Source organism: Aethalodelphis obliquidens, unplaced genomic scaffold (genome assembly GCF_003676395.1).
Source record: "Aethalodelphis obliquidens isolate GAN/ISIS:26980383/991018 unplaced genomic scaffold, ASM367639v1 scaffold37, whole genome shotgun sequence".
In the NCBI taxonomy this organism is placed as follows: Eukaryota; Metazoa; Chordata; class Mammalia; order Artiodactyla; family Delphinidae; genus Aethalodelphis; species Aethalodelphis obliquidens.
Genome location: NW_020837981.1, coordinates 13,834,813 through 13,969,630, shown reverse-complemented (window position 1 = coordinate 13,969,630; position 134,818 = coordinate 13,834,813). Strand labels below are relative to the sequence as shown.

General features: G+C 51.4%; 1 protein-coding gene across 9 annotated transcripts; it reads left to right on the top strand.

The window, feature by feature from the left end:
- The first annotated feature begins 19,871 nt into the window (after positions 1–19,871).
- ADAMTS14 (ADAM metallopeptidase with thrombospondin type 1 motif 14) lies at positions 19,872–120,753 on the top strand. Of its 9 annotated transcripts, none has more exons than XM_027129984.1 (23): positions 19,872–20,023; positions 24,427–24,869; positions 47,460–47,616; positions 53,180–53,370; positions 82,675–82,758; positions 83,446–83,593; positions 85,574–85,679; positions 87,390–87,533; positions 88,181–88,313; positions 89,741–89,854; positions 92,164–92,312; positions 94,245–94,420; positions 96,678–96,811; positions 97,160–97,283; positions 98,260–98,340; positions 101,777–101,940; positions 104,775–104,943; positions 105,390–105,522; positions 107,371–107,578; positions 110,423–110,552; positions 110,661–110,771; positions 112,463–118,197; positions 119,301–120,753. In XM_027129984.1, exons 1-22 carry the CDS (start codon positions 19,885–19,887, stop codon positions 112,954–112,956), a joined length of 3,732 nt encoding a protein of 1,243 aa, XP_026985785.1. In that variant the 5' UTR covers positions 19,872–19,884; the 3' UTR covers positions 112,957–118,197; positions 119,301–120,753. The 9 variants fall into 9 exon arrangements, with proteins under 9 accessions (XP_026985785.1, XP_026985782.1, XP_026985783.1 ...); XM_027129981.1 differs by having other exon boundaries at positions 83,446–83,602; XM_027129986.1 differs by lacking the exon at positions 19,872–20,023 and adding an exon at positions 22,386–22,731.
- The last annotated feature ends 14,065 nt before the right edge of the window (positions 120,754–134,818 follow it).

Sequence of the window (134,818 nt, the reverse complement as noted above, 5' to 3'; positions counted from 1 at the left end):
GGTCCTTACTGCTGTCCAGCGATGCTGAGGGAGGAGCGTGTCTGGGTGCCGGGAGAAAAGACTAGACCATGAGGCAGGAGGGTCAGGCTTGAGCTGAAGGTGAGAAAACAACTGTTAATGAGTCATCCTTAATCATCCTGTTATGAAATGAGCATCCTTCAGAGGTAGTGAGCGCCCACCCCTGGGGAGGGGCAAGCAGCTGCTGGAGGGTGTGCACTGGGGGAGACAGGAGATGAGTCATCTCAGTTCTGAGACCAGTTCATATGGATATTCTATCTTTCGGAGAGGCTGTGCTTCTCAATGCAAATGGAGTTCTGAGAGTAGACCCTACTATATTTGAAAGTTTATTGTCAACAAGTGGGGAAAATGCTATTTTAGGTTGACCAGCAGATTTTAAAAATTGAAGAATAGTTGATTTACAGTGTTTCAGGTGCACAGCAAGGTGATTTAGTTATACATATATATTTTTTTCAGATTCTTTTACATTATGGGTTATTACAAGATATTGAACTTAGTTCCCTGTGCTATACAGGAGGTCCTTATTGTTTATCTATTTTATATATGGTGGTGTGTATGTGTTAATCCCAAACTCCTAATTTATCTTCCCCCCTTCCCCCTTTCCCCTTTGGTAACCATAAGTTTTTATTTTCTATGTGCGTGTGAGTCCATTTCTGTTTTGTAAATAAGTTCATTTGTATCATTTTTTTTTAGATTCCACATATAAGTGATATCATATGATATTTGTGTTTCTCTGTCTGACTTCACTTAGTACGATAATCTCTAGGTCCATCCACGTTGCTGCAAACTGCATTATTGTATTCTTTTTTATGGCTGAGTAATATTCCATTGCCTATAGGTACCACATCTTCTTTATCCATTCCTCTGTCAATGGACATTTAGGTTGCTTCCATGTCTTGGCTATCGTAAATAGTGCTGCAATGAACATTGAGGTACACGTATCTTTTTGAATTACAGTTTCCATCTTTTCAGGATATGGGCCCAGGAGTGGGGTTGCAGGATCATATGATAACTCCATTTTTAGTTTTTTAAACAATGTCTGTACTGTTTTCCATAGTGGCTGCACCAATTTACATTCCCACCAACAGTGTAGGAGGGTTCCCTTTTCTCCACACCCCCTCCAGCATTTATTATTTGTAGACATTTTGATGATAGCTGTTCTGATCGGTGTGTACCAGCAGATTTTTTTGTTTGTCTTCATTTGGTTTGGGGAAGAGCTAAAAGATAGAATTTATCTTTGGGTTAAAGATGGAGCTTTGGTTAAAAATAAAAACCACTTTTGGGCTTCCCTGGTGGCGCAGTGGTTGAGAGTCCGCCTGCTGGTGCAGGGGACACGGGTTTGTGCCCCGGTCCGGGAAGATCCCACATGCCGCGGAGCAGCTGGGCCCATGAGCCATGGCCGCTGAGCCTGCGCATCCGGAGCCCGTGCTCCGCAACGAGAGAGGCCACAACTGTGAGAGGCCCGCGTACCGCAAAAAAAACAAAAAACAAAAAACAAAAAATCCACTTTAAAATGGGCCTTTGGAGAAGAGGAATAGAATAGACCAGATCCTGAGGGACCTCGGGGTCAGGCCTGCGGGTCTGAGGTGGGCGGTGAGGGACAGAATTGTCTTCCCTGTGACTGGGTCCCACAAGAGTCTTCAGGGCCTGGCCTCTGGGGGTGGAGTGGGGAGTGTGATTGTCTCCTGTCCCACCCAGGGTGGGTAACATGCAACATGTCAGCAAGCGGAGGACATCTGGGGATAGCGAGTCAGGAGCCTCTGTAGAGGTGGGCCGCCAGCAGACCCCACGGGCTTCAGATCCAGGGTCCCGCTGAAAGCATTCTTTGCTGTGGCATAAGGCCCTCTTGAGGATTATAGGAAGGTTTTTGTTGAATGTCATATTCCAGTGGCTGGTACACCTCTTTCTTCAGTTTCCACCAAGAGAGAAATACACTCACGACAGGCATTTTTGTTGTTCTTTGGAACCCCAGAGCAGCTTACTAATCTCAGAGGGACCCGGAACTTTTCCATGAGTAGACCCACCCGGAGAGGGTTATCAGGACTGAGGTGGGTGACAGGGAGGCCAGGACAGCTCTGTTTGGTTCCCAGTGCAGGATGGGGAGGATGGAAGGAAGGCCCCTAAGTGGTCTCAGGAGATTTGGGGTTAGAGCAAAGTCAAGTTCACTGCAGCCCCTTCACTGCCTGGACAGCAAGGGGCTCTGAGCAGGACAGGCCGGGCCTGAGAGCCACCCAAAGCCCACATCACAGGATCCAGGTAATTAGCAGCAGGCTGTCCTCCTTCTCAGAGCCCAGCAGCTCTAAGAATAAAGCCCATGGTTCTCAGTGCCCAGCACAGCATTGGAGGGACCAGTTACGGGTTGTATAAGGATTCGTGAATTCATTGCCCAGCCAGGGCATCTGGGGAAGACACCTTTACAGAGCACCTGGTGGAATAAAAAGCAGGGGAGATCCCATCCCCATCCCACCTCCTCCCAGTAGCCCTTGATCTGCCCCGTCAGCCACCTCCTATCCCTTTATTTCCCTGGACGAAGGGCCTCAGCAGAGCTACGTCCCTTGCATTTCAGCTTCCTGGGAACCCAGATGTCTTGGTTGCTTTTGGGGAAGGCAGCAGGCCCAGCCTTTGGGTGGGATGAGCCCTCCCCGCAAGCCCACTGCAGTTCCTGAGAGCTCCCCCAAGGCTTCCTGAGGGCTGTAGCGCAGGCACCCGGCTCCTCTCAGGTGTGGGGCGCCAGTCACCTTGCACACGAACTCCAGGGTCCCTTCACTGAGGGAACAGGTGTCTTTGACCTCCGACTTCTGTGCAGTAAGTTTGGGGTCACAAGAGCCAAGGCAGTCATCGTCCCAGCCAGAGTCCTGCACCCTCAGGTCCCCCCACCCCGTGGGCAGGGCGTGTCGTCCACCTGGGGTGATCGTTGTACCACACCATGCCGGTCCTCAACTCCTGGCCGCCAAAAAAGACCTTCAGGTAGGCGTCCGTGGCAGTGGTCCAGTCTCCCCACAGACCTGTCACCAGGAAGTTCATGACCCCCAGGCGGGCCAGCCCCTTCTGCTGGGACCGCAGTCCTGGTTGGTGGCCGCCGAGCCATGGCACAGGCACTGGCACAGGTCACAGGGGCTCTTTCACTGTCCCTCCAAGGAGCCAGGAAGAACCTTGTGGAAGCCACATAGAAAGTGGATGTGGATGAGCCTATAGGTCTGATTTTGTTTAATGTTGCCCCCGATTATGAAAGCAATACTTACTCATGTTGAAAGTTTGGAAAGTACAGAAAAATCATTTAAATAACATAGTAAATGCTCTCTCAGCCTAATTCTCCATCAGTATCACCAACCACATCACTGACCCCCCTGTTAGTAAACGAGCACTGCTGGATCCGTCCTATCCCAGGAAGGCTCCCGTGAGGCATCCTGAGTGGCCTCTGCTCATCCCCTGTCTCCGTCTCTATGCTTCTCATTGCAAGTAGAACATTGCTTCTTCTTCCTCCTTCCCAGCATTGCATTCTCCTTGACCTTTCCCCCACCCAGCAGGCCTCACCCCTGCAAGAAGCAACACTCCACCAAGTTTGTGCTGAAGCTGTACTGGTTCTGGAACATTGACCAACTTCCTCGGGAGTGCAGGAGAGCTGGATTTGGCCCTGGCCAGGTAACACTGGGAGCTGGAGCTGTAGGTGGGCCAGTTGGTGGGGGCCAAGGGCAGGTGCTGGAGAGAGCCCCACTGCAGGCATCGTGTCAGAGGGTGCAAGTGCCGTTGGGCCACAGAAAGTGCTATGTGTCCTCCAGGAAGGATCCCAAGTGCCGTAGGCTGGTCGCATCCATGGGCTCCCCCGCCGGCCACAAGCAGGGCAAATGGGCCGCAGTAGGAGAGGGATGCCTGGGAGGAGCTGTGGAGACAGGAGCATCAGCTCACGTGGAGCTGAGCCCGAGAAGGAAGTATAAGAGCATATAAGTATATAAGTATAAGGTCTCTGCAGCTTCTCACCTCCTTCCCTCCTCAGCCTCTCCACACACCGCTGACTCAGCCACACCTGCCCTCTTTCTAGCACCTCCACCTCCAGCACGGGCAGGTCTCCTTGGCAACAGTGGAGTGAGTGTGGGGTGTGAAGCAGGAGCTGAGAATGGCTTCTCTGAGGGTACTCAGGGGCTCTCTGGAAGGGAATAGGCCCCATTCTGAAGCCAGTGGCTCCTGGTCACTGTTAACTGAACTGGACTTGGGTCTGCTCGCCCGACATGAAGCAAAACCAATCTGCTGACCCTGGGTTGTGGTGAAGGAAAGTACAGTGTTTGTTGCAGAGTGCCAAGCAAGGAGAATGGGCAGCTAATGCTCAAAAGACCCAACTACCTGATGGCTTTCAGGCAAGGGTTTCTACAGGCACATTAGGGGTGAGGGTTGCAGGGTATGTGATCAGCTTGTGGACATTCTCTGATTGGTTGGTGGTGAGATAACAGGGTGGTACTTCAGGAATCTCAATCATCAATTTTCTCGTTCCAACCTGTCTGGGGTCTATGTTCTGGTGGTCATCACGCAGTTAACTTCTTCTACCTGGTGGGGGGGCGGGTCTTAGTTTCTGCAAAACAACTCAAGGATATGTGTTAGGATATTATCTATAGCCCTTGAGGAGGAACTAAGTGTCCTTGACTTTGTTTTATGGCTAAGCTATTATTATTTTGTTTTGTTTCACTGCTTTCCTTTGTTTTCCTCTAATTATTAACTGATTACGTTTGCTCTTTGGAACTCGGGGAATTCCTAGGAGGCTAAAACTTTTCAAAATATAAGCAAGAAGCGGGGGACATGGGAGGTCTGACCCAGGAAGGTGCCCTCAGGGCCTGCTCGATTTCATGACCAACCATCGCAGTTTGCCTAACAGGGACTTTGAATGCTACAGCTGGAAAAGTCCTGGGCAAACCAGGATGAGTTGCTCGCCCTTGTCACGCACCCAGCCAATGCTTAATCTGATCTGTGAGAAATAGGACAGAGGACCTCTAGATGCTGTAGACCCCCCCGGCTCTGGCCCCACTGTGGTCCCTACATCTTTGGGACCTTGGGTGTTCTGTTGAATGGGTTCCAGTGCTGGCTCTGTGACCATGGGCCAGAGCCTCTGTTTTCACATCTATAAACAGGAGTATTGATACCCACTTGCCCAGCGAAGCACACAGGATCGTTGTGGATATGAAAGGACCTAGTGGGGACCCCTGACAGGCGGCTGCTGGCATTGTGGTCATCTTCACCCCTGTTCTCATTCTAGTGTAGGGAGCTTAGAAAACTGAGCCCAGCCTGTGGTCACCATGTCCTTACCCTGCTGCAGCTCTATGTAATTGCTCTGCTTCCAGGCCTTTCTGATGGAAGCACGTTTCTGGGCCATTTAATCATTGCCTCTCTCACCTGCACAGCTTAGTATAGTTTAAAAGGGCTTTCACATCCATGCACAGTCTTATTTGGTAATTTCTCAATTTCTCATTTACAGAGCACAGAATATACCAAAGCCCCCAGACCTGTGTGTCTGAGTATTTTGTCATCCTCATTTAGAGCAAGAATACTAAATGCAGTCAGAATAACAGCTGACATTTGTCGAGTTCTTACGATGTGCCAGGCACTCTGCTAAGTACTTTGTATACAGTAACAGTCTGATAAACCAGCTCTGTGATTTTCCCACTATACAGATGGGGAAACTGAGACTTGGTGGGGCGGTTGTTTAAGAAACATTCTGTAAATCACAGAGCTGGTAAGTGGCGAGCCAGCGTTGCTTATTGTCCTTAAGCCCTTTGGGATCCTGCAAACCAGGAGCAGTGCATGGAATCCCCCTGCCACAGTATCTACTGCCCGAGTTGGGGGTATCAGGCTGCTGAGGTTGGAGAGACGATGGAAAGAAGGAGGTAGAGTTGGTCCATAGGGCACCCCCTGTTGGTGTGGGTGCCCTGGGCAGGGTTGGGGAATTGGGTTGGAATATTAGAGCTTGTGTTCTCCTGCAGTGTGACTTTGGCCAATTCACCTACACTTTCTGCCTTCAGTTTTCCCACCAGAGAAATTGTTGGCATACTAGTTGTCATCATTCACAACATTGCTACTTTGTGATAGCTTAGCCTTTCCCATGGGTTATCGGGTTAATCTTTGCAAGATCCCTCATGAGTGGGTACCTTTTTTCTTTTCATTTTACGGAAAAGGAAAGTGAGACACTTGAGAGGTGAAGTGACTTGGACCAGGTCACTCAGGTGGTTGGTTAGGCTTGGACCTGGACTTGAACCTGGTGTACTGGGCTTGAACCTGGGCTAGTCTGGTTCCAGAGCCCAGAGCTTTAACCTCTGGGCTGAATTTGTAGAGCCCTCAGGTTCCTACCATCTGGATGAGATCTGGGTTCCACTGGGGCTTTCTGTCTTGTTAGGGTCGGGGAAGTAACACGGATCAAGCAGGAAGAAATCCCAAGGGTAGGGGGTCCTCTGTGGGCAGTCACATCTGAGTCAGAGGCTGCACCCCGGGGGGACCTCCTTATCAGTTTGATGTGGTCCTGGAAGTCCCCACCCTGTCCCCAGCCTCCTTCCCTCTCCTGGACTCCAGTTACCGGGCTCTACCACCAGCCCTCCCCTGTGTTGTCTTGGATTCTGCTTCTAGATGCTCTAGTCCAAGGCAGAGCTGAGCCAAGGGCAGAAAAGGATGTGGCTCACAGCTCGCCCTTGTATTTATGGAGGCGGGTAGCCTCTCCTGCTTAGCTTACAGGCTTGCATTGCCCCCACAGTCGCTTTTGGGAGATGTCTATGGCTTTCTGTACAGAACTATCTCTTTGAGGATTTTTGCATAACAAATGGCCCTGCAAGGTGAAGATCTTCTCTCTCCCCAGGGCAGAGGGCAGATTTTTTTTGCTGTGCCCCCAGGGCAATGATTGGGCAGGCTTGCTAGTAGCCCCTTATAAGATTGGAATTTCCTAAACTCAGGGTTCCTCAGCTGTGACCCAAACCCACCAAGGGCATGGCATCCACCCAGGCCCGCCTCCAACTTGGTGGAACTTGGGGGCAAGGGAATGTGAAGCTCATGCAGCTAAGAATGCTGTGAGCCAAAAGGTCCTTGATCTCTGGCCCGGGAGTTTCGTGTCTTCTGTCAGGGAACTGGGGATTGGCGTACAAGGGGGGTGACATCTCAGACCCTTCGCAGCTTCACAGGTTTGGTGACAAGGATGGGTGCTGATGGAGACGTATCTTTCTGGAAGAGGAGAGGATAAGAGCCCGACAGAGGCAGCTGTGTGTGTGGGGGGATATACTCCATGGACGTGGTAGCAAAGGCTCTCACCCAAGGGGTTTTTGGGGCATAAATGTTCCCCACTGTCCTTCCTGGTAATGAGGCTGTGGGGCTCGAGGGAGGAGGGAAGTGCGCTGCCCGCCTGTCACTTCGGCTGCTGTTTGCACTGCTGCAGCCAGGAGGAGGAGGAAGGACCAGGCGTCCCCGAGGCTGACAGACAGCGCTGGGTGGATCCAGTCTGAGCCCAGGCTGTTGCAGTGCTGCTTGAAACCCAGAGCGCAGGATGGACCGCAGCTGTGGACATTTCTTCCGGTGACGGCTAAATCCACCTGCTTTCTGGGCCATTTGCCCCTTGACAGCGGTGCACCTTCCAAAAGCCGCTCCCTCGGGACTGAGGGAGGGCTCCCCCCCCCCCATAAGGCAGTTAGGTCACCGGGTGTGGCTGCCTCCAGAGAGGGCTCATCTCTCAGCTGCTCTCCGGGCCATGGGGCTGCAGGGGTATGTGGACCTACTTTGATCACTCAGTGGAGGTCGCTTGCTTCCGAGTAGGAGGAAGCTTCCCCTGGGCCAGCTGGAGCGGACTCAGGGAAGCACACGGCTCAGGAGCCCTGGTTCTGCAGCTTGTACTGTGCAGTCTTAGCCTATTTCACATGTGGGTCTTCACTGTGTACCTCAATTCTCCCTGCACTTTGCTCTCTCCATGACCTTGTGTTCTGCGGCTCTCTACCGCTCTGCCCGAGGTTCAGCTCCACTGACCCTAAGTAACCATTCGGGGACTGAGTCAGGGGCCCTGGGAGGGATTTCTGCCCTGCTTCCCACCCACACAAGCCTCCCAGTTTCCAAGGCTGACTTGGCTAATTGATCTGGAGGCCTTGCCAAAAATCGTGTTCTGGAGGCCTGTGGAGCGTGAATGTGCACGGCTGGCTGCAGGGCTCAGCTGGCCTCAGCTGCTCGGAGTTATAAAAAGAACAGAAGTGCTGGTGACGGTTGGGTGACTAATGGTGACCACTGGGGGTGTTGCCATCAGCTGTTGGGTGAGATGGTGTGTATCCAGCCTCACTGAGTTCCCAAGGCCTGAGTATCCCTGGAGCCTGATAGCCTTTCTCACCTTCCAGCTGGGCCTGCGGGGACTGTTTCTATCAAGAGCTTAATCAGTGCACAGAACTCAATCAGGCACAGAACTTGATCCGTACCCTGCGGTCTCCTGAGAGCTGGCTGTGGATCCAGCCGCGCTCCAGGCACCATGGGGAGCCACGTGCTGTGAGGAACCATTAGGAAGCTAACAATCTGGTGACAAATGCTGTGCTTGCAGACCCTCCAGGAGCTTGGAGAGCGTGGATTTTGGAGTCTATGAGCCGACTCCAAGTCCCAACTCTGCTGCTTACTTGGGCTGGTTATTAACTTCTCTGGACCTCAGTTTGTCTCATCTGTAAATGGGGACAATCCCTAACCCACGGGGGTTAAATGAATCAAGATGGTAAAATCAATTTTAACTTGACATTGGGTCCTAAGGGAAGGAGACGTGATCCTTGGCTGGGTCACACGTAGGACATCCAACCCTCCCTGCCCCCGCCCCTGGCCGAAGGCTGAGCTGGCCTAGACCAGCCCTAACAGCAGCCTGTGGTACCTGCACTTCGCTCCACAAATGTACCATTATCACTATTATTTAGTAACAGGAGATAGGAGAGGTTCTCTCCTTGGTGACTTTTTTTTTTTTTTTTTTTTTTTTGTGGTACGCGGGCCTCTCACTGTTGTGGCCTCTCCCGTTGTGGAGCACAGGCTCTGGACGCGCAGGCTCAGCGGCCATGGCTCACGGGCCTAGCCACTCCGCGGCATGTGGGATCTTCCCGGACCGGGGCACGAACCCGCGTCCCCTGCATCGGCAGGCGGACTCCCAACCACCGCGCCACCAGGGAAGCCCCCTTGGTGACTTTTTACTTAAGCCCGGGTTGGTAAACTATGGTGGTGACGGTCATCTTGGGCACGCTGTAGGAGCCGGCGGGCTTTTCTTTGCGATTACCACCCTGCCAATGGGAGCCTGACCTGCAGCTCCCCACACTGGTGCCAGCGTAGACATTTTCTATGCTAATCTAATCCCTAATCCACACGCCCTTCATGGCAATGAGTTCAAACTCTTAGAGGAATCGTTGAGCCCCCTGGAGAGAGTGGCTCATCCAGTATGGAGGGCTGAGGGGAGGGGACCTTGATGCTGGTCCATGAAACACACATCCATTGAGCACCTACTGGGTGCCAAGCTCTGGTGAGACAAAACCTGAGCCAAGAATGGCCCCTGTCCTTAAGAAGTTGATAAGAAATGCTTCAACAGGAAATATGTGTCTTTCTCCGGACCACAACAGGAATCTCCTAACACTGCAGCAGACTTAAGAAACCACAAATGATTAATTGATGCATTCATTCGTTGATTCATCCAACATTTACAAAGCATTTACTGTGTTCCAGACTATACGCTAGGCAGTAAGTAAAGGTGGAATGAGATCTTTAGTTCACAGTTATTAAACAGATGGATGATTTCAGCACAGGAAGTCCTACGGACTTGTCCAAGGTATAGACGTGGAGCAGAAGAGGGTGTGATTGGATGATTTGCTGGCTGGGAGAGTGGGAGTAGTTCTGTGTCTCGGAGCGTTTCATGGAGGAGGTGACCACTGACAAAGGATTTGAAGGAAGTGTATTGGCCTGCCGGATGGAGGCGTGGGGCAGAGGCACCTGGGCTGAGGGGTGCAAAGCCCTGGGGGCTGAGTCATGGATGGTCGGGGCTTAGAGGCACCACAGAGATGATCTCATCTACCCACTCCTGGTGCAGAGGGCAGCAGGGACTGCCCAGAACTACCCAGTCAGTCAGCAGCAGAGTTCTGACCAGAGCCTGGCCTCCTCACTTCCCAACCAAGTTTTTTTTCTTGCTGAGCAAACGCTAGACATGACACGAAACATCATCTTCCCACTTGAATCACAAGCAGGTATGCATTCAGGTTATCTGAATTTAGCTCAAAGTTTGTAAATGGAGAGCAGAGCTGGAGGGGCTGACTGGGGTCAGAGCTGGGGTCTCTGCAGTGCTTTCCATCGTGCCCAGTACAGAGTTGATGCTCAATAAACGTCTGCAGCCTTCTCCATGGCTGGATGGCGGGTGACAGCCTCTCCCTCTTTTGGAGGTTGCACACATGACAGTTTTCGACTCGCGACGACTTGAAGCTAGGGCTTATGAAACCTCTGTGCGCTGGAAGGCAAGAATTTCACAGGCAAAGAGTGAGCACCTGGGTTGCCCTCAGTTTGAAAAGGGGCAGGTCATCCTGGAAATGAGTGAACGTAGATTCACCTCCAACCACTCTGCCCTTTGAGTGGTGCACAGGGCAGGGTCTTCTAAGTCACTCAGGGCTTTCAGTTTTAGGGGCTAAGAAGGAAGCAGAAGTGCCAATAATATTATGCCTTCTCTGTGCTGGTTCTTAAAGAGCTTTCAGACATGGCTGGTGTGGTTAGTGTCTGTTCTTGATGGGAGGCAGATATTTGTAGTCTCATTATCCAGATTTAGAAAACTGAGGCTCAAAGAAGGGCACAGCCCAGGGCAACCTATTGGAGCAAAGTTGGCCTTGAGTAGAGAGAAGTCACCACCACCTGAATTGCATTTCAGAGACTCAATTTCACCACCAGACTGCTACTCCACCGTGTTGACAATATATAGAAACAAAGTAGTATTCTCTGTCCTTCTGAAGTATATCAAATATATATATAAGGCAAGTATCTTTTTCTGGAAGATTTATTATTTATTTATTTATTGGCTGCGTTGTGTCTTAGTTGTGGTACGTGGGATCTTCACTGAGGCATGCGGGATCTTTCATTGCTGCATGTGGGTTTTTCTCTTCTCTAGTTGTGGCACGCGGGTTCCAGAGTGCGTGGGCTCTGTAGTTTGCGGCATGCGGGCTCTGTGGTTTGCGGCACGCGGGCTCTCTAGTTGAGGTGCGGGAGCTCAGTGGTTGTGGCATGCGGGCTCAGTTGCCCCATGGCATGTGAGATCTTAGTTCCCTGACCAGGGATCGAACCCGTGTCCCCTGCATTGGAAGGCGGATTCTTTACCACTGGGCAACCAGGGGAGTCCCAAAGGTATATATCTTTATATTATAGTTTATATCGATACATAATTATATAACACATTATATAGTTACTAAAGTATGTATTGTATTATATATTAAATATGTTATACATTTATATATCATAATATATTATACATTTTAAATATACATTATATATAATATTTATAATATACATTTTATAGTATGTATTATATAAACTATATATTTAAATATAAACTATAACACAAAGATCTACATCTTAATATATGTATATCTGCTGTATTTCAGAAAGACAGACAATCCTGTGATAAGCACCCCCTGTCACTATATCTTAACATTTTCACCCCTTCAGGCTCTAAATCCTCAAGTACCCAGTACCACAGTGTGAGTGAGGAATTTGAGAGCAGTTTTTACATCTCACTAGCTTTCCAAATCCTAACACTGCTCCTGCCCACTCATAGAAGCTTCTGGTGGCTGCTGGAGCCCTCCGGATGGGCCAGAGCCCTGGACATGGCCTTTTAGGCACCTCAGGGTCGGATCCCTGCCCACTTCTCTCCACCAGCCACAGGGCATGTCCTCCAGGAAGCATCTTCCATCGGTTCACCTATAGGTTTGGAGTCCCTGCTCTGTGCCCTCAAGCACCTGTGCCTACACCCCTCCCAGCAGGTCACCCCCCCAACAGAGCCCCCTTGTCTGTGACCCTCACTATGTTGCAGGAAATAGAGTGAGGCTCAAGAGGATGGTCACGTCCCAGGTCTCAGATGAGTCCCTGGGACAGCCACCAAGTGTGGGTCCTTGGCTTTGCGCAGGAAAGAATTCAAGAACAAGCCATAGTAAAGTGAAGGAAGGTTTATTTAGGGAGATACACACTCCATGGACAGAGTGTGGGCCATCTCAGAAGGCGAGAGTGGCACCAGGGTATGGGGTTGTCAGTGTTTATAGGGGTGGGTAATTTCATAGGCTAATGAGTGGGGCGAGTATTCCAGCTATTTTGGGGAAGGGGTGGAGATTTCCAGAAATTGGGCCACCACCCACTTTTTGACCTTTATGGCCGGCCTTGGGACTGTCACGGCGCCTGTGGGTGTGTCATTTAGCTTGCTGATGTGTTACAGTGAGCGTATACTGAGGCTCAAGATCTAGTGGAAGTCGACTCATCTGCCATCTTGGACCTATTTGGTTCTTTTTTTTTTTTTTTAAAATAAATTTATTTATTTATTTTTGGCTGCGTTCGGTCTTCATTGCTGCACACGGGCTTTCTTTCGTTGCGTCGAGCAGGGGTTACTCTTCGTTGCGGTGCGCGGGCTTCTCATTGCGGTGGCTTCTCTTGTTGCAGGGCATGGGCTCTAGGCACACGGGCTTCAGTAGTTGCAGCACACAGGCTGCAACTGTGTTGTCGCTTGGGGGCTCTAGAACGCAGGCTCAGTAGTTGTGGCGCGTGGGCTTAGTTGCTCCGTGGCATGTGGGATCTTCGCAGACCAGGGATCAAACCCATGTCCCCTGCACCGGCAGGCGGATTCTTAACCACTGTGCCACCAGGGGAACCCGACCTACTTGGTTCTAATCAGTTTATGTTGTGTCCTCGGGCTATGTCATTCTTTCATTCTTTTAAAGGTTGTGCCCTGCCCCCTTCCCTCCTGTTTCAACTAGACGGTGAGTGCAGAACACACAGACTGGTCTGCCACGGTCACCTCTGACTCCCGGTGTCCAGCACAGAGCTGCGACGGGGGCATGCCAGGAGTTTGTTAGTTGTTGGCCACGAGTTGGAAGCCAGAGCAGGGAGAATCTGTGTCCTGGGAGTGAGGAGGCCACCCTGACCATTAGAGCCGCAGAGGGAGACAGGACCAGCTGTGGCATTTTGCTGAGTTGGCTCATTTTGGAAAGTTGGAATCAATCTGGGCTTCCCACATAGTAACCATTCACTGCCCTCCCTCCTTTTTCATAGAAACATGATTTGTTCATCTTCTTCAGAGCAGCTATGGCTGCATAGGAGGGCCTTGGCCCTTGCTGGGGACTGGCTGAGGAATGGGCTGAGGGCAATTCTGGACTCTGAGGGCAAACTGCTGCAAGGGGGCCTCTGGAAGCCTTTACCTTGTTCGTCAAAAGAGGCACGAGAAAATGCAGAATTCTGTAGGACAAATGTCCTGGTTTCTTCAATCAAAAAGTGGAGAGGAAAAAAAGAGGAGGGAATTGTTTAGATTAGGGGTCAGCAAACCTTCTCTGGAAAGACCAAGTAATAAATATTTCAGTCTTTGCGGGCCATGCTGGCTCTGGAGAAACGACTCCACTCTCTCTGTAGCAAGAAATGAGCCAAAGAACATGTAAACAAGTGGATGTGGGTGGGAGTGTTTACAGGGCGGTGGCGGGATTTGGCCCTAGGTGTAGTTTGCCCACCCCTGGTTTAGATGAAAAGACTCTTCTATGACACATCAGCCAAATGCAATGTGTGGACTTTGTTTGGACCCTGATTCGAACAAACCAAGTCTTAAAAACAAAACTAAACAAAACAAAAAAAGTTGTGCCAGTCGGGGCAATTTTAACAATGATGGGATATAAGATGATCTGAAGGAATTGTGGTTAGGTGTGTTGTTAGGTGTGACAGAGACATTATGGTTTTTGTTGTTGATGTTGTTTTGTTCTTAAAGAAGAGAGAGTCTTTATCTATTAACTACTGATACTAAATGGGAGATAATGCCTGAGATTTGCTTTCAAATAACCCAGGGTGTGGAGGGGAGGAAGTAAAGAAAACGTGATTGGCCATGGGCTGCTAATGATTGAAGCTGGGTTATGGGTGAAAGTGGGGAGAGGCGGGTCTTCATACTATTCTGTCATCTTTTGTGTATGTTTGAAAATTTGCATAGTAAAATTTTTTTAAAGTGGGGACAAGAAAGAACTCCCTCTTCCATTGCCTCTGGTGATCTTCGCATCTGGTGAACACATGTTGCCTGGCACTAATGCAGCCATCTTGTGACTCAGAAGGGACAAGCCTGAGGATGAGACTAACCACCGAACATGGCAGAGTGGAAAGAGGAAGGAGCTGGGGTGTCGGATGATTCTTTTGGGTTGCCAAATTAACCAGGCCGGAATGGGCCTGCTTCAGTATTCCATATTACATGGGGTAATAAATGAAGCTATATGTAATTTTGTTGTTGTTACATGTAACTCAACTGATCTGGAGAAAGGAACAGAATGGAGGCCTGGCTCTTCTCTGCTGCAGGGTGCCACCATGGCATCTGAGGGGACACCAGGATTGGAAGAAAGGCTTGTGAGAAATGGGTCCTTGCCAAATCTCTCCGAGTCCTTCTGTCATACCCAAGGGGCTCCAGGAAGTGGGAGTGGTCTCTGCTTTCTGCCTAGTGATGCCGAAAACTTGGCCTCTGTGCACTGGTGCCAAATCAAATCTCAGAGACAGAGTTTTGGGTGAAGTAGAAAAGAATAGGTTTATTGCTTTGACAGGCAAAGGGGGACACAGCGGGCTCATGCCCTCAAAACCTGTGTGTCCCAACCTGGGGGATTTGGTGCGGAGTTTTATAGCACTGGTTCAAAGGTGGGGTCGCTGCTAAGGATCAGGGTGTGTGCAGGGCCTGTGCTCCTTTAATCTGAACTCAGGTGGTCTCCTGATGAGCTTCTGTGGTTCTCGAGGTTATCAAACTGTGACCTCTCTGGAATGACGAATGCTTCATCAAGTACTGTAGTTAACATCTTCCGTTTGTTGGGGGTTTTAGTTCTGCAGAAGAGCTCAAAGATATTGTTATGTGTATCCTTTGAGGTGGAACCAGGACCCTGCCACAAGGCTGCACTATTGTTTCTTTCTTTTTTTCTTTAATAAATATATTTTTTAAAATTAATTAATTTTATTTTTTGGCTGCGTTGGGTCTTTGTTGCAGTGCACGGGCTTTCTCTAGTTGCGGCGAGTGGGGGCTACTCTTCCTTGCGGTGCCTGGGCTTCTCATTGCGGTGGCTTCTCTTGTTGCAGAGCACGGGCTCTAGGCATGTGGGCTTCAGTAGTTGTGGCACGTGGGCTCAGTAGTTGTGGCTCGTGGGCTCTAGAGCACAGGCTCAGTAGTTGTGGTGCATGGGCTTAGTTGCTCTGCAGCATGTGGGATCTTCCCGGACTAGGGCTTAAACTCGTGTCCCCTGCCTTGGCAGGCAGATTCTTAACACCGCGCCACCAGGGAAGCCCTGCACTATTGTTTCTTGATTGCTCCTTCCTTGTCTCTGCATCCCCTCACTTCCCTGATTAGCAACCCGTTGAACCTGCCCTTTGGAACTCAGGGAAGGTCATGGAGGCTGAAGCCTATTCCCTACAAACAAGAAACAGGGGACACAGGGTCCTGCTCAGTTTCACTACCTCTCTTGAACCCCAAAGGGCCAGTGTCAGGGGCTGCACTGGACTTTGGCTAGAGGGATGCTGGTATTGTAATTGTAGACCGACAGTTTGGGGAGAGGAAATGGCAGAAGGAGAGTTCCTGAAGGACAGCTGGCCTTTCTGGCATCCTTCCTTACAAGGACAGGGAGACCTCCTCTCCCTGAACCCTCAACACACTGTAACCACGACCACAGAAGGTCTACACACAGGGCACGACAGCATTGTTTCTAACTGATCTCATGGTTCAGCTGGTCTCGGGGGTATCAGCTGTTCTGTAATGCATGACAAATCACTGTGGTTAACTTAGCCCATCCGGGTCTCCTAGATACGGTCATTAGACATTTGCCAAAAAATGTGCAGAGGGAATGCTGGGGGAAAAAGGGAGAAGGGTGATGTGGAGAAGGGCCTGGTTCCTCTGTATGTCCCGGAGCTCTGCCAAGGACTCAGAGTTCACATAAACTCAAGCTCGGGTTTTGGAGACGGGATGGGAGGTGAGGGGGGGGCAGCCATCAATAAGGAACAGGTCACAAATCCTCAGTGAGTTTGTTCTCCGTCCCACTCTTGCCCCTATTTTCAAGGCTATGCTTACAATAATGATTCTTAAATAGGAACATGCATCAGAATGCCCTGGAGGACTTGTTAAAATACAGATTACTGGGCCCCTCCTCTGAGTTCCTGATTAAGCAGGCCTGGGGTGGGGCCTGAGAATCTGCATTGACGACAGACACTGAAGTGATGCCGATATTCTGTTGCTCCGGGAAACCCTGATTTGAGAACCACTGGCCTAGGACTTCTTGGCAGGACAGTGGCTCTCAGGTATCAGGAAGAAGAGATCCAAACTTTTCTTCATCTTCACTTTGGGCTGAGGTGGGAACCAATGATGAACGGCCAGAGGGGCCTGGTCCTGGGTGGGAGGAGCCTAGAGTGGTGATGCTCTAAGATCACCTGACCAGGAACCAGGAGTCTTGGGGTATTATTTTGCTCCTGAGTGATCTCACTGTGTGGCCTTGAAAAGGTCACCTCTGCTCTCTGGGCCTCAGTTTAGCCCTTTATAAAATGAGCACTTGGCACTTGTCTGTATGTGTTATAGTTTTCACAACAAAAAGGTTTTTTGAAAATAAAAAGGAAGACAAAATGAACTAGGTGACCTCTAAGGGGACGAGGGTGGGGGAATCTCATGCAGGCACCACGTGTACTCAGAAGCTTGTGGGCTGGAATCCAACTTGGGAGTGAATATGCCTGATATTAAGTAGCTGCAAGTACTGCCTGGGGCAATCGCCCAACCTTGCAGAGCCTGGAAGGGGGGATGAGGATACTCATGCCTAGGGCTGTTGTGGGAACGGATGCAGATATGCAAAGTGCCTGGTCATAGGTGGCTGCTGTGATGATTGCTTTGTTATTTTCAGTATCTCTTCAAGGGTTGGGGGGGACACAAAGGCGACTCTTCTCCCCCCATCTCTGCCTGACTGTGGAGGCTGGTGACCTTCTTGTTGATGGTGGAATCAGAACTTGCAAGTATATGTCTCAGGCTTTCCCCTGGAACGATTATTCTGGGAAATGCTTAACTCCCCAAATTTTCTTTCTTCCTTTCTTCCTTTCTTTCTTCCTCACTCCCTCCCTCCCTTCCTTCCTTCTTTCTTTTTTTAAATTTTTATTGGAGTGTAGTTGATTTACAATGTTTTGTTAGTTTCTGCTGTACAGCAAAGTGAATAGTTATGCATATACATATATCCACTCTTTTCTGGTCATTACAGAGTATTCAGAAGAGTTACCTGTGCTATACAGTAGGTCCTTATTAGTTATCTATCCTTATCTATCTATATATAGTAGTGTGTATATGTCAATCCCAGTCTCCCAGTTTATCCCTCCTCTCCACCCTTTCCCCCTTGGTAACCATAAGTTTGTTTTCTACATCTGTGACTCTATTTCTGTTTTGTAAATAAGTTCATTTGTATCATTTTTTTAGATTCCACATAAGCAATATCATATGATATTTGTCTTTCTCTGTCTGACTTACTTCACTCAGTATGACGGTGTCTAGGTCCATCCATTTTGCTGCAGATGACATTATTTCGTTCTGATTTGTGGCTGAGTAATATTCCATTGTATATATGTACCACATCTTCTTTATCCATTCATCTGTCAATGGACACTTAGGTTGCTTCCAGTTCCTGGCTATTGTAAATAGTGCTGCAGTGAACATTGGGGTGCATGTGTCTTTTTGAATTATGGTTATCTCAGGGTATATGTCCAGTAGTAGGATTGCTGGGTCATATGGTAATTCTATTTTTAGTTTTTTAAGGAAGCTCCATACTGTTCTCCATAATGGTTGTACCCAATTTTTTTCTTATTTTTTAACAGCTTTATTGAGATGTAATTCACATACCATAAAATTCATTCTTCCAAAGTGTACAATTCAGTGTTTTTAGTATAGTCACAGTGTTTTTAGTATAGTCACATATATACTAAATATATGCAGTCATCACTACTATCTGAATTTAGACCGAAGCCCCACAGCCATTAGCACTCACTCCCTATTCCTGTCCTCCCCAAGCCGTGGCAGCCAGTAACCTAATTAGTATCTCTATAGATCTAGCTATGCTAGGCAGTTTTTATAAATGGTTAACTCCCCAAATTTTCCATGAACTTTTCCTTCTCCAGCTTCCATTCATTTGATTATTAATTTAACTAATATTTATTGAGGGCCCACTAGGTGCCAAACACAGGACAGGCACTGGGGATGCAATTTGGAAAAAAATCCAGACAAGGTCCCTGCTCCCTGTGGAACTTGTGGTCCAGGGGGGGAAGCAGATGTTAATCTGTGAATCACACAAAATCAGGTGAAACTCAACAGTGAGAAGTACTGTGAAGGAGATGGACAGAGATGGTGTCCCTGGTTGGGCGGGCCAGACAGGCTTCAGGTAGTGACGACTAGAAGGCTGTCCAAAGGGTGAGCAGGGATTGACTGGGCAAAGAGGCAGGATAGAGCATTCAGGGCAGAGTGGACAGCCTGTGCAAAGGCCCTGAGGCAAGATGAGCATGGTGCATACAAGGAGCTAGCCTGGAGGGCTGTGAGTGGGGGGACACGGAGGCAGGAAGGACAGCAGGACCACCCTGTGCAGAGCCTCATAGGCTGTGTTAGGGAGTCTGGTCTTTGTCCCAAGAGTAACAGAGCCTTTGGAGGTTTTATAGCAAAGGCAGATACATGATCTAAGGTGTGATTCAAATATGTCCTCAGATGCAGTTGGAGAAGAGGTGTCAGGGGCCAGAGCTGGGGAGAGGGTCTGTTAGGACAAACTTATGGCAGTGGCCATTGAAGGGACGCTGGTGACCTGGTGGGGCAGGGGACGCATTTGAGATGGAAGTAGCTGTATTTGGGGGTCCTTTGGAGTTGAGCACATAGGGCTTGGAGGTGAGCTGGTGACTAGGGTGGCCTGGCTGTCTGGCTTCCTAACTGGGTGGATGGTGTGGCTGTCACTGAGCTAGGGGGGAATTCCCTTTCTCCTCACCTGAGTACGTCAGAGCTCAGAGGGCCACTGGTCCCACCAGGAGACACAAGAAAGGGCTGCTCTGTGTGTGTTTCAGGGTAACATGTAAAGCACAGCAGCTGGCACTCAACAAATGACAGCCACCTGCTGGGCCCCCAAGCTGTGACAAACCTAGGCCACTACTGTGTCGTGTCCCCCATCCACATCCTGCCAGGGACTTCCTGGCTTCTTGCTGCGCAGACCTGTCTCAGGCTGAGGCTCTTGCTTCCTTAGGGGCGTCTGTGACTCCCCCTGAGGTGGGGAGATTTTGCTGTCTCAACCTCAAACCCCCTCTTCCTCCTCTTGGAAGGTGGAGCAGGGGAGGGAAAGAGCTGGTACCTGGGAGAGAGGCTGTGCTCCTGTAGGTGAGAGAGCAGGTACCTGGGTTTAGTCTCACTCTAAACTAGCTGTGTGACCAGAGGCGAGCCCCCTCCCTTTCTAGACAGAACCTGTAAAATGGGGTTGGGGCACTGGCTTGGAGACTGTCTCAGGGCACCTCCAGCCCCAGTCTCTAGGGTTTTGTCTGTGCTCAAAGGAGAATGTGCCAGTGGTTGGGGCTGTCTTCCTCCTCAGGGGGCGCTCACGGGTGACCCTCCTGCATCCACATCCGGTGCGCACTTCTCCGTCCCTGTCTCTCCTGGTTGTCAGGCTTTCTCTTGCACCTGTCATGTCTTCCAGGTGGTTGCCGACGGTGCGCAGTGCAAGCTGTTTGCATCTCCCCATCTCCTGCCAGGGCTTTGGACGGGAGGAGTGTTGGACAAGTGTCGAGGGCTGTGAGCAAGAGAAACATCCAAGCAGAATCTCAGGTGAGAGGCTGGGAACCCAGAACCTGCCGTCCTTGGAGGGTTCCAGCAGATGCCAGGAGATTGCTTTGCTTTGGCTCCGATCATCTCCAGAAACAGGGCCGGCCACGCAGCCATTTCCTCCACCTTCTGGCCCAGGCTCTGAGCTCTGCTCCCATGTCCCCTCTTCCTAACAAAGGCTTCCTCAGTAGAAAAGAGCTTGGACGTACAATATTTGCCAACAAAAGCAACCATTGTAGCCCCAGGGAAGGGGGTTGGGGTAGAGAGCCAGGGAAAGGTTTTGCTCTCTGCTTGCCGAGACTGGCTCCAGGGAAGGCCTCAGCCCACAGTTCATGAGTCAGGCTGCTGGGGTCCCAGCTGTAGTCTCTCCCTCTTGACTTACCAAGTCTAAGGCAGGAAGTATGGGGTGGAGTCCAGGGAGAGCACTGCAAGCTCCTCTGGGATGGCCCTGCAGAGGGAGAAAATTAGCAGTCACATGCCACGACTTTTCCCTTCTGTCGCCACAGGGCCCCCACTCTGCAGCTGGGAAAACTGAGCCCCTGAGAAGGGAGGCAGGCCATTTAATCCTGAGCTCATCTGGCGGGTTTGCGGAGGGCCAGAATGGAGACGGTTCACTGCCTCTCCTGCAAGTTCCCACTGACACGTGGACACCTCACACTCTTGCTTCATCAGCCCTCACACACAAAACCACAGTCTGGCCCTTGACTTCACGGATCTTAAAGAACCAGAAAGAGGAGAAAGAGAACTCTGTTCTTCCCAAACTTAATATAGATCTGTTTGCTGGTGCCATTTCAAATAACTTGATGCTCTGATGTTGCTTGGAATAGAACACACTCTGCATTTCCACAGGACTTTAAAGTTTACGTCTGTGACTCCTGTGATCCTCACCATTTCCCCTTTGACAGATGAGGTACTGCAGCCCAAAGGGGGAAATGACTTGCCCTTGGTCACTTGGTCTGTACTGGCAGTCTAGCCTACAACAGCCTTCTGACCCCTACCCTTGTCTCTCTCTCCTGCTCAGCACTAGATTCTGGGTCCTGATGCCAGCTCTGCTGCAAATGAGCTGTGTGACCTGGGACATGTCACTTCAGCTCTCTGAACCTCCTTCATAAATGTACTGGCCCTCCAAAACCCTGACATCATTTCATTCATTCCACAAGTGCTGCTTTCCAGGAGGCCTGAGTCAGGTCCTGGAGCCGTGAGGATGAAGATTCCAGCTCTCTGCCCACAAAGTGGGACCATATTCAGAGCCCAGGGAGGGTGTGGACTGGGAAACCTCACATGGGGAGAAGAGGGCAGGAACCCAAGTTCTCTTTCAGGGGACCCAGGGATTCCCAAGAGAAGTCTGGTCAGAGAATTTGCATCCACAAGTTGGCCACCCTTTAAGAAAGCCCTACAACAAAATGTCTGAACTCAAAAGAAAGATTAGGGGTCTTTATACACTTTACAGAAGGGTTCTTTACTCTGCAGTTCTTAAAAACAAAACAAACCAAAAATAACAAAACTCCTTTCTCCACTTCCCACCTCTGGATTTACAGTGCATTCGAAAATTGTTAGGAACACATTCACAGAGTAAAGCAGGAAAGGAAAGCAGGAGTTGGCCTGTTTGCCTGACTACTGAACGGGTCTCAGCAGCATTGCAAAACCAGCAGCCACTCTTATCTCTTAGACTCAGTTTTTCCCACCTTAGGCTGTGTGGTGGATACATTGGTGCCAGGTGTGGAAGCAGAGAATGGTTATTTATTGAACCTTACTATGTGCTATAATTAACACCCATTTCGCAGACGAGGAAACCGAGGCTCAGAGCTAGGATTTCAATCAGGTCTGGCTGACTGTAACGCCAGGGCTCTCGGCTCACCTTGCTCAGCCCTGCTCTTGACTAAGACACAGATCAGTCACTGCACTTGGGGGCCCAGGGAGCTGTAGTCTGCAAAATGGGTAGATTCAAGGGGCGGAAGATTACTGGGGGCATCAAGACCGTTAGGAGAGAAAGGAGACACTCTCTTGGGGGGGGGGGGTGCTCACCATCTCGCCATCCAAAGGCGAGACATCCCATCGGCCCAGGAGCTCTGGAAACTGGGCCCTGCAGTCAAGTAAAGGGTGGTGGGGCGGAGGAGCCTAGGAAAGTAAGGGTCATCACTCCCGGGGAGCCCATGAGCCTGAGGGGACACTCGCCCAGGGAGCCCGAAGCCCCAGCTCGGGCTCCGCGTGGCACTTCCGATCCGCGCCCTGCGCCCCGCCCACGGGCGCTCTGAGCCCCCAGCTCCGACCCGCGCCCGGCCCCGCCCCGCCAGTGTGCCCACCCCCGGCCCGCCCCGCGGTCCACTTGCCCGGCTCCCGCAGCGTCCCGGAGCGTCAAGGCGCTGGCGGATTGACCCGCCAGCAGTTGGCAGTGGGGGCGCTGGCGCGTCGGCCGCTCCGCTCTCCCGCCGGCAACCTCGGGCTCCCGGAGCCAGCGGTCCAGACGGCGGCGCCGCGTGGGGGGCCGGGATCGGGCGGCTGGAGGCTGCGAGGCGGGAGGCGGCGGAGGAGGCAGAGGCCGGCCGGAGCCCCGAGCGCGCCCCAGTCTCGCTCGCAGCCCGGAGCTCGGGGCTCGGCGCCCTCCCGGCCCGCGTGCCCGCGCGGCCACATGGCTCCTCTCCGCGCGCGGCTGTCCTGCCTGCTGCTCTTGCACTGTGCGCTCTGCGCCAACGCGGGCAGCAGGACCCCAGGTGCGTGCGGGTAGGGCGCGCAGGGGCGCGCGGGGTCCGGGGTGCACGCGGGTCAGGGTGGCCCGAGGGTGCCCGAGGAGCCCGGCAGCTTTCGAGCGGGTGGGAGGCTGTGCACACGCTGGGTCTGAGCTCTCTTTTCTTACCCCAGTGCCACCGACGCTGTCCGGGGATTTCTCTTCCTTTCTGGCACAAGACTAGGGAGAGACTCCAGGAGAGCACTTGAGGATAGGAGCCTTTTCTTCGGGGTTGTGTATCTGTCTCTTGGTCTCTGTGTCTCTCTCACTCTCTGTCTCTCGCTCCTGTGTGTCTTTCTCTCAGTGTCTTCTCTGTCTCCAGCTTGTATGCATGTGTGCACATATGTGTGTACGTATGTGCAAGTGTCTGTCACACACACAGAATCAGGCTGGCAGGTGGTTGCCCCACACCCCAGTGAACACCGGGCACTCACACTGCTGCACAGAAACACACATACATCCCTCTCCCCCAGCATTCTCACACTCTGTGCTGTGCAGACAGCCTCTCACACGCAGATCAGACACACTCCACCCTCACTTTGCAGTGTGAGGTGCCCTCCTGGTGGCTCTGAACATGGGGAGGGGGCTCTGGCCAGTTCCAGGCAGGGTGCCTGCTTGTCTTTGAGCTCTGTTCACGTACCAAACAGGATCCCCCTAGCTGAAGTCGTGGGGGTGTTCTGCTGCAAAGGGTAAAACCAGAGGAAAGTTCGTCATCTCCCTCCCCGCCCTCCAATAACTGCCTTGGGCAGGAGGGATTTTCAGGGCACATCATTTTCTAGGTTTTATCAGTGCCGTGAAGGGGGCTGGGGACACGAGATAGAGCTGTGTGGAAATGAAAATTCCTCCCTAAGTCCTGTCCATGAATCACTAGGCCTAGAAGCCAGGGAGCTGTCATTCCTGCCCTGCCTGGCTCGGCTTAGCGAGAGCTGTGTGAGGACGGGCTGCTGGCATGCGGCCTGGAGCATGGGGCCATGACCTCACGCTTAATTCAGTCCGAGTAGGCAGGTCACCCCTGTGTCTACTTTTATTTTTGAAGATCTATATTTACTCAGCTTGGGGCTGGGCCATGTGAAAATCTCGGCAGCCACTGCTGCTTAAAAAAGTTTTCTTTCTAAACCTGGAAAAATGTGGAACCTGTCTTCCCTCCCTTCCCTCTCCAGCTCCTCTTTTCTCCTTGACACGTGCCCAGGAGGCCCTGAGTTTCTAGGTGTGTTTGTTTTGCCAGCTGTGTTCCGGGAGCTTGGCGACGAGGGCCCTACCTACCCCGGGGTGGGCTGGTGACTTCAGGGCACTGGGGAGTTTGGGCACATCCAGCCATCCCTCTTTGCCCTGGGGGCTTTCGGGGAATTTCCTCTGTAGTGCCCAAGGTTGGAAGGTTTGTTGCTAGAGTGACAGGACTCTGGCATCATTTGTTTCCCTCCGCCAGCTGTAACAAGGGCCTGGGGGCTGTGGGGAGCAACGTGTGTCTAGCAGTTTACGAACTTGAACACCGATCATCCAAGTGCAGAGATCCAAGGGCTCTGGAAGCACTGGATGAGAAGTAGATGAAATTGGGCTAAGGGGTTCCTCCAAGGTGACAGTCAAGGTTGCAGAGCCCTTCCTGCCCCCATGGGATTTCCAGCTTCTCCCGCTTAGCTCTGCCCAGACGGCACCGAAGTAACTCTTTCTTTATTTCCAACAGAGTTGCGCTTCTCAAGAAAGCTCAGTGACTATGGTGTGACAGTGCCCTGCAGCACAGATTCTCAGGGACGCTTCCTCTCCCACGTGGTATCTGGGCCACCAGCAGCCTCCTCAGGGAGTACAGAGGTGGACAGACCACCCGCACCACTGTCACACTCCGGTCACATGCGGGTGGCTCGAAGCCCACTGCGCCCCAAAGGAGTGACCTTGCAGCCTGGCAGCGGGGGGCGCTCCTCCCTCTACTTCAACGTCACTGTTTCTGGGGAGGAACTGCACTTACACCTGCGGCCCAACCGGCGGCTGGTGGTGCCCGGAGCCTCGGTGGAGTGGCAGGAGGATTTTCGGGAGCTGTTCCGTCAGCCCTTGCAGAGGGAGTGTGTCTACACCGGGGGTGTCACAGGCATGCCAGGGGCAGCTGTCGCCATCAGCAACTGCGACGGATTGGTAAGGGACAAGGCTTTCATCAAGCAGCACCCCCCCCCCCCCCCCCCCTTTCCTCTCCGTCCCCCTCACCGAGCCAGACCGACATGGTTTTCTCCTTGGCTCCCGTGTGTTCGGGATTCCTGTGGGCACAGCCTGCAGTCTGGGCCAAGTCAGGGGCTGCGCCGCGTTCCAGAGAGAGCCCTGCGTGCCCCTTTGGCCACCAGGTTCATACTGTGCCAGCTGTAAAGTGGCCGAGATAGGATGGTACCTTATCCTGTTCGTCCCCTCACCATCTACGGACACACCGGGACCACAGCTCACCTGTCGGGGGTCTGAGAGCAGACACACGCAGGCGTGAGGCGGGCCGGCTCTGCTGGGGTTGGGTCCTGGCTGTGCCGCTCACTGGCCCTGTCACTTTGGATAAGCTACTTGCCCTCCTGTGGTCCTTCCCCTTAGCCATGAAGTGGGATTTCTTCATTCTGCACATATTTACCGTGCGCACTCCACGTGCCAGTCGGGTGCTGGGGATATGGCAGTGCCTGAGACAGACACAGTACCCTGCCCTCTTGGAGCTGATGTGCTGGTGATGAAAATACGACCTACCTCACCAGGCAGCACGGCCAGTGGTTGGCACCTGCTTGGCACATGGTCAGGGCTGTCGGTATCAGCTGCTGTTATTATTATTATTATTAATTTATTTTTTTGCGGTACGCGGGCCTCTCACTGTTGTGGCCTTTCCCGCTGCGGAGCACAGGCTCCGGACGCGCAGGCTCAGTGGCCATGGCTCACGGGCCCAGCCGCTCCGCGGCATGTGGGATCTTCCCAGACCGGGGCACGAACCCGTGTCCCCTGCATCGGCAGGCGGACTCTCAACCACTGCGCCACCAGGGAAGCCCACCGTTATTATTTTTACTGCTGTGTCCTTCCTCGTGCCCCACTGTCTCTGGTCCCGAAGCCAGCCTGCTCTTCCGTGGCTCTCTGATGTGAGTTCCCTTTCTCAGGACCTGCTCCCTCCTCCCAGGCACAGGGAACCCCCTGCTAGTTGGTTCCATGTTGCAAACCAGAAAGCCACAGGTGGCTTCTCTCCTTCTTGCGCTCAACTCAGGCTGGATCCCATTCCCCTTGCTGCCCCGTCTGCTGTATATCAGGCCCTTGTGAGCCTGCGTGGCAGCTCCAGGGCCTTGATGGGCACTGTTTTCATGGTCTCTGCTTTGCCAGGCACGAGCCGATATGTCCAGGAAAGGACCTGCTTGCCCGTCTGCCTTTGAACTTTAAGAGAGGGATGAGTCGGATGCGGGGATGGTAAGGGGAGGAGTCTTTCCTTACTGGCAGGGCTGGGAACACTTCTTACCATCTTCCCATCCTTACGGGGTATCTTCCTGCTGAATGTCATGGCTGCCTTTCTCTAGACCAGGGTTTCTCGATCTTTTTTTCATTATCATCCCCCTGAGGAGCCTTTTAGACATACTTTTCCCTAATTGCTCCCCAATGAAACCTTAATACCACAGCTGTACTGAATATCTGTGCTTTATATATGAAAAGAGTAAATTTTCTGCCTCCCAAATAACCAATTTTTGCCCCCTTGGAGGCACTAGAGCCCCCATTGAGAGGCATGGTCTAGGCAGTGGTTGGTTTTCAGAGTTGAGTGTGCGCCAGAATCACCTGGAATGCGAGGGTTCTGTGGAGCGGACTCTGAGGAACACAGATTGCAAGGATAGCTGGAGAAGGCTGAGATCTTGTCCTGGTGCCAGGGTGAGCCTTGGCCGCCATCCCGCCCTGGCTCAGCGGTCCTGGGACTCTCCTCAGCCTGTGGCTAGCGCTATGCTGTGGCCACAAGTTTTGGCTGAAAATCCAAAGTGACGTGAGGAATCGCCTAGAGATGCAGTGTCTGTGCAGATGGAGAGATAGAAGGCACCAGTGCACGTCAGTGGCTTGGGCTGCATGACGCGGTGACCTGAAGTCATGAGCCGAATGGGCCGTAAGCTGTCCGGTGACATTCCTTGACAACCTCCGTCAGTGTCCACGGGGACCTAAACAGAGGCGTGAGCGGATGATCATCGCCATTAATATGTAACTGCCCACACCCTTTGCACCCTGGAAACCTTCTTATCGTTGAACCAGCTCAGCAGACATCGACAGGTGGTCACTGGATGCTCAGCTGACGTTGCTGACTTTTGGCGGCTTCTGAGGAAACGTTCTCATTGGCTGTGTGACCCGGGCAAGTCACTTCCCCTCTCTGGGCTTTACTCTTCTCATTTGTCCAAGGAGGGGCTGCACTCACGCCTCCCTGGCAGACAGAACTCGATTCTATGTGACATTTGCAGAAGCTGGGTCAGGTCTCAGAGGCTCCATGGACGAGCTTCTGGAAGCCTGTTCTGCGGTGGAACTGAGGCTCCGGGAGTGGCTTGCCTGGTCCCTGCGTTTGGTGAGAGGCAGAACTGGACCTCCTGGGCTGGGCCCCTGCTTGTGCCCTGGGCTCCAGAGTCCAGTCCCTAAGGCCAGTTCTCAGGGGTCTCCCTGACCTGCTCCCTGACAGGGACCACAGCCCAGCACAGAGGCTCCCTGTCCAGGGCAGGGATTTCCTCACCTCCAGCCCACTCCAGAAAACGGCCCTGTGTCCCGTGAGAGCAAGGGCTGTTCACTGTCACCCAGCTGAGCCACCTTTGGATTCAAAGGCCACAGTGCAGCCCTTCTGATGATAAGATTTCACCCTGCATCTTTACGTGGACTCTGGGTTTTAACCCCATCTTCCATGTCTCAAATGCTGAAGTCATTCCATCCAAAAAAATACGTACTGAGCACTGGCCATGGGCAGGGTCCACACAGAGATGTGAGAAAGTGAAAGTGACACAAATAATAACAGCAACAGTCATGAGCCGTAGCCACAGCCCGGGCACAGCACACATACTGTCATGTGCATTCATTAACTTCAGCCATCGTGTAAGTGGGGAAACTGAGTCATGGGGAGGAGGTGTGAAGATAATATCAATACATATAGCTTCTATTGGCACAGGACTTTATAGTTTATAAAGCCTTTCAGTTGTATGAGGTGCGTACACAGATATTGTTGTAACCCTGCTTTGCAGAGAGTCAGGTCTTCAGGTCTCTGTCCTCAAGGAACTTGGGTGCTAAGCAGGGTACCCCACAAATAGTTTCAACAGTAACTTTTTGGTTTTCTGTAGCACAGCAGGGAGGGCTACTCGGTAAATGGGAGTGATTATTATCTTTGTCTTAGAGAAGATAGTATTTGAACTGGGTCTTGAAGGATGAATAGAAGTTTGTTGGGGCCAGAGGGTGGGTAGGGCGTTCTGGGCAGAGGAAAGAACTTGCCAGTGAGGGAGCACCATGCTGGACGGGGCCGGGGAGGTGATCCTAGAAGACACTGGGCAGGTGGGCCTTGGTCTGACCTTGAAGGAAGGGCAGGATAGGAGAGGGGGCCCAGGGCAGGGAAGCAGCAGCCTGTTATCTGAGAAGAGTCTGGGCTGGGAGTTGGGAGCCATGACTGTGTGGCCCTGGGCAAGCTGCCCTCCTTCTCTGGGCCTCCCTTGCCTCCTGGGTGTATCATGGAGCCTGTAATGGATGAGCTCAGAGCACCTTCTAGCTCTGGCATTGGTACCTTGTGACAGGGCAGGCCTTGCTGGAGGAGCTTGAAGCCAGGCCACTGTAAACGTGTAGTCGACTGCCCCTTCCTGGCGGGTCCTGGGTCTGCTCCTGCCAGGCCTGGGAGGGGCTGCAGGTGCAGAGAGGAAAGGCACCAATCCTGAGCTTGGCCCTCATGGCTTAGCAGACCTTCCAGTTGGAAGACGGTCGGAACAAACCCTCCTCTGTGTGGACAGACTTGCAGCCGTTTGGACTTTAGCGGCTCTGGTGAGAAGTGCTGTGTCTAAACTGATGACTCGATCCTCCTTTCCAGCTGGAACCTGCAGTGGGAGCAGTGACCATTATCTCTTCCACGTCTCCTGCCGTCCCACAGAGTCAGTCACCACGGGCACCGGGACAGACACTGGGCGGGTTCTGTGCACGGCGGTTAATTCATGCCTGACACTGAGGAATGGGCACTTTATCTCACTTCCCACCTGCTCTGCTGGAAGGCCTGGTGTGTCATAGTCGGGGAGGGGGTCGGAGGCGGGGGACCAGGAATGAGGAAGCCAGGACCCCTGCCCCAGATGAGTCTGGAGGATAATGGGAAACCAGACATAAAAGCAGACAGATTACAATCCTGTGTGAGTCAGCAGCAGGAGGACCCGTTTGTTTTGGTTAGGGGATCAGGGAGGGCTCCTGGAGGAGGTGGCATTGGCTCAAAATGGTTCAGACATTATAAAGGTGAAAGAAAGTGCCAGGCCCTTGGCCAGCAGAGAGAACTGCTGACCCAGAGCAGGCTTGTGGGTGTTTGGGGGAAGGAAATAGGCGATGTGGGGAGGCCCAGTCGTACCTGCAGTGTTTCCTCTGGGGTTGGGGGCAGCTGTCAGACACTGGGGTCCCAGATTGGGAATGCGCCCAGGCAGCAGTGGCAGCCTGCTGGTCTACTCTTCAGAGCCTCCCTTGGGGATCCTGGCCAATCAACGTGGCAGTCCCCCCAATGCTCCTGTGACCTGAAACCTCAGGTCCTGTGGGCAGGGAGGGCCTGGGTCATCTCAGGTCCCCTGGCTGGGGCCAGGTGCAGAACAGACTCTCTGCTAGCAGTTGTGGTTCTGAAGTCCTGAGAGGCACATAGAGGCCTGGGTGGGGGGGCCACTACTTTGTGGGTCCTGGAGGGGTTGTGGGGTGCAGGAATGAGATCAGCAGAGTGGGACCCCTGCATACCATCAGGAGCCCAGGCTGCCAGCCTCCTGAAGGCCACTTGCCCCGCTTCTGCCTCTGTCTCCGGGGCTCCTGGGCCTCGCTGCCCCTGCACTGGGGTCACGGGGGCTGGGAGGCGTCACGTCCCCCCCTCTTTGCCCTCAGTGCCTCTGTGAGTCAGGGGCCTGGCGTGGAAGCAGCCGCACGTGTAAGATTTGTCACCATCTGGTTCTGTTTTCCACCCTCTGCAGAACGTGCATTTTTAACGGGTTACAGAGTAGACCCCTGGCAGGCGGTATGGGGAGAGGGCAGGGGAGGCTGTGTCCCAGCTCTGCTTCCTATCCTCTGCCCAATGGTGTGCAAGTCCCAGCAGTTCTCTGAGCCTCAGTCCTTTTGTCTTTAAAATGGTATTAAGATGCCAGGTAGAGGGCGTGTGTGTTGGGACTGACAGTTGAAGTGGCCCAGGGTTTCTCTGTGGGGTGATGTAACGTCCTAAAGATGATTGCGGTGGTGGTTGTACAGCTTTATGCAGAGACGAAAAGCCATTGCATTCTGCACTTTCTTTTTTTTTTAATTTAAAAAAGAAATTTTTTTACTGGAGTAGAGTTGATTTACAATGTTGTGTTTCAGGTGTACAGCAACGTGAATCAGTTATACATATACATATACAGACATTCTGCACTTTAAATGGGTGAATTGTACGGTACATGAATTATGTTTCAGTAAAGCTGTTACCCGTAGGGCCTGGCCCATAGAAAGCCCCGTGACAGGCATTTTTAGTCATAATTAGGAAACAGTCTAGGGTGGCAGAAATTGTGGAGTCTCTCTACTCTAGTACAGACTAGCTGTGTGACCTTGAATAAGTTTCTAAATCTCTCTGTGCTTGGGATTCCTCATCTGTAAGGAGGAGAGGAGAACAATCGTCTATAGGGCTGTTCAGAGGATTAAATAAGAAAATGTAAAAAAGTGAAGGGTCTGGTGTATGGTGGGACCTTAAAAAATGGGGATTATTAATAGTAATATTTATTACTTTTTTATAGTAATTACTACAGTAATTACAGCTATCATTAATGGTGAGAAATACTAAAAGTATTGTTGGAGTCCCTCGTACTGCAACAGTACATAGATTATCAGTGCTCTCTGATGTGAGCCCGAGGCCACCTCTGGTTCCCGGGTTGGCCAGGCCCTGCCTCCCCTCTGCTGTGGCAGCTTTCTCTGCAGAATGGTGCTTACTTAGTGCGCGGGAGTGTATTACGACTGGTCTGTAATAACCCCACATGCCTTCCAGGGCAGGAGGGTACTGAGAGGTGCCAAGTGGAGCATTCTGTTAACAATCTGTAGGCACCTTCCCCCAGCCAGGCCCTTGACTAGCTCCTGGGGATGCAGGGTTGAAACTCACCCCTCTCTCCCTGTGCTCCAGAACCCATGGTTTAAAGAAGGCCGATATGCACGGTAGACAGCATGAAACAAGACTGATCACACTAAACGTCAGTGTTGTGTAGGAATGCAGGGAAGTGTAATGCACTTGGTAGGTGGCCTAGAGGTGAGTACTGAGAAGGAGAGGTGCTCAGGGAAGGCTTCCCAGCGGAGGGGACATTTGGCCTGGGTATAAAAGCATCAATAGGAGCTTTTAGAGCCAAGAGCTAGGAATTTTAGGCATTCGCAGGGAAGGAAATCCTACGTCTTTGCAGGATTCAGGAAATGGTGAGTCATCTCAGCTGCTCTCCACTGGAAAGGGGGGCGATGAAAATGTAGTTTGGAGAAACTCTGCCTCACTGTGGACTTAGATTTGCCCCTGTGGCCATAGGGAGCCATGGGAGGTTTGTAAGCAGGAGTCACTTTATATTTGGGGAAGATGCTAATCTTTCCAGCTGCAGGCTGGCACAGTCCTATTGTAGCAGATTTGCCTGGGGCTCATCGGTGTCTTTGTGCCAATATCTGTCCTTGCCCTGGGGTTGCTCCATGACGTCTAGGGAGTGAGTGGGCTTTCCTGGCAGCTCCTTGGGAAGCACCCAGCTCTGCCTTGCTGTCTGTGCCTGCCCTGGGATGTGAAGTGTGAGGCCTGGAGTTTCAGAGGTGCCCTCACCCAACTGCCCGGCAGGCCTGTCCCCACACATCGTGGCCTGCGGGCTGCCTGCCCCTACACATCTGTGCCAACAACCCTGGGAGGGGCGGGGGATGTCTGGCCCCGTATTGGTGCAGAGCTCGTCGCCTTGCTCCACCTGCCTCTCCAGCCCCGATGGTGGATCCTGCCCTGCAGACCCTCACCCTCCCCAGCCAGCCTGGTGTGTTTGCACCTCACTTTGGAGCCCATGCCTTTGCTCATGCTGTTCACACCTCCCACGGTGCCTTCCCTTCCCTCTGCTTGAGGCATCCCCCATCTTGGCCACCCAGTTCCCAGAAGTCAGGAACTGTCTTAAATGTTTGCATTTCTCTGCATGCCTAGCACAGGGCTGGGTTCGCGATACACAGGAGGTCGGGACTTCAGCTGCCTCTAGGAGCAGGGATTAGCGCAAGGGAAGAGGGCCAGGTACTAGAGGAGAGGTGGGACAGCAGCAAATTCCTGTTTAAAGGGAGTGCGGATCTGGTATCACATTTGAGAATTTTAAGAGAGAAATCAGAAATATGGATTTTTAAGCAAAGTGTTCTATTTTTTAAGACAGTGTGTGGGCCCAATGCAGCAGGGCTCTTAGCTGGAGGCCTCAGCTTGCCAGTGAGCAGTGCAGGGGATGAGAGCATGACCCCTGCAACCAGACTGCCTGGGTTGAAATCCCAGCCTTGGCTTTTTCATGCTGTGTGGCCTTGGGCAATTACTAAGCCTCTCTGTGCTTCAGTTTCCTCATCTGCAAAGTGGGGATAATATTAGTCACTTCATAAGAGCTGTCATATGTGCAAAGGGCTTTATTAGCGCAGTACCCGATATGCTTCAGCCGTCGCTATTAAATGGTGTGGATTTATTGGTTGAGTCCACCGGGTCTGAGGGGATGGGAGCGGGAGAGAAGAGGAGAGGAAGTCAAGAGTACCCCAGTTTTCTGCTTTACAACCCCAGAGGGGTCTCTGGGCCTTTAGCTGGGCAGGCAGAGCCCATTCCTCCCAACCTCCTCCAGGCTTGTTCATTTTTTTCTCAGGCTGCAACTTCTCACTCCCGTCTACATTCTTCCCCTGGAACATTCCCATTGGGCTCTCAAAGGGCAGGGTCTGAGCTTAGTCACCTGTGTGTCTCTATGACCCCGGCACCTGCCACAGGGCAGGCCCTCAGTGGATGTTGAGTGAGCTGACGGACCGGGAGAGGGAACGTGGCGGGCTCCCTTTCAGAGGCGGCATAAAGCTCACGTTGGCATCTTCTCACCTCTGTCAGATGCGGAGGGACAGCGGGCCTGTCCTCCTCTCTGTGGCTGTCTGTCTGCTCCTAGGCCAGCGATGGATGACACATGGCACTCGCAGTGCCACTTGGCCTCCTGCACGCCCGGCAAGCCCAGCAGGTCAGCTGTGCACGCTGCCCCCGAGTGCGTGTCCCAGTGTGTGCTCCAGGCACCCATGCCCCGTGGGCCTGAGCCAGTGGGTGAGGCGAGACTGTTTGCTTTCCTGCCCTCAGTGTGCCCTTTACTGGCGAGTTTCTGTCTCCAGAGCTCGCATCCTCTGCGAGGGTGCAACCTGCTTCATCACGTTTGCTATTCAGGTAACACAGTTCCCTGAGAAGCCCTCAGTCCTTTGTAGAATTTATGTTTCTATAAGGAAAACAAGAAATTGTCTTTTTAGAGAAAAAGGGAGCTTCTGACCTGCCACATCAGGGTGACTGTGGGTCTTTAGGTAGAAAGTGGCCTACAGCCCTTCTTACACTTCATAGAGTATGTCCCCCGTGGTCACTTCCTGCTTGTGGGGCTGTGGTCCGGGGGCTGCAGGCATGCGGTGACTTGACTCCAACCAAATCCCAGGAGGCGGGAGCACAGGTTTTCCTGGGGAGATAGGCAGTGTGGGGAAACTGAGTGACTGTATCAGTTATCCACGGCTGTGAAACAGACCAGCCTAAAACTGCTGAACTTAAAACAACGGCATATTCTTTCCACAATTCTGTTGGTTGGCTGGGTGATTCCTCTGCCGGTTGCTGCCTGGACAGTTGGTGAGGCTGGAAGGTCCAGGCTGACCTCATTCACACATCCGGCATTGGCGCTGGCTGTTGGCTAGGCAGCCTCAGTTCTCCTGTCTGTGGCCTCACATCCTCCAGTAGGTAAGACCAGCTTCTTTCACGGCAGTCTCAGGGTGGCATTCCAAGAGGGTAAAAGTGGAAGCTGCAAGATCTCGTAAGGAAGATCTTCTAGTCTTGGAAGTTGCATGATGTTGCTTCTGTGCATTCTGTTGGTCAAAGCAAGCCACAAGGCCAGACTAGATTTTCCAAGAGTGGAGGAATGGACCCTACCTCATTTCAAAGAGGCATGGGAGCAGAGACAGGAGGCATTGTTGCAGCCATCTTTGCAATCGTTCTCCCATACTGACCCTAGGCAAGTGGCTCGACCTCTCTGAGCCTCAGTTTTCGTATCTGTAAAGTGGGTGTTCCTACCTTGTAGTTTTGTTGATTAGAAATCAGGCACTTACAAGTGCTGCCACAGTGTCCAGAACAATGAATGGTAGCATTTGCTGTTATTATTGTTGATCTCTTGGAATAAACATAGAAACTGAGGCAGGTTCCACAGTGGGTTTGTTTCCAGACCCCTGGACGCCCATTCTAGTGCTCTTGCTTCCCAGAAGGCCCCATCCCAGCAGGTCCTCTGTCTGAGTGGCCCAGGGTCTGGATCCTGGGTGGTTTTCCAGTCTTCGAGGCGGTCTGATCTTGCAGTTTCACTTCCCGAGTTTCCCCACGGCTGTGCCTTGCTGTCTGCTCTGGGTTAATAACTTATTTATGATATGGAATAGAAGCCAGACATCACCTCACTGCCGCTCCTTCCGTGCAGAGCCGGCCTCCCATTCCAGGGAGGGCTGGTCTAGGGGCTGGTTTTGTTTTACTTCCCTGGCATCTTCGGGCTGGCTGGAGGGAGGGTGGCCTCTGGGCTGCTCCGTGGGCTGGTGAGTGGGGTGGGGGCTGTGCTTGCCTTCCACCTGCCTTCCAGCCTCAGTGCGGTCCAGGCCCAGGGCTGGGCTTTTGGTGAGGACCTGGGGAATTTCCGCATTCCCCGGATCCTGCAGTGGAAAGTTCCCAAATCATCCGCCAGGCCCGGCCTTCTGTTTTCAGCATGTGGGCCTTTTCCTGCCTATAAAGCCTTAGAAACAACAAGAACAACAATAAGAAGAACAGTAGCAGCAATATTTGTAGGCTGCCTCACCCCTGGCAGCTCCAGGGAGCTCCGTATCAGCACAAATAACCCTCCTGTTATGAACACCTCCGGCAGTGAATCTCAGCTCAGCGTCACTGCCAAAGTTCACCCTAACTCAGCTATGACCGGAAGAGGCTTTGGGGGCCTCTCGGTCCCCTTCTCACTTTTCCAGACAAGGAAGCTGAGGCTCAGGGAAGGGAAAAGACTCACCCAGGGTCATGCAGTGGGCGACTGTCAGGGCCAATGGGGTCCAGGTCCCTGACTCCCAGTCCCGTGCTCCCCCACAATCCCACACAGCTTCTCCTGAGTTAGTAGACGGGAATCGTTCCTCGAGGTCCTAAACCCGGTAATGGCCAGGGCCTCGGTGGCCATGGCAACGACTTCAGAGCGCAAACACTGAAGGGATTGGTCCATCAGTTGCCTCGTGGGGGGTGTCCTGGGAGTCCTTGGGCCTGGGTGCCGAGTGGAGGTGTTTGCGAGGCTCCCCCTGCAAGGGTGGACAGCTCAACTTCTGCGTGGCGTTGTCCTCCTGAAGACTGGGAAACCCGTTCAGAGAAAACAAATGCCAGCCTCCCAGTGAGCAGGATTTGAAGCTCAAACGAAACCTTCTGGTGCATCTCAGCTCCAAGTCGCCATTGCCGCTGTTTTATCCATTTTCAGAATTTTGCAGGGCAGTGGGTTGCCGTTATGCACACATCACTTGACGTGGAACATTAAAACCCTGCACTCTCCTTTTCTTCTTCTTTCCATAACATGGCTGAGGGGGCAAGTAGATCAGGCCCTTTTAGAGAAACCTCTGAATGTGGGAGTGTTTGTTAGGACCTGGTCGGTCTGAATGCAAACCCTGTTCCCAACGCGTTGCTTGAAGCCCTTTGTCAGTGTTTGCTTTTAAGCCAGCCAAATATTTATACCTTTGATCTGTCCAGAAAACATTCGTCCCCCCAGGCCACCCCGCCCCACAGCAGAAGTTAATTTCCACCCCTTGAGGTTGGCAGGAGCCCACACTCTGAATTAGCTCCTCCAGCCCAAAGAGGCCTTGTTGAGTGCTTATATTTTCTCACCTCATAATTCACAGTCCCGAGGCTGTCCCCTAAGCCACAGCGTGTTTTGTGGGAGAGGACTCTCATTAAGGGTGGTACGCCCAAGGGGGTTCATTCTGGAGGCCTAGACCTGAGGATGTTGGCCGAAGGTGCCTTGTTCCGAAGCTGGTCCTGTGTTGTGGATCAGTACTTGTCCTCTTGTGGAGAAGCTCGCATCTGGAAGAGGGACAGACAGACATATGTGGGCGGGATAGAGCACCCGCCAGAACCACTGGGGACGTGGAGGAGGGGGCGGTGATGGGGTGATATGTGAGCTGGGCTGGAAGGGCATCCCGCAGAGCTCTCCGCAGGGCACAGGCATGGAGGCCCGCGTGCACAGGTGTGGCTTTCCAGCTAATGTGGTTCTGTCCACTTGTCCCCACTGTGCAGAGGAGGGCGGCGATGCCTGGAGGGGTATGTGTTGTCAGGACCCCCATGTGGGGTTAGACCTGGGCCCGGCACAGGAGTTCAGGCGTCTAGGTCCACTCATCTTTCCATTCTCCTGTGCTCACCTGCCTCTGCAGGGCCCTCTGGGGGCAGGCTGATGTCAGGATGGATCAGAGGGGAGCCCTGGCTGGGACAAGTGACCTGCTGGGGGCCAGCCCTCCACTGCAGGTAGGACCGGCCGCACCCTTTCCTGGAGCCACCCCACTGTCCTCTGGCTTGCTTCTGAGCTGTAGGGTTCAGGCCTAGAGGCGGGGAACCATTCCCCAGCTCAGGGCCTGGCAGCTACACCGCCTCCTGGCGTTTGAGGGCTGCTTCCTGTCTCCTTGTCTTGAAGCCTCCGCTGCTGCCAGGACTTTGGGCCAAGCAGGGAGCCAGGTGGAGCTCCCAGCCCAAGCTTGGTGGGCCGTCCGTGGTGGTGACTGAGGGGGGAAGCCTCAGAGCCACTTGGCTCCTGGACATAGGGAATGGAAATTAATGGTGGCTGCCAGCCTGGCAAGGTCTGCCCTTGACTCTGGCTGGGCTCCAGGGTGGGGGCTTGCGGCACAGGGGGACTCTCTGAGCACCTGCATGTGAGGCCCCGCCCTGCCGCTGGGCCAGGACCCCTGCCGCTGGGCAGGGAGGGGTGTCATAAAAAGCAAGCACCCCTCCTGTAAGAACATTTGCCAAGCCTGAAGCAGAGCTGCAGGAAGATCTAAACAGCCCTGTTCCCCGCAGAGCCAGAGGACAGACTCGGTCGCCGCCTGCAGCAGCAGGAGCAACGTAGAGATGTCGCTGTTAATGTCCTCACTCTCTGCACTGTGGGCTCCCAGCTGGGAGGGCTGTGACAACATTGACTGGCCACTGGCCGCCCAGTAGATCACAGCCTCCCTCCCCACCTCTCGGACCCACCCAGCTCAGGGCAATTTTGGCGAATTACGCTTCACTCGCAGTGAAGTGGCACCTTAAGGGCAGGCGGTGGCTGGGTTCTAAGATAGCACCTAAGGCACAACTCACGTGTCGTCCAGGTGATCCTTGGTCGTGCTCAGCCCGGGGAGATGCGCACAGTGTAAGAGGGGTGCAGTCACCCGGCCTGTCTGGACTCCCCTTCCCCCCCCCGCCCCCCCTTGGTCCGGGTGTATACTGAGTGTCCTCTTGTCCCCTGTCTGTATTTCTTGCCCACTTCCTGTATTATGACCGACTGATTCTGGTCGGACACCTGATGCTGATACTGCTGTTTGTGAAACATGGATGATCACTTAAACGTTCCATTTAGTACCATTACACCATTTGGGAGCTTCTAGAATTGAGACCAGGGGTTCCTAGCCCTGGGTGCACGTGAGAATCACCTGGGCAGCTTTGAGACACTGCTGATGCTTGCCGCTCTCCCACCCACCCACCGCCCCACCACTGCCCCATCTCCCTAGATGTGATTCATTTGTCTGGGGTGTGGCCTGGGCGTCAGTCGGTCTGCAGATTCCCCAGGTGACCCTAATGGACATCTAGGGGTAAGACCCACTGCTGTAGCCTCCTGGAAAAGTCTACTTTGTGTTTGACGGAAAAGTTGGGGGACCAGGGGAGCCAGTCCGAAGAAGGAGAGAAAGGAAAAGGCCACACACCTGCTGTGGGCCAGGCCTCAGCAGGGGGCATGTCCCGTTCATTACATCATTTCATTTCGTTTCAGGCATGGAAACTGAGGCTTGGAGAGTGTCACCCAGCTGGGAAGGGTCCAGGCTGGGACAGAGCCCCAGGTATCTCACTCCCAAGTGTAGCTGCTGCATCACTTTGCAGGGAGGTTGGATGACAGAAAAGGAGGGTTACATTGGGTTTGTTTCCTTCTTTTAAACTGTGTTTTAAAGTCATTGTTATACAATTTTTTCTTGCTCATTGTAGCAGGCAGACATGCTGTGCGGAATCAGGTTTCCTTTTCAGATAGGGGAATCATAGAAAAGTTAGAAAACACCTAAATGTTTAAAGAGAAGGAAATTGCCTACAAGTTCACACCCAGGTGGTGCATTTCCACCAGCCTTTGGTTTGCCCATGTTCTGTCTCACATTTACAATTCCTGTGAATCAGTCTTTTCTTGGTAAGGACTTTTTCCCTTAAGGATGCAGGGGAGAAGGATCTTTGCTACAAATGGGCTGGGCCCACCAAGGCCCCAGTAGCCTTTCACCCAGTACCTCCCAGGGTGTGAGGCCTGCAGAGGTCATGACCCTGGGAAGTGGGCGGAGACAGCAAGCATTCATCCAGGGTAACTGCCTCCAGCTGGTGGAGGCTCTCGACTTCCCGTGCTTCATCTGAGCCTCAGGGCCTTCTGGGATTTCTGCTGCGCCCGCCCGTGTGGGGTGTGCGTTGCCCTTTGAGGACAAACCTGGCGGTTCTCGGCTCCATCCTCCGAGGGCTCCTTCCTCCTGCCTGTCCCCAAGGCTGCAGCTCGGCGTGAATCAGCTTTCAGACTCCCCTTGGCTTGGGCCCAGGCCTTGGCAGCCCAGCCTCCAGCAGAGCTCCTGTGGCTTGGGGCTTCCACATCAGGTTTGAATTATGTGGAATCTCAGCGTCCGCAGGCTTTCATCCCAGCCGTGCTGACTCACGCTTCCATGGTAGCGGGCCGCCTGTGCACCTCATGCATGTGTGTCGTCTGAGTGCCTGTGTGTCGTCTGTGTGTGTGTCATCCCTTTGTGTGTCATCTGGGTGCACGTGTGTCTCTTGTTCCTGTGCATATGTGTCATCTCCGTGCTTATCTCCCTGTGTGTGTCATCTAATGGCTTTATTGAGATTCACGTACCATGTAAGTCACCCATTTAGAGTGTACGATTCAGTGGATTTTTATTATATGCCCAGAATTGTGTAATTATCACCATGTTCAATTTTAGAACATTTTCACGATCTCAGAAAGAAGCCCTGTGTCCTTTAGCTCTCGCCGCCCCCTCTCGCCACCGCCTCTCGCCACCCCCTCTCGCCACCCCCTCTCGCCACCCCCTCTCGCCACCCCCAGCTGGGATCCATTACTCCAGCCCGCGGCAACCACTAATCTATCTTCTGTCTCTATAGATTGCCCTATTCTAGAGTTTCAAACGAATGGAATTGTATAATATGTGGCCTTTTGTGACCGGCTTCTTTCACTTAGCATAATGTTTTCAAGATTCACCTATGTTGTAGTATTTTTCAGCATTTCTTACTTTTTTATGGCTAAGTAACATTCCATTATAGGATGCACCACGTTTTGTTTATCCATTCATCTGCCGATGGGCATTTGGGTTGTTTCCACTTCTTGGCTGCTGTTAAGTAATGCTGCAGTGAACATTTGTGTAAAGGTTTTTATGTAGACTTATGTTTTCATTTCTCTTGAGTTTATACCAAGTGGAATTGCTGGCTCATATGGAAACTCTGTTTAATATTTTGTGGAACTGCCAGACTGTTTTCCTAAGTAGCTGCATCGTTTTACATTCCCACCAGCAATGTATGAGGGTTCCAATTTCTCCACATCCCTGTCAACACTTGTTAGTGTCTGACTTTTTGATTCTAGCCATCCTTGTGGGTATGAGGGGTATCTCATTGTGGTTTTGATTTGCATTTCCCTAATGACTAATGATGTTGAGCACCTTTTCATGTGCTTATTGGCCATTTGTACATCTTCCCTGGAGAAATGTTTACTTAGGTTCTTTCCCCATTTTTAAATTGGGTTGTCTTCTTCTTAGTGAGCAGTAAGAGTTCTTTACCTATATTAGACGCAAGTCCCTCACTAGGAGAGCAGAGGCTGGTTTCATATCTTTTTGCACCCCACCCCCACCCCCAAACCCAGCACGCAGTAGATGCTTCGTAAAGACCTACTGAGAGAGGGAACGATGGTCTCAGGCTATGGGGGCGTGTGGGGTGGCACTGGCCACCTCACGTCCGTCGTGAATCAGAGTCAATGGCCCAGGATGATCCCACAGAGGGTCTGGTCCCTGCAGGTTATGTTGGGTGTGTCTTTCAGTTGAATTGACTTAACAGAACCACTGGGGAGGTGGAAGGACTTGAAAAAAACCTAATCCCTGGGCCCACCCCTCCCCTTGGTTTTCGGCTTGAGTGACTGGGGAAAAGATAGTGTCATTTGCTGAGATGGGGGAGGCATGGGGAGGAGGAGTAGGTCTGCTTTAAAGTTTGCGGAGCCCAGCGGAAGCCCAGGGTCTCTATCAGGGAGACTGTTGTACAGTCTTACATGGAATTTCAGGAGGGGTCAGAGCTGAGGATGTAATTTTGGAGTTACCTGCAAATACATAATCCCCATAGGATCAGGAGAAATCCCCAGGGAGCATGTGTGTGTGGCTGGAGGAGCTGAGTGAGACCAGGACAAAGAAGTGATTTCTGGCTCTGGCCACGTGAGGTCACATGTGACTGTGATGAGAGCAGTTTCCAGGAAGTGGTGGTTCTAGAAGCCCCTGTGGTGTGGATAGAGGCGAGGCATGGAGGTGCAGGCGGTGAGTGTGGACAACTCTTTCTGCTGTAGAGGGAAGCAGAGACCCTGGCAGTAGCTGGACAGGGCTGGGAGGGAATTTCACATATGGGAGATCCTCAAGTGCGCTTATCAATACGTGTCAACGGGACTGAATCAGGAGAGAGGGAGGGCCTGATGATGCCAGAAAGAGGGATGCTAATTGCAGGAGTTAAGTCTTGAGGCGGTGAGAAGGGGGTGGTCCTGAGCACAGGGCACGGCTATGGGAGCTCATGTGGTGGTGGGAGAGCCCTGCTGGACGGTGTCTGTTTTCTCCTTGAAAACAGGAGAGGGTGGGGGCGGGACCAGTGTTAGATGTCCAAGCCAATGGGAGAACGGGAACACAGATGTCACAGGGCAGTGCTGCAGAGCCCCCTGCCTGCATCGCGCTCACATGAGAGCTCTGGACACTGATTCCAAGGGAGACCAGTGGGCACCGTGTGCGTTTTCTCCATCAGTGTGCAGACGTGGAGTGGGTGGCGGCTTGGGTTGAACCAGGGCAGAGGCTTCTCTGGGAGAGCAGGATGGAGGGAAAGGCAGGAGAGAGTTATGAGTGTTTGCACAAGAACTGTTATGTGTCTGGATCGAGAAGTCCAAGGTGGTGAGAGGAGAAGTGAGGACTTGGAGGGGGGATTGACAGTGGTGGAGTGGTGGGGCCATGTGTTGGAGGTCTTGATGAAGTTTCATTGTAGCTGGAGCCAACGTGCTAGAGTTAGGTGAGCAGGATGGTGCGGGGAGAGACGGAGACACCCGCAGTCAAGGTTTCTGAGGTTGTAGCAGGTGATGTGATCTCGGAGGCAGCCTGGCTGGCAGTGGCTGGGGATAGAAGTAGGTGGCTCTGTTGGGGGGAGCCTAGTGGAAGCCACTTCCGATTCTCACGCCATTCCCAGGGTGTGCATCACCCAGCCTCCACTTGCTGGGTTTACTTTTGTTTCTTCCAGTGGAACAGTTTCAATCTGAATTTGCTGGAAGCCTCGAACCTGAGACAGCACAGCTGGCAGTCAAACCCTCGTAATGGAATTTCCAGAACAAGTTCAGGCCCGAGAATGCACTCTCCTTGGGAGGTGGCAGGATGGTAGGGTTGGGGGTGGCCTGCTCTGCTTCTTTCCCTGCTGGGGAGGCCCCACATAGGCCGGCCTTGGAAGGAGGAGGAAGGGGAGACCTGGCCCACACCTCAGCTGGCTCCACTGCAGCCGCCATCTCGAAATGGGCCCTCCTTCTGGGCATTTGACAAAGGTTGGCCAATCTGAGGGGGCAGCAAGGGGGCTCGGGATTCCCCTTTCCCAGACCCGGGCTGGGGCCTTGCTCGTTGTCTCTGCACCTGACTCAGCACAGATGGACCCCTGTCCTTGTCCAAGTCTGGACTTGTGCACTGTCCGAGGTGTCCTTTGGGATCTCGATCTCTGGCCTCCCTGGAGATCTGTTTGTTGGCTCGTTTTACCTGTGCCTCCCAGTTTACGTGCAAGTCCATGCAGTTTTAGAATAAACATGTTTATATATACACATTCCCACATACATACGAATTTCAAAATAGTATGACTTCAGTTATCTGCTGAAATATTTGGGACCTCACCCTGATGCTAGACAGCTGCTGGTAACCAACTGAGCTCTTCAGTTATGACCCATGGCAGGACACAGGTGATTTCTAAGGCAGCAAGTCACCTACGCTGTCGTCACCCGTCTCCTTCAGGTGCTCTGGAATTACACTCTGGGTTTGGGGTTTTTTTCCTGTGGGGAAGCTGGACTGGAAGACCTTAGCTAGCATGGCCTGAGGGCCTCTGGATGAAGACGCAGAAGAAGCTGTCACCTTTGCAACCAGAACGGTGTCACAGCCGTGTTGGAAAATTCAAACAGGCCCCTCCCTCAGCCACACAGCTTCCAGGAAAGAGTCCTCAGGAGCAGCCGTATTAACGGGTCTAGAGCAGGGCTGAGCGGGCCAGGCTTGCCCTCTGGTGGGTTTCCATTTGGAGAAATTGCCCGAAGGCCTATATAGTATGTGGCTCAATTGGATATAAACAGCTATTTGTTGTCATTTTTATTGCACGAAGGATCTTTCTGGAATATATTTCCTACTTCTCTACTGTTTCCAGAAGAATAACTTATGGGTGAAAACAGATACAGCTGACATTTATTTTCCATTCCACCAGAACTTAGTTTCTCCCCCTTTCTTGATTTCTTATACAGAAATTTGCTTTGATTTTAGTGCTTAAAATTAGCCACCACTTGTCGGAAATATAAACATCTCATAAATTGAGAGACGGGAGTAATTTGGTGAGGAGGCAGAGAGCCAGAAGGTTCCCATTGCCAGGCTGTCTGCCCTGAGCGGTGCCTGGTTTCCTGGCCAGGGCGGCGCTGGAGGGGAGCGCGGGCCAAACCTCTCCTGGTGCAGACGGGGAAACGGAGGGCCGCGGGGAGGAACTGGCCCAGGCCGCCTCCTGATCTGGTGGCCGGGCCTGCCTTGCCATCCCTTCTCCAGGAGGAGGGTCTCGGAGGCCAAGAGGGAGCCCAGACGTGGCCCAGAACTGCCAAGGCCTGGACACGATGCCCTAAATAGATGAGGGTGATCACTAGGGAGGTTCTGATCTGGATGTCAGTGAGGGGGTGGGGTGGAGGTGGGGCTGGTGGGATCTGCAGTTACAAAGAGGTTTGAAACTTATTTCCTAGCATATGACAGGGCTTGGGTCTTTGCCCTAAACAGTTCACTGGGTGGAAAAATAGGGGTTCCTTTAACTCTTCCCTGGGGAGAGGGCTGAGGGTGTGGGGGCTAGTCCAGTCCCAGGAATCCCAGGGCTTCCATGGCTGGTAGGGGAGAGCTGGTGTGTGCGTGGAGGGTGGTCACCAGGCGGCGGGAGGGGTCTGCTCCCCCTAAGGCTGTGTGCTGAAGTTTCTCCTCATCCTCACGTCAGTGGTGGCAGGTGGACTGGCTTCCATCGAATGTTTTCGTCCAGAGGTGGGAAATGAATATCCTGCTTACTCTGCAAGGCCAGACCAGAGGCCCAGGGACTTGCAGTCGGGACCACGAAAGAATGCTCCAAGTGGGCCCCCAGGGCAGGAGCAGGGCCCGAGCGGCCTGAGGTAATAGAGCCTAGGTCAAACAGCCACACAGAGCTGGGCTGTTGTTCTAGTGCTGTCCCTTACTTGCTGGGTGACTCTGGGCAAGTTACTTAACCATTCTGAACCTCTGTTTCCTCATCCATGAGATGAGTCTATTTTTTTTTTTTTTTTTTTTTGCGGTACGCGGGCCTCTCACTGTTGTGGCCTCTCCCGTTGCGGAGCACAGGCTCCGGACGCGCAGGCCCAGCGGCCGTGGCTCACGGGCCCAACCGCTCCGCGGCATGTGGGATCTTCCCGGACCGGGGCACGAACCCGTGTCCCCTGCATCGGCAGGCGGACTCTCAACCACTGCGCCACCAGGGAAGCCCGAGATGAGTCTAATATTAGTGCCTATCTCATAGGGTTGTCGTAAAGATGAATTAAGATGTGTAAATATAAGTGGCAGGTACTGTTATTAATAGCAGTGGCAATAAGACTGTTCATAAAGGGCAGAATGTAGAGAAGTGTGTTTCAACTCAGTAAGCCATTACGAGTGTCCCCACCCAGAATAGGTTATATCTTGAGAGGGGGAGCTCCCTGTCACTGGAGGCATCCAAGCAAATGTCAGAGGTCCCCTGACTGGGGATGTTGTCAGGGTATTGAAGCCTCAGACTGGGGCAGGCATGGCCATCCTGAAAGGGAGGGGTGGGCTGGAAGGTAGTACCTTGCAGCCCAGCCCTGTGCTGTGCGCATCATTCTGGAACCTGCGTCCCTCATGTGAGGCACTGAGGTCTGGCGGCCACAGGGACCCAGTGGGTGATGTGGCAGGGAATGCCAGATTCTGAAGAATCCTCCTGTGTAGTAGGTTAACCAAGTCCCAGAACGGGGGAGGCTGTGATCAAGTGACCCAGTGTCGGGGGCGGGGGGTGGTAGCTGGATGGAGTCTCCTGCCCCCTGGTCTGGAGAATTCTCCTCTGCCGGGCTGTTTGCAGAGCTGTGATGGGCAGAGAGAAACAGAGCAACTATAGCCCTCAGTGAGCCTGGGTTTGTGTGAGTTTGGCCTGGATGAAGCACAGGTTGTCTGACTTGTGCTGTGAGGGTCTCTTGCTTTGCTTGGTCCAGGGGGGCTTTGGTGGGGTGGCAACAGTGCCCTTGGGTATCGGATGGGGGTACAGAAGTTGGGATGGGATGGATGGGCGTGGGGCTTGGCGGAGAGTCTCTCTTGGCAGCCGAGCTGCAGTAGCTTTGGGGGGAATGCCCTGGGCCCTCCCATCCTGCAGCCCTATGTACCCTGGAAGACAGCTTCCTTCGGCAGGCCCTGCGGGTCCGCAGTGGCAGAGGACCTTCGACTTGGGCCTCTCACTTATGCAGGTAAGAGGCCCATCACTTATTCAGGTTTGGCTCAGTCTCTGCCCACAAGCCTGGATGCCTCCCCAGCCCCACACTGCCCTTCCTGCTTCCACACCTGTGCCTGGGTCCCCTACCTGCTGTGCCCTTTCCAGCTCACGTAGGTTTCTTTTGCTACCCTGTCAGTTTCTCCCTTCTTCCCATGCACTGATTACCCTGCCGCTGGCCGTGGAGGTTGAGCGGAGACTGCCAGTCCCAGGGTGACCATGTGACTCAGGCCGGACCAACCACAGTCTCCCTTGGGCTGTTCCAGATGAGACTATGCAAGGAAAGCCTGCTTGTCTGTGGTGTCAGAGCAGAGCTGTGCCTCTAAGAACATGGCCTTGTCCGGGAGAATGAAGCTGATGCAGAGCAGCCCATGAGGAGGGTGGAGAGGGAGCCGTGGGCACTGGGCCCCTCACTTCCAGTGCCTGCACCTGCCATGGTTTGTCCAGGGGCCAACACGCTCCCCTTTGGTCCACGGGGGTTCAAGTTGAATTTCTGCCCCTTACAACCGAGAGCCTGATGGATACCTGTCCTTCAGGTATATCCGCCAGTGCGCCAAGCCCAACAAGTTGGATACCCTCTGCTCCTCTGTGGGCCCCTCCAACCAGACAATGAGCGACTCACAGCCAAAGGCTGGGCCTTATTTATCTGTTTCTCCCTGCCCTGGGCACATGGCAGGTGCAAAAGTAAAAAAAAGGGAAAGTGCTTTAAATGAAAGGACGTGTGCTTAATATAGAGTTTGACGTTGTCATTTTAGTAAGCAGACCAGAACTTTTGCAGACAATTGAGTGTCACCTGATCAAATGGTTACCTTGGGAAGCCCCAAACTTATTCGGGTAAGGCTGGCTATTTTCCCTAGAACGTTTTTTGGCCTCCTGATTGGAGCAGAAGTCCATCCTGGATTTGATCCAACATGGTGTTTGCAGTTTGATGGAGAGACATAGCAGGAAGGGACAGGAAGAAGATGGGCTGCTGCTGGGAGTTCGCTGTTGTGTGCTCAGGAAGCCTTGAAGGGGGTTCCCTAAGAAGCCAGCTCAGAACAGGCTGAGGTGGGACAGTTGGTGGAATTTTGTTGCGCACAGTAGCGGCTGCTTTACAAAGAGGCAGCTCCTATGCAAAGGGGAAGGTTTATAAAAATGGCTCCTTCCTTCCCTGCTTTGTGTTCACAGCTGCGTTCCCAGTGTCTGGCGCAGGGCTGGTATGTCGTAGGCACTCCGTAGGTATTTGTCGAATGAGTGAAGGAATTCAACAAGTATATATTTTGAAAGGATTGCCTCCTGTTTTCCAGGCACCATGATGGGTGTCTCTTACTGCTTTATAGAGCTGATGTGTGGGTGGTAGGTAGGGGACCTGTACCACGTCTATTCACACACATCCAGTTATATGTTTCATTGGCCCCTGTGAATATTGCCTTCATTGGGACCTAATAACATGTTGGCTGGGCTTGGCCAAGGTTATATTTTTATGTTTTCATTTCCAAGGCCAACACTTGGTTTTTTTTTTTTTTAAGGGTCTGTTTTGATGCAGGCGAAAAATTAGAGTAAAAACAGAGCGCACACTCCTGGGGCACTGTCCTGGCTCATTTATCGTCAGCAGACACGAGCTGCCCTCCCTGGTGTGTATGCGCACATGCTTTAAATCTGAAATAACAGCGCTTTGTCCTGGAGTTGGGGTCCAGTGCCCACCTTAGGTAGGGATAATTAACCTTTACTGATAGGACTTTCCCTTCTTGTCTGTCTGTAGATACAGGCAAATCTGCAGGATAGTGATAGCACTTTGGGGTGCTTTGGTGTGTGTACCTAGTCCCTGTGACAGTGACCTGCCATTTTAAGCACTGGAGCTCTTTGTTTAAATGAAATGTTACGTGGAACCCCGTGAGTGTACAACACAGTGGAAGTGGATCTGCTCTGCTTGCAATGGGCATGGGAGCCCTTGCTTGGCCCCCTGACACCCCCTCCCATGTCCCTGCTGGCATCCCAGGGCCCCCCAAGCCCCTAGAGGAAGAGTCTGTACTCGTTTAGTCGCACTCGTTTGCAGTCGCACACGCTCACCCGTTCTGTCGTGTGTTCACATCTCTTCTCTCTCCCCCTCTTTCCTTCTGCTCGCTGTGCCCCTGGTTCAGGCAGGCCTCATCCGCACAGACAGCACTGACTACTTCATTGAGCCCCTGGAGCGGGGGCAGCAGGAGACGGAGGCCAGCGGGAGGATGCACGTGGTGTACCGCCGGGAAGTCATCCAGCAGGCGTGGACAGAGCCTCTCGGGGACCTTCACAATGAAGGTAGGCTGTGGGCGGGGCCCCCAGCTCTACCTCCGTCCACACCTCAGGGGTGTTTTTAGGTAACTTCTGGCCTGAACTTCTCAACTCCTGGCCTCAGTCTTCTCAGCTGTGTAATGGGACTGGGCCATGTAGACCTACTGCACTAGCAGAGAAATGCCACTGGGTTTTAGGGGCTACCATAACAGGCTGGAGTTGGGGCCCAGAAGGGTACTTGAGTCCCCTGAACTGTAGTCCTTGGGACTCCAGTGTCTCTGAGGGGCTCAGTGCTGCGTTGCAAGGCTGTTTCTCTGCCAAGGCAGAAGGTGGAATGGCTGCAGTTAGCTCTTCCCCCCCGAAAATCATCTCAGCCCCTGGGAACCACGGGAAGGAGGTTCTTAGGGCACTTGTAGGGAGACTGCCTGGGGTCAGACCACCAGGGTCAGCTCTGTGTCCAACAGACCATTTAAAAATCCTACCTCCACCACTGTCTACTGTGTGACCCCAACAAGTTACTTAACATCTCTGAGCCTCTTTTTCTAATCTGTAAAGTGGGGGCGATCGTTGTTACCTCTAAGGCTGTGTGTATTATAGTGTGTACAGAAATCCCCGCATGGAGCTTAGCACCTAGTAGGTGTTTGATGAATGGTTGCTCTTATCACGGTCTTGTTATTGAGGTAACTGCTGCCATGTTAGGGTGAGAGCCCTGCGAGGGGCGTCTCTGCACCCCAGTGACCAGCACCAGAGCCTGCACCCCGGCCTGCACGCCTACTCAGGACACGTGGTTAAGTGAATGAAGGAGTGGATGCAACCTGTGCTGGTCCTGGGGCCGTGCCGACTTCATAGTCGGACTGAGCTTTGTCTCGAAGCCCCTTTGGCCACTAAGACATGAGACCCTGGGTGGAATCTGGCCATGAGTGACCACACCCTCCTGCCTGGGCCCTGGCAGGGTTGGGCCCAGTGTGAAGGAATGCCTGGAAACCAGTTGTCCCCACATATAATGCCTCCGCTGAAGCCCCAGCTGCTGTCCCCCTGTTGCTCACAGTGATGCTGCACTTACGTTGCGATGGTGGAGGCCTGGCAGCGGCGGGGTGGGGGGGAGCTGAGGGACTGGGCGGAGCCTCCGGGGGGCTGGGGAGGGTCTCGGGAGCAGGTGGTGACCGTTCCCACCACCATGGCTGGGAGGAATGACAAGTCTCCCTCGGGCTCCAATTTTATCTGAGGCCAGTTCTGAATCAAAAGACCGTAAATCCTCCCTTATGGGGAGAGACCTTGGGGAAGTCCTACTCCAGGGCTGTGAGCCTGGAACCGACCACACAGTCCACCACCTCGGTCACTGGCTGGGAGGCCGAGACCGCTGAGCTCAGGGTGGGGTTCAGGCCCCGAATGCTGCTTTGACTCCCTTTCATCAGGCTGCCCGGCTGAACCTCCTGTGGGCCTGTGGGTGGTGTCGTGCCCTTGGCCCATGTGGGTCCTTCCTCAGAAAGACAAGGGTGATAGGGGACTTCCTTGAAAACCTGTGACTCACTCACTGTTAATTTAAGGCCAGCTTTGCATCTGAGCCCAGTTTGTGAAGTGTTTCTGGGTGCGGCTGTCTCCATTTAACATCTCAGTTAAGATGAGAGGTTTGACCTTGGAGGCTGTGCCCTGGACGTTCCTATGCTCCTAATGCTGTCCTTTCCTCAGTCCTGCTTTGTAGCCGCCTTCCCACTGTCCAGGTCCCTGGGACCTGGATGCCAACAGGACATACGTGCCTGTTGCCAGAGTTCTGGCTCCTCGGCTGGGGGCCGGGGCTGCCAGACGCCAGGGCAGCTCGTCCCCTGGCCAGGCTGGGGCTTAAGGCTGCTGCTGCTTTTTTTAATCGAGAGAAAATCCATTTTAACATATACAATTCAGTTTGGGTTTTTGTTGTTGTTTTGTTTTGTTTTTTTTAACATCTTTATTGGGGTATAACTGCTTTACAATGGTGTGTTAGTTTCTGCTTTATAACAAAGTGAATCAGTTATACATATACATATGTTCCCATATGTCTTCCCTCTTGCATCTCCCTCCCTCCCACCCTCCCTATCCAACCCCTACAGGCTGTCACAAAGCACCGAGCCAATATCCCTGTGCCACGCGGCTGCTTCCCACTAGCTATCTACCTTACTAAGTTTGTTAGTGTGTATATGTCCATGACTCTCTCTCGCCCTGTCACAGCTCACCCTTCCTCCTCCCCATATCCTCAAGTCCGTTCTCCAGTAGGTCTGCGTCTTTATTCCTGTCTTACCCCTAGGTTCTTCATGACATTTTTTTTTCTTAAATTCCATATATATGTGTTAGCATACGGTATTTGTCTTTTTCTTTCTGACTTACTTCACTCTGTATGACAGACTCTAGGTCTATCCACCTCATTACAAATAGCTCAATTTCGTTTCTTTTTATGGCTGAGTAATATTCCATTGTATATATGTGCCACATCTTCTTTATCCATTCATCCGATGATGGGCACTTAGGTTGTTTCCATCTCCGGGCTATTGTAAATAGAGCTGCAATGAACATTTTGGTACATGACTCTTTTTGAATTTTGGTTTTCTCAGGGTATATGCCCAGTAGTGGGATTGCTGGGTCATATGGTAGTTCTATTTGTAGTTTTTTAAGGAACCTCCATACTGTTCTCCATAGTGGCTGAACCAATTCACATTCCCAACAGCAGTGCAAGAGTGTTCCCTTTTCTCCACACCCTCTCCAACATTTATTGTTTCTAGATTTTTTTGATGATGGCCATTCTGACTGGTGTGAGATGATATCTCATTGTAGTTTTGATTTGCATTTCTCTAATGATTAATGATGTTGAGCATTCTTCCATGTGTTTGTTGGCAGTCTGTATATATCTCTTCACAATTTTGTGGGACCATCACCATTATCTAATTCTAGAACACTTCCATCACTCCCATAAAAAACTTGATACCCATGAATTAGCTGTCACTCCCGTTCTCCTCTCCTCAACCCCCTGGCAACCACCAATCGATCTTCTCTCTCTAGAGATTTGTCTCTTCTGGACATCCCCTGTATGTGGAATCATACAGTCTGTGGCCTTTGTGACTGGCCTTCTTTCACTTAGCAAGTAGGGTTCATCCGTGCTGGAGCATGTATCAGTACTTTACTCCTTTTTATGGCAGGGTAATAGTCCATCCTGTGGAGAGACCACATTTTGTTTACCTGTTCTTCTGTTGGTGGACATTTGGGTTGTTTCCATTTTTTCGCTATTATGATAATGCTGCTATGAACATTCTTGTACAAGGTTTTGTGTGAACATATGTTTTCAGTTCTTTTGCATATATACCTAAGAGTGGATTGCTAGGTCCTATGGCTACACTGTGTTTAACTTTCGGGGGAGCTGCCAAACTGGTTTTCAAAGCAGCTGCAGCACTTTCCATTCTCATGGGGCTTCTTGGGTGGGCTCAGTGAACGTTCCCAGTGACCTGCTGCCCTCACCTCTCCTCGCTTTGAGGATTCCCTATATCTGGCCCATGAAAGAGGGTGTGACTGGAACATCTCCAAGGTCTATAGCTGATGTCAGCAGGCCCTCCCCAATGCCCGTTACTGTTTTTGTTGAGAGAGAAACCTGGGTGCTGGTTAGGGTGTGATAATGGGGAGTGGCAGGTCTGGGTTTACATTCTGGCCTTTTGCCGTGAACTTGCTGTACGACCTGAGATGAGTCAGGCAACCTCTCTGAGCCTCCCTTTGACAGGCCTGGCAGGGAGAGCTGTGAGGGGTCAAGTTCCCTGTTTCACTTGCACTGCTGCAACCTCCGGGCACTGCTCATGTGTTGGAAGTGGCTGTTATGATTGTACTCACTCCGTGGATAGAGCCCTTGCCCCTCCTTCTCCCCTCCTGGGGGTCTTCTCCCCTCCCAGGAATTTGTCTCTGGGCTGCTGCACTCACTGTTGGACTCAGACAGCAGGGCCACCAGGAGCTCTGGTGCAGTGTCACCTGCAGAGAGAGAGGCGTTGGCTTCAGGGGCAGGGAGGGTGGACACCAGCCTGAGCCCTGCTCACCAGGCTGTGCATTGCATTGTTCAGAGGGCCGGCTGCCCATTTCTGGTTTCTCCACTAGGCCAGTGGCCATACATTTTCCCAACTCTTTTTTTTTTCCCATAAATTTATTTATTTATTTATTTTTGGCTGCGTTTGGGTCTTTGTTGCTGCACGCGGGCTTTCTCTAGTTGCAGCGAGCAGGGGCTACTCTTCGTTGCAGTGCGCGGGCTTCTCATTGCGGTGGCTTCTCTTGTTGCGGAGTACGGGCTCTAGGCATGTGGGCTTCAGTAGTTGTGACACACGGGCTTAGTTTCTCTGTGGCATGTGGGATCTTCCCGGGCCAGGGCTCAAACCCATGCCCCCTGCATTGGCAGGCGGATTCTTAACCACTGCGCCACCAGGGAATCCCGGCATGCGGACTCTTAGTTGTGGCATGCAGACTCTTAGTTGTGGCATGCATGTAGGATCTAGTTCCCCAACCAGGGATTGAACCCGGGCCCCCTGTACTGGGAGCGCAGAGTCTTACCCACTGGACCACCAGGGAAGTCCCCATTTTCCCAACTCTTAAATCTAGTGCTTTCCTTCCTTTGCACGATAGCACTACTAACCAAAGGGAAAACAGAAACAGTGACATGGAGCCCTGTGGTTCCCTGTTGCCCTGTGATCTGATTTCAGTCCCTGAAGTACCCATGTGCATGGAGGCTTAGAGGCAGAACTCGGGTGTCCGTTGATTCATTCCTGAGGGTCAGTGGGCGGGGTCTCCTTATACTCACAATAGATGCTGCAGGCGCAGCTCCCCCTGCTCGGGGCCCTGTGTTCCCCGCACTCCAGCGGGTTGTCTCCTGCTCTCCGCCAGCCAGTTCCGATACGCCCTTCTCCAGAAGCCTTCCCCAGCTCCCCAGTCCTGGTGTGGGTCTCGGTGTGGAAGCCTGCCCTAGTCAGTCCTATTATAGCCCTTGTCATACAAGTTAATCATACAAGTTTAAATCATATCATACAAGTTAATAAATGCTGGTTAAAGAAGTAAATATTTTGCTTTCATCCAAAAGGCCAAAGCTGTGATGGTGAAATTTGGAGTTGCTGGCGGTGATTGGGAGGGATTTGAGGGGCACAGGGCATACTCCAGGGGTCCCTAAAATGCCCCGCATAGGCCACGGTAACATCACAATTTTTTTCCTTTATTAAGATGTTTACACCCAGCGCCACCTTTGATTTTTACAGCAAGCTTGTGGGGCAAGAGATCAAGGATTATCCCTCCCCATGTCACAGCGGGGGAGGGAAGCCTGGAGCAGCAGCGGCGCTTGGGCTAGGATGCACGGGGAGATGGGACCGAGTAGGGACTGGAACCCGGGCCAGTTCTCGCCTCTCTGCTCTTCATTGCCTCAGAGACTCGCCGTGTCCTCGTGCCAGGGAAAGGGCTCATGCCCACCAGTTACCTGGTATGGCACAGACCCTCATGCTGCCTTGGCTTTCAGAGGCAGGGAAAGGGGCACGCTTGACAGGGGCGGCGTCATGGTGACAGTCCCTTATGTGGGTTTGACCTCGGTTTCTTCCCGTCCCGGTTCCAGCTTTTGGCCTGGGTGACCTTCCCAACCTGCTGGGCCTGGTGGGGGACCGGCTGGGAGAAGCAGAGCGGAAGCGGCGACATGCCAAGCCGGGCAGTTACAGCATGGAGGTGCTGCTGGCGGTGGACGACTCGGTGGTGCGCTTCCATGGGAAGGAGCACGTGCAGAACTACGTCCTCACCCTCATGAACATCGTGAGTGTCCCCGAGTCCCGGGGCTAGGGGCAGGGGCTGGGGTGGGGGCCCCCGGCGCTGGTCTGATGAACAGTTTCTCCTGGGCCTGGTGTTTTCTGGGTAGACTCGGGGAAGTCACTGCCTGCTCCCTAGTCCAGCTGGACAGCGATTTCCGTGGTGAGATGGGCCTGAGCAGGCATGACGTCCATCCCAGGCCTCAGCCTGGTCTCAGCTGTGCATGCCTGTGCTGAGGTGCCTACAGGCAAACCAGAGCCCATGGCCAGTGGCTTCTGGGCTTGGACACATTCAGAGCCTGGGTCAGGCACGGCCGGGGGCCTCACTTGCCTTAGAGTTGAAGGGACTTGCCTGAGATTCATCATCTGGAGAAAATGCCCAATCCCAGGCTGGGGAGACTGGCTAGTGAGCTGTCCGTCTGCTAGGGGGTATCCCAGGCCGCCAGGGTGGGCCTTGGGTGTTCGCAGAGATCAGACGGGCAGGGAAAATGAGGGTCATGGGCAGATTTTGAGACTGTGAAGCAGAGAGGCCATGCACTGTCCAAAGCAGGTGGTCACTGCTCAGCTGCCACTGGAGGCTCTCATGCTGAGATGCAGGGCTCTTGTCACAGAAAGGCCAGTTTTTTAAAGAAAAGTTAGAAATGCAGACAGTTTTGTTTTTTTTAAAAAACTTTTTATGTGGAAAATTTAAATTGAGATATCCAAGTGGAACACCCAATTTTTTAAAATGCTAAAACAAAGAAACCCACTGTGAATGCGGAATAAAACCTATTTACGCACCACATTTGGCCTGTGGGCTACAGTTGGGCACCTCTGACCTAAAGGGGCAGAGACGAGGGAGGCCAGGGGAAAGGAGGGTGAAAGCGTCAAGGGTGGGCTTGCACTGTTTCTCTTCCGGCAAGAGGCCTTTGTCAGAGGCGCCTGCGGCTGTGGCTCTGGGAGGATGGCGACCGGTCTAGGCACAGTGGGACCTATGGTGGAAACTGCTCAGGCCTCGGCCGGATGCTGGAGAGACGGGGCAGGACCTTAGGCCCTCCTTTATGAAGCCAGGTGGAGGGGTGACGTGGGGGTCAGGCCCCAGCTCAGAATACTAGGGTGCTGTGGAGTTCAGGCAGGAGGAGGCAAGCACCCCATCAACAGGAGACGACAGGGCGGGGCCTTCAGCTTGGAGTCTGCAGGAGACCCAGCTTGACGGCTCATCATAAACATTCATCCGGAACATAAGAGCTGAGAAGGAAGATATATATACATGGTGGGACCTCTTTATTTTTTATTTTATTTAAAAAAATTTTTATTGGAGTATAGGTGATTTACAGTGCTGTGTTAGTTTCAGGTGTACAGCAAAGTGAATCAGTTATACGTGTACAAATATCCAGTCTTTTTTAGATTCTTTTCCCACATAGGCCATCACAGAGTATTGAGTAGAGTTCCCTGTGCTAATAAGGACCTACTGGTCCTTATTAGTTATCTATTTTGTATATAGTAGGGTGTATGTGTCAATCCCATTCTCCCAATTTATCCCTCTCTCCCCCTTCCCCCCTGGTAACCATAAGTTTGTTTTCTACATGTGACTCAATTTCTGTTTTGTAAATAAGTTCATTTGTACCAGGTGGGGCCTCTTTAGAAAGCCAAAGTTTCCAGCCCCTGCATGGGCCTCCACTGGCCTGAAGGTTAGGGTCCTCTGACCTGAGGCCTGTAAGAAAGTTGGCTGGCTGCATTCTCGCGCAGAGCAAAAGGTGACTGCAGGCGGGCCAGGGCTGCGATAGGATCAACTTACACTCAGTCTAACATGCGAGGTTCTTGGAGGCTGTGACAGACGGACGTGCAGCCAATCACAATGATCACAGTACTGCGTGGGGAGGAACATTAGTGGATTGGCCAAGAGCGTGGGCTTTGAAATCAACCAGTCTGGCTCTGCCCCTTCCTGTCTTTTGACCTTGGGAGCAAGTCAAAACCCCAAAACACCAACCCTCTCGAGTGTCCCTTTTTTGGGTGCTTCAGGTCTTACTTGCGGCATGTGGGTTCTTTCATTGTGGCGCGCGGACTTCTGTCTAGTTGTGGCACGTGGGCTCTAGAGCGCATGGGCTCTGTAGTTGCGGCACGTGGGCTCTCTAGTTGATGCGCATGGGCTTAGTTGCCCCGCGGCATGTGGGATCTTAGTTCCCCGACCAGGGGTTGAACCTGCGTCCCCTGCATTGGAAGGTGGATTCTTTACCACTGGACCACCAGGGAAGTCCCTCCCCACTTTTAAAACAGCATTACCTGGGGACTTCCCTGGTGGTCCAGTGGTTGGGACTTCACTTTCCAGCGCAGGTGGTGTGGGTTCGATCCCTGGTCGGGGAGCTAAGATCCCACATGACTCGTGGCCAAAAAACCAAAACGTAAAACAGAAGCAATATTGTAACAAACTCAATAAAGACTTTAAAAATGGTCCACGTTAAAAACAAAAGCAAAAAACCAAAAAAACCAAATAAAACAAAAACCCCCCAGCACTACCAATACTTACTATGCAAGGGTTTGGGGAGATTAAATGAGGCGCATAGCACATAGCATGGTACGTCGCATGGCATAAGCTCCCAGTAAGTAGTTGGTGATAATAATATGGCTTTCATGAGGGACGTGGTAACACATTTCTGGGAACTAAACAGCTGATGAGCAGAAGTGTCAACTCCATGGTCATGCCAATCCCCCTGGCAACGTCTGTAGGAAAATAAAATAGTGTGATGCTGCCTGTGCTGTCTGGGGTCCATAATCCAGCCACACGGGAGGCAAGGTGGCTCTTAGGAGGGCATGCAACCAGACCCTTGTAAGCTGTGTGACCTTAGGCAAGGGACCTGTATTCTTCGGAATGTGTAGCTTGTAAGTGATGGAAAATGAATTCAAACTAGGTTAAGAAAAACAGGGCTAAAAGAGATGGGCCAGGTTGTGGAAGGGACAGGATGGAGCTGGTTGTAAGTGTAATCGGTAGTAGAGGCTTACATGGACTCTGTTTTTAGGTTCCCTTCTCTCTGTGTGACATCCTAATTCTCTTTGACCAACATCTCTACAAGACAGATTCTGGCTATTAGCATCATGAAGCTCTTCTTTTTTTTTTTTAAGTTTTTTTATTAAAGTATAGTTGATTTACAATGTTGTGTTAATTTCTGCTGTACAGCAAAGTGATTCAGTTATACATATATGTACATTCTTTTTTTAAATATTCTTTTCCATTGTGATTTATCATAGGATATTGAATATAGTTCTCTGTGCTAGACAGTAGGACCTTGTTGTTTATCCATTCTATATATAAAAGCTTACATCTGCTCACCCCAACCTCCCACTTTATCCCTCCCCCAGCCCCCTGCCCCTTGGCAACCACCAGTCTGTTCTCTATGTCCGTGATTCTGTTTCTGTTTGATAGATAGGTTCATTTGTGCCAAATTTTACATTCCACATAGAGGTGATATCATATGGTATTTGTCTTTCTCTTTCTGACTTACTTCACTTAATATGATCATCTCTAATTGTATCCATGTTGCTGCAAATGGCATGATTTCATTCTTTTTTATGGCTGAGTAGTATTCCATTGTATATATGTACCACATCTTCTTTATCCATTCATTGATCCATGGACATTTAGGTTGTTTCCATGTCTTGGCTGTTGTGAATAGTGCTGGTATAAACATAGGGGTACCTGTATCTTTTTGAATTAGAGTTTTGTCTGGATATATGCTCAGGAGAGGGATTGCCAGATCATATGGTAGCACTATTTTTAGTTTTCTGAGGAACCTCCATACAGTTTTCCACAGTGGCTGCACCAACTTACATTCTCACAAACAGTGTAGGAGGGTTCCCTTTTCTCCACACCCTCTCCAGCATTTATAGTTTTGTAGACTTTTAAAAAATTTTTATTTATTTTATTTTATTTATTTTTGGCTGCGTTGGGTCTTCGTTGCTGCACTCAGGCTTTCTCTAGTTGTGGCGAGCGGGGGCTACTCTTCGTTGCGGTGCACGGGCTTCTCATTTCGGTGGCTCCTCCTGTTGCGGAGCATGGGCTCTAGGTGCACAGGCTTCAATAGTTGTGGCTCACGGGCTTTAGAGCGCAGGCTCAGTAGTTGTGGCGCACAGGCCTAGCTGCTCTGCAGCATGTGGGATCTTCCCGGGCCAGAGATTGAACCCGTGTCCCCTGCATTGGCAGGTAGATTCCTAACCACTGTGCCACCAGGAAAGCCCTGTAGACTTTTTAATCGTGGCCATTCTGACCAGTGTAAGGTGGTGCCTCATGGTAGTTTTGATTTACATTTCTCTAATAATTAGTGACATTGAGCATCTTTTCAGTGAAGCTGACTCTTATTGCCATAGCTCCCTGGCCAGAGACAAAAGAAGTTTCCCCTCAAGTTCCCAGGCAAAAGTTCCTGGGGCTGGGCTCTGATTGGTCTAAGTTTGGGTCACATGACCACACTTTGGACCAATCACTATATGCTGGAGAAGGAGATAGTTTTTTTCAAAGGAGGAGAGGGACTGGACATAGGCATGGCCCCTGGAGAAATTGTTCTGAGCTCACCAGACACCCCATTCTGTGTCTGTTATACTATTTAATCCCTGAGAGCCTCCGTTTTTCAAAATAGCGTCTGCTCTTGGGTTGAATATGTGTAAAGTATTTAGCACACACCTGGCACATAGAGAGTACTCAAGCAATGTGTTCTGCGTTCTTATAGCTCTATTGTCTTTGTGTGTGTGTATGTGTGGTTCTTTGTCAAAGTCTCTGAAGGTGGGGTCCTTGAGGGTGAGAACTTTGACTTAGGCTGTTTTGGAACCCAACAGCACACAGCATAGGTGTCTAGTACAACACCTGATAGGTGATCGGTAAATGTGGAAGTGAATGGTGTCTATGGGAGAAGCAGGGAGCCAGCATGGGAAAAGGAGAAAACAGCAGATTTCTGTCTACAATGCCAGCGTTAAGAAAAGGGCAGGGGTAGAAATCAGCTCCAACTACAGGAGCCCCAGGGAGGGGAGGGGGGCCAGAAAGTCTACCCCTTGCCACCTCTTTGTTTGGTTACTAATTCTTTTATCCCTGAAGTAGCATGTGGTTTGCCACTCAAAGAGCAAAAGCTACCATGTGCAACCATTTGAGAAAGAGAGGGAGGGGGGGAGGGTGACTCTGCCTATGAACACACCCACCTCACTGGAGCACTTGACCGCCCACCCAGACTCTATAAATTGCTAGCCCAACCTAAGACCACACAGCTGAGTCCTAATCCCATTAATGGCAGAGCCAGGCTGGCCCCTGGAGCCAGCAGGTGGAGAACAGGAGGGAGAACGGGAAGGGGGCAGGGGAGACCTTAGGAAGCGCTCGGTGCTGGGACCCTCGGTCCTGAATCCTGAAGACCCCAGGAATGTGAGCTGGGCTCTATTCACAGCCCCAGAGTTTGCTAAAAGAGAATTCTCAGAAAAAGGTAAAATCATGCCTCTTCACACAGAAATAAAAGCAGGCGTTGTGTTAAAGATTTTACTCTACTCACTGATCAGTGAGGGAACCAGACAGATGTTACAAGCCATTCAAAAGAGAACCCAAAGAACAGAGACATTTATAGATCAGGAATTTTGAAACGAAAACGTGCAAATAGAGCCAAAATTGGCTTTTTCACAGGGTGGAAGGGAAGACAGAATTTACATGTCTGTAGACAAGAGTTTTGCATTGCTATCAGTTACCTAACACTGCTCTCAGTTGCAAAGTAGCTTCTGTAGCATCAGATTCAGATGAGGCCAATAGGTGTGCTGTGGACGGTGCATAGTTTTCACGGAAGTACACATTTTTATTCCCTGAATTTGCGGCCTGGACTGGGTTGCAGGTAGAGAGCCCTTTCCACGGATGGCAGGGAGTCTGGTGGTGCGTCTGACTTATGGGCTGCATCCTCCCTCCTGGAGCTAGAGACGTGGCAGATTCCCTCAGGACACAAGGGCACACCCTGGATTCTGGCTGTGTGAGAGGACTAAGCAACTACATGGTGGGACCTTCCCCCCCATACCTCCCCAAGAGCTGACCTGCCAACGCCCCTCCCTTTCTGGATTCTGGTTGGGGAGTAGGGTGTGGAGAGAAGGCCTAGAGTTAGGAGTGCTTGAGAGTGGGTAGTCTGAGGAAGACCATAGAGCTGTCTTTTCTTGGGCCACATGCTCCATTCTCTCTCGCATCTCTCAGAGAAAGCTTCCCGTCTGGGCCCCTGCATTAAGGATTGCGTTGCTCAGCTTCTCTTGGTTGGACTGAAGTGTGAGCACGGCAGCAGGTTCTGGAAGGGTAGAACAGACTTGCTGGAGCCCCACTCCCCAGCCGGCCTGAACCCCAGTCTGGGCTGTCATTCATTCATTTGTTCAGAGCCAGGTGCTACGCTGCCTCAGTGGGCCTCCCCTATGCTAGGCATTTGGCAAGATGGGGGTGGGTGTGATCTGGGCTCTTACGGTCATAAGTGACAGAGACCCAGCTCACACTAGCTTAAGCCAAAGAAGGGATTTATGGGACAGGACAGCTCCAGGGACTCGGGCCTCAGGTCCGTTAGGATGCTCTCTCCTTTCCTCCCTGCTTGTCTGCTTGGTGATAGAAGCCAACAGGAGCCAGGCTTTCTCTCCATGGCAGGAAACAGGACCACTGGCAACCCCAGATTCCCACACTTCCTGCTCTTAGGACCCAAAGGCAAAGGGATCCTTTCTGCCCTCCTAGGGAGGATTAGCCTGGGTTGGGTCACATGGTCATCCTGGACTAATTGCTGTGATTGGAGCGTTGGCTTGGGCCCCCAGGTGGAATCTGCTGCTGTGAATGCGGTCAGGTGGAGCAGTGTCTGTTCCTAGAAACCAAGCGGTGAAGCATGCAGAGAGAAGAATAGCTTCCACAGTGGAGGGCTCAGAAAGAGTGGAAAATGTATGTACTCCCTTCCCTCAGAGCACGTAAACTGTTGTATGTCCACAGACAATTGCAAATTGGGGACTTCCCTGGCAGTCCAGTGGTTAGGACTCCACACTTCCACTGCAGGGGGCCCAGGTTCGATCCCTGGTCCAGGAACTAAGATCCTGCATGCTGCACAGCACGGCCAAAAAAAAATAAATTAAACATAAAAATAAATAAATAAGACACCATAGTGAAGGCCTTCATTTATTCATTAAAAATACATTAAAAAAACAATTGCAAATTACATAATTCTTGAAGTCATTAGAATCATTTTTGAGCAACCGCCCGGAGCCAGGCTCTTTATAAACGTGACCTCGTTTACTCAAGTCTCCCAATAACCCTGTGAGAGGTCTTAGTCTCCCTGATGTCCTTACACAGGAACCGAGGCGCAGAGAGCTGGCTGTAACTTTTTGGTCTCCCAACTGGTCGGGTACGGGGCTGAGATCTGAGTGACAATCTGTCGACTTCAGAGCCACCCTCTCCCCACGGCCTCTGCAGAGGTCTGTAGCCTCAGCCAGGTGGTGTTGTCCATGGCTGGTGACCCAGATGTCAGGGAAGAAACAACTTTTCCTCTACCCTCTTAGGTTTAGTACCTGGAGACATGCAATTGAAACTGACAAAAGACAGATTAGCAAGAGAAAAAGAAAGTTTGTTTACGTATGCAATGTGCTTGTCCGTGCAAGTGCTCAGTGATGAGTAACTCACAAAAGGGTGGTTAGAATTTGGGGCTTATATGCTTAACTTAATAAATGGATGAGAGGAGAGAAGAGGCTCTATGAGAAGGGCAGATAGGTTTCTTTAGGAAAGATAAGTGGGCTTTAGGAGAACAACTGGGAAATAAGAAAGTTTGTGATAATATATGTTTATGCAGGTGCAAGTGGGCTTTCTGCCTTTTTTTTTTTAATGACCATGAAATTCCCCTGGGGAGGGGATTTATAGTAGCTCATTTCCCCAGAAGTTGCTGCTTTGTCAGAGGTGGGAATTTCTGAGATGGTTTCTTTCTGCATCTGTTGAATCTCAAATGTCTTCAGCTTAAAATAATATTTATACCAACTCTACAGTTCTGAGTGGGTCCCCACACAGGCCAGGAGTGGGACCCTGGGAGTGACCCCAGGAAGTGAGTGATTATATGTGTGTGTGTCCTGGAGGGACCAGGGCCCTGTGCCAGTCCCTGAGGTCCCCGCTTAGGGTAGAAACCCACATGTTGTGGGCTCTGCGCCACTGTGTGCCTTTGGCAAGGCCCCTACAGGACACACAGCACTGAAGGCCGTGCCAGGAGGGCCTGCTTTGGAGGCCTGTTTCCATAGTCTTGGTGCTACCTTCCTTCTCACAACCTACCAGAGAGTAGGCGAGGAGGAGAGTAAATGTCTTCTCTCAGAGGTTCTGGAGGGCCGTTTGAGGCTGGTTCCTTGCTCACTGCTGCCTCGCCCTTGTGGGTGTGGGAACAGAGGTGTGCAGCTGAGACAGAGCTTCCCTCGAGGGCTTGTTCCTCGGGGGAAGAGAGGCTCACAGCACTGAGATGGGCCACACCTAAGGAGCTGCTGCCTTGCAAACCTGCGGCTGCCCCAGGGGGAAAGTGAGGGTTTGGGGTTCGGACTTTCCCAGGTGCAGTGGACAGCTAGCCAGAGTTCCTCCTGTGGCAGTGAGTGGAGGGGCTGCCCACAACCTCTCGCTCCCAGGGGACCAGCAGCACATCCTGTCCATCGTGTGGGAACTTGTATTTGGCTGGAATGCTTGAAGCGCTAATTCCCTTAGGGATTTCATGAAACCGGTAAAAAGGGTGTCCCTTTGCTCTTCCCTCGCAGCACCTGCCTGCCTGTGACCGTTTCTGATCCCGGTTTCCGGGGCCAGGGCTGGCCTGGTGGGATCAGAGAGAGATCTGGTTCCCAGGATGGATGGTCTCATTGTGCTAACGCAGGGAGGAGGCGACAAAGCCCTTAGTGGAACTCGGAATGATCTGATCAGGCCATCAGGCCCCAGTCACTGTAGCTCTCAGGGGCACCTTGCCTCTCACTTTACTTTTGCATTAACCTGGGCATGTGCTATAAATATTCATGCAGCTCCAGATGGTGGGCAAGGACTCCTGCTCAGCAGTCCCTCACATGCTGCTGGGCCCTGGATGGACTTGGCTTTCCAGGCCGTTCCTTGCTTTACCCATCTGTAGTGGGTCTCTTTCCTTAAGGCTTCTTCAAACCTCAGGGCAAGGGAACCACTAAAACATTTTTTTTATTGGAGTATAGTTGATATACAATGTTGCGTTAGTTCCAGGTGTACAGCAAAGTGGGTCAGTTATACATATACATATATTCATTCTTTTTCAGACTCTTTTCCCATATAGGTTATTACAGAGTATTGAGTAGAGCTCCCTATGCTATACAGTAGGTCCTTGTTGGTTATCTATTTTATATATAGTAGTGTGTGTGTGTTAATCCCAAGCTCCTAATTTATCCCTCCCCTCCACGTTTCCCCTTTGGTAACCATAAGTTTGTTTTTGAAATCTGTGGGTTTGTTTCTATTTTATAAATAAGTTCATATACATCATTTTTTAAAACTAGATTCCACATGAGTGATATCATATGATATTTGTCTTTCTCTGTCTGACTTCACTTAGTATGATAATCTCTGGGTCCATCCATGTTACTGCAAATAGCATTTTTTCATTCTTTTTTATGGTTGAGTAATATTTCATTGTATATATGTACCACATCTTCTGTATCCATTCATCTGTCGATGGGCATTTAGGTGGCTTCCATGACCTGGCTATTGTACATAGTGCTGCAATGAACATTGGGGTGCATGTATCCTTTTGAATTATGGTTTTCTTCAGACATGCCCAGGAGTGCGATTGCTGGGTCATATGGTAGTTCTGTTTTTAGTTTTTTAAGGAACCTCCATACTGTTCTCCATAGTAGTTGTACCACTTTATATTGCCACCAACAGTATAAGAGGGTTCCCTTTTTTCCACACCCTCCCAGCATTTATTGTTTGTAGACTTTTTGATGATAGCCATTCTGACCTATGTGAGGTGATACCTCATTGTAGTTTTGATTTGCATTTCTCTGATAATTAGTGATGTTGAGCATCTTTTCATGTGCTTTTTGGCCATCTGTATGTCTTCTTTGGAGAAATGTCTATTTACTTATTTTTTTGGCCACACTGCACGGCTTGCAAGACCTTAGTTCCCCGACCAGGGATTGAACCTGTAGCCCCTGCAGTGGAAGTTCGGAGTCCTAACCACTGAACCACCAGGGAATTCCCAAGGAATGTCTATTTGGATCTTCTGCCCATGTTTTGATTGGGTTGTTTGTTTTTTTCTGGCATAGAGCTGCATGAGCTGTTAGTGTATTTTGAAGATTAATCCCTTGTCGGTCACTTTGTTTGCAAATATTTTCTCCCATTCCGTGGGTTGTCTTTTTGTTTAGTCTATGGTTTCCTTGCTGTGCAAAAGATTTTAAGTTAAATTAGGTCCCATTTGTTTATTTTAATTTTCATTACTCTAGGAGGTGGATCAAAAAAGATATTGCTGTAATTTATGTCAAAGAGTGTTCTGCCTATGTTTTCCTCTAAGAGTTTTATAATGTCTGGCCTTACATTTAGGTCTTTGATCCATTTTGAGTTTATTTTTGTGTATGGTGTTAGAGAATGTTCTTTTTTTTAAAAATTTAATTAATTAATTAATTTAATTTTGGCTGTGTTGGGTCCTCATTGCTGAGCGCGGGCCACCTCCACTTGTGGTGAGTGGGAGCCACTCCTTGTCACGGTGCGCGGGCTTCTCATTGTGGTGGCCTCTCCTGTTGCGGAGCATGGGCTCCAGGAGCATGGGCTTCAATAGTTGTGGCTTGTGGGCTCCAGAGCGCAGGCCCAGCAGCTGTGGTGCACGGGCTCTGCTGCTCTGTGGCATGTGGGTTCCTCCTGGACCAGGGATTGAATCTGTGTCCCCTGCATTGGCAGGTGGACTCCAAACTACTGCACCACCAGGGAAACCCAGAGAATGTTCTAATTTCATTCTTTTACATGTATCTGTCCAGTTTTCCCAGCACCACTTATTGAAGAGACTGTCTTTTCTCCATTGTATATTCTTGCCTCCTTTGTCGCAGATTAATTGACCTTAGGTGTGTGTGTTTATTTCTGGGTTTCCTATCCTGTTCCATTGATCTATATTTCTGTTTTTGCGCCAGTACCATACTGTTTTGATGACTGTAGCTTTGTAGTACAGTCTGATTCCTCCAGCTCCCTTTTCCTTTCTCAGGATTACTTTGGCCAAGGGAAACATTTGAAACATAAGGGGCAATTTTCAGCATTTAGTGAGTGCCTGTTGTGTACCTAGTATGACAGACAGACTCCTGTTCTAGGGGACCTTTGAGGGCAGTGCTGAAGGAGGTGGTATCCCTGTGGACTCGGGGAGAGAGGAGAGCTTTCTGGAGGAGGTTGGTCCTGAGCTAATCTTGGCGGGGAGGGGTCTGGCAAGGTGAAGAGCATACAGGCCAAGCGTGGTGGCAGCCGGGCTGCACAGCCCTGGTGTGCAAGGGAGGTGACAGAGGCCTGCAGAGAACTCTCGGTAGTATAGCTGTGGTAGGATGGTCCATCAGGCAGTAACGTGGGCTCTTGAGTGGAGAGAATGCATGAAGAACATTGCCTGATGGTGGTACCCAGGTGGATGAGGGCAGGAGAGGATGGATGCCAGAGGCCAGCTGAGGCTTTGATGGGGCAGCAGAAAGACCCAGGATGTGGGGACCCTGAGCTATCCTGTCATTCCAGTACCTACCGCATATCAGGCACAGAGCTGAGGACTTTACAGGCAGGGTCCTTGAATCCTCACTGCTGCCTTATGCAGGCAACGTTCTGCGGCTCTGAGAAGCTAAGGCTTGCTCAGAATCTACACAGCTAACAAGTGGCAGAGCTGGGATTCGAACTCATACCTGTCTGATTCTAAAGTTTGCACCTTCCTTCCACTACTGCTGTGGCAGAACTTGAAGAGGGAGAAGGAGGGTCGCCGGACTCCCGGCCCAGGAGGTGGGAAGAACGTTGCCCCTTTGCAGAAGGAGCCTCTTCCTGAGATCGTCTCCATAGCAGAGTCAGGATCCTGACGTTTCACCCTGGGGCACGTTTCCTGCTCTTGGCTCCTGGCTGTGGCCAGGCCTGCTGCTGCCGGCAGGAGCCCCCTCCTTGCCTGGGGTGACGCACCGAATCTTCTCTGGGATGAAGAATCCCTTTGATGTGAGGATATGGGGATCCTCCTCAGGCCTGGAGCCAGGGCAGAGGGAGGTGAGAAGAGCAAAGAGGCCCTTTCATTGGTCCTCACCAAGCCAGCCTGCAGCCGGACGCCTCTTGGCATCCCACCTGTCTGGGTGGTGGACCCTTTGCCCACCCTGCTCCTTACCTGCCCCACTCGGCTGACACTACGAAGGTGTTGAGCACCTCTTAGATGGCCTGCGAGGAAAAGCTTGGCTCCCCTTCTAGATCCAGGAGGTTTGGCTGTCAGACCTGGACCTTGGTGGCCTCAGCCTGGGAGCGTGGCTTTCTGTTGTCACTAAACGTGTTAGATATTCATCATAACAGCTAGTTTGGAACACCGTGAAAACTGCTTTCCTGCTGACAGAGTGTTGCTTTGCCAGACCTCTTCCTTTCGGGGATATGTGAGCAGGTCAGCCTCCCTGCTCACTGGAAGGATGCAGATCCCCTCCCCCCTCTCCTTTTGGTCCTTTCTCTTTTTTTGACTCTCCCCTAAAAACTTTCCACTGTCTTCATGACACTCAGAGGCCACCCCCCAAAAAGGGAAAGCAAAAATTCATTTACTTTAAGGTAGTTTTTCTTAACCGGGGGCAATTTTGCTCCCCAGGGGACACTTGGGAAGGTTTGGAGATATATCTTGGTTGTCACAGCTGGAGGGGCTGGGGTGCTTCTGGCATCTAATGGGAGGGTCTCAAGGATGCTGCCAAACACCTTCCAGGGCACAGGACGCCCCCAAGAGAGAGAATCGTCAGTGTCAAAGTATCCCTCGTGACCACGTGTGACCCCCGCCCTAAGGTGTAAGCTCCTGAGTCCCCTGGCAGTCCGGTGGTTAGGACTCAGTGCTTTCACTGCCAAGGGCCCAGATTCAATCCCTGGTCGGGGCACTAAGATCCCATAAGCCACGTGGCACGGGCCAAACGAAAAAAAAAAGGTATACACTCCTGTTGCCCCACGCAGGCGAGCCCACCGGGAAGAGAACAGGCCCGGTGCTGGGATTCCCGGCAGGCATTCCTGGCAGGAGAGTGGTGATAACAAGCAACACCCTTCGGGGCTGAAGAGAGCCTGGCGGCTCACCAAGGGCTGTTGTATCTGGCTTCTCCCTCGCAGGTGTGGAGGTCAGACTCCTGACTGCTTCTAGGGTGATCTCATGGGCCGCTCCTCAGCCGCCGAAGTGGGAGGTATAAGCTTTAAACTAACTATAGCCGTTGCTCTTTGTTGAGCGCAGGCCGTGTACCAGGCCCTGTGCCAAACGCTTGACCGCTGCCTCCCCTGCTGTCCCCAGGCCTCCACAGGCTCAGAGGAGGGTCGGCGCAGGGCGAGATCACGCGCGGAGCACGGGTCTCTCCAGGCCTGCTCACTGCCTGTCTTCACACACAAGGAGGCTGACCTGGGCTGTAACTGCTCCTGCATTTTGGAAATAGGTCGCGGGGGATAAATGCTGAGTATTGTGGACTCATGAAAGGGACTCTGTTGGGCTGGGAGGCCTGGCCCTGAGCACTCTGGAACCAGGCTGCACGAACAGCCCGGGTGTGAGGTGGGCTGAGTGGCCGGGCCCAGGAGGACGGCACGGGCCAGCCTGCAGGCTCTGGGAGCCCCAGGGACAGCCGCACCTGAAGAGGTGTGCCGGTTAGAGGCCGCTTAAAGTGCCGGCCTGTAGCCCACACCAGCCCGTAACTGAACTCGCGGGGAGGGGATGGAGTAGGTGAGCCTGTGGCAGCTGAGAAAGGAACCTGGAGATTCAGCACCCTCCTCACACCACCCAGAGAGCAGCCTCATATTCAAGAGCTCACTGGTGACCTCAAAGGCAGGGCCTGCCAACGTGGCATATAAGTCAGCATGGCTCCCTGGTGAGGCCTCGGTGTCCCAGCCCAGGGCACAGCAGGGCCCAGCTCTGGCTCCTGCGTGGGTCAGCGCCCGAGGGCCTGGGGAGAGCAGGGACCCCAGGCTGTAGGCAGCAGTATATTGCTGACATACATCCGCACGTGTGCATGCAGGCATGTTTACAGTACATGTGTTTACACACGTGCATATACATATGCCCGCATCTATCCATGTGACATGGATACATGCACGTGTGCACACACAGATGAGTTCAGACGTGTGTGAACACACATTTACTACATTTCATGAAATCTAAGACCCCATCAATCGTCAGATGCTCCGTTATTTCATCGACTCGAGAAAGAGAAAAAATGCTAGTGATTAAATTCTGATATGATGTTTTCTTATCACTTAGCATGTGTATTTGTACTTATTGGAAGAGCTCTTTAGCCTTGTTTAGGCTTAGATTTTGATCATATATTACTCTTGTATGTACACAGATGTGACAAAGTGGGGAACTAAGGTATTCCCATAACTTCCTCACAGAGTATTACTTGTCCAAATCACTTTCAGCATAGAGTCATCAAAATCTGTGCTTTTCCACACAGTGTTGTCCCCTGGGCTATCAGGAGCCTGGGTGATGACGCAGGAACGCTCCTCTCTTCCTCTGGGACGTCATCCAATCCACGGACACCCATTCTGCAAGCTTCCATGCGGTGCCTTCTTGGTCCTTCCTGAAGGTGGCAGTGGAGGTTTTGGGACACCCATGATTCACATTCCTTCCTCAGATAGTCCCTAAACGGTTCATTGCCTGAAATGTTGAGGGATTGCGGTATCCTGTGAAGCCACCAGGAATAACAACACACCTGAACTGCCACCTGGCCTCCTGCAATCATAAACAAGGGGAAGGAAGAGCGTCCTGGCCTCGTGGTTGCATTGGAGGGTGCACTGGAGCGCCTGATCTGCAGAGTCGCCATGTGCCGTGCTGCTAGAAGGGTCAGGGATTGGGGACAGTAGGACTGGCCCCAGAGCCCAGTATTGAGAAAGGGCCAGAGAAGTCATTGTAGCCATTCCCCGACCTTCAAGCAATGCTGCCGCATTCTGTTCAGGTTCAGAGGCACTCAGTGGCCAGGGAAGGCACATGAGTGGAGGCTGCGCTTGAACGCCAGCTGTGGTTGCTGTCCCTAGACGAGCGCTTCCATCACTTTGGGCCAGCTTTTCTGGCCATGAAAACAGAGATAACATACCATGCCCCTTGGAGCTCCTTAGAGGAGTGGCTGACTGTAGAGCTGGGGCAGGGACTTGCCCAAGATGAGCGTCTTGTAATGTCAGAAAGTAAGGAAGTGCTCCCCCAAGACCCCCAAGCCAAAAACGATGGGAGTGTGTTAGAAGGACAGGAGCCAACTGAAAGAGCTAAAGCTGGGACAATTTGAGCAATAAAATAAATAATGAGGTATTGGATTATAACCCAGAGTATAAAATAAATATCCACGAGTCCATACTGATAAATGAATGACTGAATACATAAATAAATGGGGAAGAAGAAACAAATCTCTGCAGAAGAATTTCAAATAAATGACGTAGGTCCTTTGCCCTCAAGGAGGTAGACTTTAACTCCCCACTCCTGAAGCGGGGGACTGTGCATAGTGACATCCTTCAAAGAGCAGAGCATGGAAGCCAGGGCCAGGTGGCGGGGGGAGGCAGTCACTTTACAGCGGAGGAACCTGGCAAGCAGCCTCTCTTGCAGGTGATCAAGGTCAGCATCACCAATGATGTTATGTTGGTAGCACGCACTCCTTTTGTTTTTTTTGGCCACGCCGCGTGGCATGCGGAATCTTAGTTTCCTGACCAGGGGTCGAACCCGCACCCCCTGCAGTGGAAGCGCAGAGTCTTAACCACGGGACCGCCAGGGAAGTCCCATAGCACGCACTCTTGACATGATGTGATGAGGGCGCTCACGTCTGTGTGTTTCCTCCCTAAACCCATAACCTCAGTCTAACCATGAGGAAAACATCAGACATACCCAAACTGAAGGACGGCCTGCAAAATACTTCACCAGTGTTCCTCGAAACTGTTTAGGTCATCAAAACGCAGGGAGGTCTGAGGGCCACCGGAGAGGATAAACAGCCTGGAGCAGTCGAAGGAGACAGGATAACTAAATGTAATGTGCTGACCCAGATGCGATCTCATAGCCAAAAAGTGGGACAACACCCTTACATTAGGGAAATCTGAAAAAATATGGCCTTTAGTAAGTACTAATGTGTCCGTGTTGGTTCATGCATTGTGACAAATGTACCTTGGTAAGGGCAGATATTAATAACAGGGAACTCTGTACTATCCTTGCTGCTTTTCTGAAAATCTAAAGCTAAAATGGAAAGTATATTGATTTAAAAGGAAAGAAGGGCAATGACTTCCTTGCGAGCAGGTTGCTGGGAGGATTCTGTGAGGTGATGCTGGGAGGTGATGCTTAGGTGGCAGTAAGTACCCTCTCCTGTTTGAGTGAGGGGCGGGCTGAAGACCCCAGGGCCTGGCTTTCTCCGCACTGCCCCTCCCTGTGGAGCCCTGCTGAACCCGGCTGCCAAGCAGTAGGTGGACATTCTGCTCCGTAGCCCCACAGAAGCAACATTCCCTAGGGAGTGAGGGAACTTGGGGTTGGTGGGGGACCGTTCTCTGCTGGAAGCAAGGAGAAGCCCATCTTGCCTTGATCCAGAAGGGAAGGCTGCCAGCTGCCCTCGCATGGGCTCCCCGGGGCCTAGCTCTCCCCCGCCAGCCGTGGGCTGAAGCCTGGGCGTTGCTGCTGCAGGTGCCCAGAGATTCTGATCCCCCCTTCGGGCAGGAGAACAGATTCAGAGCTCCCACCCCAGTAGACCCCCCTTCCCCTCTTCCTGCTCCCTGGGCTTGACCACAAGGCCCCCGGGAGCCCTGGCCACACAGGGTTACAGGAGAAGAGGGAAGGGGTTCTTATAGCAATCCCTGCCTGGCCGAGTTGCTGTTCACTGGACATGGAATCCCACTCTCCTCATCTTCTCTTCTAGGCCAGAGAAAGCCCACCCCAGCCAGCCTGCCACAGAAGCTGGTTCTGGAGAGCAGCTGTGTGTAGTGGCTAAGACTCATAGAGATCTGAGTTCAAATCCCAGCCCTCCCACTTTGCAGCTGGGTAGCCTCGGGCAAGTTACTTAACCTCTCTGAGCCTCGGATTTCTCACATATGAAACAGGAATAGGTCCTCCCTCCATAAGATTGCGTGAGGTTGCATCAAAGCCCTCAGCACAGTGCCTGGTACATTGTAGGTGTTCAGTGACTAGCAGTCACCCTCCAACCTTAGTGCTCTCTAGCCATCCTCTCGCTTCTGCTGTTTCGTCCCCCCTTGGCCAGAGGGAGTCCTGACCTGTGCTTGTTTTTCTGATACACAGGCAAGAGCCATCCCAGGCCAATATGTTATGTGGAACTCTAACCTGGGTCGTGGGGGTCTTGGTCTTGAACTTGGCTGAGGTTGGGGGAGCAGGGAGACCAGACACAGTGTTCTTTCCTGCCCCGTGGGTGTGTCTTGCAGCAATCGTGCTTTTTCCCACAACCACGGGAAGCGATTCTGGATCTCCCCTGAGCTGGCGAGCTGGCCTCACCTCTGGCATTTGGGAGACAGCCGTGGCGGGCAGAGGCTGACAGAGCCAGGCCTTGAGTGCACAGCCAGGCTGGAGCCTGTCAGGGAGCAGCTCTGTGTTTATTCCAAAGGGCTGGGGTCCTGGGTCTCTCAGGCAGCCTCATCTCCTTGCTGGGGCACCAGTTCAGGGCTGTGGGTGGAACCCACGTGCCCACGGCCTCTGTGGTTCTGCTGGACAGGGCAGCCCTGTCCAGCCCCCTCCTTGGCCTGTGCACAGTGTCAGCGTAGCTCCAGCTGAATCAAAGCCACTGAGGTCCCCACTCAAGGGCTAATAAGGGTGTGTACAGATGAGCCAGGGCCCCAGAGAAGACCAGACCCCTGGAGTGGCAGGGCCAACCCTACTTTTGGAGGGGCGGAATATGGGAGAAAATTTAACTGCTTCATTTTCATTATCCTTATTTAATATAAGAAGAGACCAGACTATCTCATTGCGGAACCTATCCTGTGCTCCTATCACAGGCTCAAAACTATTCATGCATTCTCGTATTTAGGTTGCCTTCCATCGTCCTTACCTGCAGATCCTTTAGTGGGTCCGTGTGCCAGTCGCAGGTTTCTTTCACTCGATAATGTCTTTATTTCATTATGGTTCTTAAAAGATGGTTTGCTGGGTCCAGGATTCTAGGTTGATGGTTTCTTTGTCATGGTGCTTTGATGGTGTTACTTCAGGGTCTCCCTTGTTGCTGTTGAAAACCTACTTCTAACGCAATGGTCCTTCCCTGGTGAGTGATCTGCCTTCTGTCTTGCTGCCTGTAAGACGTTCTCTTTGACTGACGTGAGCTTAGAGAGGAGTCGCTGGGAGTCAGTGGTGACTATCTGTCTCCAGGAATGGAGCCGATGCGCTCAGTGAAACTTCAAGAGGAAGACTTGAGGCCAGTGGGGGAGGTGGACAGGAAGGCCGAATGGGGCTCATGGCACAGAGAGCTTTCTAATGGCCGAGAGTGCCCTGTTGCTCGAGGTGTGCGGGCACGGGCTGGGAAGAAACTCCCCGTCACGTGGGGATTGGCCTCAGTTACCCTGATTGCCAGTGACCTTGGGGCTGTCTTGGTGGCTCCACATGGTTCCCGCGTTCCTCTCTCCTGCATCGAGCCTCTCCCCAACTCCAAAGGGTCAATGACCTTCTCAGTCCAGGATCGTTCTGGCTCCTCCAGTAAGACCTGCCTGACCCTCTTTCCCACAAGCACCCTCTTCCTCTCCCCTGACCCCTGGGGTGGGGCACGGGGGGTCTGCGCCACAGAGATTGATACACCAGTGACCGGAAGCCTGTGGTGTCCAGATTATTTCAGAAGCCTGTGGTGTCTCACGTGGGAGATAAAAAGGTTGTCTTTCTGTCTTTGTAGGGATCTATCTATTTAGCTGATTAAATGTGTTATTTAATGGTGAAAGTGAATAATTGTGTAGCATTGATTATCAAAAGAGTGTTGTGCTTTTTTTCCCTAACCATGAAGGTTGATTTCAAGGTAAATTACTGTGCAAGAAGTGTGTATTTGACTTCTTTTTTATTTCTGTAGAAGAGGCAAAATTAATTTTTAGTATTAATTGCTCAGTATTTGCATCTGGGCCAGTTACCTGGGAGTGGGAGTTGGTGTCAGGAGGCCCCACTCAACCCCCTACTGTACTGGACACTCAGGCTCTGATTCTTCCTCCTGCTCAGAGAGCAGCAGCCCGCTTTCCAGTTCTGTGAGGACCTCCTGACATCCTGGCCTGGAGATGCAGTGTAGAGTAGGGGTCACTGCAGCCCTTGAAGAGTGGGTTTGGCTGGCGGAGTGTGGGACAGAAATGAGTAATGTGGCAGGATTCTGGCAGCAATCTGCCTGGTCCACTTTGGAGACAGAAGAGGGCAGGAAGGCAATGGCCTGGGTACTCTAGATGGCCAGAGGCCCCACAGATGCCCCGCCCATGTACCCAGTGACCGCTTCCTTCCCCTGCCCTGGGGTCACTGGTGGGTTTACACATGTATACGAGGTGTACAGACGTGGCTGTGTGGAGCATGCATTGCTTGTGACCCCGTCCTTGGTCTGCACTCTTACAGGGCACCATCAGGGAGGTCTGAGACACTGGCCACACCCTTGTGTAGAAGGAAGGCCATGTACTGGTGTCGGAGGTGCTGAGATGTTGGGCTTATTTGAGTCATCCTACTGCAGATCGAGTGTCGTTTCAGTGGGTCAACAAAGAGTACTCAGGTTGGAATTCTGTGAGGGAGAAAATGTGTGCGTGTTCTCCTAGGATGAGTTGGGGCAGGCGGGTGGAGAAGGACATCATCTATTTATGCATTTGGCCACTTTGCTCCCGTGATGTCTTTGCTCCTGCAGGAGAGGGGAGGAGGGTGGAGGGAGGTGCTCCCACCCATCGGACTTTCCACTGTTATGTGTGATGGGGTTCGTGGGGCCTGCTATCCCCCAGCAGGCACTGGTCTCTGGTCTCAGTTGGGGTCAGACATGGGTGCCAGGCAGGCCGTTGGGGGAAGCCTGGTGCTGGCTGCTCTGGAGTCTGCACGCTCACGGGTTGGGGCAGCTGCCAGGTGTGGGAGAGTAGGCTGGGGCTCTGTTCTTGTGTCCCAGGAGGTGTGCGTCAGCACAGGAGCAGACCTCTGGTCCCCCAGCTGGCCTTCCCCTCCCCATGGGACTCTCATAGGTAGGGTTGGCCACACTGTCCCTCTCCATCGCGTAGACAGCAGTCCCTTTGTGGGTTGTAGGCTGGTTCCTTTGCTCATGAGCTGAAGGGCGTGGAGAGGTGAAATGGTGAGAACAGGGTCATGCATGAATCTCCAACCCCGCTCCCGGGAAGCCATGTGGGCAGGAGTCAGAGGCTGGTTCCACTTCTGCCTCCATCACTGACCGTGCCCGTGGGCCTCTCTGCCTGTGGGGCTCACTCATAATCCCCAGATGTTGAGTTGGCATGAGCTTCCACGTGCCAGCCCCACGACAGCCATTATGATCCCCAGTCTACAGAAACAGAGTTCTGAGGAGTTACCTGATGTGCCCCAAGCCACCCAGCTCCTAAGAGGCAGTGCTGGGGTTTGAACCCAGGACTCTGGCTCCTGGCAGCTACACTGCTGTGTACTGACACTGACTTGCTGACCACGTCATTTCTCCTCCTGGACAAGTCACTTCTCCTAGGGGAGTAGTTACGTAAGTGATGGCCCATCACCTGTAGACATTAGAGGTGATGCTTTTAAATTCACAGAATGATGTTTCAGGAAATAAGAAAAACACAAACAGTATATTCAGCATGATTCCAGTTTTGTAAGATCACACACACACACGCACACGGCAGGAAGCTGTGTTAACCATAGTTATTATATATCTGGCTAATATATAATAGGAGACAACTTTTTTTTCTTTTCATAACTTGGGAGCTTTTTTTTTTTCATTGAAGTATAGTTGATTTACAATGTTGTGTCAATTTCTGCTGCTCAGCAAAGTGATTTAGTTATACATATACACATTCATTTTTAATATTCTTTCCCATTATGGTTTATCATAGGATACTCAGTATAGTTCTCTGTGCTATGCAGTAGGACCTTGTTGTTTATCCATTCCATATATAATAGCTTACATCTGCTAACACCAACCTCCCAGTTCATCCCTCCCCCAACCCCCTCCCCCTTGGCAACTACAAGTCTGTTCTCTGTATCTGTGAGTCTGTTTCTGTTTTGTAGATAGGTTCATTTGTGTCGTATTTTAGATTCCATATGTAAGTGATATCATATGGTATTTGTCTTTCTCTTTCTGACATACCTCACTTAGTATGGTAATCTCTAGTTGCATTCATGTTGCTGCAAATGGCGTTATTTTGTTCTTTTTTATAGCTGAGTAGTATTCCCTTGTATATACGTACCACATCTTCTTTATCCATTCACGTGTCAATGGACACTTAGTTGTTTCCACATCTTGGCTATTGTGAATAGTGCCTCTGTGAACATAGGGGTGCATGTATCTTTTTGGATTAGAGTTTTGTCTGGAAATATGCCAAGGAGTGAGATTGCTGGATCATATGTAATTCTATTTTTAGTTTTCTGAGGAACCTCCATACTGTTTTCCACAGTGGCTGCACCAACTTACATTCCCACCAACAGTGTAGGAGGGTTCCCTTTTCTCCACACCTCCAACATTTATTGTTTCTAGACTTTTTAATGATGGCCATTCTGACTGGTGTGAAGTGGTACCTCATTGTAGTTTTGAATTGCATTTCTCTAATAATTAGCTATGTTGAGCATGTTTTCATGTGCCTATTGGCTATTCGTATTTCTACTTTGGAGAAATGTCTATTTAGGTCTTCTGCCCATATTTCTATTGGGTTGTTTGTTTTGTTGTTGTTGAGTTATATGAGCTGTTTGTATATTTTGGAAATTAAGCCCTGTCGGTCATATTGTTTGCAAATATTTTCTCCCATTCTGTAGGTTGTCTTTTCGTTTTTTTTATGGTTTCCTTTGCTGTGCAAAAGCTTGTAAGTTTGACTAGGTCCCATTTGTTTATTTTTGTTTTTATTTGTATTGCCTGGGGAGACTGACCTAAGAAAAACATTGCTATGATTTATGTTAGAGAATGTTTTGCCTAGGATCTCTTCTAGGAGTTTTATGGCATCATGTCTTATGTTTAAATCTTTAAGCCATTTTGAGTTTATTTTTGTGTATGGTGTGGGGGTGTGTTCTAACTTCATTGATTTACATGCAGCTGTCCAGCTTTCCCAACTCCACTTGCTGAAGAGACTCTTTTTCCCATTGTATATATTCTTGCCTCCTTTGTTGAAGATTAATTGACCATAGGTGTGTGGGTTTATTTCTGGGTTCTCTGTTCTGTTCCACTGATCCATATGTCTGTTTTTGTGCCAATACCATGCTGTTTTGATTACTGTAGCTTTGCAGTATTGTCTGGAGTCTGGGAGGGTTATGCCTTCTGCTTTGTTCTCTTTCTTCAGGATTGCTTTGGCAATTTTGAGTCTTTTATGGTTCCATATAAGTTTTAGGATTATTTGTTCTAGTTCTGTGAAAAATGTCATGTGTAATTTGATAGGAATTGCGTTAAAAATCTGTAGATTGCTTTGGCTAGTATGGACATTTTAACAATATTAATTCTTCCTATACAAGAGCATGGATGTCTTTCCATTTCTTTGAATCATCTTCAGTTTCCTTTATTAATGATTTATAGTTGTCAGCATATAAGTCTTTCACCTCCTTGGTCAGGTTTATTCCTAAGTATTTTATTTTGGGAGTTGTGATTTTGAAAGGCATTGTTTTTTTACATTCCTTTTCTGATATTTCATTGTTAGTGTAAAGAAATGGAACCAATTTCTGTATGTTAATCTTGTATCCTGCTACCTTGCTGAATTCATTTATCAGTTCTAGTAGTTTTTGTGTGGAGTCTTTAGGGTTGTCTCAATATAGAATTACATCATCTGTCTATAATGACAATTTTACCTCTTCCCTTCCAATTTGGATACCTTTTATTTCTTTTTCTTGTCTGATTGCTGTGGCTAGGATTTCCAATACTATGTTGAACAGAAGAGGTGAGAGTGGGCATCCTTGTCTTGTTCCAGATTTTAGTGGGAAGGCTATCATCTTGTCACCATTGAGTATTATATTGGCTGTGGGTTTGTCATAAATAGCTTTTATTATGTTGAGATATGTTCCCTCTGTAGCCACTTTGGTAAGAATTTTTATCATAAATGGATGTTGAATTTTGTCAAATGCTTTTTCTGCATCTATTGAGATGATCATGTGGTTTTTATCTTTTCTTTTGTTTATGTGACGTATCACATTGACTGATTTACATATGTTGAAACGTCCTTGTGAACTTGGGATGAATCACACTTGGTCGTGGTGTGTGATTATTTTTATGTGTTGTTGGATTCGGTTTGCTGATACTTTGTTGAGACTTCTTGCATCTGTATTCACCAACGATATTGGCCTGTGATTTTCTTTTTTGGTGGTGTCTTTGTGTGGTTTTGGTATCAGGGTGATGGTGGCTTCATAGAATGTCTTTGGGTGTGTTCCCTCCTCTTCAATTTTTTGGAAGAGTTTGAGAAGGATCAGTATAAATTCTTTTTTGTATGTTTGGTAGAATTCGCCTATGAAGCCATCTAGTCCTGGACTTCTATTTGTAGGGAATTTTTTTTTTTTGTGGTACGCGGGCCTCTCACTGTTGTGGCCTCTCCCATTGCAGAGCACAGGCTCTGGACGTGCAGGCTCAGCGGCTATGGCTCATGGGCCCAGCCGCTCCGCGGCATGTGGGATCTTCCCGGACCGGGGCACAAACCCGTGTCCCCTGCATCGGCAGGCAGACTCTCAACCACTGCGCCACCAGGGAAGCCCTGTAGGGAATTTTTAAATTACAGATTCTATTTCAGCTCTAGTGATTGGTCTGTTCAAATTATCTGTTTCTTCTTGATTCAGTTTTGGTGAGCTGTATGTTTCTAGATCCTTGTCCATTTCTTCTAGGTTGTCAAATTTGTTGGCATATAAATTTTTGTAGTATTCCCTTAGGGTTTTTTGTATTTCTGTGGTATTCATTGTTATGTCTCCTTTTTCATTTCTTATTTTATTTATTTGGGTTCTCTCTCTTTTCTTCTTGGTGAACCTGACCAGAGGTTTGCCAGTCTTCTTTACCCTTTCAAAGAACCAGCTCTTGGCTTTATTGATTTTTTTCTATTTTTTAAAAAAAATTTAATTAATTTATTTATTTGGTTGTGCTGGGTCTTAGTTGCAGCAGGTGGGTTCCTTAGTTGTGGCTTTCAGGCTCCTTAGTTGCGGCTCGTGGGCTCCTTAGTTGCAGCATGCACGTGGGATCTAGTTTCCTGACCAGGGATCAAACCTGGGCCCCCTGCATTGGGAGCGTGGAGTCTTAACCACTGTGCCACCAGGGAAGTCCCTCTATTGTTTTTTAAATCTATTTTATTTATTTCCCCTCTGATCTTTATTATTTCCTTCCTTCTGCTGACTTTAGGTTTTGTTTGTTCTTCTCTTTCTATTTCTTTTTTTTTTTTTTAAATAAATTTATTTATTTTTGGCTGAGTTGGGTCTTTGTTGCTGTGCATGGGCTTTCTCTAGTTGCAGCGAGCGGGGGGAAAAACTCTTTGTTGCGGTGCGCAGTTTTCTCATTACGGTGGCTTCTCTTGCTGTGGAGCATGGACTCTAGGTGTGCAGGCTTCAGTAGTTGTGGCTTATGGGCTCTAGAGTGCAGGCTTAGTAGTTGTGGTGTCCGGGCTTATTTGCTCCGTGGCATGTGGGATCTTCCCAGACCAGGGCTCGAACCCGTGTCCCCTGCATTGGCAGGTGGATTCTTAACTACTGCGCCACCAGGGAAGCCCTCATTCTAATTCTTTTAAGTGGTAGGTTAGGTTGTTTGAGATTTTTCTTGTTTTTTGAGGAAGGCCTGTGTTGCTATGAACTTCCCTCTAAGAACTGCTTTTGCAGCATCCCATAGATTTTGTATGGTTGTGTTTTCATTGTCATTTGTCTCAAGGTGTTTTTTAATTTCCTCTTTGATTTCATCATTGGCCCATTGGTTTTTTAGTAGCATGTTGTTTAGTTTCCATGTAATTTTTTTTTCTCATTTCTTTTTTTGTGGTTGATTTCTAGTTTCATGCTGTTGTGGTCAGAAAAGATGCTTGAGATAATTTCTATATTCTTAAATTTGTTGAGGCTTGTTTTATGCCCTAGTATATGGTCAATCCTAGAGAATGTTCCATGTGCACTTGAAAAGAATGTGTATTCTGGTTATTTTGGATGTAACGTCCTGAAAATATCAGTTAAGTCTTAACTGTTCTGTTGTATCATTTAGGATCTCTGTTGCATTATTGATTGTCTAGAAGATCTGTCCATTGATGTGAGTGTGGTGTTAAAGTCTCCTACTATTATTGTATTCTTGTCAGTTTCCCCCTTTATGTCTATTAGTATTTGTTTTATTTATTTGGGTGCTCCTACATTAGGTGCATTAATGTTGACAAGTGTAAAAGCCTCTTCTTGTATCGATCCTTTTATCATTATATAGTGTCCTTCTTTACCTTTCTTTATGGCCTGTGTTTTAAAGTCTATTTTGTCTGATATGAGTACCGTGACCCCCCACTTTCTTTTCATTTCTGTTTGCATGAAATAACCTTTTCCATCCCCTCACTTTCAATCTGTGTGTGTCCTTTGCCCTAAAGTGGGTCTTTTGTAGGTAACATATTGTAGGCTGTTGTTTATTTATTTATTTATTTATTTTATCCAATCTGCCACTCTGTGTCTTTCGATTGGAGCATTTAGTCCATTGACATTTAAGGTACTTATTAATAGATATGTATTTATTGCCATTTTAGCCTTGTTTTCCTGTTGATTTTATATTTCTTCTCTGTCCCTTTCTTTTTCTATTTCCTTTTGTTGTTTGATGATTTTCTTTTGTGTTAAGCTTATGTTCTCTTCTTTTTGGTTTTTGTGAATCTCTTGTATGTTTTTGATTTGTGGTTACCCTGCTTTTCAAGTATGTTAACCCCATCCTGTTTCTACTTGCCTTAGACTGGTAATCATATAGACTCAAACACATTCTAGGAAATGAAAAAAAATCTACATTTGCTTACTCTCCTCCCCTACTTTTTATGATTTTGATGCCCTTTTACATCTTTGCGTTCATCCTTTTGCTGTTCACTGTGGTTATCATCACTTTCACAGAAATTCTTTGATCTTTTTTTAATCTGTGGACTGGCTTATTTAAGTGATTTGCTTTCCAATTGTGATTTTCTCTTTCCTATATATTCTTACTTCTTTTCTATTTAGAGATGACCTTTCAGCATTTCCTTCAGAGTAGGTTTTGTATTTCTGTATTCTTTTAGTTTTTGCTTGTCTGAGAAATACTTTAACTCTCCTTCTATTCTAAGTGATAATCTTGCTGGGTAGAGTATCCTAGGTTGCAGATTTTTCCCTTTCAGGACTTTGAAAATATCATGCCACTCTTTTCTGGCCTGCAATGTTTCTGTAGAGAAATCAGCTGATACCCTTATGGGGGTTCCCTTGTAATTAACTCTGTTTTTCTCTTGCTGCCTTTAGAACCCTCTCTTTAACTTTTGTCATTTTTATTATAATACATCTTGGTGTACGTGTGTTTGGCTTTATCTTGTTTGGGACCCTCTGTGCTTCCTGTACCTGGATATCTGTTTACTTCTTTACGTTTGGGAAGTTTGCAGCCATAATTTCTTCAAATACATTTTCGATCCCCTTTTGTCTTTCTTTCCCTTCTGGAATCCCTATTATGCATAGATTGGCACACTTTATAATATCCCATAGGATATTATATTATCCCATAGGATATTATTGCATATCCCATATGCATAGATTGGCACACTTTATATTATTCCCTTATGTTATCCCATAGGCACACTTTATATCATCCCATTAGCACACTTTATATTATCCTATAATATATTATCCCATATAATATCTTATATTGCTTTCATTTGTTTTTCATTTCACTTTCTGTCTGCTCTCCTGATTGGGTGATTTCCATTGTTCTATCTTCCACGGCACTTATTCATTCTTCTGCATAATTTATTCTGCTATTCATTGCCTTTAGTTGCCTTTTTGTCTCGGCAAATGAGTTTTCTAATTTTTCCTGGTTCCCCTTTATAGTTTCTAGTTCCTTTTTACAGTACTCTGCATTTCTGTCGATAGCCTTTCTTAATTCCTTCAGTATTTCCGTTATCTCCTTTTTGAAATCAGTGTCTATTACAGTGAAGAGGTCTGTTTCATTGTTTGTTCTTTCAGGGGAATTCCCTTGGTCTTTCAACTGGGAGTGGTTCCTCTGCTTCTTCATTTTACTTATATTTCTCTTAATTCTGTGAGTTTAGGAGAAACAATTATCTACTGTGGTCTCGGAGGGCTATTTATATGTGGGAGTGTCCCTGTGTAGCTTGTGTGGGTTTAATATTTTTGGTGCGAGGGCTGTTTTTCGTGTGGATGCATGTTGCGTCTTTCCTCAGCGTGTGCTGGCCGTTATCCCCTTGATACGGGTGTGCCGATGCAGCGGCTGGTGCCTGGTCGTGGGGTTATTGGCAGTGGTGGCAGCTCATGCGCACACTTGGAGCATGCCATGGGAGCAGAGGCAGCTCGCCACCGCTCCTGGAGCCCGTGTGGGCAGTGTCCTGCTGCCTGAGAGCTCACACAGGGAAAAACGCTGGAATAGCAGGTCCTCCCCTTGCCCGCACACACCGCCCACACAGTGGCGCTTGGCCTCTAAGGCGGCCCAGGCTTCCTCTGTGTACACCCACAGTTGTGGTCGCACCAGACTCCAGCCCCTCAGGGTGTTCCCACGCAGCCCACCCCAGTCCTCTCCCCGGTCTGATCTCTGAAGCCCAAGCTTCCACACCCAGCCCCCGTCCACACTGGTGGCCACGTGTCTCAGGCTGGGGAATGCAGAGCGATGGCCCTGACCATCTGTGCAGGTTTCTTTCCATTCTAGCTGCTGCAGACCTGTCGCTGAGTTCTCCTCCGAGGCTCCGAAGCCCCCCTCTGTCCCTGCTGATCTCCCCACCAGTGAGGGGGCTCCCCAGGTGCAGGAACATTTCCTCTTTGACAGCTCCCTCCCAGGGGCACAGGTCCTGTTCTGATTCCATTTTTTTTTTTTCCCTTTTTTCTTTTGTCCTACCCAGTTGCATGGAGATTTTCTGGGCCTTTCAGAGCTCTGAGCTCTTCTGCCGCGTTCAGTAGATATTCTATGAGAATCATTCCACATGTAGATGTATTTTTGATGTATTTGTGGGAGGAGGTGAGCTTCACGTCTTACTATTCTGCCATCTTGATCGCCTCTGACTTTTTTCTTTTACTTTTTTGGGGGTATTTTTCAGAGTTTTTAGAGTGAAATATTTTATATCCAGGAATAAAAGTTATTTAAAACAAAGAAGATGGACTTGTCCAGTGGGACCACTCAGGAGATAGGCATCTTCAGGAGTGGGTGAACTGCCTGTCCTCGGGGGTGGTGTCCATCTGTTATGGACACAGTTCTGGGACTTCCTGAACAGGGGAGTGGCTAGGGGCTGCATTCATCGATGAACTGTGCCATGACCGCCCCAAAGGTCCCTGAGCCTGTGGGAGAAGGGAATAATCCAATGCACTGCTCCTGTCCTCAAACTTGACTGTGCCTGAGTATCACTGGGGATCTTGTTCTAACTCAGACTCTGACTCAGGAGGTGGGCCCAAGACTCTGCATTTTTAACGAGCCCCAGGGGATGCTGCTGGTCCAAGGCCCTAGAGCCCTTTCCTCCTGGGTTTGCCCTGGAGGGGGGCCCAGGCACTGCAGAGCCCACGGATGAGTCCAGAGGCGCTTGGAAAGGTACACAGGGCTGTGAGGATGAGTGACCTGAGCTGGGTGACATTTCTGGAAGGACTCTTCAGAGATATAAAAAGACAAGATTCCATCTGAGTTGTTGGGTTTGAGACCAGGTCCCCTCATGCTTTGGCTTCGTGGAAAGAGCTCAGTGTTGGAATTTGGTGGGCCAGGATTTGAAACCCAGTTGTGCATCTTGTTAGCTGTGTGTCCTTGGGCAGGTCATCTTGCCTCCCTCTGCCTCAGTTTCTTCGTCTGAGGATAGGAAAGCCTGCAGATAAAGCCATGGTAAGGGTGAAGTAGGGTAGCGTGTCAGATGCCTGGCATGCGGTGGGCCTTCAATGAACTCTTGCTTCCCCTAACACCACACGCTCATCTCTTCTTGAAGGTGGATGAGATTTACCACGATGAGTCCCTGGGGGTCCACATAAACATCGCCCTTGTCCGCTTGATCATGGTTGGCTACCGACAGGTAAACCCCTGTGTCAACAGGCAGTGTTTGAGGGAGAAGGGGTGGGGGGCCAGAGCATCAGACCAGCTAAGGTATCGGGGAGGGATAACAGCATCTAGGAAACATTTTGTTTCCAAAATTAGAACCCCCAAACCATTAGCGGAGGCATCTGGGGTTGGTAAGCGGGGACTTATGAATTCCCTCCAGTCGGGTAAATGGACAGTCCTCAACCCCTACAGCTGGAGGTCCTGCTCCATGAATCGGTGGGGAGAGTGGGGCTTAGAGGGGGGGCCAGTGACCGAGACAAGTCCTGCTAGGGTTTTGGCCGGGGGTTCTGGGCTCTGTTGCTTGTTTTCCCCCATACGGGAGTAAAAACAGAACTCTCCTCTAGGGGCTGTTGTGGAGATAATGACAGTGACTGCATAGAGGAGATGCTCAGTACAGCATCTGCCTGTGGGTTACTTGAGGAATTAGCAATAATGTGAGTTCTCAGCAGACAGGTGCCCCAGCACAGGGCTTGGCACAGGAACGTTCCCTAAAACGGAACGGGGCTGTGTGCCAGTGGCAGCCGGAGCCGGGACAGCAGTGACCTTGGGGCAGGCCCTGCTGTTCTGCGGGCCTCCGTGTCCCCTGCTGCTGGGAGCACAGGGCAGGGTGCCTGCTGCAGTCCGTGGGCTCTGACCGGCACTCTGCTCTCTGGCCCCCCAGTCCCTGAGCCTGATCGAGCGTGGGAACCCTTCTCGCAGCCTGGAGCAGGTGTGTCGCTGGGCAAAGTCTCAGCAGCGCCAGGACCCCGGCCACGCAGAGCACCACGACCACGTCGTCTTCCTCACCCGGCAGGACTTTGGGCCCTCAGGTACGCAAGGTACTGTATTTGCCGTGGCCAAGTGTGTGCAGCTGCAGGGCAGAGGCCAAGGCTGTCTCTGGGGCCAGGTCTTCTGGCAACAAAAAGATCCTTGGGACTTTGGAGACAGGACCTGGCCGGACAGGTAGGCGAGCTTTGGAATGGTTTCTCGGGGGCCAGGGGAAGTGAAGGGGCCCCGCCCTGGTCCCTGCTGCCTTGGTTGAGCCTGCAGGTCGCTGTGAGTCAGGCCCTAGGCCCTGTGATCACCATCCCGGAGCCTGGCTGCTCGAAGACCTCAGTGATCTTCAAGATGCTTCTGCCCACATTGTATCCTTCTGTCCTCACTGCAGGCCGTGGGGCACCTAGGGCGGGGCTGGTGTGGACTTCAGAAAGGATGGCCCTGCTCTACCCGCAGATCCATGCCTCTCCAGCCTAGTGATCCAAACTCATTCATCTCCTGAGATTCTCCCAACTGTGGAATGGGAGAAATAGTAGTATTTGCCTTCCTCCATTCCCGGGCTGCTAAAAGGGCTGAGGGATGCATCCCATGTCTGTGACAGAGGATGGCTGAAAGCGCTCTGCAGACATAGGAAGCTTTGATCACCCCCAGGTTTCTGTATGGGGAAACCAAGGCACAGAGTGGCAACGAGGCTTGCCTAGGCCTCACAGCAGAGAGGAGACAAAGCTGAGACTCAGACTGTATCTCCAGGCTCCAGGTTGAGGGCTTTGTAGTGTTTTCTGGTTTGATGCTAGAAGAGAGGCAGCCTCTACCAAAAGGGCTGCTTGTCTGAATCCCTGAAGCCCCAAAGGCAGGCTTGTACGCACACAAACAGATTTACACACCTACACGCAGACACTTGCGTGTACAGACACATGCACACTCATGCACAGACACACATGTGCAGACACACAGACACATGTGCAAAGAGACACACATACACGTGTGTACTTGCATGCCCTGTAGAGTACATTCAGACCTCCAGGACAATCGGGACCCAAGAAGCCTTCTCACCACAGCTTCTTGTTACACCCCCAAAACCATCTCTAATAAGAGAGGATTTCAGCAATTCCGAAGACAAGGAATAGCTATCTGGTCATGGTTGGCTGAAGGCCCGAGGCAGGGAGCGCTCTCTACCATCTCCCCCTCCTCAGATGTCTTCCTCAGCCCAGGCTGCCCTCCCAGCTGATTACGGGCCCTGGGGAGGCGGGGAAGCAGCCCCCGTAGATCACGGGCCTCGCACACAAAGCTGCTTACTCAGTGCCACGTGCCGGCCCCCTGCACTGCCCGCGGCTCCTGAGGCCTGCGCAGCTGTGTCTGCCCCTTGCCCGTGTCCTCCCCTCCCCCTGCCCGCCCCCCACCTCGCCAGAGTCTCTCGCCTGTCCTCCAGGCCCAGCTCTAGGCCCCCGTAAGTCATTCCCTGGTCCCGCTCAACCCCTTCGGTCAGAGGCCTTCCCCCTAGCCACCCACACACCCCTCTGTGCTCCTTGAACTCCGGCCCTGCAGGCCCACACCTAGGCTGACCTCGTGACCCCTAGTCTCCCTGCTAAGCCGTCTGCCCCTCCGGTGTGTGGGTGTGCTGGGGGGATGCGGGCTCGCGCCTGTGTTCCCCGTAGTCTCTAACACGGTGCCACCTGCTACCCCGCGTACACACATTTGGAGCTTGTTTGTTGACTCACCAGCGAACTGACTGTCTGGAGGGATGCAGCTCGGAAGTCGGCTGTATGCAGGCTTGGGGCCGACAGGCACAGAGAGCTGCAGGCCAGGAGGGAGGGCGGCAAGCCTTAGGACGTGGGGGCAGCTTGGCCCAGGAGCTGTACTGCGGGTGCGTACACACGGGGGGCGCGTTGGAAGGATCCTTCTTCCTCCAGGGACCCTCCGGTGGTGACCAGGTCTGGACGCCCCTGCGGTGGCTGGCTCGGCACAGACCTCGTCGAGTCCTACCTCACCTGCACGTGACCTCTCTCTCTGCCCTCTCTCCCTCTCCCTGGCAGGGTACGCACCTGTTACTGGCATGTGCCACCCCCTGAGAAGCTGTGCCCTTAACCACGAAGATGGCTTCTCCTCGGCCTTCGTGGTGGCCCACGAGACCGGCCACGTGTAAGTGGCACTGAGGGGCGAGCGGTGCCTTGAGCTCTGCGGAGGTCTGCGGGTGTGGGAGGCTTCGCCCCAGTTGGGACTCCCTTCCTAGTGTCCAGGGAGATGCCAGAGGAGCTGCCCCGACGGGGATGGAGCCCTGGGGCCCAGACAGCAATTCTGGCCCTGCCTTGGGCCCAGCCCCAAATCCAGGGCCTTGGGAGACCAGATGTGGCCCTGCCTCTGGCAGGCCAGTAGCAGTGTCGCCTTATAGGCAGTGCTCTGCTCTCTGGGTGGCCTCTATCCCTCCATCTCAGCCACACCTCAAGGCCCTCCCAGTGCTCCGCGATGGAGCCCTGGCCTGAGTCCATCATAAACAGGGGCACTTAGACCCAGGCCTCGGGCCAAGCGGGTGGCGGGCTTGTGTGATCCTCGGGCCCGGATTTGGTTTAGAGCATGTTCATTCATTCATTCAACCAGTATTTCTTGAGCGCCTGAGGTGTGCCAGGCCCTGTTCTAGAAATAGGGCTGCAGTGGAGAACGGGACAGAAAAGCATGCAAGAAGCTACGTGCTGGGAGAAAACAAATAATCCACCATCCAGTGTCTGGTGGTGACATATACCTGTCACAGTCACGTCTCCTGGCCTTGTCTGTCCACAAGGGCAGAGCTACGGGACCCGCCCCCAGCTTGCCCGCCCCCAGCCCACACACAGAGTGAGGGCTGTTTTCTGCAGCTGGAAGGACATGGGAATGAGAGCAGTGGGCCAGTCCCGAGGGCGAGCCTGCCATCTGTGGTTGGCCATGCCCCTCTCTGCATCTGCCTGCCCCTGCGATTTCATCCCAGCCCTGCCGCTCACTGGGTGGGTAGCACCTCCTCTCTGGGGCCTCCGTTTCCTCATCTGCAACACGGAGGCTGACACCAGGGGAACCTCTGAGGTCCCTTCCTGCCCCGGCAGCCAATGCTTCCACATATCCTGGAGCCAGGAGTTTGTCTTCCTGTATGTGGGGGGGCAGGGCGTGTCCACTCTTCACTCACAGAGCCCCTCCCTATGGAGAGACAAGGTCAAGCTTAGAGGCCCATGTGTCTGTCTAGTGGTCAAGGCCAAATGCAGACTCCTGGGAGTGTTTAAGAATTTAGAACCTTTGGGCTTTGGTGTTAACTAGAAAGAGCAAACTTTTACATTTAAACTATCATCACGGCGGGTAGGTACCACACACAAAGCTCTGTGCTGGGTACCGCGGGGTCTAGGAGAAGCGAAGGAGGCTGGCACCCAGGGAGGGCGCAGTAAGGGAGGTCGAACTGAACAGAATGAAACTGGTCCTTGCACGTGAGACCTTGGGTCTGGAGGGAAGACAGTGCATGGCGTGTGAGTTCTTAACGGTGGTACAGGCATTCCCTGCTGTGGGAGGGCGGCCCACAGGGAGGGCGGCCAGGAAAGGTGTCCTGGGGCCAGAGTGGAGCTGGAGCTGACCTCGGAAACTGTGAGGATGTGGGTAGGGTTTGAGGAGGGGTCAGGAGGGCAGAATGAGTCCAGCCCCACTGGGGGGCCAGGTGGGGTCTCAGCTTCCATCCAGAGGGGTGGCCCTCTCCACTGCATGGTGGGGAAACTGAGGCCAGAAGTCACAGTCTGAAGCCTGGTCAGGGCAGGGTCTCAGGCCCGCCTGCTCATCTCCCCAGGGGTGGGCTCCCTGGGCATGACTGAGGGCTCCCCTCTGTCCTCCCCCACCCTCCAGGCTCGGCATGGAGCACGATGGTCAGGGGAACGGCTGCGCAGATGAGACCAGTCTGGGCAGCGTCATGGCGCCCCTGGTGCAGGCTGCCTTCCACCGCTTCCACTGGTCCCACTGCAGCAAGCTGGAACTCAGCCGCTACCTCCCGTAGGTCACCTCCACCCTCTGGGCCCGGATGGGGAGCAAGCGGCCTGCCACTCCATCTCCCCCAAGTCATCTCCCCTCCTAACACCATCCTACTCCTGACACATGCTCAATTCTGGGTTTGCCGGTCAGCTTCTGGGGCTCCGGGGACGTGGAGGCCCAGGACAAGCATTGGACTCAGGAGCTCAAGGCCGAGAATGGGCGCAGAGTGGATTTGGGCGGGATGGGTGCCGGCAGAGATACTGTCTCTAACCTCACGCAGCAGCCGGCCAGCGCCCAGTGTACGTCCTGCATGGCGGGCTGACTTGTCTTCTTAGTGCAGTGAGCCCTCAAATTGTCCACGAGCCAACCCTTCATCTGGGCCATGATGTGTCTCTGTAATGCGGGCAAAACAGGCCCCGTAAGAAAACTACAAGCTGAGTGCCTAACCGCAGTCCTGGATCCCCTTGCCCTGGAGCTCCCAGACATGGTCGTGGGTGGAAGCGAGGGGAGGGCAGCCTGTCCTCCCTGGACAGCACAGCTCGTGGCACAGGGCAGCGGAGGCAGATTCCTGCAGGCCTTCCTTGCTTGGTTAACACCCCCTCCTCTGGGAAGGGAGAGCTTGGGAATTCCTGTCCCCACCCTGCTCACCTCCCTGCCTCTGCCGGCAGCTCCTATGACTGCCTCCTTGATGATCCCTTTGCACCTGCCTGGCCCCGGCCCCCGGAGCTGCCCGGCATTGACTACTCAATGGACGAGCAATGCCGCTTTGACTTCGGCACTGGGTACCACACCTGCTCAGCGGTGAGTTCCCACGGCCTCTGCCAGCTGGATGCCAGGTCAGGTCCTCCTGGGGTGCAGGCTGGTCATTCACAGAGCACCTTAGCCCAGGCAGGGTGACCAGGGCCCAGGCCCTGCCACTTTCTGCCATATCCCCGCCCCACGCACTCCCACAGAGGGGTGGGGGGCCAGCGTGTGTGGTGGCTGGAGAATGCCTGGAAAGATGGGAACAGAGTAGAACAGAGAGGGTGGGCCACCGCTGGGATCCTGGCTGGGCTGGTCACCGGGGGAGTTTATCTGTCAGGTGGCCCATGTGTCAGATCAGGTGCTGGGCTCTGGCCTGGTGGAGAAATACTTGCCACCCTCTGCTCTTTGGGCACTTGGAGGATGTTTTGGGCAGACTTCCCACACTGGTAAAGTTCTCATGTGCCCCATAGAACCTCTCTCCAGGGGGTCAATTGCATGCTTCCCCACCCCTCCCCCACCCCCATCCCCTACTTGAGGAGATAGATACAAGGGAGCAGAGCCCTGTCCCTACTCTGCAGGACAGGGCAGGGGAGAGCCTGGAGCCTGGTGATCAGCTAGGGCCACCTAGGAGAGAATTGAACAGCTGCTCACCAGGGCCCAGGTGGAGCCTCAGAGACGCAGACATCCCAGGGCAGGGGGCTCTCTGAGGGGTCAGGCCTTGATGCCTCGAGTACCTCAAACCGCCCCCATCCAGGAACGCAGCCCCCTCCTCAGCTCTGCAGGACCAGAAGGCCCTGTGTGTGGCCACCTTGCCCACTGCCCAGGCCACACTGGAACAGCTGGTCTCTGCTTTGGGAGTGGAGAAACAGCTGGGATATGGGATTTCAGTGCCCAGATGCTGTGTTTGTAGGACACTAGTCTGGCCAGCAGGGGATGATAGGAGAGAAAAGGAAATTGGGGCTTTCCTGGACAGTCTGAAACAGAAGGGTGCCAACCTCTGGTGTGGCTGGGTGAGATTAGAGGGAGGTGGGAGTCCTGACCTCGTCTGGGTGCTGCAGGGCCTGGGCTAGACTGGCAGCCCTCTCAAAGCCCTCCACATGCACAGAGCTCAGGGGGTATCAGTGGACCCAGCCTCCCCAGAGCCTCAAACCCTGGTCCCTGCTCAGTCACAGAGTGGCCTCTGCAAAGGCAGGGAGGGAGGCCTGGGGAGGGAGACCAGAGGCGTGTGGGCTGTGGCTGGTGCCTTCTCTTCGGTGCCCTGTTGGAGAGAGGAGGGGTCGCTGAGGCCAGTGGCTCTTGTGGTGGGGTCGAGCTTGTGTGCGCGTGGGGCTCTGGCTAGACGGGCCCCTCCTGCCCCCCTCGCAGTGTTCTGGCCCCAGTGCCCACCACACCCTCCCCTCGCTCTGTCACTGTCCTTTGCCCCCGGACAACTTGTCAGAGCTGGGGAGCTAGTCCGGCCCAGTGACCCTGAACCTGCCGTGCAGTTCAGGACCTTCGAGGCCTGCAAGCAGCTGTGGTGCAGCCATCCTGACAACCCTTACTTCTGCAAGACCAAGAAGGGGCCCCCGCTGGACGGGACGGAGTGTGCGCCAGGCAAGGTACCTGCGGACCGGGGGCTGCAGCAGGAGCGCCTTCCTGGGGCGCAGGCCCCACGGGAGACCCACCTTGCTGCTGAGTGTGGATATGAATGCGTGGCGGGGGCTGGGGGAGGGCTGAGGACAGGAGCCAGCCTCGCGTGCGGGCAGATGGGCAGGGAGTCCTCGCAGGAACTCACACACACGCCCTCTCCTCTCTGGCACCACAGTCCTTGGCTTCTACAGCAGCAGAGTTTGGCCTTGTCTCCCAGTCCATCGGCAGGAATGCTTACTGCCATCTGAGGAGAATGCAACCCAGGCAGGTTAGGGAAATTGTGGAGGTCAAGCAGAGGGTGACTAGCTGAGAAGGGGTGAAGGGAAGATTCCAGGTGTTCTGCCTCCTCCCCCCGCCCACCATGCTGTTTCTTACCCCTCCCCCGCAAACCGGCCCTTTCGTGTACTTCCTGGGGTGTGTTTGCACCCTCTTGTGTGTGTGAGTGTCAGGAGGACCCCGGATCTGAGAGCCCTGAACTGAGGTCTGAAACCCACCTCTGCTCTATCGCTGGCCCTGCTCCCCTCCCCCCATTTCTGTGTGGTGACCTTGGTCCATTCTTTGACCCCTGCTGAGCCCTGACCAAGCATCCTTCCCGCTCCTCGGGTTGTTATGAACTTGTGAGTCATGTCAAAGCAAATGAGAGGGCTGGGAAGAAGCACGGTGCTGCCCCCAGCAGCCTGTCCTCTGCCCTTCACCCTCTGCCCTTATCTGTTCTTCCCATTCTCATCTATAAATGGTCTGTCCCTTCACAGATGTGTGGGGCTTCCCATGGCCTTGTACAGGCCCTGTGGGCTCCAGACCTGGAGGGCTATTATCCTGGAGCCTCGGGTCTACCTGCTCCAGGTGTGTTCGAGTTACCAGGCCCTCTCCTATCACAATTTCACATAAGAGTTAATCAACGGCTCTCAGTTTTGTCTGCGTATTAGAACCATCTGGGGAGCTTTAAAATCCCCCACACCCCAGAACAGGGAGTGACTGCAAACGGGCACAAGATATCTCTTACGATGGTGGAAATGTTCCAAAATTGTATTGTGGTGATGGTTGCCAAATGCTGTAAGTTTATGAAAAGTCATTGAATTGTACACTTGAAATGAGTGAAGTTTATGGCCTGTAAATTTCAGTTGACCCTTGAATAACACAGGTTGGGACTGCACGGGTCTGCTTATACGCGGATGTGTTTCTTTTCAACAGTAAATACCACAATACTACCAATCGGTGGTTGATTGAATCTGGATGCAGACCATGGATATGGAGGACCGACTATAAGTTATATGTAGATTTTCAACTGCAGAGGGCAGGCACCCCTAACCCCTGAGTTGTTCAATGGTCAACTGTATAGTGCTTCTTTTAAAAATTACCACTTCTTTTAAAAATCCCTACCTCTAGAGAGCCTGACTCAGTCTGGGGTGAAGCTGAGGCATCCAGAGTTCTTAAATGTTCCCCAAGTGACTCCAAGACTGAGAACTACTGAGTTATCTCTTGAAAAAGACCCAGAGAGCTTTGCTGTATTTCTTACCTATGGCCCTACAGGAAAAGGGAAGGGGGTTGACTTTGGTTGAGCCCTCCTTTGTGCCTGGCCTTGTGCTGAGGGCTTTGTGAGTGTTGCTGCCTTCAGTTCTTAGAACAGTCCCATTTAACAGGCAAGTACACTGAGGCTCAGCAAGGTGAAGCTATGCCCAAACCACACATAGCTAGTAGTGGCCGAGCTGGGGTTCAAACCCAGGCCTCTTGGACTTGAGGCCTATGCTCCCTCCACTGCGTGGATGGACCTCCCGGGTGGCTGGCTTCCCTCCCATGAACATACCTGCCTGGGGTCCCTGGATGGTGATTTCAAGGTACAGAGCCAAGATCAACTCTAGATTGTGTGGGAAGATTGTGTCTTCTCTCCCTTATCAGCCCTTTGTTTCTCTGGGGGTGGTAAACCAAATAATTGCACAGCTGTTGTCACCATGAATAATACCGTCTGCCATTTCGGGAGGGCTGTGTGTGCCAGGTGTTATCTCATCGAATGCTCACAGCAGCCCTGTGGGCAGGTGCTGTTATCCCCATGGTACAGTCGAGGAATAGGGTCAGAAAGGGGAGCCCTTTGTTGAAGGTCCCTCAGCGCATGGTGGGGCTGGGATTCTGGGTGACCCTGAGGCTCGTGCTCTTAACGTTCCTTTTTCTGGGCTCACCTGTGGTGCCTGCCAGCTGTGCCGTGTGCCCGCTTGGGCACTTCCTATGGCAGGCTAGGCAGCGGTGGCCCTAGGGTGACCTCGCACCCTCTGCTCCATCCCAGTGGTGCTTCAAAGGTCACTGCATCTGGAAGTCGCCGGAGCAGACTTACGGCCAGGATGGAGGCTGGAGCTCCTGGACTAAGTTCGGGTCATGTTCACGGTCGTGTGGGGGCGGGGTTCGATCCCGTAGCCGGAGCTGTGACAATCCCCCGTGAGTGCACTGGGCTGAGGTGGGCAGGGCAGGGGCCCGAGGGGGTTGGAGAGGGAGTCGCTGGGGGGCAGGGCACAAGAAAGAAGGTCCCCTGCAGGTGGCTGTGTATGTATTCCAGTGGATGACGGCCCAGAATTGTTGGGGGCGCCAAACCACTTCCACCTGGGTCTGACATCTCCCTTTGTGTCTTACTGACATCTGAGAATGGGTCCGAACCAGTGATTCTCAGATTCTCGTCTGAGAAGAATCTGGGTGGGCCCAAGGCTTGGCCAGTGTAACGAGCCCTCCTGTGACCCTCATCCTCCAGCTAAACTTTGAGAAAACACTGGTCTAAATGTTCACTAGCCATGTCTTGGGAGGATAAATTCCCCAAGTGTCTTTCCTACTACCTGAAGCAAAACTCCCTTCAATTTTTCTTAACTTACCTCTTTCTAACATCAAGTCCCCCCCCTCACTACCCCCTACCCATATGTCAGCATTCTGGGGGAATAATCTCTTTCTCCCATTTATCCCCTCTATGGGGACCCCCTCCCATGGTTTTGGAACCTCTGAGCACCAGCTTTTGATGGCCTCCGTCTCCCAAGCTGAAGCAGCCTGCTTAGAACAGCTTCGTGAGAGATGGGGGCCGGCTGGGGCCGGCCGTGTGGCTCAGCTCTCTCCACGTTCAGTGATTCTGAACCTCTGTGGGGCAGGGCCGGTCCCAGCCCTCACAGTGCTGAGTGATGCGATGGGGACCTCAGAATGGCAGGGTCCTAGGATCACAGAGGCTCGGGGGTGGTCACCCTCCCTCCAGGATCCTCAGGAGTGGTCCTTCATACTCTGCTGTGTACCTCCAGGGAAGGGACGCTCTGTGCCCCCTGGAGCAGCCTATTCCTGTGTACTGACCCTTTACAAATATGAGACGAAATGAACAGCCTTCAACCTGTTGGGGGCAGGAAAGCCAGGTTAAAGAAAGGCACGGTGATGCCCACTCTGGATAGACCACCTCCCAGTCCTGAGAGTTATCCCCATTTATTGAACTCGTCTACGATAATAACTATTTTTATTTTATGAGGCTTAAATGAAGTATAATCTATGCACTCTCAGCACCATTCCCATGCCCAGCACAGATTAATAAAGGACAGCTGCTGTTATAATTACCCCAGTGCACGGAGCACTTTCTCTGTGCCAGGCGGGGTGCTAAGCACTTCCATGCATAAACCCATGTAATCCTCCCAGCATCTCTGAGCAGAGTTCCAGTAACCTTGTTCACTGGGGTACTTTGTATCCATAATCTTACCGGATCCTTTTAATTTCATGGGGAAGAGAGTACAGATTTAAATACCTTTTTAAAATTTATTCTTCACAGACACACCAGGAGGTAGGTAAAATAAGAAGTGTTATGGTCCCTCCTTTAAAGCAGAAGTTAAGACAGCAAGACTTGGGGTTAGATTTAGCCAGGTCTTCTTACTCCAAATCCAAGTCTCTTTTTACCACTCCGCAGTTTATTATGATATTAAATGGAAGTGGATGCAAGTAGGAGCAGCTGAGTCATTTATTGAGGGCCTACCATGTGTCAGGAGCTGTGTAACGGCTGAAAGAATAAACAAAGATGAATCAGATTGATTTCTCTTCTAGCCCGGCTGGAGGGGGTTAGTCATTCCCTCCTGTCTTCCTCCCTCTCCCTCCCCCCATCCTTTGCCCCCTTTCTTTTGCTCATTCTCTCCTCTCCCCCATCACACACACACACACACACAATAGGTGGCATATGCCTGAAGGGACCACAAGGCTCTGAGCTCAGCAGTCCTCACAGTGGGGGTTCCTCTCTAGTTTGTAAGTGGAGCCCCTTTTTATGCTACTCTAAAAGGCTGGGCTACCCCAGGTCACCATGTGGGAAGCCTGCCCCCACCCCGAGCCTTTCCAGCCAGCACGGTCTCTCTGCGCTCGCCCCAGCCCAGCCTATGGAGGCCGCCTGTGCTCGGGGCCCACGTTCCAGTACCAGGTCTGCAACGGCGAGGAGTGTCCGGGGCCCTACAAGGACTTCCGGGCCCAGCAGTGCGCCAAGCGCAACTCCTATTACGTCCACCAGAATGCCAAGCACAGCTGGATCCCCTACGAGCCGGACGACGGTGAGTGGAGTCCTGCTCCCCACGCCCACCCCGTGGCCTTGGGCATCTGCTGGGTCCGTGTCTTTCCAGGCAGGGCTTCCCAGGCCTGGCCCACCAGTGAAGGTGGAGGGACAGCGGTGGCACCAAAAGGGATATTGCAGTCGGCAAGGTTGCCACGCGCCTTTGTGCAGGCCTTTGCGCTGTGCGCGTTGGGGGAGCCCCAATCCTCATCACAGCCATCCTTGATCTGTATGCTTATGCTGACCGTTTTCTGTCAGATGCAAGGACAATGTCTTGAGCAAGGGTTACTTGGCCCAGAGGTACCGGCTGGCAGCAGTGCTGGCTGTCGGGGTTGGTGCCTTTCGGACATGTCCTTACCTGTGCGGAAGGCCCGGTACAGGTGCGGGTGCCCCTTGCTTTGCTCCTTGAGAAGCTTTGTCCTATTACATACCATGTTTTTAGGTTTTACTGATGGTGCTACTGTTTCAGTAGTTAATGAAAATGATTTGAAAGTCAGGCCGATGGGAATCTGTGGGATCCTCCTACTGACCCCCTAGAGGCTACCCTGGACACAGGTCTCAGGACTCAAGCGGAGGGTCTGAATTCTGGGGCCAAGCCAGTGCCTATCTGTTTTGGAGCATTTCCAGTGGTGGCTCTCGCAGCGGCAGAGAGAACCCAGTGAAGGGCTGGATTCATGCCTTCAGGCTGGAAGGGCCTTTAACGGTCCTCTCAGTCTACTTTCCCCTGCCGGCCTCTCCATGGTCCTTCCATAGCCTGATGCTTACCCCCTACCGTGTAGCCCTCGGCATCAGACGGCGCCCATCAGAATGGCCTTTCCTGAGCCCAGGGCCACCTCTTCGTAGCCCTGGTTCCAGAGTATCAGTTGCAAGACCTTCCATCTTCAGCTCACGTTTAGAATGACAGCCTTCAAGTTGGAAGGGACCTTGGAGGCCTGTGTATTGCCCGCCAGTGCACAGACCCCTCCAGAACATGCTTGTAGGGAGTGTCTTCTCCCTGCTTAGACTCCTCCTAGCCTGGGGAGCTCACCACTCCCGTGCCACTGTCGGCTGGCTTCCAGGGCTGCCCAGAAACCCACCTGCCTGGAGTGCACTGGTCAGGGTCCTGCCTGTCTTCGGGAGGGATGCAGCCCCCCACCCCTTAGCCCCTGGCCCAGGTCCCACCAGGAATATGACTCCCCCTCTGCATGAAATCCAAAGTAGTATTGGATGTTGTGGCTCCGGACTTGAGTCCTGAGTGCTGGGGCAAGACGTCACCAGGTATCCCGGGAGCCCAGGGATGAGGACCCTGGAGCCAGATGGTTCCTTACAAATTTTGCTTTGGAAGCCTTGCACATCCATGCAGACCCACACAAGCTGCTGCCACAGGGGTGGAGAAGGGCTGCAAGGCCAATGGGACAGCTGGACTTTGGGTTTTCCCAGGACTTTTAGTCAAATTCCAGGAAGTTAGCTAAGCCCCAGCCTCCCTTTTCCTAAGAAACACAGCAAGTGTTTAAATGTTCTCCGGGACCTACTCTTGTAGGACGTTAATAGCCTTGATTTGATTGTTAGAACTAGAAAGGATCTCCCTCCTTCCCTCACTGCCGCTCCGTTTTGTAAACCCAAGCACAGACCACTGTTCTGCCTCACTTTCATGCAGCCTTCTAATGTTCACAGGCATGGTAAGGTTCACCATCATATGTGTGACTGGTGATGTGTATGTAGAGGTCAGAGCAGGACTCAAGCCAGACTGCCTGGGTTAGAATCCTGGCTCTGCCACTTACTGGGTGGCTGTATGGCCTTGAGCAAATTCCTTAACCTCTCTGGTCCTTGGTTTCCTCCTCTGTAATGCTGCTTCCTTGGGGGTATTGAGAGGCTTAACTTAAGTTAATTCACGAAAAGCATTTAAAGTTGTACAGTAAGAATATATAAAGGTTTTAGAAGTCTGGCACATAGTAAGCTTTCATTAAGTGTGGGCTTATTATTATTGTTATTATTATTGTTTTATCACTTGATGTTTCTTAACGACGTGATGTGGCATTTTACTGATCAGGCGTAATAAATAAGGAACTGAGGCTCAGAGAGGTCAGGTAATTTGCCCAAGGTCACATGGCTCATAAGTGACACAGCACGGATTTGAAGCCCAGCTCCACACCTAGTTCTCCCCCCGTTGCCCAGAGCTGGCCCCTGGAGCTTCCTGTTCGGGCCACGTGTTAATGTCGGTCTAGGCCAACCCACCTTCTCCGAGCCCAGCTGGCTCAGTGTGGTCCCTTTCCCCACAGACGCCCAGAAGTGTGAGCTGATCTGCCAGTCAGAGGACACAGGGGACGTGGTCTTCATGAACCAGGTGGTCCACGACGGGACTCGCTGCAGCTACCGGGACCCGTACAGCGTCTGTGCCCGCGGCGAGTGCGTGGTAGGTGCCCCCCTCCTGGCTGCCCCGGGAGACTGGAGGGCTGCACTGCCTCCTTCTGCTCCCTGGGAAGACAGGCATTGCCTCCCCTTCCTCACCCATGACACCCCTTGGTCCTCAACATGACCTTGGGATGCTGGAAAAGGGTTACTGCCCAACCCCATTCGATGGGAGAGGCGTGGCCAGGTTTAAGACCTTGCCCATGTCACACGGTGACTCCAAGAATGGCTCTCGGTCCAGGGTCCTCTCCTGTCAGGGCCTGGGGACTGAGGAGGGGGCCAGGGGCTGCCGACCTGGGGGTGGTGGTGGGGCATGGAAGCCTCTTCCCGCTGACCCCGTCTCTGGCTTCAGCCCGTCGGCTGTGACAAGGAGGTGGGGTCCATGAAGGCAGATGACAAGTGTGGGGTCTGTGGCGGCGACAACTCCCACTGCAGGACTGTGAAGGGGACTCTGGGCAAGGCCTCCAAGCAGGCAGGTGAGCAGGTTAGGGCTGGGGGACGACCAGGAGGGGCTGGGGTTCTGGCCCAGCTAGTGTCCCTAGAGCCCGAACCATCCCTTAGGTGGGCCCTCCCTCCTTGAGCCGGGCCACAGTTCTGGTGCGGGGGGCGCCCTGGAGCCTGTCTCAGACCACAGCTGCCCCCAGCTGTGGTTCCTCATTTTCCAGGCGTGCTGCGCCTGCACTTGGGCTCGGGAGCTCAGAAGCATTTCCTGCTTGGCACTGTGTTGTCCTAGGAACTCAGCCATCTCTTTGGCCTGGGGCTGTTAGTGGGAATGAGGGTCCAGACAGATCTGTAGATGAGGCCCAGGCTGGACTGGTAATTTCCTTTTTGCTCTTCTCTCTCACTTTTTTTTTTTTTTTAACTGAAGTGCTTCCTGCTTTGAACTCCTGGTGCCTTAGAGTTCCTTGACTTCCCTCCCCACCTCCAATCTGGCCACACTTGCTGTTGAAAAGGGCCGGATATTAGTCCTTTACACTTCAGTATGAACTAGATTCATTTCCCCTTGGGGCGTGTTTCACCTTTGCCATGCCTCTCCTAGCTGGGGGAAAGTTGATTGCTCTGAGAAAGGTTAGTTTTCAGGCCTCGGATTGGGAGGATCACGGGGGCCCCCCATGCTGGATCTTCATGGCCTATTTCATCAAGATTCCTACAGTGGCTTAAAGTGTGAGAAGAAAGAGGGGAGGGAAAGTCAGGAGAGAAAAGGAGGGTCAAGAAAGTGGCAGATAATAGGAACTAACACACACACAGAGCCCAGTAGTATTTATAGAGCATCTTAAGCCATATGAACTGTGATCCTCTCAGCACCTTATGGAGAAGGGCCCCTTCCTATTTTACAGACAAAGAAACTGAGGTTCCTGGGTATCTGTGAGGAGAGGGGGTGATGGGGGATGCTGGCAGTGGGGCTACCAGCTCAGGATGCTCATGGTTTTTCTGGATCTTCCTCTGTGGCAGGAGCTCTCAAGCTGGTGCAGATCCCAGCAGGTGCCAGGCACATCCAGGTTGAGGAGCTGGAGAAGGTCCCCCACCACATTGGTGAGTGCCAGGGTGCCAGGAGATGGGCAGCCAGGCCCTGGGACCTGCCCTCGGGTGTGGGGGGAGCTGGGAGGGCAGAGGAGAGGATTCTAATGCAGAGGGCATTTCATGAGTTCGAATAATGGGAGAGAACCCTTTTTTTTTTTTTTTTTTTTTTTTTGGTACGCGGGCCTCTCACTGTCGTGGCCTCTCCTGTTGCGGAGCACAGACTCCGGATGCGCAGGCTCAGCGGCCATGGCTCATGGGCCCAGCCGCTCCGCGGCATGTGGGATCTTCCCAGACTGGGGCACGAACTCCTGTCCCCTGCATCGGCAGGCGGACTCTCAACCTCTGCGCCACCAGGGGAGCCTGAGAGAACCCTTTTTTATTGATTGATTTTTATTTATGTTGAAATGGGAACCTGCTCCATGGTTCAAATATCAGAAGGTATGAAAGGAGATCCAGTGAAGATTCCACCCCCAGCCCACAGCCCCCATGGGCAGATTTCTGTGGGGGGTGATGAAAATGTTCCGGCGTTAGACAGTGGTGATGATTGCAGTCACTGAATTGCATACCTTGAAAGGCAGAATGGTTTGGTATGTGAATTAATCTCAATTTAAAACACGTAAGCATGGTTTGGCGGAGGCTCCTGGCGAGCAGGTGGGCAGAAGGCCGCTGCCCGCACGCCGGGCTGTGGCTGGGTTCCCCCACACTCGTCTGTGCTCAGGCTCCTTACTGAGGGCATGTGGGCTGTGATGTCACTGGGTCTCAGCATGTCACAGAGGCCGCTCTTACTCACTGTGGCCACCAAGTCACCCTGCTTGTCACCAGCTCGTCATAAACGCGAACCCAAAACCTAACATCTCTGGGCAAGCTTGTATATTACAAAAGTGCTGACTTTTCATATTTTTAGGTTATTATTAAAATAATACAAAACATTTTAAAAGTCTCCTGGAGAACTTGCACTCCCTGGAGCATACATCTGCATTAGCACAGCTGTAAAAATTCCTAACCTGCTCTGGAGGGCACCTGAGTGTAGTCCAAGCAGGCATAAGGCACAAGGGGAAACTGATGCGCAAAGTGGCTTGTGGGCCCTCTGTGTGCCCTCATTCACTTGCAGGGTGAGCCAGTCTGGGCCTGGGTCTCCCATCTTCTACCCCGTGCCCCTGCCAACTGCACCTCTGCACAGGGGGTGTGAGACGGGAGGTCTTGGCCGCCTCCCTGCCCACTTGCCTGTCTGGCTGTGGAGAATTACGCCTGCACAGGGACAAGGAGAGAAGGTCATTTACCCCTGGAAGAGGATGGCTGCTTACAGACACTCCTCCTACTGCACCCCTACAGATGATTCCATAATGTCAGCAGCCCCTTGGGCCCCTGGCCAGCCCCTTCCACCCACGGCCCCCCAACCCCGCTCAGATGTCCAGCCTTTCCAAGGAGCTGGATGGGCTTGTAGGCAGCAGATGGGCTTCCCTGGAGGTCGGGGCAGAGGCTCCTAGCACCTGTGGCAGGCTCTGGGCAGGCACACTTGCTGTGTGTTTGTGGGGTGAGGGTTAGAGCTCTCCGGGAGCCTGGGGGAGAGGGAAGCAGAACTGAGACCTGTCATCAGCACAGGTTGTGTGATTACACGTGTGTGAGATCCGCAGCGGCCCTGGTGTAAATGTGCAGAATGTGTATGTGGGAGTGAGTGTGTGTGTGCCCGTGTGTGTGCACACGCGCGCTAACAGGGTATGTACTCTCTGGAGAAGCCCGGGACAGGTGGCAGCCTTGGCAGCGAAGGCCGAGGCCCTGGTCCAAATGTGTGAGGCGCTCCTGGAATTCGGGGTCACGGACTCTGAAAGGAAGTGAAGGGAAGACAAGCCGTGCTGTTAATACCCACCGTGTGGGGGGCTTTGAGCTGGCGCTTTTCATTCGTTATCTCGTCGGAGCCTCATGATAACCCTCTTGTTATCCCATTTTGCAGTTGAGGAAACTGAGGCTCCGAGAAGTTAAAAGAGTTGCTGGAGGTACCGAGTGGGTCAGTGGTAGGACCTGGGCTCAGAGCTGGTAGGAGGTGGTGGAGATTCCAGCCCACCACCCCCAGGAAGGCGGGGGGTACATCCAGGGACCGGGGACAGCAGTGGTCGTGAGCTGCAGAGGCAGACAAGGGCCTGAGGAGATGCTCGGCTCTAGCCTGGAGGGTCTGGTGATTCTGAGGGCTGGCAGAGATCAGGTTGCGGGAAAGGAGGGGGCGTCTCTCTTCCCACTCAGCAGGGAGGCTGGCCCTCCGGAGAGCTGGGCTACCAGCCTCTGTGTGTCCAGAACAAACCCTTGCCCCTCTCAGGGCCTCTGATTCCCCATCTGGATTAATAACAGCACCAACCTCAGGATGCGTGTGAGGACCCCACTGAGGCGGGAGCAGAGTAAACAGCATGTGGTTCATCCCTGGATCCTTAGCTCTTATAATTACACCAGGTGGGGACACCCCGGGGCTCCAGAGCCTTTGCCATCCCCACCTAGCTGGGGGCTCGGGTCCCACGGTGCAGCCATTCTCTGACCCCTGATGCCTCCAGGGTGGATGAGGCTGTAACTCGGGGGCCTTTGCTGGGGTGTCTGCAGCTATACACCTTCCGCCCGCCGGTCACCCAGCGCCTTTCAGTTACAAGTTGTGAGTTACTCGCTGACTGGGACTTTAAGGGGGAAAAATGAACAGATATTTTTTATACTCCGGCTCTGTGCCAGGCGCTGTGCTGGGCCGAGGACACTGAGATGGAGGAGGTACACTGACAGGCTATGGGAGAGACAGGATATCTGTAATTGCAACAGTGCTAAAAGTCAGGGGCTGATCTGATGACAGTAATAGTGCCTACCATTTATTAAGTGCCAACTGCATGCCATGCACTCTGCCTAGTTCTTTATATATATGAACTCCTTTGATTGTGCCAAGAGCCCCATGGCAGGGTTGGTGGGCAAGGGATACTGCGATTATCCTCATGGGGCAGCAGCCCTATGAGCTAGGTAGAATTACCATTCCCATTTTACAGATGGTAAAACTGAGGCAACACAGGGAGGCTAAGTAACTTTCCCAGATCAGTCTGGCTCCAGAGCCTGTACTCTTAGCCTCTATGCTCTGCTGTCGAAGTTGTAGGGAGGGCAAATCCCTGAGGACTGGACAATCAAAGAAGACTTCCTGGAGGAGGGGAGACTTGTGCTGAGCCTTAAATGTGGGTGGAGATTAGTCGGGCAGGAAGAAGGGGAGACAAAGTGAGAGGAATGGTGTGTACCAGGGTCCAGAGGCAGGGGTGCTATGTGGGGGCAGTGGGATGATCCATCGGACTGGAGAAAGGCTCAGGTGGGAAGGAGTGACAGGTGGGCAGGGAGCCCCTAGGGGCCCACTGGGACGGCCTTGAAACCCCTGAGGTGTGGCTGGTGCTCCTGTGGAGGGGAATAGAAATCTGTGTGACCCTCTCCCCATGGCCAGCGGTGAAGAACCAGGTCACAGGCAGCTTCATCCTCAACCCCAAGGGCAAGGAACCCACGAGCCGGACCTTCACTGCAATGGGCCTGGAGTGGGAGTACGCGGTGGAGGACGCCAAGGAGAGCCTCAAGACCAGTGGGCCCCTGCCGGAAGCCATTGCCGTCCTGGTGAGTCCCCACCCTGCATGGTGGCCCCTGCCCCCCCACCCCCCCCGCTTGCTGCCCCAGCCCAATCCCCTAGCTCACCGTCTCTGCTGCTGAGCCAACGCAGGCCTGGTGGAAATCCTCCTGTTCTGGTGTCTTCAGGAGCCTGGGCAAGGCCAAGATGCCCTCTGTGCTTCGAGGCTGGGAGGGTGGCAAGTGAGGAGGAAAAAAGAAATGGTTGTCTCACTGTCTGATCAGAGATGCCCCACACAGGGAGTCTGTTCTCCTTAACACGGGGTCAGAAATAGGGCCCAGGAGGAGCTGGAGGGACCTGGGTTGGTTCCCCCATCGTTCTGCCATCATCCAGTATCCAGTTGCATTATGGCTTTGCCAGCAAGTGAGGCCAGGAGTCCAGTGGCCTGTGGCCCAGGAGTGCTGTCTGGCACTGCCAGCCTCCTGAGAGGGGGATGGGGCCACTGTCCCAGCTGAGGCCCACCTCTGCCCACACCCCCTCTTCCTAGACTGTAAGCCAGGGCTTATGGAGCAGGGATTGTTAACTCAGGAGACCAGACCGGGAGGGGCTCTATTGGCACCGGCTGGTGGCAGGGAGACCTTCTGCAGGCTTTGTTCCTGGTGCTACCCTCATTAGTCAGGGAGGTCCTAGAGGGCAGGGTCTGAAGCCTATTGATGTCAGCATATTAATTCAATCCAGCGTGTGCTTCCTACTCACCCTATATTTATTGTCCACCCGTACACCCATGGCTGATTAATTTTCAACGAGAGTACTAAGACCATTCAGTGGGAAAAGAAGAATCTCTTCAACTAATGGTGCTGGGACAACTGGATATGCACATGCAGAAGAATGAAGTTGAACCCCTGCCTCACACCGTATACCAAAATCAGCTCAAGATAGATCAAAGCCCCAAGTACAAGAGCTAAAACCATAGAACTCTTGGAGAAAAGAGAGGGATAAATCTCATGATCTCGGATTCTTAGATATGATACCAAAAGCATGAGCAACAACAACAAAAAAGAGAGAAATTGGTCTTCATGGAAATTGAAAGCTTTTGTACATCAAAAAAGACGTTTTGAAGAAAGTGAGAAGATAACCTGAACAGACTGGGAGAAAATATTGGCAATCCTATATGTGATAAGAGTCTCTATCGTAGACCATCTTCTAGAGTCAGGCAGTGTGGGTGCTCTGGTGAGCAGGACAGACCAGCAGACGTGGTTCCTGCCTTCATTGGAACTTAGGTGTGTGGGAAGGAGAATCACCGATGGGCACACAGGCTGTTCTCAGGCCTGGCACACAGTAGCTGCTTAGCCTGAGTTGTTTTTTTTTTTAAAAAAAACATCTTTATTAGAGTATAATTGCTTTACAATGGTGTGTCAGTTTCTGCTTTATAACAGAGTGAATCAGTTACACATATACATATGTCCCCACATCTCTTCCCTCTTGCATCTCCCTCCCTCCTACCTTCCCTATCCCACCCCTCTAGGTGGTCACAAAGCACCAGCTGATCTCCCTGTGCTATGTGGCTGCTTCCCACTAGCTATCTGTTTTACGTTTGGTAGTATATATATGTCCATGCCACTCTCTCACTTTGTCACAGCTTACCCTTCCCCCTCCCCATATCCTCAAGTCCATTCTCTAGTAGGTCTGTGTCTTTATTACCATCTTGCCCCTAGGTTCTTCTGACCATTTTCTTTTTTAGATTCCATATATATGTGTTAGCATACAGTATTTGTTTTTGTCTTTCTGACTTACACTTCACTCTGTATGACAGTCTCTAGGTGCATCCACCTCACTACAAATAACTCAATTTCATTTCTTTTTATGGCTGAGTAATATTCCATTGTATATATGTGACACATCTTCTTTATCCATTCACCCGATGCTGGACACCTAGGTTGCTTCCATGTCCTGGCTATTGTAAATAGAGCTGCAGTGAACATTGGGGTACATGACTCTTTTTGAATTATGGTTTTCTCAGGGTATATGCCCAGTAGTGGGATTGCTGGGTCGTATGGTAGTTCTATTTTTAGTTTTTTAAGGAATCTCCATACTGCTCTCCATAGTGGCTGTATCAATTTACATTCCCACCAAGAGTGCAAGAGTGTTCCCTTTTCTCCACACCCTCTCCAGCATTTATTGTTTGTAGATTTTTTTTTTTTCTGTTTTGGAGTTTATATTATTTTGCTGTTGTTATTTTTATTTTTTAACATCTTTATTGGAATATAATTGCTTTATAATGCTGTGTTAGTTTCTGCTTTATAACAAAGTGAATCAGTTATACATATACATATGTTCCCATATCTCTTCCCTCTTGAGTCTCCCTCCCTCCCACCCTCCCTATCCCACCCCTCTAGGTGGTCACAGAGCACCAGCTGATCTCCCTGTGCTATGCGGCTGCTTCCCACTAGCTATGTATTTTACGTTTGGTAGTGTATATATGATGATGGCTATTCTGACCGGTGTGAGATGATATCTCATTGTAGTTTTGGTTTGCGTTTCTCTAATGATTAATGATGTTGAGCATTCTTTCATGTGTTTGTTGGCAATCTGAATATCTTCTTTGGAGAAATGTCTGTTTAGGTCTTCTGCCCATTTTTGGATTGGGTTGTTTGTTTTTTTGATATTGAGCTGCATGAGTTGGTTGTATTAGCCTCAGTTTTGCCATGTGGCTACAGGTCTGAAAGGCCTCGCCAGTGCGTGCTCAGTGCTGCCCCCTCCTGGCTCTCACTGGTTCTGCTTCTGACCCCACATCCTCCCCTTTGACCCCTCCTCCCCGGTCTCCCTATGCTGGCCTTGCTTCCCTGCTCTCCAGTCCTTTGCCACCTCGTCTGTCTCCCTTCAGGTGCTCCCCCCAGCTGAGGGTGGCCCCCGCAGCAGCCTGGCCTACAAGTACGTCATCCACGAGGACCTGCTGCCCCTTATCGGGAGCAACAACGTGCTCCTGGAGGAGACGGACACCTACGAGTGGGCACTCAAGAACTGGGCACCCTGCACCAAGGCCTGCGGAGGAGGTACTCGCTTGCCTGACCGCAGACGCCTTGTGGGAGGAGCGGGAGGGGTCGGGGGCCTGACATCGTCTCCACTTGGCATGTCCCCGGCTCGTGCCTCAGTTTCTCCTTGAAGGTCTCTGGAGTGTGGCAGGGTGCCTGGGCAGGGCCTTGGGGCTGGGCTGGGGGCGCTAGAGCAGTATCCGGGGCAGGACCTCTGCCCTGTAAGGGCTCACCAGCTGCGCACAGAGACAGCAGCCCACGTCCCCACCTGCTATACCAGTGACACCTGAGATGGGCTGGTCAAGGAAGGCTTCTTCAGAAAGTGACTTGGGGATGGGAAGATGCAAAGGCACAGAGGGAGGGGGGATTGGCTGCAGTCTCTCCAGAGCTCACTGTCCCTGAGGTTCTGGGCAGGACAGTGGGGGCCTGGTGAGACTGACCCCCACGGCAGGCTGTCCTCCCTTCAGGGATCCAGTTCACCAAGTACGGCTGCCGGCGCCGACGAGACCACCACATGGTCCAGCGGCACCTGTGCGACCACAGGAAGAGGCCCAAGCCCATCCGCCGGCGCTGCAACCAGCACCCGTGTGCCCAGCCTGCGTGAGTGCTTTCTGGGGGAGGGACAAGAGGCTGACCGCGGACCCTCTCTCTGCCCTGACGTCAGGACGAGGGGCGGGTGAGCCTGCTTCCGCCAGCGCTGGAGGGTGGAGGCACGTAGCCCCCGCAGCCGGGACTTCTTGAGCAGAGAGCACCCACACGCCAGCCTCTGCCCATGGCCCGCGCGGCCTTCCTGGCCCGTCCATCCCCTCTGGGATTTCTGCATTAACTTTCACTCCCAGAAGGAGGAAGATGCTGCCTTTGTTCTGCTCCTCCCAGGATTATTTTACAGATGGGGAAGCTGAGGCCCGATCTGGGGACACAGCTTTCCCTCAGTGATCCAGGGTGTCCATGCAGGTGAAGAGGATTTCAGTGTTTCCAGGCCCTAGGCCAGGACGCTGTCTACCAGTTCCTCCCTGCCCAGTCATCTGGGGCCCAGGGATGCGGTCTGGCCTTCCAGCGCCCAGCTGTGGTCTAGCCCCTGATTGGGATTCCCTGGCCTGAGGACACAGGCTCTTTTTGAGCCCAAGGTCATGTTCTTGGGGTTACTTGGAGGTGGCTTTGGGGAGAGGAGAGAGCTATAATCTGTGGAGGATCGATGTCTGGTCTCTGGGCCTGTTGCCCAGCTCGTCCTCAGCCCCAGCAGGCTTCTCTAGTGGCCCCCAGGTAGGGCCAAGGGTGGCTGGCCAGTAGGAAACCATGAAGAGCTGAGTCCATCCTCCTGCCTCCCAGGAGTCCTCCCAGGGTTGGGGGGTTCCAACTCGGCCTTACTGATCCACAGCAGCTCTGCTCCCACAGGGTAGAGGGACCTCAGAGCCAGGGCGGGAGCTGCTGACCGGTGCTAGAGGCTGCCATGGCCTCCCTGTGCCCAGCCCAGGCCACGATCCCCAGCCCCCTGGCTCTCCATGGTTCTTTTTTATGTATTACTTTTTATTCAGGCCACTTTGCCCACAAACATCTGTGATCACAGAGCATGCGGGGCTAACTCTTCCATGACCCCTAGCAGGTTACCCCACCCGGCTTGTCTCCTTATCTGTAAAATGTCAAATGAAGTTTCGGGGCTTTTTGTTTTGTTTGTTAAGGGAAGGGGTTGGCTAAAGCCGTCGTTTACTAAATGATGCCTCAGGAAACAGAGGGGAGTGGGAGTTGGGGGCTGCCCCTCCCTCCACCCCACCAGAGCAGTTTTGCTTTTGTCTAACTCTTCCAGTGGGCGCCTGCTTAAGATGCTGCTGGAAGTTGCTCTGTGGCTAAAAGACGCTTGGAGACTAGCGGCTTAGCTGATCAGCACCAAAGCTCTGCAGGCACTGACGGTGATAATAATAGTGCCTGCACTTATGACATGCCTACTGCGTGCCATGCACTCTGCCATGTGCTTTACATATACAGGTCCTTTAATTGTCCCAAGAGCCCCATGGTAGGGGCTTCTACTCTGCAAGCTGTGATTTTCATCTGTTTGTGCCCGGCTGAATGTCAGCACCTAGGACAGTGCCTGCACATGCTAGACACGCAAATATTCATGAAGTGTTGAAAGAATCCTGATGTAAAGATGGGGTAACTGAGGCTTAGAGGGGTTAATAGCTTGTCCGAGGACCTGCAGGGTGTCAGGATTTAAATATGCATTATACCCATTTTTCAGATGAGGAAACAGAGGAGAGAATACGTGGCCTCCCTAAGGCCACACGCCTGACAGCTGCAGAGCCACATGGGTGGTTGGCTTGGCCCCCAAGCATTCTGAAGCCCAAACCATCTCTGTGGTTCCTGCCTTTGGTGGTTCAGGGAGTGGGAGTGGCCCTGGGAGGAAGTGTCCCATAGTCCTGCCTTTCCTCCACCTTTCTCCCTGTCTGTCTCCAGGTGGATGACGGAGGAGTGGGGCACCTGCAGCCGGAGTTGTGGGAAGCTGGGAGTGCAGACTCGGGGAGTGCAGTGCCTGCTGCCCCTCTCCAACGGTACCCACAAGGCCATGCCGGCCAAGGCCTGCCCCGGGGACCGGCCCGAGGCCCGCCGGCCCTGCCACCGCGTGCCCTGTCCAGCCCAGTGGCGGACGGGAGCCTGGTCCCAGGTGAGCTGTCCACAGGGCGTGGGAGGGGCTGGGCCGACAGGCGCCTTCCTTGCAAAGTCAAGGAAGAGGAGGGTCTGGGTGGAGGAGCTGCAGAGAGATCTGGCGCTCCCTGCAGGCTGAGTGTTTCTGGCTGAATCCCTCTCCCCACATCTGATCTGATTTTTCTCAAAACTAAAGTCCAACGGTATGCTGGGCCATGGTTTTGGGCTTGGCCTTTATATCCATTCACTATCAGCTTTGACCTTCACAGAGTTAGGAGGCCTGGGCTAATATCCCTGTGTTACAGATGAGCAAATTGTAAGACACTCTTGTATTAAGAAATATTTACTGGGACTCCCCTGGATGTCCAGTGGTTAAGACTTGGCACTTCCACTGCAGGGCGCACGGGTTCAGTCCCTGGTCGGGAAACTAAGGTGCCAAGTACGTTCCAGGCACACTGTACTAAGAATGCCTGGAACCCACTACCAACCAGACAGACCTGATTCTTGTCCTCATGGTGCTTACAGTCTAGTGAGGGAGACATAAGAGACAAGTACCAATAACAAAAGCATTTGCAGGTTGCAGTTGGAGCTGAGCAGAAGTAAACAGGGTAACATATCAGGGAGGGCCTCTCTGAGGAGGTGACATTCGAGCTGAGACCTGAGGTGTGAGCCATATGAAGACCCTGAGACAAGAACAACCTTGCCACGTTCCAGAAACCTAAAGGACATTGGGACTAGAGCTTAATGAGAGGGGCAGGGGTTACACGACATCTTTGGAGAGTGGGCATGGGGTCAAATCCTGCAGGGCTTTATGAGGAGTTAGAGTTATTCTAAGAGCAGTGGGAAACTTGAAAGGTTTTAACGTGTATGTCACCAGCTCTGATTTCAGGTTTAAAGATCACTCTGGCAGCTCTGTAGCAAGTTCATTGCTGGGAGGCCAGGGAAGAAAAAGGCAAACAGTAAGAAGGTTGTGGAATAGTCCAGGGGCCACAGGGAAGTTTTTTCAGGTTTGGGGTTTTTTCTTAAAAATGCTTTTGATATGAACCTTGAAGACATTATGTAGAGTGAAATAAGCCAGACACAAAATGACAAATACAGTATGATTCCACTTATGTGAGACACCTAGAGCAGTCAAATTCATAGAGAGAGAAAGTAGAAGTGTGGTTGCCAGGGACCAGGGGAGAGGGGAATGGGAAGTTAATGTTTAATGGGCACAGAGTTTCAGTTTGGGAAGAAGAAACCGTTCTAGAGATGGATGGTGGCGATGGTTACACAGTAATGTGAAAGTAGTTAGTGCCACTGAACTGTACACTTAAAAATGGTTATGATGTAAATTTTATGATCTGTATATGTGATTACAATTTTTAAAACCTCATTCGATCATGGAAATAAGCACAATCATGTTTATTGTAATAACAGAATATCAGGAAATATTCTAAATATCTATCCATAGGAAATTGGACCCCCCCCAAAAAAAAACCCATGGTCTATTCATGTAATAAAATACTATACAAAAAAAAATACTATACAGCAAGAAAAATGAATAAGCTTGAACTGTACTCATCAATATAGATAACCCTCAGAAAAATAGGTGAGAAAAAGCACTGAAGTATGAAGAAAGTAGCCCTACCAATGGGGATACCATTTACTTAAAGTTTAAAAAGGCACAACACGGTATTTGAAAATGCACCAGAATACTGATCTACTAAAGTCGCTAGTGGGGGTGTTTGAACAGGCGTTCACGACCAACTTCCTCATACCTTCCTGTAGGCTTGAAATATTGCATAATACAGAGTATTTTAAAGAACTAAAAATCCCCACACAACCTGTGCAGGTTTTATATTCTTCTCCATAATATATAGCTTTATTTGTTTGAATATAAACCAGAAAGACCGCTGATCCATAAAGGGCCCCTTACGTAAAACAGAGAGGTGACATGACAGCTGGTGGAAGATAGTTGCCCCTGTAAGATGGGCAGAGCATTCCAGAGCTATTGCTGTTTGTAATTATTCCTCCTGGGAAGATGAGCCGTCTTTGTCCCACTGTTCTGTGTGGCATGTGACCCTTGTGTCTCCCTTGCTCATCACCTGCCCTGGCATGAGAAGTGGACCTTTGCAAGTCCTTCCCATCCCGCTAGGAGAGGCTGTGCTCAGTGCCTACAAACCCAGTGACCTGGTCACGTGGGGCACCCTTGCTTTTCCTGAAGCCACTGCACCCCTTTATCAGAGTATGTGGGTTCCAGGGAGTGATGTGTGTGGCAGCCCTTTCAAATGGCCTTCTGTTCCTTGTACCCACACCTTTTCCTCTTAGAGAAGAAGACACTTTTGAGCATGTCTCTACGAGCTGAGTGCTGGAAACAAAGTCATTGAATGTCAGAGCTAGAGGGGTCCATGGTGACCCCATCACCCAGCTCTCTCAGCTTAGCCGTTGTTACGGTCTGGGTTCCTACATCCCCTTAACAAGGTATCATCGAGTGCGTGGACCTGCCTCAGGTCCTTTGGGCTAGTGGATGGCGGCAGGGTGATACACAAAATATTTAAGGACACAGGCACAGGCCAGACAGAGTGAACACAAGCAGTAGTGCCGGAATGGGGTCCCACAGGCCCCCTCCAGATGGTGGGAAGGTTCAGGGGGTTCCAAGATCAGGGCAGTGGCTCTTTCCCACCTGGTACAGGAGTATTTGACAGTTGCTGTGCTGTCCTGGAGAGGCTGTTGAGAGCAGTCCTTGCATGTCCCTCTGGTCCAGCAGAGACTTGGCACCCTTCTCTGTCCCCTTTCTGTCCTGGGCACTGGCTGGACTGCAGAGCTCACCGCCTCCTTCCACTGTCTCTCCACACCCCCCGCCCCCGTCTCCCCACGGCAGTGCTCCGTCACTTGCGGAGAGGGCGTCCAGCTGCGGCAGGTGGTGTGCCGGGCCAACGCCAGCAGTCTGGGGCAGTGTGAGGGGGACAAGCCGGACACGGTCCAGGTCTGCAGCCTGCCCGCCTGCGGAGGTGAGCCAGGTAGGTTGGGGGTCCAGCCCAGCTCCTCTGGCCTAGACCTGAGGCCCAGCTTGGCTGGCTTCCCAGCCCAAATACTAGAGCTGCTTTTCCCCCTCACAGAAAATCTCCAGAATTCCACAGTGGGGGCTGACGTCCGGGAACTTGTGACCCCAGACGGGGAGTGGGTGCCACAGTCGGGGCCCCTAGATCCCATCAACAAGATATCATCAAGTAAGTGTGTCTCTGGACCCCACGCCCCCCCCCATCCTTCCAGTGTTCACGGCATCGTGGGCATGGGCCGCGCAGTGGAGTGGACCCGGCTTCCCGTCTGTCCACGTGACCTTAGCCTCTTGGAGCCTTGGATTCCTCAGCTGTGAGGTGGGGATGATGCTTATATTGGTCCATGATTCCTTATCTGCAGTTCCAAAATATTGAAAGCTGCAAGTGTCCCCCTAAATTTGGTGCAGACGCACTGGGAAGCAAAATCTGAACTGAACTAACGAGAGATTAGTTATTCTTTTGCTACGGAAACATTGCCGTATTTGGTTGCAAGGTGACCTCCAGTCTCCACTGGGGACCTTAATGTAAATACACTGAATATTACTCTTCTAACCTCAGAAGTTCTGAATTATGAACCATATCTGCTTTTTGGATGAGCAGTTGTAGTTCTGAGCTCTCTTTATAGGGCTGTTGAGAGAATTAAATGAGATAATGCATGCATTCCTGCTTAGCAGTCAGCCAACAACAAATATAGTAGCAGCCATTTCTCTCTGCTTCATGATCAGGAGCCCAGCAGCTCACCTTCTCATCTTTCCATCCATCCACCCATCCATCTAACCACCCATCCATCCATTAATAAATATTAACTAAGCACCTACTATATACCAGGCTCTATGTTCTGTGCTTCCTTCCTAGGTTCCTTCTCTGTTTCCCTTTCTTACCTTCCCAAGGACCAGGGTCTGACAAGATGAGTAGCAGAAAGATCCCAGACCCAAACTCCTAGGTAGAGGATCAGTTGGCTGTGTGACCTTGTACAAATTCGTGAAACTCTCTGAGCTCAGCAACCTCATCTGGAAAATAGAGGGGTCTGATTAAATGTCCTCAAAGGAACTTCCGGCTCCAGTCTTGCTGCCGCTCTGCTCCTGTGCTGAGGCTCAGGCTGTTCAAGTGCTTGGGTTTCCTTTCCTTTTCCTCTGGGAGCAAAGGGGAGCTCTGATTCTGACCCTAGAATTCTAGCGCCATCTAGAGGCCACTGGCTTTCCATTTTCTCTAGTCTCTCTCCTGTTCCCCTAAGCCAGCACCCTACCTTTTCTCTCTTCTCTTTCTCTCCCCCTCCTCTCCTCTTCCCTGTCCCCCTCCTTTTCTCTTTCCCTGGAAAAATTAATAGAAAGCAAAGCTCCTGCCTTCACATCGTCTGGAGAGACCTACCTGAAGTTATCACAGAAATGCAAAAACATTTTTAGATGACATTTGAACAAAAGCAAACAAAACTAATATAATGAGCACCCCTCTATGCCAGGAACTTTACAAATGCTACTTACAATAATAATATTATTATTCATTGGTAAATGTCAGCATTATCCCCATTTCACAGAAGAAACTGAGTGTTGGACAGTTTAAATGACTTGCCCGAAGCCTTGCAGCTTTTTAGTGATAGAGCCTTGATCGGAACCTAGATCTGCTTGACTCCAAATTTGTTGGTGGGGGGCTTACTGTTCCAAATGCATGCTCACCAGGGGCAGGACGTTTAAGCTGCTCGTCACAGTGTGAGTAACCCGGGCATCTGCCTGGCCCTGGCCAGAGTGGCTCGGATTCCTTTGGGTTGATTGGGAGGTGGTGAGGGCGGGAGGTGAGGGCCGAGTGGGAGTTGTAACCTGGCTGATGGGCGTCCTCCAGCATCGGTCCTTGTGCTGTGTGTGCAGCGGAGCCCTGTGTGGAGGACAGGTCCATCTTCTGCCAGATGGAAGTGCTTGGTCGCTACTGCTCCATCCCCGGCTACCACCGGCTGTGCTGTGAGTCCTGTACCACGAAGGCCTCGGGCCCTGATGCGAGCCCGGACCCCAGCCTGGCCTCACCACCACCCTTCTCCACTCCTGGGAGCCCCTTCCGAGGACCCAAGGCCCCTCCAGAGGCTGTGGAGCCCACTGTGGGACCAGCGGGATCAGACGGCCTTCAGCATGGCCGAGCCACACAGCTCCCAGGACCTCTGGGCACAAGCTCCCCAGTGAGCCAGCGCCGTTTTGCTGCCCAGAAACGGAACCCTACAGTATTCTGGGGCACTTCTCCTAGTGCCCCCCGGGGACTGCCCTGGGGCTGGGCTGGGGCCCCTACACCAGTCTCTGAAGATAAGGGGCAGCTCAGGGAAGACCCGAAGCATCCAGGCACCAGCCTTCCCACCACCTCCCCGGTGACATGAGCCTCGCCTTGCCCATCCCTCCGGTCAAGTTTACACTCTCTGTGCTGCCCCAGACATCCCAGCTCAGAGGACACGCAGCGGGGCCGGGGCAAGCACGGACTGCCTTTTAAATTATTTGCCTTCTTATTGTTCTAGTTTGGGGCTGTGACACTTTTCACCCCATGAAGTGGGTCTATGAGGAAGAAACAGATCAGGGAAAGCCCTAACCGGAGATACCTCAGCAAGCAGCCCAGGTGACCGAATTGAACCTCTCAGGGGCTCCTGGCTGTCTCTCCTGCCAGGACTGAGGGCCAGCTAAGTCCCCCCAACACACACACACACACACACACACACACAGCCACCGGGCCTCACACTGCCTCCCTTTGCCAGAAATTGTGGGGACCCCTGTGGAGACCCCGAGTACCAGGCTCCTCTGCCAAGAGGGGCAGAGCCCGGCCGGGGAAGGTCGGGGGAACCCTCACAGGGTGGTCCAACAGGAAGTGGGCTGGGGCCGAATGTGGTCGTGAGGCTCCAGCTTCAGGGCTAGGGTGGGCGGGAGGCCAGTTCATCTCAGACCCAGCTCTTCATAGCGAGAGCTCCAGACAGCTCCTCTGGCCATGGCCAAAGGGCAGAGTCCACCTTGCACTTGCTGGCTGGAGGGCCGTGTTGGTGGCCACCTCTGCCCCTGAAGATGGCATTTCCTATTACTTCTGGTGCCTCCAGTTTACAGGTGGGCCTGTTAACCTCACCCCAGGCCCCCCTGAGAAGGGGGCTCTGGACACTCGGGAACATGTGTCCTCATCATCCAGGGGGTCCCCAGCTGGTGCTAGGCCCCCTGGCTGGACCAGGAACGGCAACTGTGGTCGTCACTCCGGTGTGTGAAGAGAGCACGGGCTGGAAGGTGACTTTGTGGGGCACAGAGGAGACGTGAGTTCTCAGGCTGAGCCCTGCCAATCATTGCCCTCTACCAAAGGCCGCTCCTGCTGGAGTCAGGCGTCTTCTTCTCCCGCCTGGCTTAAGCTGGACTGGAGGTCCATTCGTGGTACTGGGTGCGGGTGCGGGGGTGACCAGGCTCCAGGGCTGAGGACCGGAGTCCACTCATAGCCGGGTCCTGGAGATGACAAGGGCCCCAAGTGCCCCTCGTGCAGGTGGGGAGGAGACAGCACTGTGGAGCCTCAGCTGCACCCATGTTACCTCCAAGGGCAGGTAACTTCCCTGGGCCTTCTGGCCCTCAGGAAGCCACCCGGTTCCCGGGACCTCTCCCAGGGATCCTCACTCTAAGTCATGCAGAGCGTCTCCCAGACTCCTCAGCAGGCCGTAGAGGTGCTGGCTAGTTCTGTTCCAGGGCAAGGGGGCCACTCTGAGCCAGGCTAGAGGAATAGGAGCAGTGGGCCCCGGGCGGCAACCCCCGGAGAGTGGAGGCCCTAGAGGGGCTCCCCAGGTGCCCTCTCCACCCGCTGCCTGCCCCCTCCCGGCAAGGCTGGGGCACACACTGAACCATTCCTGCGCGACCCAGCCTGCCTGTGTTAAGTGCCTTTGAGATCCAGATCCTTACAATTTTATGTATTTATTAACATTGTCCTTGGTGTTTGTTTTGGACCCCAGAACGTTGTGCTGTGTTTTTCTTTTTCTCTCTGTTTTAGTTGAAAGGGCCAGCAAAGCCAGAGCTCTAATGTGCTGGGCTGGTAAGATGATTGGGGCTGGGGGTGGACAGGGAGGGGACAGAGCCACGAGAAGACGGCCCCCAGCCTCCCCGCTGTGGCCCCGCTTGCTCTGGGGCTCCTCTAAACATCACCTCAGGGTGGAGAGGCAAGAATGGGCCTGGGGGTCCTACTTACAAGTAGCTGTGTGGCCTCGGGCAAGTCACCGTCCAGAACTTGGTCCAAAGGGTGGAAGCACCTGGGAGGTAATCTGGGGGTCGGCATAGAGAAGGACGTTCTAATGAACTTTCAAACACACAGGGGGTGTCTCCCTTGGAAGGTGGTGAGCGCTCTTTCCCTGGAAAAGTCCGTGCAGGATGAGGGTGCCAGACAGGAGGTGGAAGGAACGTGATGCCTCTTACTGGGCAGGGAGGGCCGACATGCAAGGTGCTGTATAATTCAAACTACCCCTTGCCCATGACAGACATCATTAATCCTTACCACACCCTTTCAACGAGTGTATCACAGGCCCCTCCCTGACATTTGTGGGGCCCAGGGCAAGAGGAGACCCCTGTCCAGGGACCTCACACACCTGTGTGTGTCTAGGCCTCAAGTCCAAGCTCCATTTACATCCCTGTGCAAACAGCTTCCCCTTGGAAACTGCCCCTTCTAAACAGCTACCACTTGGGCCTAGGGGTGCCTACATGGTGACCCAGTCACACCTTAGGGGGACTGACCTAGGGAGATGCTACCACAGGCCCTAGATTTGGGACTGTTTGGGCGGGGCATTCTGTGGGCCATTGTACTCAGAGTGTAGCCTGCAAGGAGGGAGATCATGGACCCTGGGTGGGCACATGCCCTTGGTGCAGTGCAGTCCTTGCCACGGTGGGTAGTATGGGTGGAGTGGGGCCCTCTAAGAGCCCCAGCACCCCAGCTCTGACAGCAGTCCTGGCACATTTCACGGGGCAGGGATAGCACATGGAAGCGCACGCCGATGCTTCCCCATCTCTTGCCCGCGGCAGACGTTGCCGATGCATCAGTGCATTCTCCCCTAAGAGTCCTTCACAGGGTGGTCCAGGTACTGACCTCCGATCAGCTGCCATCAGCAGGACAAGGAATGCTGTTAAATAGGATAACGCTTGGCTGTCTGTGCCACTCATGCCGATGGCGGGGTGATCATAATGGAAACACCTTTGGTTTTGATGAGGCGTCCAGCAACAGGGAGATAACGTTCTTGGGGGCACAAAACCAGACGTACAAACAGCAACCACCACCACAGACACTTGCAGCATTTCTTTTGGTAGTTCTGCCTCTTGCTGCCTGAATTGTCATAGTAAGTAATGAGCTGTGACTCAGGGAAACCTCAGCTGCGGGGTGGCCCTGATGAAGTGCGGAGGATTGGGAAGCAGCTAAGGAAGAGGGTTTTTATCTTCTTTCCCACAATGTAAAGTATTATAACTAACAAGGCTACACAGTTTTTTTTGGTATGAGAAAACCAGGTTTATCTGCTGTTGTCAGTTCTAGAGTATGGCAAACAAGAAGATCATAGATTTAAAAAAAAAAAAAAAGGAGAGCTCATCCGACCATGCCACAGGAGTGGGCCAGAGTCAGGGGTTTGGGCTCCTCTAAGCCCCCAGGCCTCCACCTGTGGAATCCTTCCCCTTTTCCAGTCTCCCGGTGGCCCTCCCATCCCTGAGGGGACTGTGGTCTTGGAAGCCCAGGCCACGGCCCTGACCAAAAGTTACCTACACCCTGCTTAGGATGCAGAACGCTACAAAAAGATATCAGTCCTACCCTAACGATGAGAAGAAGCTAATAATCCACAGAGTCATACCTCTTAGCCCCAGGTGGATTAAATTTCAGAGGGTGACAAGTCCCTAGAAGAGAGAGGGCCCATGCACTCTTCCACCTCTGGCAGAGCATGGAAGAGCATGGAAGAAAGTGGTCAACAGAGAAGCAGAAAATGCAACTGAAATTTTAACAGATTTTTAAAGGTTAGGGTGACAATTTGGAATCATAGGGAGCCCTGTGCGCAGGGGAGTCTACACCTGCTCATCCCCTCTTCTCCACAGGCCTCCTCCGGATGCACACGAGGAATATCTGGGGCAGGACAGGAGAGCCTCGACAGCATCCCCGGGGGCTCCAACCAAGTTTGAGAGTGCAAATTAAGAAAGCAATACCTGTTCACAGTGCATCAGGACATAAAATACCTGTACATGAAAAACTATAATGCCTTGCTGAGAGAAACATGAGAATATCTAAAAGAAGCCTCAATATTGTTAAGATATCAAATTCTCCCCAAAATGATCTATAAATTTAATGTTTTTCCACTCAAAATTCCAGCAGACTGCGTGTTTTTTAGAAATTGGCAAACTGATGATAAAATTTTTATGGCAGATCTAGAATATCCAAAACAATTCTGAAAAAGAACGAAGTGGGAGGATTTACACTACCTGATTTCTAGGCTTACCGTGAAGCTATAGTAACCAAGACAGTAAGGCTTTGGTGTAAGAATAGACTCACAGAACAATGGAGCAGAATAGAAAGTCCAGAAATAGACTCACACAACCGTGGTTAGTTCTCAACAAAGTGCCAAGGTAGGTCAATCAGGACAGGATAGTCTTCTCAATAAATGATGCTGGAAAAATGGAAGATCCGTGTGGAAAAAAATAAATCTCAACCTTCACCTCATGTCATGTGCGAAAATTGACTCAGTCAAAATGGATAATCGACTTAAAGGTAAGAACTAAAACCATAACACTTACCGAGGAAAAACATTTAAAAAAATCTTTGTGACCTTGGGTTAGACAAAGATGACACTAAAAGTATAAACCATAAAAGAAGAGCTTGACAAATTGGACTTTGTCAAGACTAAAAACTCCTACTCTTCAAAAGACAGTGGTGAAAAAATGAGAAGGCAAAAAACAGAGAAAAACGAAACCCCACAAGCTGGGAGAAGATATTTTCACATCATATATCTGATATTGGACTTGTATCCAGAATATATAAAGAGTTCTTAACCCCCCCCCCCAAAGAATGGACAAAAGATTTGGACACTTTACTAAAGATATACAGTGACAAATAGATACAGGAAAAGATGCTCAGCGTCTTTGGTTATTAGGGAAAGGCCCATTAAAACCACAAAGATCCTACTTCCTACCCATTAGAACAGCTAAAAGTAACAAGATTGACCACATCAAGTATTGGGAGGATGCTGGGCAACTGGAACTCTCATACATTTGGGTGGGAATGCAAAGTGGTAGAGCCGCTTAGGAAAACATTTGGACTGCTTCTTATAAAGTTGAACAATACACTTACCTACAACTCAGCAACGACTGCCCTATGTACTCACAAGGGAAATGAAAACTTTTGTCCACAAAGCAACCTGTATGCAAATGTCCATTAACAACTTTATTCAAAATAGCCTTCAACTGGAAACAACCCAAACGTATAGCAAATAGTGAATGGATAAATAAACTGGCGTATCCATACAACGGACGGAATACTACTCAACAATAAAAAGGCGTGAGCCACTCACGTGTACATGCATGCATCAACACGCACAGATACTCACAGCGTTCTGCGAAGTGAAGGAGCCAGGCCCCAAGAGACTACACACCAGGTGAGTCCCTTCACAGGAGATTTTGGAAAAGATAAAACCCTGGGGAAAGAAAACAGGTGACTAGTTGCCAGGGCTGGGGGTAGGAAGGAGACTGGGAGTGGGCATGAGGGAACTTTGTGGAGAGCTGGAGATGCTCTGTACCTTGATTCTGGTGGTGGTTGCACACATTTGTCACACACATTTTCCTGTGTGAAAATTACATCTCAGTTAAAAAAAAATTTTTTTTAATCACATAACCAGGGTAATGGGAGACCTCTGTCACCCAAGATCTCTGAAAACGCTGCACTGTTTTCCTGGGGAAAACTGCTCCCCCCCCCCAATTGGACAGGGATTCTTTTGACTCCCAGCATCACCATTTACCAGCTGGGTGGAACTGGAAGTTATTTTACCTCTCTGATCCTTAGACTCCCATCTGTAAAATGGGCACACTTTTTCCCTATCAGAATTGCTGATCACTCCTTGAGCTGCTGAGTGCAGTGTCTCTGCCTCCCTAGGCTGTAGGCTGCTGGAGGAGAGGCATGCTTTTCTTATTTGTATCTTTCTCTCTCCACCCCCTGCCTCCCAAAAGGCCTCAGCAGAGGCCTCCGGGACTCCTGGCTGCGTGCTGCTGGAAGAAACGTGCACGGACAGCCAGAGGCGCCTCGGCAAATCCTCTGCTGCTGGGCGAAGGTCCTGTTCCTGCTGCCAGGACTCCCTGGGAGGGGGTAGCCACCAGGGCTGGCGGTGCCTCATCGCTCCTGGAGAGGTGGAGGCAGCCGGGTGCCCGCCAAGATCAGAGTCCCCCTGGGACAAGCTCAGGGAGGCAGGGGGCCTGGCTCCACACCAGCTCTTGGACCCACGTGCAGCCTGCCCAGCCACCGCCTCCCTTCCAGCCTCAGCTCCCTTATTTGCAAAATGGGAATATGGAACGACTCACAAGGTTGGTTTAGAGCAAAGGAGAAAGTGTCTATGAAAGTGCTTAGCAAGTGAGGAATTACTATTGTTCCTGAAAATCTGATGATGAATAATAACATTAAAGAGATCTTTTGTGGGGGGGGGGGTGGTTCAGTTCTGCCTCACAGGGGCCCTGCCAAAAGCCATCCAGTGGCTTCCATTGCCCTTAGGGAGAAGGCCAGAATCCTTCCCGCAGCTGCCGAGGCCCTGCCGGTCTTCCTCAGAGGATGTTTCTCCAACCTCTGCTTCAGAGAATTTGGTGCACTTGTGAGTTGATCTCCGTGGTGACTGAATAAGGCCTGTCTGCCCCCTAGACCGTGAGCCCATGACGGCGGGACTTGCCCTTAATAAATGCAGCATTTGCAGGATAAACAGGGATGCACAGAGGTGGTGGGTTCCCTGCCTCCCTTCAAAGTCCCACAGGGCTCCCTAGATTCTTCCTGGGGACCGCACCCTGGAAACCAAGAGGCAGCTGGAAGCCAGGAGAGGGGGTGAGCAGCCCACCGGGCCTTGCAGCTGGAGGTCGTGTCTCCTAGGAGGAGCCTATCACTGGCTGGTTGATAAGAGGACCCTTAGGCCTTCAGTTCATACAAGATTAGCAGCAGGAGAAATGTCTGACCCCCTTGTGCAAATGGGGAAACTGAGGCCCAGAGAGACCAAATGACTATGCCCAAACCAAACCAGTGGTAGCAGCGTCCAGGCCAGGAGTTAAGATTTGCCTGTGCTCATGCAAAATGTTCCTGACAGATCTCACATCTCCTCTTAGGCCAGTGGTTTTCCACCCTCTGTTCCATCTAAGCTCCAGGTGTTACCATGTGGGTTGGGGGGAGCATAGGCCCTGGTGAGGGAGACGATGGGGGCTCAGAAGCCTCCTGTGGAAAAGAGCAGAGACCAGATTGCCTTGCTTCCAGTTCTGACTCCATCACTCACTGTGTGATTTTTGGCGAGTTACTTAACCTCTCTGAGCCTCAGTTTCTTCATCTATAAAATGGAAATAATACATATTTCACAGGATTAGTGTGAGGATTAAGTGGTTTATTTTTGCATGCGTTGCATACGTGTTTGTGGTACGTGTAAAGCCCTTAGGAGAGTGCGTGCACATGGCAAGTGCTACGTACGTGTTAGCTGCCATTTCCATCCTATTCCTCCCTCCTCCAGCTATTCCTACAGCCTATCGAGGGGAGAGTGGTGGTGAGGGTCCCATACAGCGGATGCAGGGGGTCTGGGGATGGCTGAGGGGACAGGAACATCTCCAGCATTCTGTCCTGTTCCGGGCTACTGAAGTTCAGGAAGTCTGTGTGCGGCCAGGGAGACTCTGAGCGGAGGTGACCACGTCCCCCAGGGAGGGCTGGGGGTGGGCGCAGGCCAGGTCACACAGTGGAGGCTGACAGGATAGGAGGAGGGCGCAGCTGAGAGAGGCTTTCAGCCACGCAGGGATGCTGGGTAGGCACCCATCCCAGGCAAAGGGAGCTGGAGGTGTTCATCTCTGGGCAGTTGGGTGAGCCCTTGGTAACGCCCCTTGGGGGGATGCTGGTTCAAGGCAAGGGTCCCCTAGTACAAAGACTGCCGAAGGCTGGGGGCGACGGTTTGTGAGCAAGGGGGCTCCGTGAGAGCTGAGTGGGAGGTGGCAGTGGGCGGAGAGAGTTGGGGGAAGGGGGGAATGGTGATTGAATGCCAGGGGCTAACAGCGGAGCTCTTCCCTGGGACCCACACGACTCCTGCAAAATCTCCAGAAATCCCAGATGCTCATGAGGACTGGATTCCTCCTGACAGTTTGTGCAGGAACCAAATTCTGCATCTGGGTTGGTATGAGGGGCAGAGCTGGGGCCACAGGCAGTGGGCCCCCAAGTCTCTATGTTTGCAGGAGCCCCAGAAACCTTCAATCTATGGGAACCTGGAGGGTTCAAGGATTTCTCACCTGGAATGCCATGGGCAGGGGGATGGAGGGTCACAGAGCCACAGGGTACTAAATACTGGGCAGGAGCCCTGAACCAGGAGGCTGGGATGATATTTTTTGCTAATATGTACTGTACTTGGGTCTGACACTGGCATTGGGCCAGTTTGCAAGGTGCTTTCACTAAATAATCTCGTTCTGTGTTTCATTATTCCACCTTACAGATGTGGCCACTGATGCACTGAGAATAAAGGAACCTGTCCAAGGGAGGCATCCAGAGCTGGAAGGTGAGCCCCAATGGGGGCTCAGCCCCAGAGCGTCTGGGCCCTGCCCCTAGGAGGCCGGTGAGCAAAGGGACTTAGCCCTAAGTCCCCGCGCCAGGCTGAGACAGGCGAGGGGCATTTGCTGGGTATGCGGTGAGGAGAGGGGGTGCTTCCCGCCTGCAGCCCGTCCAGCTAGCTCCCCAGGTTCCCAGGGCACCCTTTGCTGGGGGGGGTGGAGCTGGGTGGGGGAGAAGAGGGATGTTGGGGGACAGCCTTGCACCCCAGTTCGGGAGGGCTGGGGCTCCAGGGTGCGCGGGTCCCACCTCGCTGTCCTGGGGAAGGGTGTTCCTCCTGTGGCTCCTTGACCTTCCCACCCACACCGGGCACTGCCAGGCTGGCACTGAGGCTTCCACCAGGTTGCGGGGTAATAAATCTCACGCTTCCCTGAGGCCCGAATTGCAGGACTGCACTTTATCTCAGCGTTGTGCTGTAGGAAAGAAAAAAATCTTTGGGATTCAAATGTATGAAAGTCTCATCCTGTTCTAAACGTAACTAGGGGAGCTCACTAAAGAAATCTCAGGAGGCTTTGATAGAGCAATCCCCACTGACAAAAGAAATGTCACTGAAAGCAAATGACTGGAGCCACTCTTGCCTTCTAAGTGAGCGGCGGAATTTGTATCACCGAGTAAGTGGGTCTGCGCTGCTGGGGGCGCTGAGAAAAGTGAGGCTGCATAAGGGGCCCCTTGTAACCACGGAGAGCACCCTTAATGCGGAGAGAAAATGGTTGTGGAGACGGGGTGGGGGGAGCCACAGAGACAGAGATGGCAGCGGGGGCAGGTGGGAGCGGCTGGGGGCTTTTTAGGATGCAATTTGCATAATACGTCTAATATTTAATTGTTCTGGCGTGGCTGTCCCCTTTGGGAATGTCCAAATTAAGGGCTTTGCATGAATCAGGATTTTTGTTTATTTCGGTGGAAATTGAGAGAAATGAACTGATGCATGGGCGAAGATAAAGGGGTGAGCACAGCCCTGGAAATCGGAGCTTAGCAGGCAGTCCCTCCCACGCACACACTCACTCCGGGAAGTCACAGAAATACTGAGGAGGGCCCCAAACTCTGCGCAGAGATTCTAGCCGCTTGAGGACCTCAGGGGGCAGGAACCCCACGCTGACGTGTGGGTTTCAGTAGAGAAATCGCCTCTGCTTTAGCGACTTTGTTGACATGGCACGTATTTGTGTTGGGATAGTTGGGGTAGTGCCCATCTGCAAGCGTACCCCACTTCTCTCCCGTGGAGTCAGAGCCTGTCTGGACTTGGAAGGAGCCTGAAAATTTTCTGGACCCTCAACTTTACAGAATGGGGAGATGGGCCCAGGGAGGAAGTACGTACGTTCTCAGGGTCACACGGTGGGCTGTGGCAGCGCTAGGTGGCTCCTTTTGTCAAGAGGGTCTCAAACCCAGAGTGAGGAAGAGGCTGGAGTGGCAGGGGCAGGAGAGACACACTGGGGGCAGGGAGGCGACAGGGCCTGGCTGGTGACGGGAGTGGGGGAGCTGGCCAGCCACTGCCAGGGTTCCCCGCAGGCTCTGCCCGGAGGTGCCCGGGGGAGCTGGGCAGGAATGAAGACACCAGCACTGGCTGTTGCCTGGAGGGAGAAGGGCAGAGATGGCACCCATCGCACACCCACAGTCCCTAGCCCCGGCTCTACCACCCCACCCATCAGCAGAGGATGATGTTATTCCGTGGGGAGGTGGGTCGCAGCCGGCAGAGTCCCCTCCGCCACCACCACTCGGACCCCACGTTGGGGAAGCCCAAATGCCGAGCTCCTGGGTGAGTCCTCACCGTGTGCTGGGAGCCCCTGCCCCACCAGCCTATTCTAGGCCTGGAACCTTTGGTTCTGGTGGGGCAGCACCCACCTGGAGGTGTCTCTGGCCCCCACCGTAAAGGGAGAGGGAAAGAGTGTGTTCCTCCTGGGCCCGCACCTCATGGGTCAGGCCCCACCAAGGCCATGGCGGCTGAGGCTCCAGGGCTGCCAGCACCCACCAAACACCTTCAGAGGCAAACACCAGAGCCCAGCCTCAGTGAGTCGCGGGGAAGGGTGCAGAGGATGGGCAGGGGCATCCTTGGAGGGCTGGCATGGGCGTGGATGAGACGCTTACACAGCCTGTCCAAGTCCTAGGGAGCTGTGAGGATGGAATAACCCATTCTCTCTCCCTTCTACCCAAATGGTAGCTCACAAGGGCATGAAAAGAGGACTTTGGTCTCCCTTCCTGCAGCCAGAGAGTCTTAGAATAAGGAAATCTTAGAATTTTTGAATCATAGAATCCTAGAAATACTTGATATTGGGATTCCAGGAATAACTGAAGCATAAGATTTTAAAACACATTTTAATGCACCTTGCTCTTTTATTTACCATCATATCTTGGAGAAGGAGAAAATATGTTAAAAAAAATACTAGTAGTTTTCTTTGGGGTCTTGACTCTATTTTTTACTTTTCCCAATTTTCTCTATTTTCCAAACATTTGCAATGAGCATGGATTTTTTAATATATATAATGAAAAATAATAACATTTAAAGATAGCACGGTGCCTCTCATTACCAGAGGTGGTAGGCTCTTATAACTGAGTGGAGGCTAATAATGTCCTGTTGGCTGGGTCAGTCCTTTTTTTTTCCTCACATGCAAAAATATTGGAAAATAAGATTTGTGTGTATGTCTTTTTTTTTTAATTGGAGTATAGTTGTTTTACAATGTTGTGTTAAAACATAAGATTTTAAAAGCAGTTGCTAAAATATAAAAATCTTACACTTGCAGAATCTTAGGAAAAAAGACACCAACCTGCCCAGAGAGGTGAAGCAGCTTAGAACTTTTGGCCAGGGGCTCTCGAAGGACTTCAGAATCACCTGGTCCAGCCCCTTCGTTTATATCTGAGGACTCTAGCGAGAGGGCAGGGACTTGTGTGAGGTCACCTTCTTCTGTGGCTCCCATCTCTTCCAAGGGTGGCAGTGCATTTCCCGGCTAGCAGGCAGGCAGGGGGCCGCGTGATGTCGCCGGCCACTCCTGACCCTGGCCCCAGTGCTGTCTCAGACTGGGGCTGCACCTGAGGGAGATGGACCAGATCCAAGGTCTGGGGGCCTCCAACCTTGTCTCCATACAGTGTGTCCACCTGGCCAGGGGGAGGCGGCAGAGAAGCCCTTGAGACGAGGTCACAGGAAATGCCTGGTATAGGGGAGAAACTAAAACACTGTGTTTTGAGTGAATGAATGAATGAGTGTTTGTGATGGTCTTAGTGATTAAGAACCTGGAGTAGGACAGACTTGGGACCTGAGTCTTGGATGTGCCCCTTACGCACCATGTGGCTAGGTGACGAACCTCCCAGAGACGATACCCGTACCCGTATCACAGGTCGGTGAGGACTAAGTGAGATCCTGCCCGATGCCTGATACACAGCAAGTGCTTGCTGAGTGCTAGCTTCATCGTCATTATTGTGAATATTAGTAACAACAGCAAGCCGCCTTAGGACTAGCACCGAGGGCCAGGCCTCCTTCCATTGCAATGTTGGAAACATCCCTCACTTCTTTTAGCTTGGAAAGGTTGCACAGGAATGATGGAGAGCAGGGTCCAGGTGTCAGGCCGCCTGTCTCTATCCCGGAGGCGGTTCTCAGGGCCCGTGCAACTGCACGGCTGTGTCCACGCCTGCCCCACGCTTAGCAGAGCCCTGATGGGGTGACCAGATGCTCCGGGTCTGTCAGCCCCCACTCGCTCTCAGAGCCCTGTCGTGGTCTGCCAAGCTTTCTCTGGCCATGGCCACCTTCTTGCAAGGGGCCACCACAGCTGTCACCTTAGGAAGGCTCCTGGATCTCGGAGTCCCCTTGCCCTTGGAGCGGTAGGGACAGGTCTGTGTCGGGGTGGGAAACGTTTTCCTCAACACTCTTAGGGTCCCTGTCTGGGTCTGAAAATTAAACCGATAAAGACAGATTTATAGGAGAAGAGCACGCAGATTTGTTTGATAGAAGTTTTATGTGTCATGGGAACCTTCATAAGAACATGAAGACCTGAAGAAACAGGCCTTAGTGTTTCTGTGCCGGGGGTGATGATGGGGGGTAGTTGTGCGAGGGTGACAGGTTCAGGACTGTGAGGTGAGGGTAGGAAACTGGGGACCGTAGTGAGGCCTGTGTGTTAGGATTCTTCTCGCTGACCCTTTGTCTTCAGAGCTGGAGGCTCCTTTCCTCTGCGTATAAGGGCACCTCTCCCTTGAGGGTTTATGACCTGCTTCAGAGGAGAAGGACGGGGGAAGGGCAGAGTGACCTTCCTGCTTCCGTTGTTTCCTCAGACTCCTTCAGATTAAACTATTCAGCATGCCAAGGTGCCATATGTGGGGGCAGCGTTTCTTAAACTCCATCATCTGCATAGATTACCCTCACTCTCTTGCCCATGTGGCCTGGGAGGCCCTCACTATGACTGTCCTCTGTGCCCAGATGGCCTCCCTGGGGCTCCAGCCTGTGACTTCTGTTGGGACTCAGCTGTTGGCCCTGGGGCTCTTGCAGAGACGAGGAGGGAGATGGGAGGGAGAGGGGGAGGGAGAAGGCTAGATCTCAAGGAGGGCAAGAAACTCAGCTTCCCAGTCTTCTAGGGAAGCAGTCAGAGCCTTGTCACGTTCCCGGAAACAGCCAGCCTCCGTGGGGCAGCCTGGCCTCTGGTCCCTTTCTTGCTGGAAACCACCTCCTGGTGGACCTCCAGGCTGTCCACCTGAGATGACCAAGCAGGCAGAGGAAGAGGGGAAGACACAGAGCCTGTTGACCTGGAACTCCGAGGAACACCTGCTCCCTGCATCACTTCAGGTGCCTGAGGGCTTGGGGGAAGGGGGAGGTATGGGTGGAGGTGGAGGTTTAAGGGTGGGATCACGGCTGGGGAGGAACCCAGCTTCCACTGAGGAGAAATCCCCAAGGCCTGCACCCCAGATCTTTTTCTCCTTGAAAAAATTGCACAAGGCATATAGGCTCATTATTGAAAAAAATCTATAAACCTGATGAGAGAAAAGAAAGTTCGTGTTTCTACTTAGCAGACATATTCAGATATGTGCATTTATGAAGTGCATGTGTAAGGGAGGGTGTTTGTACACACACACACACACACACACACACACACACACACAGGATGTTACTTTGTGTACCATCAGTAACTTCTCCCCTCCCTACTGCGCCTGCAACAATATAAGAATGACAGCTTTCCATCCTGAAATATGTCAAGCTACATATCTACTTTAAATGACACGTAGTACCCCATTGTATGGCAAATGATCATTTATTTAACCAAATCCCCTAGTACCATAAATTTAGGTTGTTTCTAAATTTTGTTATTGTAAACAGTGATACAAGGTTGATCTTTTCATGTTTACCTCATTTTTCTCAGAAGACATTTCCAGTTAACTTCTGAAGTTAACTTTCCAGAAGTTAACTGGAGTGAAAAGTCTACCAAAACCACACCTTGAAGGCACCTGATGTATGTTTCCCAGTGCCTTCCAGAAGGATGTTTACATTTTAGCCTCTCCAATGGCGTAAAAGCACCATAGCCCCAATATTAAAAATTTTGGTTTTCATCATCTTCTCTCAAAAATCTTACGGAAGAAGTCTTGGGCATCCAAACAGATGATATTATCAGAACTTTTTGAATTTGCTGTCTGCATGGTGAGAATTGACATTCATAATGTTGTCCCCAAGAGCGTAGGACATTCAAAGAGCCTTCTCAATCACTGTCTCAGGGACTCCCCTGGTGGCACAGTGGTTAAGAATCCACCTGCCAATTCAGGGGACACGGGTTTGATCCCTGGTCTGGGAAGATCCCACATGCTGCAGAGCAACTAAGCCCGTGCGCCACAACTACTGAGCCCGCGTGCCACAACGACTGAAGCCCGTGCGCCCAGAGCCTGTGCTCCTCAACAAGAGAAGCCACTGCAGTGAGAAGCCTGTGCACCACAACGAAGAGTAGCCCCCGTTCGCCGCAACTAGAGAATGCCTGCGCGCAGCGACAAAGACAACGTAGCCCTTCCTCCAAAAAAAAATAATAATAATAAAATACTTCTAAAAAAAAAATCACCATCTCAGCTGATCCTCTTGCCAAGTGGTCAGCAAGATGTAGGAGGCAGAATACTGGTCTGGGGGGTAGGAGACCCAGATTCTAGTTCAGCCGTCTTCGAGTCTGACCATTAGTGTATCACTTTACCCATCATGTAGAAGACAGGAAAAGCCATCTCTGGACTGAGCCTTCCGCAGGGCAGTCATGAAGATTGGGACAGTGGCCATGAGATCCCTTTGTGTTAGCCTGTCCCTTGTATAAAGTGTTATCAAGGAAGTAGGTGTGGTATTAGTAATGTGGCTTTCATTCTAGATTAATTTCTGGAAATGAGTGCTTGAGTGTAGGGAAATACATTGCTAACATTTATTGAACACATACTATATACCAGGCACTGTGACATGCCACCTAATATCTCACTAAATCTTTACAGCAACCCTATGAAGTTGGTGCTATTATCATTCCCATTTCACAGATGAAGAAACTGAGACTCATAGAGGTTGAGTCACTTGCCTAAAGTCACACAGCTAGCAAAGGGTACAGACAATCTCTATATAGGCAGTTGAGGGGAGATCGTGCAATTGACAAAACACACACCTGTAATTCTGTATGCAGGACAGCCTCAGTTTTCCAGTAAGTGACAGCCTTTGCAAAAAGAGAAGGGCTGGGGCTCCTAGTATCGAAATCCACTTACTGATTAATCTAATGCTCTAGCTGGAAACAGTTCTCATATGAATCAGAAGCCAAGACTCAGAGTCACGAGGTACTTGCAGAAGGCCACACGATGAGCAGTTGAGCTGGCTCTAAAGCCACCAAGCCTATCCTTCCACTCAGTGAGTAACTGCAGAGCTGGAATGTGGTCGGGACACAACAGGGGGTCAGTCAACACCTACTGCAGTGAATGGAATTGGAGTCCCTCTGGGAATTTTCTGTAATTTAGAATGCAGTAGAATACACTTCACTCAGAACTTTTCCTGATCCGTGACTATGGACAAAACCTTCCCCGGGACTTCCCTGGTGGCGCAGTGGTTAAGGATCTGCCTGCTAACGCAGGGGACACGGGTTCGAGCCGTGATCCGGGAAGATCCCACATGCCACGGAGCAACTAAACCCGTGTTCCACAACTACTGAGCCTGCTCTCTAGAGCCACAACTACTGAGGCCACGTGCCACAACTACTGAAGCCCGCGCGCCTAGAGCCTGTGGTCCGCAACTAGAGAAGCCACTGCAATGAGAAGCCCGCGCACCGCAACAAAGAGTAGCCCCCACTCACCACAACTAGAGAAAACCCGCACAGCAATGAAGACCCATAAATAAATTTAAAAAAAAACAAACTCCCCCTTCTCTAGGGCTCAGTGATTTAACGAAATGCTCCTTGGGCACTTGTTGCAGCCAAGAGCTTGTCCCATTGTCTCAGGGCCTTGAGGCCACTGTGCGTGGATGCAGCGAGTTAGGGGATGGGGAGCTAGAGAGCTGAGGGGCGGACCTGAGCAAGCTAGAGTAACCACAAAGGGGCAGTGTGTGTGTCCAGGGTGGGGCTCTCAGACACGAGGCAAGTCTTGTAAATGAGGGGTGGACTATGGTGAATGAGAGCTCATACTAGTGTATCAAGGACCCTGGGTTTCCACAGCTTCTGGTGTTTCAAGAGGAACCCTAGATCCTGAGTTTTAAATCTGGTCTGCTGAGCTGGGCAAAGGTGGGCTGGGCTGGACCCTCCCACGGGAGCATCTTGTCTTGGAGCCTTCCTCTCCTCCCCATTTGCCTCGCTCTCCTAGTCCAGGGTGTGCAGCTCCAGGTCCAGCTACCTTAAAGGGCAGAGGGCCCTCACTTTACCTAGGCTAGACAGGTCTGGAGGGGACATGCCTAGCTGCTCTAGAAAGAGAGGCCTAGGAGCCAGGGGACCTGGTTTGGGGCGTGACTGAGGGGAGTGATAGTGATTTTTATTACTGGGAACCCCACTTATTTCTGTCATTTGAACTTAGATCATAGACTGTCCAGATAGGAAGAAGGGGCCTTAGTGAGCTGAGGGGTGAACGGGGGCCCAAGGAGAGGAAGGACTGTGTGGGGACAGACGGCTCGTTGAGGGCAGGATCAAGTGCCGTGAAGGTTGCTCCCTGGCTCCATGGAGAGGCCCTGGCGTGTGCACACTGATCGTGGGCCCTTCACCCAAATGCTGTCCCTGGTTGGGGCTGGACGGTTGTGCACCTTCCTGTGTGGGCAGCCGGGTTTGGAACCCACCCCTATCCTAGACGTGGTGAACAGATCCGGGAGAGCCACTAATAGGTACTATTTTTCTCCTTTCCCGCTGGCAGGAAGAAGGAACCTAATCAGTCACTACGCTGGGTTAATTATTGCTGGCGGCAAACAAAAGCTGAGCTGAATGGGAACAACAGCGGGGCGACACTAATCTAATACCCACTCTTACACTCCAAGCAGCCACAGACCCAGAGGACAAGCCTGTGGTCGGACAAAATCAAAACTCACTGACCTGGGTCAGTGAGGGAGTGTGGAATGCCGCTGGACTAAAGAGAGCCAGCAGGGAGTGTCTTTTCTAAGGGTTGGGTTCCCCCCGAAGGGTTCTGGAAGAGTCCCAGGGAAGCAGGGGTCAGTCCTGGATTGGTGACTGTTTCTGAGGCAGGATGAGAAGTGGCGATTAACCAGGGGCTGGGTGCTGTCATGGGGCAATTGGGTATCCCCAGGAATACAGGAAAATAGCAACAGAGCTCTGGGGGTCTCACTGGCAAGAAAGCAACAGTCACGCAGGGTGGGCGTGATTATGGCATTTTACAGCTGTGGCATGACCTAGGGAAGAGCTGCATTTTCTGTTAACTTTGCATCTGGCTTTGTCTGTGTCTGTCCCCGCCTGATGACGGCAGGGCTGCTTTTTCAGTGCGAGTTGATCCTCATGCCTTTAATCTTGTCCAGGTTTTTATTCCTTCACAGCCAAGTCAGCAAAAATTGAAACACAATTACTATTATGGCATCTCTGTTGCTATTTTTATTTCCTTTTGCATACTGAAATGGCCCAAAGGAAAAAGAAATTGCAAGGAATGGGTTACTCACGTAGAAACTTGGGAAGGGTCTCAACCAAAACCACATGCTTCGTGAAGATTCACGTTAGGGAGGCAACAATTTAGGCCAGACTGAATGAAGGCTCCAGGAACGGACACAGGCTTTGATCCTTAAAAGTAGTACGATGAGAGAAGTTGGGCAAAGAAAAATCTAAAACGTCATGGGTGCCCCCCAGTTTGGTGGAAAGGGACTCAGGTGGAGACAGAAGAACTGCTAGCGTGAACTTTTACCCTCTCCCAGCTGCTGGGAAGAAAGTATGCAAGCGCTGATTACCCTATGTTAATAATCTCTGATGTCAAACAAAGGCTTAGCAGGACGGAATTAACAAAGTGCTGGGCTATAGCAAAAGCAAAAATAACTGAGACCCGCAAACCAGAGTGGCTGGTGGGCTTTCCTTTCAGGGCGTCCCCTGTAGAACTAGGAAAGTTCCAGACAGGATGGAGAATCCTCATATACAAAACAGGAGTTTTGTTTTTTTTGTTTGTGGTTTTTTTGCGGTATGCGGGCCTCTCACTGTTGTGGCCTCTCCCGTTGCGGAGCACAGGCTCCGAACGCGCAGGCTCAGAGGCCATGGCTCATGTGGGATCCTCCCGGACTGGGGCACGAACCCGTGTCCCCTGCATCGGCAGGCAGACTCTCAACCACTGCGCCACCAGGGAAGCCCAGGAGTTTTGTTTTTAAAAACAAAATTACATCTGAATAGACATTTCTTCAAAGCAGATACACAGATAGCCAATGAGCACATGAAAAGATGCTCAACTTCACGAGCCTTCAGGGAAATGCAGATGAAAAGCACAATGAGATACCACTTCACTCCCACTAGGATGGCAATAATTAAAAAGACAATACAAATTGTGAAATGTTTTGTTCTAGTTCTGTGAAAAATGCCAGTGGTAGTTTGATAGGGATTGTATTATATCTGTAGAATGCTTTGGGTAGTAGAGTCATTTTCACAATGTTGATTCTTCCAATCCAAGAACATGGTATATCACTCCATCTATTGTATCATCTTTAATTTCTTTCATCAGTGTCTTATAATTTTCTGCATACAGGTCTTTTGTCTTCCTAGGTAGATTTATTCCTAGGTTTTTTTTTTACTTTCGTTGCAATGGTAAATGGGAGTGTTTTCTTAATTTCACTTTCAGATTTTTCATCATTAGTATATAGGAATGCCAGAGATTTCTGTGCATTAATTTTGTATCCCGCTACTTTACCAAATTCATTGATTAGCTCTAGTAGTTTTCTGGTAGCATCTTTAGGATTCTCTATGTATAGTATCATGTCATCTGCAAGCAGTGACAGCTTTACTTCTTTTCCAGTTTGGATTCCTTTTATTTCTTTTTTTTTTCTCTGATTGCTGTGGCTAAAACTTCCAAAACTATGTTGAATAATAGTGGTGAGAGTGGGCAACCTTGTCTTTTTCCTGATCTTAGTGGAAATGGTTTCAGTTTTTCACCACTGAGGATGATGTTGGCTGTAGGTTTATCATATATGACCTTTATTATGTTGAGGAAAGTTCCCTCTATGCCTACTTTCTGCAGGGTTTTTATCATAAATGGGTGTTGAATTTTGTCGAAAGCTTTCTCTGCATCGATTGAGATGATCATATGGTTTTTCTCCTTCAGTTTGTTAATATGGTGTATCACATTGATTGATTTGCATATATTGAAGACTCCTTGCATCCCTGGGATAAATTCCACTTGATCATGATGTATGTGCTGTTGGGTTCTGTTTGCTAGTACTTTGTTGAGGATTTTTGCATCTATGTTCATCAGTGATATTGGCCTGTACTTTTCTTTCTTTGTGACATCTTTGTCTGGTTTTGGTATCAGGGTGATGGTGGCCTCGTAGAATGAGTTTGGGAGTGTTCCTCCCTCTGCTATATTTTGGAAGAGTTTGAGAAGGATAGGTGTTAGCTCTTCTCTAAATGTTTGATAGAATTCTCATGTGAAGCCATCTGGTCCTGGGCTTTTGTTTGTTGGAAGATTTTTAATCACAGTTTCAATTTCAGTGCTTGTGATTGGTCTGTTCATATTTTCTATTTCTTCCTGGTTCAGTCTCAGAAGGTTGTGCATTTCTAAGAATTTGTCCATTTCTTCCAGGTTGTCCATTTTATTGGCATAGAGTTGTTTGTAGTAATCTCTCATGATCCTTTGTGTTTCTGCAGTGTCAGTTGTTACGTCTCCTTTTTCATTTCTAATTCTATTGATTTGAGTCTTCTCCCTTTTTTTCTTGATGAGTCTGGCTAATGGTTTATCAATTTTGTTTATCTCCTCAAAGAACCAGCTTTTAGTTTTACTGATCTTTGCTGTTGTTTCCTTCATTTCTTTTTCATTTATTTCTGATCTGATCTTTATGATTTCTTTCCTTCTGCTAACTTTTTTGTTCTTCTTTCTCTAATTGCTTTAGGTGCAAGGTTAGGTTGTTTATTTGAGATGTTTCCTGTTTCTTAAGGCGGAATCAGGCTCCCTGACTTCAGACTATACTACAAAGCTACAGTAATCAAGACAGTATGGTAGTGGCACAAACACAGAAATATAGATCAATGGAACAGGATAGAAAGCCCAGAGATAAACCCATGCACATATGGTCACCTTATCTTTGATAAAGGAGGCAAGAATATACAGTGGAGAAAAGACAGCCTCTTCAATAAGTGGCGCTGGGAAAACTGGACAGGTACATGTAAAAGTATGAAATTAGAACACTTCCTAATACCATACACAAAAATAAACTCAAAATGGATTAAAGACCTAGATGTAAGGCCAGACACTATCAAACTCTTAGAAGAAAACATAGGCAGAACACTCTATGACATAAATCACAGCAAGATCCTTTTTGACCGACCTCCTAGAGAAATGGAAATAAAAACAAAATTAAACAAATGGGACCTCTTGAAACTTAAAAGCTTTTGCACAGCAAAGGAAGCCATAAACAAGACCACAAGACAACCCTCTGAATGGGAAAAAAAATTTGCAAATGAAGCAACTGACAAAGGATTAATCTCCAAAATTTACAAGCAGCTCATGCAGCTCAGTTTCAAAAAAACAAACAACCCATTCCAAAAATGGGCAGAAGACCTAAATAGACATTTCTCCAAAAAAGATATACAGATTGCCAACAAACACATGAAAGAATGCTCAACATCATTAATCATCAGAGAAATGCAAATCAAAACTACAGTGAGATATCTCACACCGGTCAGAATGGCCATCATCAAAAAATCTAGAAACAATAAATGCTGGAGAGGGTGTGGAGAAAAGGGAACACTCTTGTACTCTTGGTGGGAATGTAAATTGATACAGCCACTATGGAGAACAGTATGGAGGTTCCTTAAAAACTACAAATAGAACTACCATACGACCCAGCAATCCCCCTACTGGGCATATACCCTGAGAAAACGATAATTCAAAAAGAGTCATGTACCAAAATGTTCATTGCAGCTCTATTTACAATAGCCAGGACATGGAAGCAACCTAAGTGTCCATCAACAGATGAATGGATAAAGAAGATGTGTCACATATATACAATGGAATATTACTCAGCCATAAAAAGAAACGGAATTGAGTTATTTGTAGTGAGGTGGATGGACCTAGTGTCTGTCATACAAAGTGAAGTAAGTCAGAAAGAGAAAAACAAATACCGTATGCTAACACATATATATGGCATCTAAGAAAAAAAAAAATGTCATGAAGAACCTAGGGGCAAGATGGGAATAAACACACAGACCTACTAGAAAATGGACTTGAGGATGGGGAGGGGGAAGGGTAAGCTGTGACAAAGTGAGAGAGTGGCGTGGACATATGTACACTACCCAATGTAAAATAGACATCTAGTGGGAAGCAGCCGCATGGCACAGGGATATCAGCTCGCTGGTGTGTGACCACCTAGAGGGGTGCGATAGGGAGGGTGGGAGGGAGGGAGATGCAAGAATTAAGAGATATGGGAACATATGTATATGTATAACTGATTCACTTTGTTATAAAGCAGAAACTAACACACCATTGTAAAGTAATTATACTCCAATAAAGATGTTAAAAACAAAAATAAAATTAAACTAAAAGTCTTATAATTAAAAAAAGAAGACAATAACAAGTATTGACAGGATGTTGAGGAATTCAAATCCTTATACACTGCTGGTAGGAATATAAAATGTTGCAGTTGCTTTGGAAAACAGCCTGGCCATTCCTCAAAAAGTTTAACACAGTTATCATAGGACCCAGCAATTCTACTCCTAGGTAGAGACCCCAAATAATTGAAAACATATGTACACAAAAAGCTTGTCCATGAATGTTCATAGCAGTGCTATTCACAATTGCCAAAAGATAGAAACCACCCAAATGTCCATCAACTGGTAAATGGATAGACAAAATGTGGTATATCCGTACAATGCAATATT

Coding starts and splice junctions, on each gene's coding strand:
- ADAMTS14 (XM_027129981.1), top strand. CDS start 19,885: ATGTCTTCCAGGTGGTTGCCGACGGTGCGCAGTGCAAGCTGTTTGCAT. Junction 88,314..89,740: donor GGTACCACACCTGCTCAGCG/GTGAGTTCCCAC, acceptor CCTGCCGTGCAG/TTCAGGACCTTCGAGGCCTG. Junction 98,341..101,776: donor GAAGGTCCCCCACCACATTG/GTGAGTGCCAGG, acceptor CCCCATGGCCAG/CGGTGAAGAACCAGGTCACA.